Source organism: Prionailurus bengalensis, chromosome B1 (genome assembly GCF_016509475.1).
Source record: "Prionailurus bengalensis isolate Pbe53 chromosome B1, Fcat_Pben_1.1_paternal_pri, whole genome shotgun sequence".
Lineage (NCBI taxonomy): Eukaryota > Metazoa > Chordata > Mammalia > Carnivora > Felidae > Prionailurus > Prionailurus bengalensis.
Window position 1 is genome coordinate 162418889 of NC_057344.1, and position 144179 is coordinate 162563067.

The 144179-nt window shown below is 44.5% G+C and overlaps 1 protein-coding gene and 1 long non-coding RNA gene across 3 annotated transcripts; one reads left to right on the forward strand and one right to left on the reverse strand.

Moving 5' to 3' along the window:
- Window positions 1–12579: 12579 nt before the first annotated feature.
- Window positions 12580–100928, reverse strand: KIT (KIT proto-oncogene, receptor tyrosine kinase). 2 transcript variants are annotated; one of them, XM_043572625.1, is made up of 21 exons: window positions 100523–100928; window positions 61990–62259; window positions 58646–58927; window positions 57405–57541; window positions 52184–52355; window positions 47370–47559; window positions 45073–45188; window positions 29954–30068; window positions 28234–28415; window positions 26901–27007; window positions 26677–26803; window positions 26290–26394; window positions 26090–26200; window positions 24774–24924; window positions 22580–22671; window positions 21966–22093; window positions 20786–20908; window positions 16714–16825; window positions 16503–16602; window positions 16034–16139; window positions 12580–14929 (listed from the first exon to the last, which is right to left on the reverse strand). In XM_043572625.1, exons 1-21 carry the CDS (start codon window positions 100911–100913, stop codon window positions 14798–14800), a joined length of 3249 nt encoding a protein of 1082 aa, XP_043428560.1. In that variant the 5' UTR covers window positions 100914–100928; the 3' UTR covers window positions 12580–14797. The 2 variants fall into 2 exon arrangements, with proteins under 2 accessions (XP_043428560.1, XP_043428558.1); XM_043572623.1 differs by having other exon boundaries at window positions 28222–28415.
- A 12310-nt stretch (window positions 100929–113238) lies between these two features.
- Window positions 113239–115096, forward strand: LOC122468323. Its single transcript, XR_006293207.1, has 2 exons — window positions 113239–113301; window positions 114992–115096. It is a non-coding gene; the product is annotated as an uncharacterized LOC122468323 (long non-coding RNA).
- The last annotated feature ends 29083 nt before the right edge of the window (window positions 115097–144179 follow it).

Sequence of the window (144179 nt, forward strand, 5' to 3'; positions counted from 1 at the left end):
AGTGCAGTGTCGGGAATTGGCCCTCTGCATTCATTGCAACCTTTTTCAGTGATTTGCAGCCCTGCAGAGTACTTGCTAAAAGTACTTCCTAGGCTAAAAGTATTTCCTAGGCTCTCTTGAAGCTAGGGTTCTGGCTGGGAATTCAGTTCCACCTGTTTGAAGTACTGATGTGAGGTTGAGAATGTGGAAGTGAGCAAGGCCACCTTTTCCCTCCTGCTTTGGCTGCTGTTGTTGGCTAACATGGGTACAGGGCCATGTTTCTCTGCTGTAGTGTCCTTGTCTAGCCCCTAGCGGCATGGGTGTGAAAGTCAGTAGCAGCAATCCAGCAATAGCCATCTCCTCATCCCTGCACTGCCTCTCTGAGATGAGCTTTTGAAGTCAACAATTCCAGTGGTAGCCTCCTGAGTTTCATTTCCTGGCTGCTCCAGAGACCGCAGCTCCTTTGGTGGGTCAGTTCGGTAGTGTTTTACAGGAGGCATATTAGTAGGACGAGTCTAGTGCCCACCTTCCATGCATAAGTGCCGAATCCCCTGTATTAAATCCCTCTCTGCTTGAAATAGAATAGTTATAGGTTTTGTATCAGTACCTTGAATGATACATAAAGTTCCGTAAAATCACATAAACCTTGCAAAAACGTCCTGGAAAATGAAATGAGAGGGAAACAAGCCATGATATCGGTACAAAGTGTGTATCATCAAAGTGTCTCCATTTGCAGAGGGTAGATCACTAATTTGGTTTCTAACCTTTCTACGGGTGACTACAAAGAGGAAAAACAAATTATTTGACTTACAAAATCCATTAAGCCAAAACATTCCGTTTCATGGAAAAGCACCACATGTTCCAGGATGAGAAAGAAATTTCCCTCATGGGTCTTAAAAATGCTGTGAATGATAATAATACAGTAGAGGTGATCTGGGCACAGTGACTCACTAATTGATTTAAAAACAAAACAAAAAGCCAACACTGGTTAAAGTGGTTGCAATTATTTACAAAAACATCATGATACAGGCACATCTTACACCTTTTATTTAAATTAATCCTATGAATATGAGTTCATTCCCCAATCTTTTGGTAGGGCAATGCTCTTTCTTTGATTCTAAAACCTGATTTGAGTTATGCTGCCATTTCTCTCTTCTATAAATCACATCCACAGTATATCATCTATGATTTGAAGTTAAATTGGAGTGTGAAATTAAACAAACTGTGAAACATTGTGAGTATGTATTTCTTCTAAGTTTTTTATAGGTTTTTCTCCCATTTTTTTTTGGTAGTGGTTATTATACCCTTACCTACTTTGAGAGCAATTTTTCTTGGCCACTCACCTTTATGAAGTTTTTCCAAATATTTCCCTTGATTTTGATTGAAATAACTCCAGTCATACTTTTTTGGGGTAGTGAATATCAATATCAAAATATACTACTATTATAAGTTCAACTGACATAAATATGTTTGCAACAAGACAACTTGGCTGGCATGAACACAAGAGGGCAGACAGACTGGAGAATAGCCCTATTGAGTCAGAGTGCCCAGTGGGTCTGGACATCAGTCTCTACAATCCACAGAGGGTCTAGAGCACTCTGGTGAAAGTCATGTCAAGTAACACCAGAATTGAGTACCGTACTGCCAGAACTTAAAACGGATTATCTCATTTAATTCTATGAGCAGCCTATGAGCTAGGAGCTCTTCTTACTTCTACTTAATAGATGAGGTAGCTGAGGCTCAGAGAAATTACATGACTGGACTAAAATCTTATAGTTAATTGATGGCAGGGCTGAGATTAAAACTAGAGTCTTCTTAACTCGAAATATTAGCCACAATAATGTTCTTTTTACAATATCCCTAATCTAAAGTGGAAACTGATGGGATACCCCAAAGTAGAATTCAGCAAAAGCATTTTGGGGGTTATGGTATAGTATCAACCTAGTCTGTGCACGCAGCTTTCTTCTGTTCATGGATAGAACTTGAGTTTCAAACAAGAGGCGGGATGAACTAATTATTCTTTAGACAATTGTGCATAAGCATGGTTTCTATCAATGAGGTTTTCAATGGATTCTGAATGTCAGGGAGTTGGAGGTTATACTGCCTGACAAGTACCCGGAGTGCAGCTATTTTCATCATTGGGTAAGAGCAGGCTAAAGCTTTACTAATCAGCCCAAAGAGGGGTAAGGATTGACATTCTTGGGGGTAGGGGAGTTGTAATCATTGGACAGCAGTCCGAAGAGAAAGTGACAGCCTATTTTATAGTCTGAACAGTTCGTATCTAATGTAACCCTGGCGTGATTTGCCTTTATTTTAATCATAGGCAACTGAGCTATAGAAATGTGTATGATTGAGAAATAACTCCTTTCTTCCAATTTCCTTTAGACATCTAAGAAAAGCTAATAATCTTCTAAAATATATTGAGATGCCTGGGTGGCTCAGTCGGTTGAGCGTCCGACTTTGGCTCAGGTCATGATCTTGCAGTCCTTGGGTTCGAGCCCCGCATTGGGTTCTGCACTGATGGCTCGGAGCCTGGAGCCTGCTCTGGATTCTGTGTCTCCCTCTCTCTCTGTGCCCCTCCCCTGCTCATGCTCTGTGTGTCTCTCTCTCAAAAATAAACATAAAGAAAATTAAAATACATTGACTAAAAACCAATCCAGACCAATTAATATTCCTTCTACTTTCTTAGTCCTTTTTTAACTTACTGAAGTATATTATACTTTCAGACTTCATTAACCTTTAATGAACACATGTACCTGCCCAGCACTGCTCTGTACCCTCTCCGATGGATCATCTTTATTTAATACACTGACTAAGATCTATTATCACATACTTCCCCTTGATTTAGCTTCAAACTCAAACAAACAAATGCATGCCACCCTCTACATTTGTTATGAGTGGACCAGAAATGTTAGGTCTTAGACTTCCAGTAGCCAATGTGATAAGTTCTTATCTGAAAACATCAGGTTTTTGGTATGTCCATACTATAGGAAATCCTAAGTTCAGTTTATGTGTGATGCTCTGGAATGATCATCACAATACATGAGAATTTAAAAATGTAAGTTGCAGGGGCGCCTGGGTGGCGCAGTCGGTTAAGCGTCCGACTTCAGCCAGGTCACGATCTCGCGGTCCGTGAGTTCGAGCCCCGCGTCAGGCTCTGGGCTGATGGCTCGGAGCCTGGAGCCCGTTTCCGATTCTGTGTCTCCCTCTCTCTCTGCCCCTCCCCCGTTCATGCTCTGTCTCTCTCTGTCCCAAAAATAAATAAACGTTGAAAAAATAAATAAATAAAAATGTAAGTTGCAGTTCCAATAATATTCCCATTTCTTTAAATAACAGAAATAGGTGGATAGACAAGTAGAAAGGCATGGGAGGAACCATACCAAACTTATTACCGAAGGAGGAGTAACAGTTAAACGAATCTTTTCAAAATGGTAGTATATTACCTACAAATTAAAAAGAAAATTGGAAACAAATTGGTGCTGGAGAAGACTGGAAAACCTGCAGACAAGGAAGGTGTACTTCCTTCCTTATTTCCCTGTTAAGTCAAAAGGGGAGTCTGTGGTTAAGTGGCTGGGGACTGTCCCCAAAGTGCTTCAGGCCAGGAAGTCTTCCAGCAAGAGAAGGCATGAGCCACAGCCAACCACAGCAGGCGGGATGGGATTTTAAGCTGCTGAAATGCAGGGGACTTTCAGTGCTTCCAAATGTGGTCTGTGTAAGACTAGAGAGTCTGGGGGTAGCCGTGGGATGGGGGATGAGAGCCTGGCAGGTGGACTTCTGGGACCCCCTTGCCACGGGTTTGCTTATTGGGATTCTCGTGTACCTTGGGCTGCAGCAAGTGACAGCAACAAAAGAAGTCGAGAATTTCCAATTCCATTGAGAGGGACTTTGGAGTCAAACACAATTTACTTAATCTCGCTCTTACATAGCTTCCTCATTTGTGTAACGCAGATAAATTTATACCTTCTAGGACTGTTATGAGCATAAGATGAAATAATGCAGTTAGGCACTTAGTATTGAATACGTGGTCACTTAAAGGGAAAAAAAAAAGAGAGTCAGCCACATGGTAAATACAGGCACAGGGCAATGGCGGGCTTGGAATGCCTTCCACTAGACCATTGTCTTCAACTTTCCCTGTCACCTTTAGACATTAAGCATTTCAGAGACCTGGGGTAAATGGTCACCAGCATGTGCTCTGAGCACCTATTCATCCTGGGGACTTCCTCTTCCCCTTTTTAAAAAAGCTGTCTCATTTTGCAAGGTTCCAACCTAATTGCTCATCAGCCTAGGAGGAAAGAAGGCCAACAGGACATGAAGCTCACTCATGTCTAGTGAGCGTTATGAGAAAGACCCCTTCTTTCATCCTAGACCAGGACAAAACACAAGGCCTTTACTGACCCAGGTAGTCTGTCTTGATGAAGACAGGACAATAAATACACAGTGAGGCAGTTTGACATAGTGCTCAGAACCCAAACTCTGAAGCCAGACTCCCTGGATTCAAACCCTGCCTCTGCCACTTGCCAGCTGCCTGACCTTGGTCGAGCTACCTGACCTCTCCGTGCCTTAGTTTCCTGATCCATAAAATAATAACTACTGCATATGGTTGTTGAGAGGATGAGATTAGTTAATGTATGCGAGCACTGAGAACCTAAGAGCTATGTAAGTGTGATCTGGAAGAATTAGCACACGTGCTCCATTTCTCATACCCATGTCCCTACAGCCATAAGTCAGTGACAGCACTGTTTTTCACTGAATCTGTTTGAGGTCCCTGTATTTTTCTGAACAAAACCACTTCACGTAGTTGTGAAGTGATCAGCTCGCCAAACGAAAACTACCTTCACGTCGTATTGTAACGTCGACTGGAATATTTAGCGGTAAGCAGTAGAGACAGTTCACCCATACCAGTTTTCCCTACCAGACCCTCCCCCAAAGTAAAATGTGTTCTGATTAGGGGCAAATGATGCCATACGAGGGGGATTGGACACTCGGGCCGGGCAGCCTGTTGTGTGGACGCAAATGTTTTCAGCTGCCCCAGAATGCTTATTCACATCCTGAGGCAAGCAGCCATGAAAACGTCCTCTTTGCCTGTCTTCGTTCTTCATTTGCTATAGAATAAGAGCGGCTGCTAAGCCACAGACCACAAAGAAAAAGGTCAGTCTCATAAACTACACCACAGTCCTGCTGATGTGCTTGAAAAAGCACGCACACTTCAAAGCCAACCATGGACGGAGACACATAGGCAAGCCGCTCGAGAATGTTTATTTCAACTAGGAACATTTACCCTGAGGACCCAGCCCTTGTGAGGTTAAACCTCTCATAGAAGAACCCACATCATAAAAGCTGCATTTAACCAACAAAAGTGGAATCAACAGTGAAGGAGACATATGGGTAACAGCTTGTTAATTTATAACCAACAATAACAACTGTTGAAGCAAAGACAAAGTGTTGTGTTCACCCCCACTCTCACTGAACCGAAATCCTTGGATTTGCCCTCTCTCTGATGCTCTTCTCTGCACTTCAGACCCCACTCCCTCTGCAAACCCAACATTTTGTTTTGTTTTTCTCACGAGGCTCAGATGAAGAAGACTGTTCTTTGAAACACAGAGGGAAAAGGGGAAACGTTCCTGGAGGGCGCGGGGAAGTTCACATGGCATATAAGGAGGCGGACGGATCACGAAGCTGTGAGAGCGATAGATAATTCTGGAACTTCATTATTAATTTTTACTTCAACCATCAGCCTCACCCAAATTTAGTAGCGTTGGTAATAAGTAGCAAAGTGGTTGATTTGATTTCTTTACCTTTTCTTCCATTTTTGAAGGTGAATAAAATGGCTAAAATATCATCCAAAGCCCAGAAAAGGACAATAAAGGGCTTGCCCATGTACCAACTAGAACAGTGACATTACTGTTTAAACTCCTAGGATTCAGGGGTCAAACAAACTAGTGTGTGCGTTTCAGCTCCACTGCTCTTAAACATGAGGTTTAGGGCAAGACAGTGAGCCTGAGAGGTAAAGTTTTTTCATCTTCAAATGGAGATAAGTAATATCTACCTCCTGGTGTTATCTTGAGGCTCAAATAAGGAAATAAGTGTAAAATAGCCAATATACATCCAGGTACATAGTAGACATTCAATAAATGATAGTTATCACCATCATCGTTATCACCATCATCATCACTGATAATTATCCAAATAAGGTAACCTATTAGTTATATGACCAAAACATCTAGAAAGATCCCAGAGACAGTCAGACTCAGTGAACACGTGTACACTCTCAGAGAGTCAGATATGTGGTGTCATCTTACAAGGGAAGAATATTGAAAAGTAACTCATCAAAATTATCTGAATATCTATTAACTATAAACAGGTATGAGAGAAATTTGGGGGATGATAGCAATGTTCTAAAACTATATCAAGGGGATGGATGCTCAACTCTATAAAGTTAACAAAATAACTGAATTATACACGTACAGGAAATGGGTTTTATGATATGTTAATTATACCTCAATAAAATTGCTGAAAAATATTCTCCATGGACAGGAGCTGAAGGGGAATTCAGAAAACAGGAAGAACAGAAACTACCTTGCATGTAGCATGGAAAGACAAAAAGATGAAAATATGAAAGCTGGATTAAAAGACACAAGGGCAGGGGCGCCTGGGTGGCTCAGTCGGTTGGGCGTCCGACTTCGGCTCAGGTCACGATCTCACGGTCCGTGAGTTCAAGCCCCGCGTCGGGCTCTGTGCTGACTGCTCAGAGCCTGGAGCCTGCTTCAGATTCTGTGTCTCCCTCTCTCTCTGACCCTCCCCCGTTCATGCTCTGTCTCTCTGTCTCAAAAATAAATAAATGTTAAAAAAAAAATTAAAAAAAAAAAAGACACAAGGGCAGAGTGAGAGTCTCTATGGTGCACTGAATCGGAATCCCAGGAGAAGAGAAACACAATGGACAGAGGCAATTTAAAAAGGGCTAAGAATGTTCCAATATTGATGAAAGACACAAATCCACAGATTCTAGAAGTCAAAGAATCCCTAAGATAAATAAAAATAATTTGAGCTTAGACATATCATAGTGAAACTACAAAGACCAAAGACAAAGAGACAATGTTAGAATCAACAAAGAAAGACAAATAACTATCTTCAAAAGAACAGACTGATCTGACTTCTCAACGTCAATGATGGAAATCAGAAAAGAGTGGAAATAAATGTGCTGAAATGAATGAACCAAATAGAATTGCTGTCCCTGAATTTTATTTCCAGTGAAAACACTGTTCAAGAATAAAGGTGAAATAATCCCCTTAAGGCTTGCCACCTGCAGACCTTCCTGAAAATCAAATTCTTCCTGGTTTTGTTTTTTTTTTTGGTTTTTGGTTTTTGGTTTTTTGGTTGTTGGGGTGTGTGTGTGTGTGTGTGTGTGTGAGAGAGAGAGAGAGAGAGATCACTGAAATTCTACATTTCTTCCATGGGTTGGGCCTTGAATAGTCAACAATTAATTAGGTGCAGTCCCTAGCTTCAAGATGCCCCAAATCTAGACCAGGGTGATTAGATTTAGCAAACAGAATACAGGATACCCAATTTAATTAGCATTTAAGGTAAATAATATTTAGTATCTGTGAGTCCCAAATGGCACACAGAACATGTAACTGGGTGTCGTCTGTTTCACCTGGCCACCACAGTCTATCTGAGGGGAGAGATGTCAGAGATATTGTTGGAAATTGTCACCTGGTAGGTGACATCCACATCCCAGGGACTGGATGAGATAGACCAGAGCTTGGGGAGAGCATGTCAAATGAAAACAGACAAAGGACCAGACCCAGCATTCCAGACTTTAAAGGGTGATGAAGGAAAACAGGTGGACCAGGGAGGGCAGGCCAGAAGGCAAGTTGCAACAAGGAGGTTTCCCATTGCATGAAGCTGCATTCATTCCACGAGTATTGAGTGTCTGCTACAGACCAGGTACTGTTCTAGACACTGTTATAAGCAATAGAAAAATGGAAAAGGATGCTTTGAAATTTTTACTTTGGAGATCATATTCTTAAAGCTTTTAGAGAGCCATTTTTCCTACTCTAGTGACGACCAGGCCACCTGCTACAATACAATCCCTTCTGTTATGGATTGAATTACATCTCACCAAACTCATATGGAAGTCATAATGGTAACCAACTCTCACTACCTCAGAAAGTGACCTTATTTGGAAATAAAGTCATTGTAGATGCAATTAGTTAAGGTGAGGTCATACTGGAGTAGGGTAGACCCTTAATCTGACATGACCGGTATCCTTATAAAAAGAGGGGATTTGGACACAGACATACACACAGAAGGAGAACACCATGTGAAGAAGGCAGAGATCTACAAGCCAACGAATGCCAAAGACTGCCAGCAAACCACCCAAAGCTGGGAGAGAGGCATGAAACAAATTCTCTCGGCAGCCCTCGGAAGGAACCAACCCTACCAACACAGTTGTTCTCAGACAGCTGACCTCCAGAACAGTGAGACAACACATCTCTGTTGTTCACGCCCATCCCCGCTCCCAGTGCTCAGTGCTTTGTTCCAACAGCCCCGGTGGACTAGTACTTTGCTTCACAAAACTTCCCTAGAAGGCTGACCAGCTGGTACTTCCAGATACAGCCCAGGTAGCCCCAGGTCCCCTCCTGGGAGGGGGGGGGTGACTGTCCATGCAGATGCTGCCCCCAACAACCTGCTCCCAAGATCAAGCCTTGGTTGGGAGAGGTCTCCTGTCTGCAATTTCTATACTTCCAGCCCAGGGACCTACTGGCAACTTTAGTGTCTCTCCCCACTCCGACTAAGGAAGAGAAGTTCTGTCACTTTCCCTTCCTCCCTACCCTTCCGAGTCACCCTTTTTGTCTACCTCTCGTGTCCTCCTTCCCACAAAGCAGGTGTGCATGCCTCAACAAGGCTGCCCAAAAGAACTTTCCTATTTCCCCTTTCCCCTTTTCCCCCAAGCCTCACCCCCAGTGAGTGTAAAATGAAGCTGCCCACCCAGGCCCCACTCTGGGTAAAAGTTGTGTTGTCTTGTATTTCCTGTCTTTCCTGGACCCATTTCTTCCCAGATGACTCTTCCTTGGTCCATGCTGATGGAATGTTTAAGTATTCATTAAAAGATATTAACTAATCACTCACGGGCACTGTGCTAGAAGCTTCAGGAGAATGTGAGACAGAGACCACTTGTGTGTTAATATGAGCCGTGGTAATCATCTAAGGGTGATGGGTAAGTCTTGCCTGAGGCTAACTCCAGTGGATTTGTATGGGCTTCCTGGAGAAGATCGGGACTTCTAAGGCATTGAGGCTCTGTGAGAAGGAATGATAGATAGATGAGTGATGTCCATGTGAACATGGAATGGGGGACGCCAGCATGGGATGACCCATGATATCTGCCACCACGGAAGTACAGAGACTCCGATGTGGATTCAAATTCTGGCTCCATGTTGTACTAAGTGAACTTAGGCAAGTCTCAACCTCTCACGACCTTCTGAGCAATTTAACCCCTGAATGTTTGGGTAAATATTTTGACAAGTAGATGATAACCAATAAAACTAGTGATCCTAGCACATACAGGTATTTTATGCTAATCGATTTTAAGACAGGAGAAAGTGGGTGTGGGGAGCAGATGTAAGAACCAAAATAATTACAGCATAAAGCAGAATAGATTTTAAGAGCAGTAAGACATACAGGTACAGAATGCCATGGGAATTGAGAGGCATCTTCCAATTGAGATCGTTTCCTTGGTCTTGAAAGGTGGGAGCTGATTGGAAGGGAAGAGACCATATGAAGTCTGAATGGGTGAAGGCAGAAAGAATGGGGTGTGTTCATGGGTCTATGGTAATATGAGAGAAGCTGGGAAGGAAGGCTTGACCAGGGAACCTGCATTCCTGGCAAAAATCTACATGGGACACCAACTGGGTTATGCTGGTACAGGAGCATCTTCTTCGTTCCTAGTGAGCCAAATTAGTCATGACAAACGTTACCATTTGGGAGGACCATTTATGTATTAGGCATATGAATGCGGTCTTGATAGCTTCATATTAGTATATTGAGACAGATCCCACTATTATGGAAACAGATTTCCAGAGCCAATCTGCCCGATATCACACATCAGTAAGTAGTCGAGACAAGGCTGGAACCAGGATTTGAACCTAGTTTGAGCCAGGACAAACACCTGATACTTACTTTGTGACTAAAAGCTGGGCCAGTGAGGGAATAACTAGAGGCTAGTAATACAGGAGCCTTTGACAGCTTTTTTTTTTCTTTTTTTAAAAGTTTACTTATTTACTTTGAGAGAGACAGAGACAGCGTGAGCCGGGGAGGGGCAGAGAGAGAGAGAGAGAGAGAGAGAGAGAGAGAATCCCAAGCAGGCTCCATGCTGTCAACGCAGAGCATGTCGTGGGGCTCGAACTCATGAAACTGTGAGGTCATGACCTGAGCCAAAACCAAGTCGGATGCTTAACCGACTGAGCCATCTAGGTTCCCTTGCCATTGACTGCTTTTAACTCAAGATTACACACACATGAAAAAGTCTAAGTGACACTGAAAACATTCAGAAAGAAAGGACTCCTTTGTTGTGTGGTCAACCAGCTTTCATTCCTGTAATAGTGGAAAATGCTGGACAGAAATGTGGGTCTGTATTTCAGACTATTGATGTGTCCTAGCCACACAATTCCCCCGATTTTAAGAGGATTCCTCTTCTTTACAGTCACCTTTCAGCCCTCTCCCCTTTCCTTTCTGGAGGTTCTACTATAGGTATAGATGCCGTGTCAATAAAGAAAATAAAAACTGATGATCTTTTATGTGCCTAACCCATTTTTAGTAAGATCGCGTGGTTAGTGGTTGTTCTTTGTTTCAGGCTGGGAGGACTCTCGGGCCCTGTGGAGATTCTGGACGGAACTTCCTGATCACAAAAGATGTTCTGGCCACAAGACAGTACCCAACCACCTGCCACAAATCAGCTTCCTCCAAGCAAGTGACAGAACTTAATGTTCCAGAAGCAAGTGAGAATAAGGTCGAAGGGTGGAGCATGAACATCTCACAACAGAATAACCTCTCTTCAAAATCCAAGCCAACAAGAACACAAACCACTTTCTTGGGATGCCTCATGTCAACCCTGTGAATGACTTTACAGTTCACGTTAATTTTTCGACAATCTCTTTTAGGAGGAAACAGGCCAGTTATATTAGACTGGACCACACAACACTGTCGCTGTTTCACCATCATTTTGCCTACAAAATTGGTCATTTCACACAAGTCAACCTAATAATAATTGTAGCAATGTGTAGTATTCTCAAAATATTTTAGGGGCGCCTGGGTGGCGCAGTCGGTTGGGCGTCCGACTTCAGCCAGGTCACGATCTTGTGGTCCGGGAGTTCGAGCCCTGCGTCAGGCTCTGGGCTGATGGCTCAGAGCCTGGAGCCTGTTTCCGATTCTGTGTCTCCCTCTCTCTCTGCCCCTCCCCCGTTCATGCTCTCTCTCTGTCCCAAAAATAAATAAACGTTGAAAAAAAAATTAAAAAAAATGTTTCATATACGTATTTTTCAATTTAAATGGAGACTGTGGGGTGTATGTGCCCCTTTGAAACAGCACACCTGTACCCCTTGGATATATACCTAGTAGTGCAAATGTAGGTAGCAGCGCTGACAACAACCAAAATATGGAAAGAGCCCAAATGTCCACCAGCAGATGAATGGATAAAGAAGATGTGGTATATATAGACAATGGAGTACTACTCAGCAATCAAAAAGAAGGAAATCTTGCCATTTGCAACTACGTGGATCGAACTGGAAGGCATAATGCTAAGCAGAATTAGTCAGAGAAAGACAAATATCATAGATTTCGCTTAAGATACAAAACAGATGAACATAAGGGAAGGGAAGCAAAAATAATATAAAAACAAGTAGGGGGACAAAACATAAGAGACTCTTAAATACAGAGAACACACTGAGGGTTGCTGGAGGGGTTATGGGTGGGGGGAATGGGCTAAATGGGTAAGGGGCATTAAGGGAGACACTTGTTGAGAGGAGCACTGGATGTTATACATAGGGGATGAATCACTGGGATCTACTCCTGAAATCATGATTGCACTATATGCTAACTTGGATGTAAATTAAAATATAAATAAATAAAATAAAAATAAAATAAAATATAAAATAAAATAAAATTATAAAATAAAATAAAATAAAATAAAATGGAGACCTTGGGTTGTAAAAATAAAATGAGAAAATATAGCACATACTAAATTCTTAATAAGTGTTTGTGGAATCTTCAAGTATATAAACCCCAGTGATCTGATGGCCTTGGTTGTATCTTACGCACACTAGGTATAAACTTTTTTTTTAATGTTTGTTTATTTTGAGAGAGAGATCAAGCATGAGAGAGGGGCAGAGAGAGAGGGAGAGAGAGAGAATCACAGAACCCAACACAGAGCTTGATCCCATGAACCGTGAGATTGTGACCTGAACCGAAATCAAGAGTCAGATGCTTAACCGACCAGGCCACCCAGGCACCCCTAGGTACAAATTTTCTAACATCAGGCTGAATGCCCTTTAACACTTTGAAGCTGAGTTTCACTAAGCTTGAAAAAATAATAAAAAAAAGTTCCACTTGATTTGTATATGTACATTTTTATTAGAATTCTTCAGAACTGTCAATAGTTGGACAATACACCAGGAAAAAAACACATGGAACATCAACATCCTTTAAACTTGCACCGCGCACATATTTACACATAAAGTTACTGTATATATAAAAAATATTTTCAAGGACTCATGGGCTGGGGAATTATTCAAAAGACATTATTGCTACATTTCAATATTTACAAAAAAAAAGCCATAAAATAATTTCAAACATTAAGCCACTGCAAAGAAACATCCAATGTGGAAAGAAAAAAAAACAACTATAAAAATATAAACTTTCAAGAATATCCAAGACAAAACTCTCAGTGAAGTGCCCCTGAAGTACCTAGACACCCACAATCAACAGCCACTTATCTTACTATGATCAAAGTCAATAGAAACACAAAGGAAATTCTCTGACAAAGTATGGCAAATAGCGACAATCTCTTACGTGATAACAAAACCCCAAAACCTGTTACCTTTGGAAAGGTGCGAGAGTATAGAACTCCAGTGCAAATGGTTACTTCCAGCTAAACGACCACAGTTCTCTAAATGTAGTCTAAGGGACCCAGGAGGGGGAACCGTGAAGGCGGCATACCTGAATCTCGCGAGACAACAAACAAACATGGCCGCATACACAGGGACCTCTGACGGTTGGGCAGGGAGTTATTAAAAAAAAAAAAAAAAAAAAGTCAACTCTAAGAATAATATCCAGGCTACAGCCCAAAGGGTACAATTTAAATATGTTTCAGCGGGAGAGTAGCCTTACGTCTAAGGAACGGTTACAGTATGTTGAGTATATAAACATCAGAGTGCTTTAAGTGTTGGTGGATTGCAAATAAATAAGTACTCAAGCACTCTGCTTCCTATATGGCTGCTATGTAAGCTTTCGGGAAGCTCCTCTGGACAGCTGGGTGAAGAGAAGCAAGAGCAGTACTGATGATGAAGGCCAAGCTGCTTCTTGAGTGTTGAAGGACCCTCTTGGGCTCAAGGCAAGAATACCCCCCAAAATATTTGTCTACAAGCATACACACACGCGCGCACACACACACACACACACACACACACACTCACATAGGTACTGGCCCGGCGTCCAGGATATGCCTGCAGAGGAGGCCGAATCTAAACTTAATGTCTGGCTACAGAAGGATCCAAACTAAAACAGCACTGTTTTGTCACTCCCGAGGGAGTCATGCAGTCAGTCAGTCACTTTCTCAAATGGCATCCCATCCATTGAGCACAATGCCATTCTGAAGCTGGTAGGCTTGTTCTGGAGCATCTGCAGAGCAAGTTCATAGGCTACAAAAGGAGATCTTTGTTAAGATTGTGCTTGGCAATTATGGTTTTTTTCTTCTTAAAAAAAAAAAAAAAAAAAAAAGCACTGTTTCCTTCCAATTTGTCTGGCCCTTAATCTATTTCTACACACAGCAGACTTGAGCCAGGGTCATATCCAGAAACTACATCCTGTGGGTTTTCTCTCCTCAATATATGAACATGTACAATTTATAGATGAGTATATACAAATGCTGGCTGGGGAGGCCTTCTCTCCGATTCAGCGCCCTAACAGCGAACTCTATTTACAGACCAGGTCAGTAGTACAAAGGCTCATGCCCAGCAGCGAGTCTTATGTTCCTGCTCGGGGAGCATTTTTCCATGGCCTATGTCTCATTCCTCAGCACGAAATCCTAGATTTCTTAAGCCCAGATATTCATAGACTTCTGCCCTTTGTTCTAATAACATTCCATTTTCCACATCAAGAGATCAGGTTTCAGCTTCTAATCTTGCTGCGTCATCGTATCATTATGGATGGTTATGAGGCCCAAAGGCGACTACTGCCATTTATTCAAATAAACTATCAACTCTGCTCTTCAAACAGAAAGTGGAGAAGCCTTGGAGAGGCCCCAGGGTGTGTGGCCCATCCCACCCTCCCTTGCTCCAAGTCTGCATTTTGTTTTTGTTTTGTTTTGTTTGCGTTAATGGGGGCTGCCTCGTTATCGGGGATACGTGCAGTTCGAACCCTTACAATAGCGTGGTGGCTGATGACAAAAATCATTGGCCACTAAAGTGTGCTTGTAAAGACGGGATTACAGCGGGGTGTCCTCTACCCTGGAACAGGATGCGAGTTGAAGGGGGACCGAAATAACCAGGATAGGAACCAAAAGAAGAGGGATCGTTCTCGCTGGGGAGACCCCGGCGCTCCTCCTGCTTCAGGCATCCTCGTGGACCAGCAGAGGTTGGGTAGAAGATGTGCTGCTGCCCACAGAATTGATCCGCACACAATGGTCCACCGCTGTGGGGCGCTCCCGGTTCGGGCTGCAGTTTGCTAAGTTGGAATAAATCTGTGGAAAACAAGCCCACAGTTAACACGCCAGTCCCTACACCACGAACACGACGACAAAGGGGCCCATTTGGGCTTCGGGATCGCAAATAACTTACAAGGCCTTTTAAAGGGAGGAGACTTACAAGACTTTCACAGCCAAAACCCCAATCCTATTGACAAAAGGAAACACAAGCTTTGTTTTAGCCCTCATTTCCCCCCAGGTCTGACACATAAAAAGTGATGGCAAAAAAATGTGCTGGGACGCATCTGGGAACAAGTATCATCTAACCTATTAAAAAGCTTTATAAACCTCTGCGGCCAGTGATGAACCCAATGGCTGATGTCATTTGCTGGGAAATCGGTGGCCCTTCCAGGGGTGGGAAATGCTGTTGTATTTGAAATCTGCTCGGACACCCGGAAAAGCAAGCTTTAACCCAAAAATATCAGTGGTGTGCTCTTAGAAAAGGTAGCTCCGAGCCACGATCCATTAAAAAAAAGCAGCTTAAATAAATCCGAGTTATAGTAAGGATCACGAATTCTTCCTTAAGAGCAGGAGAAGAAATAATGGATTTGAGTTTTGAACGCCCCCCCTCCCCAAATCACTGGGAGGGATCTCCCAACTTCAAACAGCTCTTCATTCTATATGGCTTGTGGGCATGACAGCTAGCTACCATTTTCTGGCTATGCTTGTTTGAGCAGAAGGTCTATTTCACTGCAGTAACAAGCTGTCTTTTCTATGCCTTCATTCTAGTTCACATTACCCCCACTGTCCAAAGGCTGAAGGGCCATGACACGTGACACAGAGAACACGCCGACCCCATGACCGGCACTTGGGGCGGGGGAGGAAACACGGCGCATCCTTATGGAACGTTCCGCTTCCACATTTCTGCATGCAAAGCCCTCCACTCTTTTTCCTCCTCATCTCATGTGTTTAGGCTCAGAAAGGAGAGCCGGGCAGAAAGAACTGTTTCCATTGCTTTACGTGGCTGCCCAAAGCCCAGTTTGTCACCTAAGCCAAGGAGAGAAGGGATGAATAAAGGTCTTCACCCCCAGAGCCTCAGAAGGGTGCATCTGGAACCAAGAAAAAGCAAGGAGGTTCTACGCCTGGCCAGAGGGAACTCACATGATTGGTGCTATCTGAAATCTGCTTCTCGATTAGCTGCACGATCTGCTTGAATGTTGGCCTTTTCAGGGGATCAGCATCCCAGCAAGTCTTCATTATGTCATACCTGCAAAGCAGAAAGCCATTTTCTATCACCCCCCAATGCCATTAACCTGGCTTCTCACGGCGTATGCCATGTGACAATCTCAAATTCCAGGGCCGTGCAAACGGACATACTGAATGGCACGCGCGTGATGAAATAAAACACCGTATATGTGAAAGGTGGCAGAAACTTTCCGCATATTTGGTGACAAGAGATTATGAAAATAAGCTACAAAAATGACATTTGATCAAGATGTCATAAAAAGGAACCAGGTGACATTGACATTTCAAACCGTACCAGTGAAAACCCTTAACATCTGGGTTTCTATCTTCGTAAAGGAAAATAAAAGGGGAAGCACTATCTGAAGGAAAACGTGTCGGCTCTTACATTTCAGCAGGTGCGTGCTCAGGGCTGAGCATTCGGAACCCTTCCTTGATCATCTTGTAGAACTTAGAGTCGACTGGCATTCCAGGGTAGGGGCTGCTTCCTGAGGCACAAACAGTTTGCAAATCAGTGTTACTAATAAGCAAGCAGGACACTGACAAACCTTAAAGAAGATGCTGAGTCTAACCAAGGTGCCTTTGGCAAGGCATTTTACCTAAAGAGAACAGCTCCCACAGAAAAATCCCATAGGACCAGACATCACTTTCAAATGTGTACACACAGTTGAAAATGCTTTCAGGTGCCATCCACTTCACAGGTAGCCGAGCCTGTAATGGAAGCACAACAGATTCGGCCAGGTTAATTAAGAAGCTAAAAAAAAAAAAAAAAATTCCTGTAGACATTGCTCCTGCTGAGGGGGTGAGGGTGAGAAGTTGACTGCCCGCCATCTCACAAAAGCCTTTTCCCCTAGGACCTCAGATGACTCCTACTACCTCTGAAACTGGGGGCTCACACGATCCTATCCCCATTTTCAAAAGCAGGACATTGAGTCAATACAGCATGGTGGTTAAGAGCACAGCCGTCAGAGGCAGACACATGGGTTCAAATCCTGGCTCCGCCACTGGCCTTGAGTAACAGAGGTTTGTGAGTTACCACTGAATGTGTTTTCCCTTTTCCTTGATAGAAACATGGCCTCCCACAATAAAAACGACATTTCCCAGCTCCTTTGCAGCTTGGTGTAGCCATGCGACTCAAGTCTGGACACTAGGTTGTAGGTATGATACGGCAACTATAGGAAGACCTTCTTAAAAGACGGCTGGCATGTGCCCTTTGCTCTTTCCCTTCTCATCCCTCCTCCACCCTGCCTTCCGATTGTGGTGGCTGGCTATCCAGTGGCCACCTTGGGCCAAGAACAGGAGGGCTACACCAGAGATGTAAGAAAATGGAAGGGTAAAAGGATTTGGTCCTGAGTGCTTCACAGAACGTCTACACCAGCCGTGGCCTGCGGCTACTACACTTCTTTTACTTTTCTTTTGGGTTTTCTGTCCTATGAAACCCAAACCATCCTTCATGAATACACTGGGAAGGTCACAAGTATCTGTAATTAGAAGACAATCTCGGGGCGCCTGGGCGGCTCAGTCGGTCAGGCGTCCAACTTCGGCTCAGGTCATGATCTCACGGTCCGTGAGTTCGAGCCCCGCGTCGGGCTCTGTGCTGACCGCTCAGAGCCTGGAGCCCGTTTCGGATTCTGTGTCTTCCTCTCTCTCTGCCCCTCCCCTGTTCATGCTCTGTCTCTCTCTATCTCAAAAATAAATAAACGTTAAAAAAAAAATTTAAAAAGACAATCTCAATATAGTCTGCTAGAAAGCAAAAATAATACTTCATATTTCACGGGGTGTTTGGTGGGTTAAATGAGATCACGTAGGCAAAAGTGCTTACCACAGTACTGCCGACGGACCAATCTCTAAACGATTGCCTTGCACAAGCAAGCACACAATAAACAGGGGCGGCTCATGGTGACTAGGACTATTCCAAGGTGGCAAGAGGCAGATTGGTCTTTACATTCAACAGCTGAACTTCACATCCTGAACTCTCTCTGCTAAAATCGAGTCAGACTTGCTGGGACTATTGCTCTTACAGACATTCTGGATTCCTGGATCTTAATCTACCACAAAAAGCTAACTCAGTCCTTCTCTTAATCCATTCAGGATTGAAACTGGGAAGACAATTTTGTTTTTCTAGTGTTAAAGTTATTTTAGCCAGCAGGAATGAGAAAAGAAAAGAGAAAAGAAAAGAAAAGAAAAGAAAAGAAAAGAAAAGAAAAGAAAAGAAAAGAAAAGAAAAGAAAAGAAAAGAAAGAAATTAAGGAAGAAGAAAAGAAAGGAAGAAGGAAAGGAAAGGAAAGGAAAGGAAAGGAAAGGAAAAGAAAAGAAAAGAAAAGAAAAGAAAAGAAAAGAAAAGAAAAAAGAAAAGAAAGAAGGAAGAAAGAGAAAGGAAAGAAAAAGGAAGGGAAGAAGGAAAGAAGAGGAAGAAAGGAAGAGAGAAAAAGAAAAAGAAAAAGAGAAAAAAGAGACAGAAAAAGAGAGAAAAAGAAAGAAAAGGAAGGAAGGATGGAAGGGAGGAAGGAAGGACACCTTCCAGTATCCCCTCCCAGATTCTATACCTAAGTTCCTACAGGGAGCTTTAACCTGAGATTGAAGGTGTCCTGAACTCAGGGGCCTGTGGACTTGGAAGGGGAAAAAAAAATGCCATACATTCTTATTTTCACTAACTTCTAAATGAAGTTTAGCATTTCCTTAAGTTCTGGATGAAAGCAATAAAGCCCAGTAATGTCAGCAGGTCCTGTGATTCCATCACCAACAGTCACTGCAGACACCTCCATCATGATTAGTGTTTACATTCATCACCACTTTGAAATCAGTTTTTAGACCCACGGCTAGAACAGGTTATTCTGTGTAACAAAGAAACACGCGTACTGATGTCAAAAAATATCCTTTTTTAATATTTTGATAACTATATTCCAATTTAACTGCTTTTCTTGGTAATCCTATAGGTTTTATTTTATGCATTTAAGACAATGTTCTGACAAGGTATCCGCTGGCTTCACCCGCAGAAATATGACGAAGAACCTACGAGGAATGGAAGAACTTGCTGAGAAGCTGACACGGGGAGATGTCACATGACTATGATGTAGCAAATCTGAGGCAGTAACATGTTGTGGGAGTTTCCCTGCTTTTAACTTGTCCCATAAATCCTCCTTGCCCAGGAGCCTGGTGAAGAGAGATCTGTAATTGGTTCGTGCAACAGACTTGAGCTGGAGCCCACAGTCTAGAAGCCTGGTGGGACCTAACCCATCCTTGTTCACTACAGGTCGCGAACCAATCACAAGCTATTAAAAGAAGGTGCAGCATAACCACTGTCATGATTATTTATATCCCACATAAGACATCTATAAAGAACAGTCAGAAGAACGAGCGCCACGTGCATATTGGCTGCAACGCACCTGAATTCTGTAAAGTTCTAAGCACTTCGCCTAGATTCACTCATTTAACCCTCCTAACAACTTGATGAGTCAGGTGACAGTATCATTTCCCAAGAAGAGAAAAAGAAGCAAGGTTGAGAGGCCCCGGGTAATTCTTGCCAAACATCACAGAGCCATTAAATGATGGAACCAGATTCGAGCTCGGCAACGGCAGTCCAGAAACTGCCATCTTCCTCCTCTTGCCCTTCTGTCAATATTCCAAGGCCTGGATCGGGGACTACCTCTCATTCTTTCTTCCAGTAGTGCATGCACCGGGATGGAGAGAACTTGGTTTCATTAACCCTCGTAATAATGAAGTGCAGCGTCAGAAGCGATTTATTAGAAACACATGCCTTGATCAGGAAGGAAAGCCAGAAACACTTCTGTAAAGCCAAGCCAAGTACAGCCTACCCATAGAGATGGCCACAGTAACGCAGGACAAAATATTTCATTATCCTAAGGCACACACACAGCTACCATCAGGAATAAATCTGGGCTGGGGAAACAGGCCTAGGAAAGAGATGCAGAAGAATATATACACGAGACTATATGGCTTCCCACACTAACGGGATGCTGCTTTGTAGATCGTGGGTTCTGGATTCAGCCTTTAACCGACCTGTGTCATCTCAGAATCAGTGATGCTTATTACTAAAACATATAAAACATACTGAGCTTTAGTTTCTCCAACTCTGAAAGAGTGAAGACATTGCATTCTAACACCCAGGGGTTGTTCTCAGGATACAATGAAAATTGGCAACGAAATAAAGCACTCTGAACTAAAATCACTATGTTCTATAAGCCCATGATTACTTACGAAACTATTTAATATGCTCTCTATTGGTTATAAGATCCAACATTCTACATACCTAATTCTGAACATAACCTTAGATTTTAATCTTTTTCACATAGCATGTCAATCTCCAGATAAAATTCCCCCGCTGTGACCTTCAGGCCCACATTTGTTTCACTTGAACAAAACAGAGTTCATTGCTATTCTCAGGCTACAATGAAAATTAAGGCTATTTCTGTTTCCTTCACATGCCCCATAATTACACAATTAGAATTAGGAATTCTATTATCGGAATGTTAGTTGTAGTAATGTTCAGCATACCATGCAAATTTTGCTGAAGGACACTTAATTTGACTGCTAAAATGCATGCTATCTCAAAGGTAGGATTTGCATTACGAAACTCATAAAAAGCAATTCTTAGAAAAACTTGAGACTAACATCCTTCATTGGACTGTCAAGCAGAGAGCGGGTACTTACGTTTCCTTTGACCACATAATTAGAATCATTCTTGATGTCTCTGGCTAGACCAAAATCACAAATCTTTGTGATTCGACCATGAGTAAGGAGGATATTTCTAGCAGCCAAGTCTCTGTGAATACACTATTAGGAGAGTGGGAGAGAAAAGAAAACCATTTACATTTATTTTAAACTCCTCAAGAATGAAAACTACGTGCCACGTTAGGATGCTGCTTCTGTCACACAGGTCCAGTAACTTGGCTTCGCACTGAAACTATTCGGTGCACCAAAAATAAACATCTAAATTACGCTCTGAATGATGTGTGTTTTGCATCGTTAGGACCTTAATTACTACAATCGCTTTCAAAACCAACTCGAATACATTTTCTTCCTCTTAGGACTGCTTTCCATTCACAGGAAAATACATTATAAATAGTCACATCATACTTTTTAAACTGAAAACTCATTTTGCATGCTTCTTTTTGAATGTCCTTTTATAGAGTTTCTGAAATGTGTTTGCAACTTCAATTTGATGTCTCCCAAGGACACAGGGAAGAGGCTCTTTATTTCAGCCATCCTACATCCTCTTTTAGTTTGGTAATTGTTTGGAAATGTCACCAGTGACACTTACGGGGAGGATCTGTTACCTCCTCCTAGTCTGCCAGTCCCATTTGCTAGGGCACCCCCTCACCCTTCCAGAGACTCTGTTCCTTGTTTTGATCCTATCATTCTCTTCCCATCCCCATCTTTTCCCCAAATGCTTATCATTCTGACTCCTTTATTCCCCCACACTTCATAAACCATACAATATTTGAGGTCCAACTTCAATAAAGCCCAAGTATGTGCTTCACCAAGCATTGCAACTGCATGAGGTACCCCTTCCTTTTGCTGATGAAATCATTCTCTCTATTTTCTAAGAGCAGCTCCCGTATCCTAAAAGCCAAAGTTTTTAAATGAATTCAACGCATAAAAAAAAATATTCATAGAAAGCTCATTTAGACAGGCTTGCACTTTAAAGCTTATAAATGAGACCAGGAATTCCAAAAAGACAGCAGTTGGAATATGAAGAAACGAAATCTCCTCTGTTTTGGGTTACTGCACTTTAAAATGACACCGTGCATTCGAACTATGGCTCCAAAGTGGGGCTTGGGGCTGGGGGGGTTGGTGTGGGAGTGCTTTCCCGGGAACCACGCCCACTCACATTCTTCGAGGCGAGGAATGCCATGCCCTTGGCCACCTGGTACGAGAAGCTCAGCAAGTCCTCCAGGTCTAGAGCCAACTCATCGTCCTCCATGATGGCGGGAGTCACATCTCTTTCTATGTATGAGCCTGTTAGGAGGAGAAGGACTTTGTTAGCAATTAAACCTCAAAGCAAGGAAAACAGAAGATGGTGACAACAGGGATACCAAAGGGCTGGTAACGAAGGGACTGATGTGAACGTGCAGGCAGGTCATCTCCCCGGTGCTGAGGAAACGGAAGTGCTCAAGCACAAAGTTACTATTCATCACCTGGGGCCTCGGGGGAGCAGGATCGTGAATACAAAAATCTCATGTTTTTGATATGTAAAACATGTATCTGATACATTTTGACATGCAAAATACATATTTGATACACATATATTTTCATACATGCAGTAAGATGCGCATACACAGTAACAAATGCTCTGACCCCAAAACCCACTTGGAACCCTTAACTGCCATTCAACATTGGCACTGTTATTGGGGGCTACTATAACGGGGAGCCAGTCACTATGGGGCATGGTATTATATTTCATAGCAGTATGAGAAATCCTCTCGAAATGAAAAAGGTACCCACCTATCCTGGCAGATCTCCTTTTGTCTGCCTTGGTTGGCACAACATAAGAAACTCCGGGTTTCATGTCCATGTATTCATTCGTACTATCGTTGCTGGGAGAGAGGAAATATCCATCCATCAAATCATGACTGAACAAAATGGGAAAAAGGGGAGTACCCACGGGGCAGGCTCTATCCCCTCATTCCCTTCTTTACAGAACAGGCTGATTTTGTTCAAAGAAAGTACTGCCAAGTCTGAGTGAAGAAAATCTTGTCCATAAGATAGGAGATTTTAATATTCAACATTAGGGTCCAATCCCCAGGAATGAGACGGCATGTTTTGTGTTCAATCGTAGATGGGATTCGGATTAGAAATTCCCCATCTCTTGACACCAGGGATTTAATGAGGAAACAGTAAAAAAAATTAACCCCCATCCCCTTAAACTCTCTCATATTAGCCCCAAGAGACAAGATGAAAGAGACAAGACACAAAGGGCAAGAACTTCTGAGATGTGTTATGGGGGAAGGCAGGGATCGTTAACATATAGCGACTGATGGAAGAAGGTTTTAAAAAAACCAAGTTTAGTTCAGATAAACACCAATAATTTGGATGATTTTCTGAACCATCTGGACCTCTTGAATCTGCAACATTTGGCTGGAAAGTCTTCAAGATTTCTAGTACTTCCTGCTTCTGATTAGCATAGAAACACTGTGACAACAATCTCCTTCAGATTATGCTGGTGGTTCCAGTCCCATATGGGATCCCAGTGCACAAAGAACACCACGTCGGATTGAACAATTTAGGCCATTATTTCAGAAAGTTGAAAAATATCTATGGGGCCAAGGTTTTTAGAAATAAGGCAAAGTGGCTCATTTATTTATACAAAGAGCGTATGTTCTGGAGAAACTAACCAAAGGTGGTTTGTACTGCATTTTACTACCACCTGACACTACCCAAATTTACTGGGCTAAGAAAAAAATAAATAAAACAAAAAGCCTTCGCCTGGGGTTTAACACTTTAGCCAGGGCAGGTACAGAAAAGGGCTTTAAGAGGTAACCGTCCACCAATAATATTTGCTGAGGTCTTCTTGAGGGCCTGGAGTCAAGTTCGAAAGACAACGTCTTGCCATCTCAAAATGCAGGGGGTCAGAGTGAATAAAAGGCAGAGGAGAAATCCAATACACAATTTCAGAAGTATAAAGCATAAGGGAGGAGTATGATTTCTGCTGGCCTCTGGGTGAATCTAAGAAACCTTCATAAATGGTGGATCTCAACCTTTGGAAAGAACGGGCAAGGTATGGCAGAGAAGAATCCTATTCTGGTTGGTAAGCCACATTCGTCCTCCTTAAAGGAATTTGAAGCTCCTTACACATCATTCAAATTCAGAAGTATATTAAGTATAAAACAGATGAAAATAAGGTATAGAACTTTTATTTATTTATTTATTTATTTATTTATTTATTTATTTTAAATTTTTTTTTCAACGTTTATTTATTTTTGGGACAGCAAGAGACAGAGCATGAATGGGGGAGGGGCAGGGAGAGAGGGAGACACAGAATCCGAAACAGGCTCCAGGCTCTGAGCCATCAGCCCAGAGCCTGACGCGGGGCTCGAACTCACGGACCGCGAGATCATGACCTGGCTGCAGTCGGACGCTTAACCGACTGCGCCACCCAGGCGCCCCATAGAACTTTTAAAAATGTGCTAGTCTTTGTGCCTTTTTATAGCATGATGAGTTTTTTAAAAAAGGGCAAGGTATACAGAAATAATTCAGAGGTAGATGGTGAGAAACCTACATGCAGAGATACGTTCAGAGCTCTCTGCCACTCTGTTAAAGGTTTTCAAGAAGTTTACTGAGCCAACTCAACAATACATAGCAAGCCCGACAGGGTGAATGAAATGACACACAAGAACAGAGTCATAAGAGAAACAGGTACAGAATTCATTCAACTCAACAGAACTAATGCCTTGAAACAAACTAAAGATGCATTTTAAAAAATCAACGGAAATCTAAGTTTAACACTCTTCAAATCTTTACAAACACTATTCGAACTTTCTAAATTGTTGGTGACATCTAAATGATTTAATAATTCTGATTTTGTGCCTCGAAGTATCTCTGTTCAGTTTTTTTTTTTTTTTAACAATCGGCCTTGATTGCAAACCCTTATGACCCCTCGAACTGCCTGTCAACAGCTATTTATGTAAATCAGCCTTACCAGGAAGACTCCTTTGACTGCAGAAGGTTCTTATAAAGTGCCACTTCTGCATGATCTTCCTGCTTTGAGCAAATAAATGAATCACGTTTTCTTCTCAAAAAATTCAAAAGATCACCATAGCAACAATACTCAGTAATGACCAGGGTGGGCCCTACAGGCATATAAGAGAAGGTTAAATAAAGAGAGATGAGATATATAGACAATGCTGCCCTCCCCCATAATTACACTCAGGAGTGATCATAACCATTAACATTCAGGTTCGTTTGATAAGACCACTTAGTACCGATACAATCCTACCTATTGACACCGCTGGCAAAAAATAGCATTCTGTGGGGTCAAACTGAACAAGCAAGTCCCCTTTACCTGACTTTCTAAGTAATGTCAGTATATCAGTGCTTGGAGCCAGGCATGACTGCTGGCTTTACAAAGAGTTACCGCTTTCAATGTTGTACGACTATCAAATTTCCTCCATGAATCCTTTGATTCACTTCTGTTTGCAGGGGCTCCACACCCTCTCCCACCGTTATTGTGGAAATGACGCAGAGAACAAACTGCATAATAAGAAAAAGTAACCACAACGGAACAGCCAGCTGATATGTGACCGTGCCTACAACTGCAGCCCTGAAGTTATTAACAGGCAACTAATTCACTTGGGCAGACATGTTGGCGAACCATGCATGATGTGGATGCCACCTTCACGGGGGCTGTTCTAAGAAATTATGGAGGCCGTCAATTTGACCGCGAATCTCTGTACATCTTGAGGAAGATGGCTGATCTGGTCCTTTGGACCAACATGTTTTCTGGAAACATCACAGAAATCCTTGATGGAAGGCTCTACCTCAGAACTGCTTCAGACTGGAAATTTATTTTCTTGCAGAAGTGAAGTGTCTGCCTCATTTGGTGCATTATTTGAGAACTGGCAGGCTTCGAAGTCTATCTTTAATTATGACGTGCAAATGAATGTTAACCCTTTAGTGACTACAAATGATCCAGCAAAGTATAAAGCCTGCAAGATCGGGAGACGTGCTAGATGAGAGGAGACATTCTCAAGATACTCAGGAGGTCAATGTCGAGGCAACATATGTGACAGTAACTCGGGTATGTCCTGGGCTGTCCCACCCATGACAATAAAACTCAAATACACACTCTGAAGAACAACACTTTTGGGAGCAGAGGCGTGAAATCGAGCAAGAGGTAACAACCTGGGCAAAAATCTTGCGAGAAGCTTGTAATCGAGCATTGTCGAAATCGTATTAAAATTTCCCCTTTTTTGATCATTTGAAAGATAATAAAAGGTAATTTGGTCATGGCTTTACCTCCAACGGTGCATGCTCCGAGAAGATTCACAATATTCATGTGATTGCCGAGGTAACTCAAGACTTTGAGCTCGGACATGAGGGCTTCTCGTTCGGTTAAATGGGCACTTGCTAAAATTAGAGAGATCTCATTTTAGCAAAAAGTACATCTGGCAAGCCAATGTTGAGGGCATGCAGCAGCCTACAGGAGAAAAGCTTACGTTTGAGCATCTTAACAGCAACGGTCATGGCCGCATCCGACTTAATCAGGCCATATGCAGTGGCCTCAACCACCTTCCCGAAGGCACCGGCACCCAAGGTTTTTCCTGCAGAAAGGAAGAGAAGAGAGCACGTGGTGGTGTTGGGACCAACGGACCACCTGTGTAATCTCAAACTCAACAATTAAGGAACTGTTACGGAATTAAGGACAAATCTGTCCATGACATCTCCCTATAATGTGCAGTAGGCCAACTCTATCAAAGGTGGTGACATTTCACAGAAAACGCGGTTTCAGGTGCAACAGAACAAAGGAAGTTCTTGGGGTTCCCTAAAGTCTTTGTTATGCGCACCCAAAGAGGTTACACGGAAAGCCCCGGCTTCATACTGACCAAAACTCAGCCTGTTTCTGGGAAACTCCCATTTGTGATCGTAAGGAAGCTGTGTTGGGTCTATGTAAACATAATTGTTTCCATTTATCTCCTCGACAACCTTCCACTGCACTTCATACATGGGTTTCTGGTCGGGGGAGAAAGGGAAAGGTATATCGTCTTTTAATGATGAACATTTCAATCATTACAGCGCTTATTAGGGGAGAGAGCAAAGGAAGGATTACCTGTAAATATTTGTAGGTAAGTATCATCACGATAATACACATCATACCAGCTGCGATCACAAAACCAATCAGCAAAGGTGTGAACAGGGTGTGAGGATGCATTTGTTCTAAAATGAAAGGGGAATGTGGAATCACAATCTATTAGCAGGGACGGATCTTTACCACAACCACCTGACCCCAAACTCGCCCATCTCCCATTTTAACAGCCCATGGCAGGGTTCAAAGCCATGGGCATTCTCTGCTCCTTGCCTCGCTTATTATCTTACTCTTGTTATTCAAAGGAATCTTTTCAAATAACAACTGAAACCAGGCTCCTGTGGAGGTTGAGATTTCTGTAGCACAAGAATAATTTTATGCCGCTTGTCAACAAAAAACAATATACGAATGAGTTTTGTACTTCAACCAAATTCCTGCTTTGGACAGCTTTAAGAAGTTTCCTTTCTGGAGGGTCTAAACTTTCTTCTTTATGCTTCCCTGCATTTTCCAAATTTTCTACATTGAGCAAGAATTTCTTTTACAACCAAGAAAACATTGTAAGAAAACATTTTTAAAATGTTCTTTCATTGCCTGAGTAAAAAAAAAAAAAATCTATGATGAAGAACAATGGAAGATTCTTCCTTCATTACTCAAAACTGAAAACACACGACTTTTTGGCACACATCTTTGCCAACTCAAGAAAACAAAAACTAAGCCCTAAGAATGTAGGTGCCCGGTTTCTTTGTCTTCTAACTTCATACCAATTCATCAATTTGTCCACAAGGATCATTTAACTTATGTTAGCAGAGGTAGTCAGTCACTCATGATTCAAATTTTGCAGACATTAAAGAAATAGTTCACTAACGTGACTTCATAAAAGTCAGTGTTAGCTTTCTGATACAGTGCCTGGTGACGTATTAAAATGTGATTTTAAATCACTAAAATTTTAAATTAAATTTAAATTTCTAAATTGCCCTAATTCTGGTTATGTTTGGCTATAAGGTAAACATACTCCCCTATTTTTTTTCTCTACCCCCTTTAAATGGAAATGATTGGAAATATGCGATTCATTTTATACACACACACACACACACACACACACACGTGCATGCATGCATACATATGTGCACAGACACATGTAAATATAAAGTGTGCAGTTAAAATCACTACATACGTGTTATTAACAAACAGTGCAGAATGAAACTTAGTGAGTTTGATGACGGCATGGTACAATGTAGAAATTACCAGAAATGACATGGCCATTGGTGGAATGGACTGAAAATCATGACTGATATGGCAGGCAGAGCCTAAACATCCCCTTAAATTGGATTAAAAAGAAATATACCTTTGCTGTTACCTTTAAATGCAAAGTTAAAAAAGGCAGAAGTCTTGCCCACATTGTTGGAAGCCCTACACTCGACTGTGCCATTGTGTTTGAAAGCACTGTAATCGATGGAACTTTGAACCACTAGTTTTCCAGACGGCGATACAGATGAGTTTTGCATCTGCACATCCAGTGGCCCAACAGGAACAGGACATCTAGAGGGAAGAAAAATAACAACCCGATTTACTCCAGAAAGATCAACCATCATGAAATACAATGGGTTTGGCATACTTTTCAAACTAAGTTAGCAGCCCATAATCAGGAATTTCCTTTTACGACCAACAGCGGGAGCACAGATGGGCACTAGGTTCCCTGGCACAGTGAGAAAGAACAGCATGGTGGACAAGAAGATCCAGGGAGTGAGACAGGAGTTCGAATCCCGATTCAAACACCTATTCCGTTGAGCGGTTTCATGACCGGTTTCAACGGTACATGAGCGTTGAAAAAGAAGAGCCTAGAGGAGGAAAGAGTTAAAGTCTACAAGGATGAAGACAGGGCGGCCCCCAAATCCCCAGCGGCTGAGACCCTGCAGCTCCAGGTTTCATGTAGGGAGACAGAAGCTGTACCATCGGCTCGTACTCCAGGCAGCAAAGCCCATCAGGGGCTAGACCCAGACGACCCTATTTTAAATTATGTCCTCCATACGCCCAATACCTTTCTATTCCCTCACCTCGTTTTATTTTTCCCCTTAGCACTTAACACCCGATTACGGTAGCTGTTCATTTCATCTTTTGCGGACCTCTACCCATTAGACATAAACTCACAAAGCTGGGACTCAGGTGTGTTTTGTTCACCAGACTGGCGTCTAGCATACAGCTGCCCTCCAGAAACATTTGCTGCACACATCACAGTAACTGCTGGGGTTACTGCCACTGCCGGGGCATTTCCAGGGGTCTCGAGCCCTCCTTATTGTTCCCCAAAGAAAACATTCCACTAAAACTCCGCTGAAAACAACAATCCTACGTAACCTCTCCCAACTCGTCGTGATAAAGAGGTCTATTCTGTGAAAAATAAAATTCCTATTATTATCCTGACTATTCAGTGGTGATGTTACACTGGGCTTTTAAAGCCGGAGCACAAAATAGCGTTTGATGGATAAAAACAGCAACGTTGACCCCATTTTCATCTTCAGGTAATGTGAAAGGACAATTTAAGGCTTAAGTGCAGATTGCGAGGGAGAGGAAAACACAATGCCAGATGTGCTCTGCTCAGGGGCTGGGCACCTAATCAAGGAGAAAACCTTTTAAAAACACGCAGCTTACAAATGCCATATGTATGTTGTAACTGCACGATCATTACTTTTTGGTAACTTGGCAATTAACTTCTGAGGTAATTTTTTTCGTGGTAACTGCAGCCACGTTTCCCACACACATTACCTCCTGTGTAGAGAATGGAAATCTAATTACTCTGTCCTGGAAAACTGCTTTATCTACCTGCAGGCTAGAAATTGCGTGATAAATCCAAACGATAACCACCAAAATAGAGAAGTCGCTCGGTAATCATTTTTCAGCAAACAAAATTAATGTCTCCCACGAAAAATATAGCAATTGTGCCCCCTACAAAGCCACGTGGAGAGAAGAACACAATAAACAAAGCTTCCAAAAAAAAAAAATCTGAAAACATATCTGAAATTCAACTAAATTACGGTCCTTCCCTTACGCATGTCAAGCGGTACCCAAAATCATCACCTCACCTCTGCTCAGTTCCTGGACAAAAATACCAATCTACTGTGGGCTCCGGGAATCCAGCTACCAAACACTGTAGTATGCCACTCACGAGACTTTCATGAGTCAGGATTTCTGGTTTTGCTGCAGGAAAAGAGAGACGGTCATACGTCAGACTGCTGGAAAACCTCACCAAGACTTCCTCCCTCCCTTGCTTTCAAGTCCTTAGAACTTTCTTGAGGTTGGAAGAGGACCCGGAGGGAACACATTCAAAGGGGAGAATCTGAAGCAGGGAGGGAGGCAGAAGTGAGGATCAGACCAGGAGGGGCTTACAAAGAGCTGCCCAACCCCAGCGTGGACTGTCCACACTGCAGACGTGGGGGTCCCCGAGAGCTCCCCGTTCGGGGATGACTGAAGTGGGGTTTGCAGGACCACCTGGCAGGGTCTCTGTGTCCTGCGAGGGGCAATCGGAAAGACGGCTTCTAATCCGAACGTTAGGATGCCAGACTGTTGGGAAGGTGGAAGTCGCGTTTAAGATTCCTGCCACCAGAATTTCACATCACTGAACCTGCCATCGGAATTTCCAGTTATGGCACGGACTGGCATGGATGAAATTAAGAGGAGTTCCAGGAAAAGAAGAAGTCCCCTCTGCCCATCTCAGGAAGGTCCTCTTTTGGGGGTGAAGGGGGGGGTTGGGACAGAAGGGAATGGGTGTGAATGAAAGAACGGAATCATACTATTTACAGAGAAACCCAAACAGAAGAGTAGAATACAATACGGGCTTTGAACTCCAAAGTTTTACTTCAAATGCAAAATATGGACAGAAAATTGTAACAGGAAGCCAGCCCGAGAGTTTTATTCATACATACACCTAAACCTGTGTACAATCACTGAAAAAGTAAATTGTATCAGCAGGCATGCTCTAATTTGACATTTCTGGGTAGCGACAATAATCAACTGGTATTCAATCCAGAGTGCCCTAAAGCACTGCAAATTCTTGAGATGATTTCTAAAGTGAAAGGAAAATGAACTTATTACGTTCAGTTGTTCTCCTGGAGATACACTGGAGGACTGCTAACCCTTCGAGAACGAGCAGGCCAGACTGTGAGCATCCGACAGCAGGGACGAGGGGATGCTCACCCTGAATCCTTAGCACAGCATCAGGCACAGAACTATGGGGGGCCGCACACGTGGCGGCCGGGCCTGCAGAAGGGCGCCCACACTTACCGGGAACCCGCCCTCCATCAGGCCTCCTGGTGCGTAACGTGGGAATAATGACCGTACCCATTTCACAGCGATGCTATGACAATTAAATGAGATAGAGCACACCAAGAAGGAAGAATGATATGCACAGAAATGAAATAGATTTATTTGTTATTAGTTTGTTAATGATTCAGTTATCGTTTTCGATTCAGAGTACCGACCCTCCTTGGTGAATCAAGTTTGCCACCGCCTAATTTAACTGTATTTGCCACTCTAAATACTCTCTTCAGTGACGTACAAATTGCTTGAGATAACGTGATAACGTGTATGTGTTGTAACTCAACGCACTGGGAATCTGACATCGAGTATGTTGCAACTGACTGGGAAAATACACGTGGTGAGAAGGTTAAGACGGACAGATCGGAAGCTTAGGAGCTAACTCCCTCAAAGGAAGGGAATGTTATAGAACCACCTCTCGGCACCTCACCTCCTTGCAGGCAAAACAGCTTGGCAGGGATCAGAGTGTCCGCATGCATGGCACACCCACCTGCCACTCAGCCTGGCCCCGCGGACGGGCAGGCCATTTGGCTAATATGCACGAAAGAGCGGCACTCCAAAGCAATCTCAAGGTAGGGGCCTCCTTGAGAGTTTGGATCCAATGCCAGCTTTCACAAATAGAGCAAGAAGACGAGCCATCGTCTTGCAAAAGCATCCATCTGGCAAGTCTCATTTAATTATCATGGGCAACTGTGTGACTGGGCTGAAAAGTAGGACAGAACACAAAAAAACAGTGGAACTTTAGGAGAATGCTATTTGCTGGAGACGGGAGGCGCCATACGGCAGGTCTGTCTGGACTCCATTCAAGTGTCATCTCCTTTTTCAAGCCATGCTCAACTCTCCAAAGCCAAGTTGGTTGGTCTCTCCTCCCTGTTCCTGCAGCATGTGAGGGTACCTGACACTCTTATACGACATCCTGGTCTGCCTCTTCCATCAGACTCTACGTACTCAAGGGCAGAACCACGTCTTACTGACTGTACCTCGGATGTGGAGCAGGGGCAGAGCTGCGTGGACAATTAATTCCCCTCCAAAAGAACAAGGTCCCCAGAGTCAAAGGAATTCGATTAGAATCACAAGAAGGGACCTAGAAGAAGAGACTAACAGTGACTTCCCTGTGTGGGGGGCACCATTTCCACTATTTTGCAATAGCGGGCCGTAAGACAGCCACACATCTACCTGTTCATGTGAATTTTTGTTTAGCGCAGAGATTCAAGGTGAGGGGGGAGGGTCGACACAGAGATGGGAAAGATAACTGGATAGGACTTAGACGGGAATCGAGATTCTAAGACAGGTGCCCTTATACCAACATTCGTTTTGTCACCCATCCTTCCGAATGCCACACGATAGATTCTTTCAGTAGAATTAAATATAAATCCAGTAGGGGGGGAAAAAAAACCCTGAAAGGATACTTCAGATGTTAACAATGGTTATCCCTGGGTTACGGAGAGTTTCAATTTCATTCTTTCGACTTACCTTCTCATTTTTTTTTTTTTACAACGAACACGGAGCTAATAATGAACCAATAAACCATTTTTTAATTTAAAAAATTGGAACAGCTCAAAATTACATAATCAGTTACATTTAGCTCTGGCTACCATCAAGATCCAAGCCTTCCAGCGTGACACCTGGTAGCAGTTACACAACGGCCAGGCCTGGCAAGTGGCGCGGTCCGGCTGGCCTACTTGTTCTTGTGTGCTGGTTAATTGGGCAGATTTCTAAGTTACTGTCTCAGGCCAGTTGTAACCTAAGGCTAACAGGGAGCTTTCATCCAGCTGGTCCTTAGCCTGGCCAACCAAGCTCAGAAGGCCTCCAAACTTCAATGTGCATTTGAAGCACTAAGAAGTTAAATGTAGATTCCTGCCCCCTCCCCCACCCCCCAACCCAATCCCAGAGATTCAGTAAGTTGAGGATCTGACCCAGCAATGTGCCTTCTTAAAGTACCTACGAAAGACCCTGATCAGGGCCGGGACTAGGGTGAGGCCAGAAAAACACATAGGGTGTGGATTTTAAGAAGGCACTCACCCTCCTCAAGGTTTGTAAATATAGGGCTGGCACAGTCAGCGAGCACCTCCTTAAATTTTGCACCCAAGGCGCTTCACCCTAATCCCAGCCCTGTCCTAACATTGGTGATGACAGACCTCATTTTGAAAAGGCTAAATTACATGAGTACAGTTTCAGCTCTACATGGCAAGTTGCACTATGAAAATGTTTAATGCATAAAGAATGAGCTAGGTATAAATCTGATTCCTAAAAATGAAAATCTGGGCTCATCTGCATTTTGTAAGTGCCTCGATGCACTGTGTAAGGCATTAAATATGCATTTTGCTTTTAAAGATACATAACTCTGCAATTCTCCAGGTTAAATCTGAGCTGTGGTTTCTGAGATATTCGGCAATCAGCAGTATACCAAATGACACATTCCCTAATTCCTCCCAAGTTGGAGGTTTAGATAAGCCTAAGAGGTGTATGAGTTATGTATTTCCTGCGGAGATTAAGAAAATAGCCTTTTCTCCTTTCAAAGCTTCATGGACCTGAGTCATTCCAGTGTCTCCAACAACACTGATCAGCTTGTAGGCTGATTTCAGAGTGCTTAATGACTCTACTGAGAATTTATGGCTCATGCAATTAAAAATCCTAACCATTTGCTGATTTACCCCAGAAATATGTGATCTTGAAAAATATTCCTTGTTACCACCATCAGGCCCATACGGAAAGCAAGAACAAAACAAATTTTTAAGAACACAGCACAGATAATAGGAGCTGGGGTGGGGGTGAAAGGAGACGCACAAGTAACCGGTGCAGAAGCATTTTGGAGTTGAACTCCTCTCGCCCCCGACCACCTCGACCGGCTCCTGCTACGCATGCACATTTACCCACGCTCTATAATCAGCAAAGAACATGAACTTAGGTCCCCAAACAATAAAGAAACTAAATGAAGAGGGCTCATAAGGATGCATTTTGTTTTTATGACTGTAGGTCTGCTGGTATTTAATGGCAACATAGCAATGCTTTGTAGCAATCTTTCACTATTTGTGCCTGGGTCAAATCTGTATTCCTGCCACCACACTGTTACGATAAAGGAACTTAAGTCAGCTAAAATAGGAGTAGAAAACAATTCAGGTTAACTTTTACTTCTGCTTAAAAATCTCCCCAGAATAGATATATTGAAAATATATTTTGTTTTACACATTCTTAAAGATCGCCGGAAACTGGCAGATGGGCACTTTGATAGAAGTTTGTTTAACAAATGAAATAAAACTTCAACTATAGGTGCCTGTATCCAGGTATCTTTAACAGAGTATCTACCATTAACACACACATGCACACACACACACACACACACACACACACACACACACACACACACACAGTGGCACCTGGGTGGCTCAGTCGGTTAAGCTTCCAGCTCTTGGTTTTGGCTCAGGTCATGCTCTCACAGTTCATGAATTTGAGCCCGTGTCGGGCTCTGCACTGACAATGAAGAGACTGCTTGGGATTCTCTCTCCCTCTCTCTCTCTCTGCCCCTCCTTAACACACTCTCTCTCTCTCTCAAAATAAATAAAATTAAAAACAGAAATCAAAACAAACAAGCAAAAACACCCTCCTAACAAAGTGATATTCTAAACTAGGGGTAAACTAAGTTTCCATGAAAGGGTGAGGCAATAAATATTTTAGGCTGGGATTTTTTTTCTACCATTCAAAAAAAAAAAAAAAAAAGTCTTAGTGTATGGGCCCTTCAAAAAATAGGCTGCAGACTGAATCTGGCCCCAGGTCTTACAGTCTGCCAATCTGTGTTCTAAACAGCCATTAAAGATCTCCCAATCCTGAGATTGGGATTAACGAAGATTAAGTTCAAATAATTAAAAAGTAATAAAACTGCCTGCAGAAAGCCTTCCTCAACCAGAACCCCCAGGCTCAATTTACAGGGGTACCACTGCCATGTGACCCAGACATGGGGCAGGAGGATGTGGACACACGCGTGGAGTGCAGGCATGTGATAAAATTGTTAGTACAAGCATTGAATTCATTTTGCCACATAATTCAGAAGTGGAGGAGAACAGTTACTGACATCTAACTCATGGGAAAAATATGCACCTCTTCGTGGGTTTGCTTAAATTTCCACTAAGCTATAGGTGAACCTGTAAATACATGTATAACTGAAGGCGGCTAATTTGATGTAAAAACATCCCTGGCTCAACTGGAAAGGAAGTTTCCATAGAAGAGAAGTTCCACTAATATGAAGAGGAATTCATGCTGTTTTTTGAATAGTGTGCCCCAAGTTCAGGGTCAATTCTGGCAGTTTACATGGTTACATAACTTAAACCTGTTTCTCCTGCTTTTCTACCATAAACATGAAAGAATGGCCAGATCATACGAACAAAGGGCCTTAACAGTCTAGAAGGTTGCCTGTTCTCAAGCAGGCTGTGTTTAACTAGATCCCCCAAATTAGCAACACACCCCACCAGACCAACTTTCTTATACGACATGAAGGAAAAATGACACCAACGCATATCCTAAATGTTTTTAGAATATAAGAGAATCCAATTCTACTTTTTTTTTTTAATTTTTTTTTAATGTTTTATTTATTTTTGAGACACAGAGACACAGAGCATGAACGGGGGAGTGGCAGAGAGAGAGGGAGACACAGAATCCGAAGCAGGCTCCAGGCTCTGAGCCATCAGCCCAAAGCCTGACGCGGGGCTCGAACTCACGGACCGCGAGATCGTGACCTGAGCTGAAGTCGGACGCTTAACCGACTGAGCCACCCAGGCGCCCCTCCAATTCTACTTTAAAAGGAGGTTGCCATGATATTCCTTTTTTCTTTCCACTTAAGTGTCTCCAGCAATTCTTGCAGCCACAGAGACCCTCTTAATTAGGAAAAGGAGATATTAAAGTGTCACATCAAAAACAACACTCGTAACTCCCAAGCAATTTAACAACAAAAACTCATTTCAAATTCGGGAAGAGAAAATAAAAACAGGGCTCAGACACCGTCAGATATTGCAAATGAATACACACTACCTACAAAAAGATTAATGTAAAAAGACAAGCAACTGTTTTTACACGGATTAGCAACCACGCTAAGAAGATCTGAAAATTATTCCTTAATTTAGAACTGTCCCAAAAGCCAGCACAGTGCATCTTCTGTGACATATGTTTAAGACATGGGAGCATGAAAGATAATGACAGATGATAACCTTATTTACTCCCAGGCACTTAGGCAAGGTCGCTCATTTGAGATTAAACAAGATAATTATAAACCTTAAATAAGCATTTGATGGGTTTCTTTAAAACCCCAGTCACATCATCCGTGTCCCATCCCCCATTCTACACAAAGTCTCAAAATCGCACCATAGACATGAGTTAAAAAAAATTACGCACTATCCATGCAATGAGATGCCAAAATAAGTTTGCGGAAGAGTATTTCATGACGTGGAAAGATGTGTACAATGCATTCACTATTCAACACAAAAACACAAGCTTACTTGCGAAGCAGTAGGACCTCAGTTTTATTAAAAAAAAAAAAAAGTCTAAAAAAATGGTCACGAAGAACATATACACAGTAAGGGATATATTAGCAATGGTAAGTAAATGAACTTTAAAAGGCATAATTAAAACGTGCTTATTTTTGCTTATTCACATTTTCTAGTTTTTCTAGAACTATGCTTCACACAATATTTTATAATTAAAAAATTGTTTTAATTTCAAAACACACGTACACAAATGTCTGCACGAGCCATGCTACATTTCTGGTTACTGGGATAGCCTTACAGCAAATCCTCAAAAGCAAATAAATAAATCAAGAAAGGATTCTATTCAGCACTGGCTTTATTTAATGTTTAAGAATTCTAATACTTTAATCTAGAAGACCTAATAGAATCTATCTAATAGGAAAAACAAAACACTAAAGACCAAAGCCGCTCAAGGCTTTGCCTTAAAATGGTTAGCCTCTAACATAAGTATGGCCTGGACACCCAAATGTTTGGAAGGTCATCGCAATCCTTAAAAAATGGCTGACAGTTTAGAAGGCAGAAAAACATTTCCACCTTCCAAAGAGGCAAAGTTCTAGTAACTGCTCTTGTCTCCTGGGGATCTTGAAAGGCACAGACCCAAAGTCCCCAAATGAGCAATCCTTGAAGGCCACCCCATATTACCATTTCATCCTGGGGGAAGGTTCTTGAGACCTCCCACTGGGTGGGTGACCCAGAGGTCTTGCTGGCAGGCAGTCTAAGCCTTCTATCTACATGGCCAACTTGACAGGTCTGCCCTCGCCTTTGGCGAACGTGCTGGCATGTACCTTGTTTGCAGGGAGTTACCCTTAGAGTGGCTTCCCCTAGAAGAAGGATAGTTTAGCCATTCATAAGTAGACTTAACCATAACCAGGGGTGCCTGGGTGGTTCAGTTGGTTGAGCGTCCAACTTAGGCTTCGGTCACGATCTCGCGGTTCAGGAATTCGAGCCCCGCATCGGGCTCTGTGCTGACAGCTCAGAGCCTGGAGCCTCCTTCGGATTCTGTGTCTCCCTCTCTCTCTGCCCCTCCCTCACTCACACTCTACGTCTCAAAAATAAATAAACATTAAAAAAAAATTTAAAAACTATAACCAAAAACACATAAAAGGCAGCCCAGATTTTGCAAATGTGGTCAAAGAGAAACTTTCTCTTCAAGAGGCCTTATTCCAGATGATTTACTACTTTGACTGAGACAGGTACACTGTATGATCTATAAGTAATTGCTCATGCCAGACAGGATGTTAATTACATGATATGGTGATGTGAAAATAATGCATTATTTAGCATTTCCTTAAATTGTTTCAAGCCCCGTTAACACTCTGCTGTAAATAATGTAGAGTTGGAAACTTTGAGAGTTGACTTGGTACAGTTTGGCAGTCATTTGGATAGCCAATCTAGCTTAACTTGCCACGTGTTCCACGTATGCCCACTGGTGAAGGGCAAGCCCCAGAGTTCTCCATATCTCACTTGTCCTGTCTGCCTTACTTTACCTCCACCTGAGTACCACAGTACTCTGACTCCACTGGCTAGGTTTGTCCTGAAAGGGGAGACCTTTAAGACTGGAAAGAGATCTATTTATGCCCCTAGATATCATTTACCACACATTTTAGAATCATAATGCTGGCCCGGAAATGTCATCAGATAATGTGCTAAAGAGGCATTTGAAGGTTACTGGCATATCAAAACCAAAATGAAAGTCTCACTCAAACGGTTAGCACATCTATTGTCAAAAAGAGAAGAGATAACAAATGTTGACAAGGGCATGGAGACAAGGGAAGCCTCACACACTGCTGGTGGGAATGCAAACTGGTGCAGCCACTCTGGAAAACAGCATGGAGGTTCCCTAAGACATTAAAAATAGAACTACCAGGGGTGCCTGGGTGGCGCAGTCGGTTGGGTGTCCGACTTTGGCTCAGGTCATGATCTCACTGTTCGTGGGTTGGAGCCCCGTATCAGGCTCTGTGCTGATGGCTCAGAGCTTGGAGCCTGCTTCCGATTCTGTGTCTCCCTCTCTCTCTGCCCCTCCCCCACTTGAGCTCTGTCTCTGTCTCTCAAAAATAAATAAATATAAAAACAAAATTAAATAAATATATACATACATACATACATACATACATACATACATAAATAAATAGAACTACCATAAGACCCAGCAATCCCACTTCTTGGTATATATCCCAAAGAAACAAAACCATTACCTTCAAGAGACATCTGCACTCCAGTGCTCAGTGGATCCACGCCAGTGGATAAATGGATAAATAAAATGTGTACCCCACACACAGAAATATTACTCAGCCTTAAAAAAGAAGGAAATCCTGCCATCTGTGACAACATGGATAAACCCAGAGGGCATTGTATTATATGAAATAAGTCAGACATGGAAAGACAAATATTGCACGGGATCACTTAAATGGAGTCTTTAAAAAAAAAAAATGAAGTTCATCAAAAAAGAGTAGCAAAAGGGTTGTCAGGGCCTAAGGGATGAAGGAATTAGGAAGAAGTATTAAAGGAGTACAAAGGGTGAGGTATAAGATGAATAAGGTCTGAGAATCTAACGAGTTATATTGTGATCATAGTTGACAACACCATATTATATAATCAAAATTTGTCAAGAAAGTAGAACTTCAATGTTCTCACCAAAAAACAAAACAAATTACCCTCCCCCCACCCCCAAAACCCAGAAAACCGAAAATAAAAAGGGTAAATATGTAAGGGGATGAATATGTTAATTAAGTGGATAGGGGAATCTTCTCAAAATGTTTCCATTCATCAAAATCATCATATATACACTTTGAATATCTTACAATTTTGTCAGTGATGCCTCAATAAAGCTGGAAAAAAAGTTACTGGACCTTCTTAAAATCATTCCAGAGGTTTGAAAACCAACTGCTGATCATATGATCATATCATAACTGATATGATCATAACTGATACATAACTGATGATCATATCAATCATACTTTCTTTTCACAGTTGTGTAGGTTACTTCAGGACTCACCTGGGATATTTGAAAGTGTATGCCAAAATAAACGTAAAAAATATGTACATTACTGATTAACACTTAAGTCTGCTATAAGGTTCGAAATATTCAAGAATATTGGGTGGTGACAGAAAAAGAAGTGGATAATTTAAATGTACATTTGGCCTTTTATTTGTGCTGGATCTGGTAAAAACCTTACCGTGTGACATTTATTGTAGGCAAGGAGACCAGAAGTTTCCAATGGAGTATCACAGGCCATGTATAGAATCTCAGTGGTGTCATCTTTCTTATACCTCCAGGAATTTTGGAAAGAGTAGTACCTATTAAGAAAGCACTTTTGGGGGGCACCTGGGTGGCTCAGTGGTTAAGCATCCAACCTCGGCTCAGTCCGTGAGTTCGAGCCCCACATCCGGCTCTGTGCTGACAGCGCAGAGCCTGGAGACTGCTTCAGATTCTGTGTCTTCCTCTCTCTCTACCCCTCCCTGCTCACACACACTCTCTCTCTCTCTCTCTCTCTCAAAAATAAATAAATGTTGGGGCGCCTGGGTGGCGCAGTCGGTTAAGCATCCGACTTCAGCCAGGTCACGATCTCGCGGTCCGTGAGTTCGAGCCCCGCGTCAGGCTCTGGGCTGATGGCTCAGAGCCTGGAGCCTGTTTCCGATTCTGTGTCTCCCTCTCTCTCTGCCCCTCCCCCGTTCATGCTCTGTCTCTCTCTGTCCCAAAAATAAATAAACGTTCAAAAAAAAAAATTAAAAAAAAAAAAAATAAATGAATGTTGAAAAAATTAAAAAAAATAAGAAATCACTTTTGGGGCACCTGGGTGGTTCAGTCAGTTAAGCATCCAACTCTTGGTTTTGGCTCAGGTCATGATCTCGTGGTTCGTGAGATCAAGTCCCGTGTTGGGCTCTGCATTGACAGCACGGAGCCTGCTTGGGATTCTCTCTCTCTCTCTCTCTCTCTCTCTCTCTCTCTCTTCCCCCACCCCCGACTCCCGCTCTCTCCTCTCTCAAAATAAATCAACTTAAAAAAAAGAGAAAGCACTTTATTATGTCATTGTATCTGAATACAATGACATAATAAAGTGCTTTCTCTTTTTTATATGTATATACATATATGTGCTTTCTCTTCATATATATATACACATACACGTATATATACATACATATACGTACATATATACATGTATGTATATATACATATACGTATATATATAAGAAAACACGTTTGGATAGTTCTATACATTTTAGAATGCTACTTTCCTCCCAATTTTAATCGACAAAGGAAACAAACAGACATTTAACTCACCCAAGATATCAAACTTCTTTAGAGAACTAAGAATCTGATTTCTGTATGCATCTTCAATAAGCAGTTAAAGGGTGATTATAGTAATGCAAATTCAATGCAAAGAGTCACCGGCTTTTCGTGTGTGTGTGTGTGTGTGTGTGTGTGTGTGTGTGTTTAAGTTTATTTATTTATTTTGAGAGAGACAGAGAGAGAGCGCACAAGTGGGGAAGGGGCAGAGAGAGGCAAAGACAAAATCCCAAGCAGACCCTGTACCGCAGAGCCTGATGTGGGGCCCGAGCTCACAAAAGGCGAGATCATGACCTGAACCGAAGTCAGACGCTTAACCGACTGAGCCACCCAGGCGCCCCTCTTCTGTTGTGTCTTAGCGAAAACTCCCATCAGTTTCCACTGGAAGTTCTGCTCAAAAATGGCAAACATGTTATAGCTCTTGCCTGGCCTTTATAAACCACTTTTAATACCACAGAGCCAACAGTCAACAGAACAGACCCATGTAAATCATGGCTTGGTTAGAGAAGTTAAAAACAGACTTAAAACATTTTCAAATTTAATATGCTACATATTTTTCTCTAACACAAACTGACAGAACATGGTATTTTTTAAAGCCTCCCACATAAGCAATTAAAACATACACACATGCACACACTCAGGGTACTCAAATCTATGTGTGGAGTTTTTAAAACAAGTGAATTTTTCAACCATCAAACATTGAACCATTCAAAATCATGGATTTTCATAAGCATTTCAGCTGAATCTATTACGCAATTACGCATTAATGCCACTGAGTAAAAGTCACTGAATTTCTGCACTAATATCATGCATTTATTATTCTGATTTCTATCAATTCTAATTTTTGCAGAGCACAATTCCTTTCATCCTTGGGGCTAAGCTTATTTACAGAATAAATCACACAGTAGATCTTCATACGGATTTGGCTCAGCTAAAGTGTTATGTCAAAATGGACACAACTCTCCAATTTAAACTTTCAAAACTATTTTTAGCATTTGCCTTTAAAATTTCACATTAAAAAAATCTTTTTCAAAGAAGAAAAAAATCAACAAAGAAATTAGCTAACTTGATCTGTGAACAGCAACCGAGCATACTTCACCAGAGGTCTGATGTTTTTGAGTTTCACACAAAGATACTACCTCTGTCAGGGGCAGCTGAGTGGCTCGGTTGGTTAAGCGCCCGACTCTTGATTTTGGCTCAGGTCATAATCTGGTAGTTTGTGGGATCGAGCCCTGCTGACAGTGTAGGACTTGCTTGGGATTCTCTCTCTCTCCCTCTCTCTTGGCCCCTCCCCTGCTCACACACACACTCTCTCTCTCTCAAAATAAATAAACTTAAAAACAAATACTACCTCTGTCAAAGAACTGGGAGATAAGGAAATCCAATGTGGAAGGTCAGTGAAAAGAAATGGCTACTGTTAAGTGTTTGTAATGAACTGACATTAATGAAAGATTTCTTGAAGAACCTTAACCCACGGGGTCAGACAACACTCTTGTCTGTGTGCCCAGTGTCATGAAGCAGAAGCTCAGGAAATGTTAGGTGCATGTCTGTGACCCAGGCCCCAGCAGAAACAAAAGGCCTTCTGCACCAACGGGGAATCCGAGAAAAAGTTCATTTGCAAAGCTTAATGCCGTTTCTTATCCAGTTTCAAAACAAGCATGAGTTCACCAGCAGAGGTGACTAACACTGATCCTGCTGGATGGCAAATTAGCCTGGTAAGTAAAATGGCAGCAATTTTGTCACCAGAGAAAAGTAAGGGTGACTTCGGGGACATCTTTCTAAGGTCAATGACTCACGGCTAACCGGCAGACCAGACTAGCAAATGGAAGCATGAAAAAGGGGAAAGAGACAGATCTCAAAGTCTCCTTGACCTTGAAGCCAGGGAAAGAGAGACGCAAAACGCACTTCATTTTATAAAATTCCCAACTACTGAGCTTCTCAAAGTGAGGTCTGTGGGGCAGGCCATGGCCATGATCCGCTGTTCCTGGTCAACGAGAGTTAAGTACACAAACTGATAATAAGCATTTACAAGGAGCAATCTGACAGAGTAATTTTTCTATCTATTGAATTTCACAATTTAAAAAAATCAAACGTGGGTTTTGCATATGTCTGTTCTTTTTCATTTCACTTTCCTAGTGACTGGCTCTTACCATATTTTTTTTAAGTTTCTTTATTTTGAGAGAGAGAGAGAGAGAGAGAGAGAGAGAACGAACCAGCAGGGGAGGAGCAGAGAGAGAGAGAGAGAGAGAGGAGGGACAGAGGATCCGAAATGGGCTCTGCACTGGCAGTGGAGAGCCCTACACGGGGCTCAAATCCATGAACCATGAGATCATGACCTGAGCCGAAGTCGGATGCTTAACCGACTGAGCCACCCAGGCATCCTGGCTCTTACTGTATTTTATAGAAAGTACTGGGCCAGAATAAACTGGAAAAAAAAAGGAAAGGTCCTTTACCACAGATAGTTGGGAAACACTGCACCAGAACACCCAAAAATTGAGTTTTGTGTGGACAATGTGCATATTAGCCTGTAAGGATACTGATTTACCTGCAACCGTCTCAAATTACTCGAATATTGAGATTTTGCAGAAGCAGATCATTTTGCCCATGTGTAATATGCTAAACTCCTCTGATTAACACCTGAATTAATCTGGAGATGTCTGGAATGCAGGCCAATGAGATACCATATAATCAAAGCTGTTCAGAGGAACTGAGATGTTAACACGATTTCCTCCAAAAAAAGAGGCAGTTCTGTGGTCAAACAAGCTTGGGCTGCACACAGCATCTACCCGCCCTCCTGAGGAGGCATAACACACACCAGCACAGTAAGGATCCTGAGAAGGCCTGTAGTTCAGAAACTTGTTTAGCTCCACAGACGTGACGCTCTTGATGTAAACACGTAAGAACATCTTGTGCTTGGAAATCAAGGTCTAGTTAAAAGACTCCAGAAGAGCAATCAAAAACCTGCCCTAAATGGCACTTACTAGCTGTTTCCTGTCTACCCTTGAAATGGATCATGCTACCTGCCGCATACCACGGAGCTTCAGCATCAATGAACTTGTAAACTCACTTCTGAGCAGGCAAGCTCCTTCAGGACAAGAAACCGGTGCCCATTCTTTGTTCTCACCAGCATACAGGAAGTGCCCAGCACAGTGACTAAGTTGTCTCCTAGGGAATGTTCCGGGTTGTCTCCTTATCCCCCCCGCACCCCCCACCCCACCAACACACACCCAGGACAGCTAATTCCAATGGGTCATTTTGTTGGCCACTCCTTGGAATTCTGTGTCTTTGGAGCCCTCCTGTGCCCTGGTGCCCTGGCTGGTGCGGTATGGCAGGCACCTGCTATCCTTCCTTGGAAATGCAGATAGGCCCCCAGAGTAGAGCCAGGGGAAAAGCCCAGCACACAGCAGAAGCCCCAGCTGGTGAGCATGCTCCCTTGGCCTCAACCTCTGGGCAAAGACATTTCTCCAAGATGTTGTGAGGGCCACAGCGGGGCAGGACTCAGGTGTTCCGGTTCCCATGTCCAAAGCCAGCCTCCCATCCTAAACCACCTGCTTCCTCTCCTTAGTACCCATGTGCTACGCAGGAGAGTCCTATGGAGCTGGATCGATATTGCCTTCGTCTTAGTAGGAGAACAATCAAAACACAAATAATCTCACAACCCCGAAAAAGAAAGCACTGTCACAAAGAAATCATGTCAGAGCTTGATAGCATCTCTTACCTAACTAACACCATAATCCAGGTCTCATTCAACCTCTGCCTCCCCATTTCAACAATCAATAATAATACGTTTTCCCTCAAACGACAGTTATTTTTAACCTCTAGGGCTCCTCTGTTTGCCTCAAAGGCGGAACCCAGAATCTGAGCGCCCTCCACAAGGTCGTGCGGTCAGCGAGATGTAGGACAAGGAATTGGCTTTCGTACACATTCTTCCAACCACCAAACCACGGGGTCTTTGTTAAGGTCAAAATTATCATGAAACATTATTTACACAGCACACAATGAGCTCAGTTCTGCAGCTGTTACAAACACGAGCCACAACTTAAAATAATAAAAAATAAAAAGATAAGGACCCGTTTGTTTTACTCACTGTTCACGTAAACATTCAATGTCACGGAAGAATTGACATCGGAATTGGACACTTGAAACGTGTAAGTGCCTCCTTCGTTCCCTTTTAATCTGGTTAGATGAAGTTCACTCACATATCTACACACACACACACACAGGGGAAAAAAAAAGGCAATAAATCAATCACTTGTGAAGGGCCTGCCTCAAGTGAGTGTCTTATCCACCATTTCTGTCTGGAAATACACACCTGTTTGAGGAAAAATAAGACTCGCTTAACTCAGTTAATTAACAAGATCCACATTAGCAAATATAAACATATACACCTATATTTACCTTGGGACAAAAATGGCTGCCCAGTGAGGGTGCTGAGTGGGGAGAGGCAATGCAGCCTCCTCCCGGTCCCTGGCTGGCCTCTTGTCCGTGGTCCCTCTCTGCCCATGGTCCTTCACTCAGTCTCCTCCCCACCGGTGTCCTGAGCTCACCTGCCCCGCTGTGCTTTCACAACACTCACCTGGAAGGACCCAAGCCTGGCAGGCATCTACACGGAGTTGTCTCCATGCAGAGAGCAAAGTCGACACCGTGGGCCCTCACCTTCCTTCTTGCAACTCCATAATCTCCTGGTTTTCCTCCCATGCCCAGCACCTCTTCCTAGAGTCCTTCGTAGTACTTGCCATTGAAGCTTCTCTTTTATGGCAGGGCCGGCAGATATGGCTATGTAGACAGAGTGTGGAGTTCTGCCAGAAGCCCTGGACACAACCGTCTTGACGTGACCCTGAGCAATCTACTCTCGCACCGAACTACCCGCTGTTTGCTCACAACTTTCAAATCTTTACCTCCAGTTCAGACTTCTCAGTCCTACGCCTCCTCTACAGAGCTATTTTCAAGCCCCCAACCCCTGCCCTGTGGGTACAGCTAATGATGACTCACCCCTGTGACGTCCTCCCAAGTCTTGCCCTTGGACACTTAGGCCCACTTGAAAGTTGACTGCCGATCCAGGTCTACAGCAATGAGTGACCGCCCATGGAGAGGGACAAAAAGCCAGCTCCAGCGGACCCCTGAGATCAGCCTACTGCTCACCCATATCCTTTTTTTCCTCCTTTATCCTCCCCGCCCTGCTCTCCTACTCCCTGGAAGGTCTCTCTTCCCCTTAATGAAGCCCTTGACCCAGAATCCCTGTCTCAGGCTCTGCTTCGAGGGAACCTGACCTAGGATACTTCCTACCTGAACATCCCTACTAGAGAGCCCACGGTCAACCTAAATTTCAACAAACACCAAGCCAAACTCACAGTATTTGCCCCTGCCAACCTTTCCTCCTCCTTGAATGGCATCACCCCTCGCCATCCAACGTGGCTGATGGACACAGGATCCGAAGGGACATCTTCAGCAGCTACCTCTCTCTCCCACCCCCTCAACCACTGAGTATTCCTGTGGAGGTGGCCTGGATGCCTCCCAAATCCATTCCCTTCCTTCCCACCCTTCCATGATGACAACATCATCTCTCACCCACATTGCTGTTACAGCCCATAGTTTCTGACTGGAAAAAAATACAAAGTCTAAGTGGGCATCTACCTCTGGTAGCCATTTTGATCTTGGTCAAGTTACTTAACTCATTTGTGTCTGTTTCCTCTTCTACAGAAATGATGAAAATAAGAGTGCCTGATCATGGGTCTTGTGGAGGACTAAAATTATTGACTCACTATACGTCAGGTACTTAGTGCAGCACACTCAAAAGCACCTGCAGCTTACAAGAAGGAAGCTACTTTGCCTAGTTTACTCTTTTAATTTTTAAAATCACTTTTATTGGATTTATTTTTCTTCACTAGTTTTCTTTTACTTGTTACTATTTTATGATTGCTTCTATTTTCATCATAAATCTGTTGAGGATCAAATGAGAGGGGTGTGTGTTATGACAGAACTTGGGTTCACTACCCGGCCCGGAGCTACCGAATGAGGCTTCAGTTACCTTACATTTTTAAAAAAAAAGGATTCAAGGCACTAACTCTCCACTTTCTGTGGAAAAAAAAAAAAAGATTCCAATGTGTCTCTAGCACATGCCAGTCACTGCTCGGAACTAGCCTTAGAACTCTGGGAGCAAACGATCTTCCATTTCACAAGTGAGAAAACTGAGGCACGGACTTCCGTGCGTGCTCTAATCACAAAGCGAAAGGAAATACTGGTCTAAAGACTCAGGAAGCAGGGCCAAACTTCTTTCCACACCAGGTGTCTTCTCATACATCTAAGGGTCACAGACACAGGCCCTGGTAAGCCAAGGAGAGACGGGGAAAACATCCGATCCTCAGCGTAAGGCTCTTTTCTTACCTGATATTACTTTCGTTGTCAGACTTGGGATAATCTTCCCATTTATCAGTGAGGGTTCTGTTCATATAGACCCACCGTTGGTGCTCAGGCTTGGGATATGCCTCATATTCGACAATCAGATCCACATTCTCGCCATCATTCACGAATATTGTGGTATTCATCATAGGGAAGATGTTAATGAATCCTTTAGCTGATTATAACCAAATAGAACAGGAAGAAACTATTATCCACAGCCACCCAACGGAAAACCCAACTTCACCTTCGGCTTACAAAAATAACTGGCTGGTTTCAGAAAGGACGCGCTTGAGATGTTTATTCTCCCTTCTCTGTCTCTTAAGGAACTCTCTTCAAGAGCTAGCACCACCCTGGAAGTCTTCTAGAACTACTTCTTAGGTTAGAAAGTGTTGGGACTAAATGGTTAGCCCACACCCAGACCCAGTACAATTGTATATGTGATAAGAAGGTGTCAAAAGTCAAGAGGGGGAAGAGAGCTCAAATTGTCAATAAAGGTGTTGAAAGAACGCCATTTAGTATTTGAAGAAAAATAAACCTGTTACCTCCTCATCATGTAATATATCACAGAGGAAATCAAGTACAGCATTTTATTAAAAAAAAAATTTTTTTTAATGTTTATTTATTTTTGAGACAGAGAGAGACAGAGCATGAACGGGGGAGGGCCAGAGAGAGAGGGAGACACAGAATGTGAAGCAGGCTCCAGGCTCTGAGCTGTCAGCACAGAGCCTGACGCGGGGCTCGAACTCACGGACCGTGAGATCATGACCTGAGCTGAAGTCGGACGCTTAACCGATTGAGCCACCCAGGCGCCCCAAGTACAGCATTTTAATAATCAAACTGTATCTTTAACTGACAACAGAATTAACTCCTATCAAACTTCTACAGAGGGGGCAGTTTTCTAGACATTTTAGAAACAACAGAAGAGGGGAGCCTGGGTGGCTCAGTCGGTTAAACATCCAACTTCAGCTCAGGTTATGATCTCGTGGTTCCTGAGTTCGAGCTCCATCAGGCTCTGGGCTAACAGCTCAGAGCCTGGAGCCTGCTTTGAATTCTTTGTCTCGCTCTCTCTCTCTGCCCCTCCCCTGCTCACGCTCTGTCTCTCTCCCTCTCAGAAATAAATTAACATTAAAAAAAAAAAAGAAAGAAAAAACAAACAACAGAAGAAACAAAATCAAATCATTAAAGTCCTAAGAATCTGAATACATAGCATTTTTAAATGTCTATACTGTAAAATTAAGGTAATAGGAAAAAGAACATGAAAATCAATAGATGGAAAATATTTAAACTAGTAAATCATTTTTTTTAATTTGAGAAAGAGCCCAAGAGGGAGGGGGGGGAAGGGAGAGGGAGAGGGAGAGAGGGAGGGAGGGAGGGAGGGAGGGAGGGAGGGAGGGGGAGGGGGAGGGGAGAGAGAGAGAGAGAGAGAGAGAGAGAGAGGATCCCAAGCAGTCTCCACACTCAGCATGGAGCCCAACATGGGGCTCGATCTCACAAGCCGAGCCAAAATCAAGAAGAGTTGGACACTCAACCGACTAAGCCACCCAGGCACCCCTGAACTGGTAATTAAAAATAAGGCATCACTTTTCACTTCTTAAAAATAGCAAAACTTCAATAAAGCTGTTAAAAAATAAAGTCTATCCATCCTATGGAAAAATAGCAAAACTAATTTGAAAGAAACTCAATAATTCTCCAAGCGTGGCAAAAGTAGTGTGCTGAATTACACACTGTAAATTGGCACAACTCTTTCAGAAAGCATTTAGCAATATAGATTTTCTATAATTATCTATTCTCCAATTTAACCCTGTAGTTTCCGTTGGAGAACTCTTCTTAGTGGGTAGCCACATGCAAAAAGAACGGCCCTCTACCTTGGATATAATAATTTAAAAATCAGGGCACTGGTTAGAAATGGTTCTATGACAATCACACAAGAAAGAGCTTGAAAAACACGTAATAAAATAATTGCCAATATTATTTTTATAGCCACCATTTATGGAATGCTTGCCATGTGCCAAGAACTGCCTTAAGTAGCTTGGCATTACAATTTAATTAACAATTATGACAAATATTTAATTCCATAACAATACTAGGGGAGAAAGCTTATAACTCCTAATGTATAGATGAAAGATATCCAGTCCTGGAAAGCTTAAGAGCTAGCTGCCCAAGGGCAGAGCCCAGATTTGAATATAGGTTTGTGAGACGCCAGGCTTGGCTTTTCTCACTGTAACATATCCCTAGATTCTCCATATAATATTTCCAGTTAGAGAGAGAGAATAAGCTTGTATGCATCACTGAAACCCTGCTGCATACAAAAATACAAGCAATATACCAAATCTTAAAAATGGTTATGTCACATTTAGTGGGATTATGGAAGAGCTTTCATTTTATTCTTCTAATTCTTTTTCCAAATTTAGTAACTATAAACTTTTAAATACATTTTTCATTATTTTTGGCACTATTTGGCTACATATATTAAGGTCTCCCAGGAGTTGTCATTACAGCATTGGCTGCCTCTTGGCTTTCCTATAGATTCAGAAGAAAAAGTGGAGTCCAACTCTCCTTTGCAGTAATGGAAAAGGATCTGTCATAGGTGAGAATAAAAACTCATCCAAGTCAAAGTTGGAGATGGAAACCACCATCTTGTTCTAATACCTAAATCATAAATTAAAACCTCCTGTCATTTTTAAAGCAAATTTAGGTTAATTCTGAGGGAACAAATGTTTCATCTAAATGCTATGTTACAGTTTCCAGTTCTTAAGGTCATCCATTCAAACACACCCAAAGCAAAACACTCAAATATTCCAGACAATAATTGCACTGAAGTGAGTTGTCTCATTATCACCACATGTGTATACTACCGAAGTTTTCCTGAGTTTTCTAGAGTTCTTTACAGGCTCAATATAGTTTTATGTCCTATAGTGGAATGGAGCTTCAAATTCATGAAGTATAAGAGTTATTAGAATCAAAGAACTCCATCAGCGTTGTTTGAACAGAAAGTATGATTTTTTTCAGGTACTTCTCCATTAAGAAGTTGGTGACGCATTAACGTTTCGTCAAAGTGCAAACTCCATGCCAGGCACTTCTATAAAATCTATTGCCTTTTCTCCTCTCTGCAGCCTTTGGAGTTGGAGGCTGTGTTTCTCAGAAGAGGAAATGCAGGCAGAGGTAAAGTAGGGTGCATTCAAAAGTCAGGTGGCACAGCTCCAGTTCAAAACCAGGTGGGGACTATCCCAAAGCCACTGCACGTCATATGCACACTTGATCTTAGCTGAAAGGCCAAGAAGGGATCCACATCATATTCAAATCCGACCTCCATCCCCAAAAGAAATGACTTTTCTCTTTGTCTCCCTCTTTCTTGTCCCAGCCCAACCCATCCCGAAACAATACAAAACCAGATTCAGATTTCACAGCCACAAGCCCTTCCAGTTATACAGTTATATTCTTGGAAATTGATGAATGGGTTTTCAAAATCTGATTACATACAATAATATGCTCAAAACATCCTTACTAATTGCTTTCTGGAGCTGAAGCTGATATATCAACATGCTCCCTAATCAACTTAGCAAATTAGCACTTATGGAGTTTAATATTTTAAAAGCATAGCTTTCTATTCAAATTAATAAATGGTTCACAATCACGTTTAGGGAAAAAGTAATAATACTCTTTCGGCACACTGACTCTATAATTGCAAGTAAAGGGTCTTTTCCACATTTAGTGTGTAATGCTTTCCATTGCAACATGGGCAGAAACACCAAAATTATATGAGATTATTGTAGAATAAATCACAGACCTCTAACATTGCTTCATAAATTATTGAAGAAACAGGGGGGAAAGAGGAGAAATGAAAACAAATATCACATCGTTTTATTATTGCTCGTGAGGAAGTTTCACCACCATGCAAGTACTTAATCAAAGTCAAGCACTAAGAACATAACTGCACTAAAAAGACAAGAAAATAGATTAAATTCGAACAATACTCAAAAGACCAAAGGAAAAAAAAGTGTAAATAAAGTAATTTAAAAATTATTATTATTTCCAGGAAATCAAGAACAGTACTTCACTGCATTCTGCTCTCATTAAGCAGATCTTGGAAAATAAAGATTTGGTGAGATTTCCAGAGGAGGGAAGAAAAGGTTAAACCTTTACATAGTATGTACTAGCTAGATGCGCTTAGGACCATAGGTACCATGATCCAGTTTATGCTAGGCAGAACCAAGGACCTAACTAACCCCAGTGGGGTTCCTTCCTGAAGGTTTATGCTACGGCCTATAAGGCTACAAGACAGGGTGAAGTGAGGGGCATACTAGGAAGAAAAAGCCCAACTCAGCCCTTCCTGCAACAAATAAACCAGACCCCTGGGCGGTAAAAAAGATAAACCAAAGACTGAAGCGCCTCCCTAAAAGATGCCGAGAAATACTGTAGGCTCTCAGCACTTGCTCTCCTCCATAGAGAAAGTCTACACCCACTTCCAAACTCAAGTCATTCAGCAAGGACCAGAAGTTTTGAAAAAGCTCCAGTTCACACTTTGTGTGGTGGGGAGGGGAGGGCGGATGGCAGAAAATGGCCCACTGAAACCACTTCAGTTACATCTTTCCTCTTCCCCTCTATTAAACTGGTAGGATCTGCTCTTGGGCTCTAGTTGGAAAAAGGCTACCGTGATCATTTTCATGCATTCATTCATTCCGTGATCATAAAATTTCTAAGAATCGCTTCAAGATTCTATTAACATAAAAAGGAAACTCTCTAGCAACGTCTTCTTTCACTACTGCCGGTAATTTATACGTTCGCATAGAGATATTTACCTACGACTTCCAAGGTTGTTGTGACATTTGCCGATCCAAAAGTATTATTGGCATAACACATGAACACTCCAGAATCGTTAACTCTTGCTGAGCTGATCGTCAACCTTTCCTGACGTACAAAATTGAAGTCACCTTGGTGCCAGCTATTACTCTGTGGCTGTGCGTTAGTTTGCTGGTTACAGGAGAGGAAAAAAAAAAAAAAATCAAAGATTACCATAAAATTTATATTCAGGATCTTTCCTAGCTAGATAAATTAAAAATAGCAGCAATTAACTTCTCCATATTAACATTCATTATACACTATTTAAGTAAGAATAATAAAGCATCATGACAAGTCTGTCATTGGAACACTTCATATCCCTGGATTATATTGAAAGATAGTCACTATTAGAAAAAACATGAAAATTCATTTTTTAATAACCATGGCATACCTGATTCCAAATTCTCTGCAGCACTAAATATTTGTTTAACAGTGCCAAATTTTAGAAGTTACTATATAAGAAATACCACATTTTACAATGCTGATATTTTACTCTATTTTACAATGAGTCAGCATAGTTAGATCATATCAGTATTTCCTGTTACATGTATTTTTTTAAAATTTTGTATCCTAGGGGCGCCTGGGTGGCGCAGTCGGTTAAGCGTCCGACTTCAGCCAGGTCACGATCTCGCGGTCCGTGAGTTCGAGCCCCGCGTCAGGCTCTGGGCTGATGGCTCAGAGCCTGGAGCCTGTTTCTGATTCTGTGTCTCCCTCTCTCTCTGCCCCTCCCCCGTTCATGCTCTGTCTCTCTCTGTCCCAAAAATAAATAAATGTTGAAAAAAAAAAAAAAATTAAAATTTTGTATCCTAGCGATTGCAAGAAAACACATCTCTAATCATCATGTTCTATTAATATTTATACTATTTTCATGAATAAAAGTAGAATCCCAATGTCTAAAGCTAGCTTGGAAATTCATCCTACAGTTCTTACCCAGCAGAATTTTGGCAACTATTAAAAGGGGTCCCATTGGGGCGCCTGGGTGGCTCAGTCGGTTAAGCAGCCGACTTCGGCTCAGGTCATGATCTCACGGTCTGTGAGTTCGAGCCCCGCGTCGGGCTCTGTGCTGACAGCTCAGAGCCTGGAGCCTGTTCGGATTCTGTGTCTCCCTCTCTCTGACCCTCCCCCGTTCATGCTCTGTCTCTCTCTGTCTCAAAAATAAATAAACGTTAAAAAAAAGAAAAGGGGGGGGGTCCCAAAGTATGTAAAACATGTAAGACCAAACCCAAATTACTTAAGCATGAGCTGAAGAGAAAAAGTTACAAATTTACTCTTGTGCTATCACCATTCACACATGGAGAGATTTCTGGTATGGAAAATATCATGGGAATAAAGTAAAATATAAACTATAGCTCCTCTCTGAAAAGATTAAAAGGCGTACCAAAGAGCTTTCTTCATCTTCCAAATTTTCTGTAATATGAACACATTCCAATTGAAAAAATAACAACTGAAAAAAGAAAATAAAGGAGCTGATACTGACATGGAGCGAGATCAAGGGTTTTTGCTGGCCAGGCCACGGTGAGCCTATTAGCATTAGACCATTCTGACGGCATTGTAAATCAGAACAATCCTTGTGGAAAGCAGCTTGGCAGTATGTTCATATCCCCTGATCGATTTCAGCAAATTTATCTCAAGGAAATAACTCAATTAAAAAAAAAAAAAAAAAAAGCTCAAAAATATTTACTGCAGTGAAATCTCAGAGATGACCTAAATGTCTACCAAGGATCAAAATCATGAACGTGAAAATAAGAAAAATGTTTATATTACTTAAAACACCTAAATCGAGTGTACCTTAGAACGGCAACCATGTGATAATACAGATGCATGGGGGCAGAGAGAAAAGAAATATGAAAAAAAAAAAAAAGTGGGCTATATAGTGTTTATAAAGACCAGTCACACAGTCGGTTCAGCATCCAACTTCTGATTTCAACTCAGGTCATGATCCCTGGATCATGGGATTGAGCTCCACGTTGGGCTCCTCAGGGAGTGTAGAGACTGCTTAAGATTCCTCTCTTCCTCCCTCCCTCTCTCCCTCTCTCCCCACCCCCACCCCCTCCACTGCCCACATGCTCTCTCTCAATTAAAATAAATAAATAAAAATAAATTAAAAAAAAAAAAAAAAAACCAGCCAACATAAATACTACTGGAGCTCTTGAGATGCTTGAGGTCCAAACTGGGTTGTGTTGTAAATATAAAATATGTCCCCGATTTGGAAGACTTAATATCAAAAAAGTAATGTAAAATAACCCATTGATACTTTTTGTTAATTACATGGTAATATGTTAGCTATACAAGGTTAAATAAAATATATTACAATCAATTTTACTTTTTTTACTCTCTGTCATGTGCCTACTAGACAATTTTAAATTACATAGGAGGTTCACATTATATTTCCACTGCATAGCACTGCTACATGCAGTGGTAGAATTATATGTTTCTCTTTTTTTCCTCATGTTATTATATTTTTGGAAAAAAAAATTTTACATTAAAATGAGCATACATAAGAGCAGACTGCCAAAGCTGAATGTTTTGAAATAAAAAGAAGAGAAACCTGCTTTGTTAACTAACTGTGAGATCTTGAGCAAGTCAAGGATACGAGCAGTCATAGCTTTTGTTTCTTTTTTTTTTTTTCTTTTTAAGACAGAGAGAGACAGAGCATGAACGGGTGAGGGTCAGAGAGGGAGACACAGAATCCAAAGCAGGCTCCAGGCTCCGAGCTGTCAGCACAGAGCCCGACGCGGGGCTCGAAGTCACAGACCGTGAGATCATGACCTGAGCAGAAGTGGGACGCTTAACCAACTGAGCCACCCAGGCGTCCCACCCAGCTTTTGTTTCTGAAAGGGAAGGAGAGAAGGTCTTTAAAGAAAGGTCTTGAAACGCCTTTCCAATTTGAAGCACTAGGCAGATTTGAAGATACTCCCTTCCCAGAGATTCTTCTAGTAATTGGCAGAAATCTGCCATTTTGCTGCAGAAGATCAATCAAGAAGATGCAATAGCAAGGTGAGGTGACATTGTTCTGTCCTCTCCCGGTCCATCATGTCATAGACTTCTCTGCAAAGGCAGAGTGACGATGGACAGGTAACATCACACATTCTAGATTTACGGTATCTCTTCCTTCTAGTTCTCCCAAGAGCCCAAAGGTCTTCTAACAGGGAGTTAAACCTGAACAATGAACATGTCAATGCGGGAAGGAAAACCTTGGACCTCAGTAGTGATGCAGACCCAACACCCAAACCTGAAGACCATTTTTAGGACACTGTCAAATATCCTAATTAAAAGTAAAAAATACAAGGGTTTAAAAGCATCAGGAAAGCTAACCAAGATTCACAAGTGTTGAATAAACGCCAAGACTCTCTTACGTTTTAAAACACACAACAGCAAAAACTCTAGGACAGTCATCTTATCCTAGATTTCATTGTGAGTTAGTTATTCCAAAGGGTCAGAGTCAAATACCATGGATTTTTAAAATAATTTGATAGTGCTAAGAGTGCTAAGTATTTCAAATTAAGCCAAAGGATATCAACAAAAGATTCATGGATGAACCTTGGCGGAGAGCCATGAGCCCCATCTGCAAGTCACATATTACATATTGTTTGCATGTGATTTGGTTTTCCTTAACCCTTGAGATGCACACTGGGATTTCCCCAAAGAGCTCCCAATACCAAAGGCTTATCTTCCAATGCCAGTGGATTAATTGGGAATGGCATGTAGGACTCCAGGGAAAAACGGTTCAGAACAAAACTGCCTGGGGCAATATAATTCCTCATAGAAAAAAAAGCTAATTTTCAAGTTGTATGGAGGCTCAAATATACACATGGTATAAACTGTTCTCTCATCTGAAATCAAGGATTATAGAAAGCCAATTTATATAGGATTGCGTTCTATAAGGTCAGTCAAAAATCCATACATAAACTATTGTTTTTATTAAGTTCTATGATACAGAAATGAAAACTTGTTTCTCTGAGCCATTGGTTTGAAAGAACAAGTCTAGTACAATCCATTCTCCTAGTCAGTGGTGATAGGCTTCACCAGCAAGGGATCATCCATCACAAGTCTATGTGAATACCACCATACTACTTTGCATTACGCTAATCACCATGGTTACTTATCTAGCAAAGCATTCTTTAAACAGGCATGAAATCACCAATGTTGAATACAGAGCAAGGGGAGGGAGGACAGGAAGAGGAGGAGAAGGAAACTATATTATATCTTTCCTTCAATGTAATGCACATATGTATACGAAGAAAAACCACGGTAAAAGCTAGTTAACTAGATGGCCAACATTATGCAAATAAAAATTACTGAAACTTCAGTCGACGGGAATTAGAAAACAAAATATTTGGGAATTTAGACATTTTAAAGACCTTGCTATTAAGGAGTATTTAGAGAGGAAAAAAAACAAAAAACAAAAAAACTTCCTATAACTGGCTAAAATTTACTTAAGATATGCCTAACACAGTACCTGACATATAGTAGACATTCAATACGCATTTGTTAAATGAATGAGAACTTAAACATGTCCAAATGTTTCAGATTAAAGATAACCATTTTATTAATAGTGACTAAAACAAACAGAAAACCATTAGCAACTTGATCTCAGGTAACCAGCCTCAGAGGGGAGAGTCAGATCAATACAAAAAAGAAACCCAGCTCTCAAATGGATAGGCCACTTTGTGGGAAAGCGAAGAGCTCTCTCTAGTTAGCATCTGAGACCATTTACTCTTTTTCAACGTGAAAGGAAAAAAAAAACATTGACAACTTTGCCCAATATTTTAAATAATCTGCCCTGGATAGCTCTGATAATAGTCTGAAAAACATCAAGGTGCATACGCAATCATTAGTTTTCTTAAAATTTCCCCAGGAAAGTCAAAGAAACAGCGTACAGTAACAAAAGGAGTCTCAAGTCCTCTCTTTGATTTTCTCAACGTAAATTTACCAAATGACACGCATGTGTCACTAACAATGAAGATACACACCCACATATGGTGTCACGAAAGGGGGAAATCTGCATCTCGACTCACGCCCAGACAGTCCCACCTCAGACAGACATACCAGCTGAGCCTCCCCAGGACAATTAATAGACCCTTTTAAGAAAAAAAAAAAAAAAAAAACCCTTAAAATCTCCCACAAAGAGAAAACCATCGATTGGGGGGGAAAAAAAAAAAAAGGGAACAAGCCACTTACCGGGCTGTTTTCCTTGATCCACATCGAGTCCACGGAACTAGACACATCTTTTATCAAGCACATCACGGAGAATTCTTCCCCTTCCCTAAGAAGATGGCTTGCTTTGGACACAGACACAACTGGGACAGCTCTGATGGCTAGAATAAAAAGAAATGGGACCCTCAAATAGTCTGTTCTATTATATGCCATTTTCACTTGCCACTTTTCCTCAAATGCGCACAACTTACTCGGTGGTCTGTTAAATAAAATATCAGGTATGCTACTGACTGCTCTGTAGTACTTGCACATCAGCAGGCATCAGCAATTAAATCTTGTATCCTTCAAGCAAATTCATTAATACCAGGTGAAAAAGATAGGGCCGTCTGCTTTGAGATTATAACGCTCCTTGACAATGCTATTTTGAAACGGGCAGGCCTGGCATTAATCTTTACCTCACACAACCTTGATGGTTTCATGAGGACGTGACCCGCACCTAGTTAACTTCTTTCAACCGAACAGGCATCTTTCCCGTAGGCCGTAAAAATAATACGTTGTCCGTCTCTGAAAACCCCCATTTTAAATAACCAGACTTTCCTTAAACGCCAATGAGCACACTTTTTCAAAAGCCTTAAAAAAAAGCCCCCCAGTTGCTGAATGTCAACTGGTGTCGAATTTGATGATCTGAGATACAAAATCTAGATATCTTCCAGCTACCAAAATAATCTACATAACGCCAGGATAACAACAAAGTCTGTACTCAGTTGGTACTTGCCTCCTCAGATTGTGAAGAGTTTGGGAATGCATGAAAATTAAACAGCCGAGGAGAAAGTCAATCCCTCTGTCAATACTAAATCAAGGAGTGAATAATGTGTATGCTAATCTTTTCAAATAGTGTAACTGAAGCTTCCCAGTGAGTTTCTCTCGGAAGGAACACCTCGTGCGGTTACAAAACTTGGGGTGCCCCTATGTCGGTAGGTTTCACAGCGGTCCCCTCCTCCTACTGCCCCCTGTACGGTCTAAATGCCAGTCGTTGGTCAACGCGCCCCGCTGGAGGCAGTCGTGGGCGGTTGTGTGGGGTGGGGACTATGCAACAAAGAGTTCACAAGCAGCTGACAGTAGTCTGAAGCCGGGGGGAGTGAGGAAGAGCCAGCTGCCTCTCGGCCGATCGAAAGATGGACCAGCGAGAAGAGAGAAGTCGTGTACCAATCAACATCAACAGCTGCTCCGCCTCCCAGAAGAAAGCGAGAAGGGCCCCCCCTTACCTGCCCTCACTTTCAGGGTGAATTTCTTCGACAGCACGGACTTGCCCTTCCGGTCCGCAGAGCAATGCAGGCACAGCCGATGGTACTCGCGCTTCACATTCCTGATTGTGATGCCAGCCTTGGGATCGGTGACGAAAGTCAAGTCCTTGGGAAGAGGCTTCCCCTCGCACCCCCGGAGGGAGTAATTGGTCACCTCTGGGTCTGTCAGAGGACAGCGGACCAGCGTATCATGGTCTTCTTTCCCATACAAGGGAAGGTCAACGAGGAAAAGCTTTGTGGGATCTATAGCGTGTCAAAAATCGGTAGTTTGAATGGTTGAAAACATTTTTGAAAAATCTCAAACGACTCCGACGTTTCTCTTTGCGAGCAAAAGTAGAATTTACCCAAACGCTGCTAATTAGGTAACAGTTAACATTTGTCCCTTTCCATGTGTCAGACACCAAGCTTGGACCGTTACGCTTTCTCTCATTTAGCCCTCAAAACAGCCCTCAGTGGGGGCGCGCCTGGGTGGCGCAGTCGGTTAAGCGTCCGACTTCGGCTCAGGTCACGATCTCACGGTCTGTGAGTTTGAGCCCCGCGTCGGGCTTTGGGCTGATGGCTCGGAGCCTGGAGCCTGCTTCCGATTCTGTGTCTCCCTCTCTCTCTGCCCCTCCCCCGTTCATGCTCTGTCTCTGTCTCAAAAATAAATAAAAACGTTAAAAAAAAAATTTTAAAAAAACAGCCCTCAGTGAAGGGCACTATCATCATCACCCTTTTATACATGAAGAAACTGAAGTCTCAAAAAAGTGACTCTCCTAGGGGCGCCTGGGAGGCTCAGTCGGTTAGGCGTCCGACTTCGGCTCAGGTCATGATCTTGTGGTCCGTGGGTGCAAGCTGTCTGTGCTGACAGCTCGGAGCCTAGAGCCTGCTTTAGATTCTGTGTCTCCCTCTCTCTTTACTCCCCCATCTCCTTTGCACTCTGTCTCTCTCTCAAACATTAAAAAAAATATATTTTTTTTAAAGGGACTCTCCTAAAGTGACATGGTCCAGAAACGGCTGGGCAGAACTCGAACTGCAGTCCAACTGATACCACAACTTGGGCTCTTAAAAATCTGGGGATATTTTATTACAAAACTTACTCTTTTTCCACAACAGAGGATACTCTAAGGAGCATGAGCCAAGACTAAGCCGGTCTGATATTACCTATCAGGATCAGAGAGGAGAGGTATTCTTCCTCTTAACTGTTCTGTGGGGACCCCCTTCCAGAGTCCCCAATCTCCAGAATCTTTTGGCTTCTGCATAGAATCTGCGAAAACTATTAGCAGGCCACCCCATACGAATGTCACGTGGGTCCCGCTCTATCCATACTCTCTTGAAAGACGCATATTAATACAAACTTGTGGAAATCAACTGAAGCCATATTCCCAAGGGGAGCTCATGAGTTTCAGGAATGCGGTGGCAAACACTTTATCATCCAAACCAGGACGCTTGTGAGTGGAGTGCTATTAACAATTACGCCAGGACACCAGGTGTGGACTGGAAAAGCCTCAGGCAGACTGGGACCTCATATAAGCAAAGACAAACCTCATTCTGTATACACAATATGCTGCCACCTCTCCTGTGTAAAGAGAATACAGATACACGGTTGGGCCAACAGATTATGTTTAAAATGTTTCTTACTTGTCCTTTCTACCTGGAATTCAGGTGTTCCACAAAAATCAACTTGGCATCATTGAAATATATACTGACCAATTTTGAAAGGTAATTTTCCAGAACGAACTATGCACGTCCCAGCCTTACTAATGAGTTCTATGAATAAAGTACTTCATGATGGCTGAACTATGGTCTGAGGCCATAGCTGTTTTGTTTGGTTTATTTTTTGTACATCTACTCTTGCTCGGTGGCTTAGTCTAGCTCCTACAACGCCCCAATTTCTTTCATTGCTGTAACATGAATCACTTAAGTATCCAAACATCTTAAATCAGTAATAATTCAGCATAGGGCTAAGTTACGAGGGAAGACTTTCCCTTTAAAGAAAACCATGAAGTCTGCCAGACCGACCTGGCGAATTCAGTCTTCCCCATTAATTCAGTGGTTTACCCATTGCGTTAATGTGCAGAATGATACTTCATTAGCACCTGAAAATTAAAGAGTACCTTCCTGAATGTCAAAGAACAGCACACAGGTTAGCTCGACAATTACGGAATCATACCCAGAGGCTAAGCTGCGCCTTATCACTGTGTATTTTTCAGCTACCCACCTAGGAAAGAATAACAGATAAACTAAGGAGAGGCAGAGTGAATTTCATGGCAACCTTCTCTACAGTGAACACTAGGTGAGTCAACTGTATTAACCCTTGATAGAGCTAGAATTTGCACAATGCGGTCTCCTCAAAGACAATTACATCAGGACGACAGAGCAGGTGATCTTATCTGAAGGTTGCGATGAAAACCTGAAGCTCTTGAGGTTGCCCAGATCTACGATCTAGGACAAATTTACTCATTATTCCTCCACAATAACCACGGGTGAGGCCTCCTACGCAGCCTCTTTCAATGGTAGCCCCAGTCTAGGTACAGACGCAGGACCAGAACTGGGACTCTCTTTGTCCTGCTAGAACCTGGGTATATCTCTTAAGCTTTAAGTACTTGTTTTTACATCAACGAGAAGATTCTCCTGCCTACCCCCCCTTCAGCAAACCTCCTCTTGAGAAGGAGGTGAAAAGCACAAATACAGATGAATCATGGAGGTTGTCATGGGAAATGAGGTACAGAAATCCAACCATCATATTTTTCTTCTAAGAGGTCACAGTTTGTTTGTTTTATCTGTTCTTCGGGTTTTGGGTTTGTTTTTTTACATGAATCCACTGACAACTATTAAGAACCTAAGAGGGACAGGGGTTGATTAGCTGACTGGGTGACTTTTCCGGAATTTGCTCCCTAAAAGTGGATCAATTCTTTTGAAGTGTTGGCCTGTTTAGGCCTTTAGAGGCCTTTAGTTCCCCGAAGTGTTTTTACTAAGTGGGAGTATCTAGGATCTCAAGGCATTAAAATGCAGCTTTCCCAAAGGGCCCAATTTATTCTCAGGGTTTACTCAGAGCTTCCAGAACAAATGGGCTCACCATATTGTAACCTCATTAGGAAGAGCATCACAGCCTTGCAGACCTTCAGCTGGAGTCATAACCACAGCCACCATGTGTCAAAAGATGGGGGGGGGGGGGGGGAACTAACTAAGAATAATTTGTTTTAGGTTTTCTAGACCCAGCCAGTAACATTTTATCTCTGGCTGGCCATGTATATGTCATCCATAATTAAGAACAAGCTCTTAAGTTCTCCAAAGCATAGCATGAAAGAAAGCCACACGTTTACCTCTAACAAACACGTAAATGGAACTGCTTAAGCCGCCTCCGTTGGTGCACGTGTAATTGCCTGTGTTGGTGGCCTCTGCTTTCTCCGTGATCCATTCATTGTGTGTGATCTCACTCGACTGGCCCAGGGTCTCAAAAGTCCATTTGACAAACCCTGGATCGGTGCACAACAGCCTAATCTCGTCGCCAACACTGACTATTAACTCTGACGTTGCTGGATGGATGGACGGTAGAGACCATTCCCCCGGACTCGCAGATGGTTGAGAAGAGCCTGCCAAGAAGAGTCAGAATCGTGTTGAGTATGATCTTTTTCCTTGGCGAAATAAAGCATTTCTTCCGATATTGATTTCCATCTTCTGTGTGCTCTACAATAAAAATAGGACAGAGCTGCCCGGCTATTTATAGTTAGAAAGAGTTCTGTTTAAAGTTTAAGTTCATCTACTGAATTATTTTCTGCAACTCTCAACTAGAGGGTCGCACTTGGTATGCAACCAACTCACTGGATGCCATGGCCTTCTCTGAGCTAAACACCCCAGCTGGGTCAAGTTTTCACTCTGAATAGGGGCCGTCGCCGTGGTACTGACTTGCTGACACCCAGCCTAGAAACAACAAAAACAAAACCTCGCACTATAAAAACACACACACAAAAACTCCTGACCTGTTACTCTCATGGCAAAACGTACGTGATCATGACACAGCTTGGCTGTGAACTGTTATTTGTATGCAGTGCTCCTTACATGGTGATGTTCATCAAAAGGAGAACTATTTATGAGTTCCAAGCAATAGGGCAGAAAATGAAAATCCCATTTGAAAGATCAGACCATGAGAGGTTTCACGACATTTGTCGGGTGGCAGCCTAATCAAACTAATGCCTAGACAGGCGTCCTAGTTTAAAGATGCAAACTTTAGACTCTGAATATGAAACTTGAACCTTAGAAAATTCGCAGCGGTCAACTCATTCATCCATCTGTCGCATAAATGCATGAATTACGATCTGCAAAAGCTTTGGGCATAGATGCATTAATTGTGATCTGCAGAAGTCCACGTGAAGTGCAACACGTGGTTCTTACACACACTCCAGAGTTTACAGAACACACTGCTTCCATGTCAGAATAAGTGAAACATAGCTCCGAGTTTTAGCTTTAAGCTGAAGAAGTAGGAGGTGGGCTGGGCCAGAAAAGGCCAAAGACGAGACACGTGCCATGGACATATACCACAGAGACCACGCGCAGAGGCACCATACGGTTTTCAGTAGAAAGGTGACATGCAGAGTAAGATACTAGTGATCAATTGGAGTCAAGGAAATCAGTGAAAAGCCCTGGTTCTCAGGTAGGCAGAAGCGATAAGACTTACAGTAAGGATTTGAGACTAAGGATGCCGCGTACGCCAGAGGAAAAACACATCAATGGTTATAGTGCAATGAAAGCTACAAAGACAGACTCACCTACAGCCTGGGTGAGGGAGATGGAAGAAAGAGTCCCTGGACGAGGTGGGCTAGAGCATCAGGGGAACAGAACTCCCTGGGGTGCTTTCAATCACTTCTGCAAGGTCATGGGCGAAATGGGATACCTACCCCACACCAGGAAACTCTCTACACGTTTGGCATGATCGGGGGTGGGGAGATGGGGACAGAATCATAAAGGGATGGGGACAGGAGGGGCGAGAGCCCTGCAATAACATGTGGGGTTAAAAGACGGGATCAGACAGTCAAGGGTAAGAGATTATGGAAAAAAGAGGAACACACAGTACCAATCTTGGAGAGCTCTCCCAGCTAAGATTTAAAACTCAAACAAACAACAAAAACAACAAAAAGGCACAACCAGAAAGGAAGGGGAGTTGCTAAAGAGGGGAGGGAAGGCAACACATCAGACGGTTTCAAAGAAAAGGTGGTGGGTCCTAAGGCAGGTGCTGAGCAAGGTCAAGGGCATGAACAAAAGTCCCTGCATTTGGTGGGAAAGAGATCACAGGAAACCTGAGAGTACAATTTCAGGTGAGTGGGAGTGTCTGTGTGCTCCAAGGTTAAAGTCTAAGTGTAGACCTCTTGCTGAGGAGCTACAGCAAGAGAAGGCAGAGAAATAGATCTGTAGTCAAACGAGGCTAAAAGTTACAGAAGGGATCCCTTAACATGTGAGCATAGAAGGAAGAGAGTCTGTGGAGAGGCACGGACCAAAGATGCTCCGAAGAAGCACTCAAACTGTCTGCCGCAGGTGCACACAGATGACCAGTGTCGATTCCAATTTGTCATCCAGACAAACGATCTCATCCGGGCACCTTTCAACCATGGCTTCAATTGCGGCTCCACGAGATCATGCCAAGTACACCCCAGATTAAAGACACTCAGCAACTTGGATTCGCAGACGGTAATAACAAGGTCAATTATAATCATCAAATGTTATTAAGCACCAACAACATAAGAAGTGCTATAGGCCAAGACCACCTATACCTGCTGGCCTCAGCATCTAGATGGAGGAGATGGGATATAAAAACAAAGTGCTTGGGATTATTTTTAAAGTTATACAGCACGCTAAATAATGAAAACGGGCACAACAATAAATGAAGACACTATCACTTCACTTATTTATCCCCTGGTGAAAAGGGAGTAGTTCCAAGTAAATAGCAGTGACGTGGACAGTAAGTTTAATCCAAAAATTCTTAAAGAATTTGTATTGCCAGGGGCGCCTGGGTGGCGCAGTCGGTTAAGCGTCCGACTTCAGCCAGGTCACGATCTCGCGGTCCGTGAGTTCGAGCCCCGCGTCAGGCTCTGGGCTGATGGCTCAGAGCCTGGAGCCTGTTTCCGATTCTGTGTCTCCCTCTCTCTCTGCCCCTCCCCCGTTCATGCTCTGTCTCTCTCTGTCCCAAAAATAAATAAACGTTGAAAAAAATTTTTTTAATAAAAATTTGTATTGCCATATATTTCGATCAATTCAGTTTTCTCGGGAGTGGATCTTAAGGGTATATGTAGATATTACAATCCAGTTGAATAAATATTGCTGACTTCCAGAGACCTACCACACCAATGTATGCTAAGCCTCACTGTGTGACCTAAGGCAGGCCACTCAACTTCTCTGTGCCCAAGTTTCCACATCTGGAAAAAGATTAAAAAAAAACCAAAAAACCCTCATCTCAGAGTTCTTATGGGAATCAAATGCGGCAAATACATGTAAGGAGCTTAACACAGGACTGGGCACCTTTAATAAACATTGGCTATTACAGCAAAGCCGTAAAGTATACTTGGTAAGACCTTGGACTGAAAACAGTCTAAATGTCCATCCTGGCTCTGCCATTAGTCAGTGTGTGATCCTTAGGCCGGTTCCTCATCAACTGGGTCTCAGTTTGCTCATTTGCAAAGGAGGGTCAGTAACAGAACCTATTTCATAAGGCCATTATATAAAGCCCTCAGAACCGTCTGGGGGCACCTAGACAATACAAGCAAATATTGGACACGATTATTCTAAAAACAGAACCTCTTGGGGTGCCTGGGTGGCTCAGTCGGTTGAGCGTCCGACTTTAGCTCAGGTCATGATCTCGCAGTCTGTGAGTTCAAGCCCCGCGTCAGGCTCTGTGCTGACCGCTCAGAGCCTGGAGCCTGCTTCTGATTCTGTGTCTCCCTCTCTCTTCGCCCCTCCCTGACTCATGCTCTCTCTCTGTCTCAGAAATAAACATTAAAAAAAAAAAATTAAAAAAAACTTAAAAAAAACAAAAAACAAAACAGAACCTCTTATCACTCCTCCAATCGGTCCTGACTTACTCACTTTCTATGAATGTAAACGGTTCCGTCATTTCCCAAACAGGTTCCTGCCTGACTTCTGCCTCCTTGGCAGCAAATCCTAGCAATCTTTCTGCCACTCCTCCTTGTCTGTCTTTCCACGCCTGCTGTCCCGCCCCCAGACTGGCCACTTATTATCTCACAGAGAGATGGCCTCCTCTCCTAAAAGATCTCCATGGCTCCGGCCACCCCACTCACAGCTCCTCAAACCTCATAACCCTGAGATCTATCAGCCTAAAGCACCACCTCTCAACAACCCCACTCCCAGCCTCAAAAACCCTAACAGAGGCTGCAGCAGCTAACTCTGACATCATGTATGGTTTGCAAAGCACTTTTCATGGGACTAATTTATAGCTGCTTCCTCCGGACCTTTACCTGCCTCTCCAATAAGACAGATCCTTAGGCTGGCTGGCTAAGGAGCCTGTAAACCGCTCTATTCCTTGCTCGGCCCATCTTTCCGCCCATGTCCCCAGAACACACCAACTCCACAATTCACCTTCATGCCACGTGGAAAGCCCTGTTTTCATGGGTGTTAGTCCCTCGCCATGATCACCTGTCCTCACTAAATCCGTCCAACATGTCCAGCCCCATCACCCGTTTGGTTTGTACTGATGCTTACACGTGGTCCACGTCTACGTCTTACCTCCTCCTAATCCTAAATTGTGTTTTTCCCCTGGCACAGTCATGAAAACATTCCCTTCGATCCCTGAACATGTGTGAAAGATCGGAGGAAGGACAGGTTCCTAAACACCCAGCCCCTGTAACAGGTGTCAACAGCCCACCGATCTACCCCCAAAAGAGGACAGATGTCATTTCTGCGGCTCCACTAAGGGAGTGGCTCCACTCATCCATTAAACTGCTACAGATACCTCCAAGAAAGAAGCCTCCAAATTTGAGATCACTGGTGTAGGCTTTCCTTCTAGAGATTTAAAAAACAAATTTTAAAATAATTGCCACCAGAAGCATTAAGGATTTTATTTTCAAAATACATTATTTGTAAGTTCAACCCTCTAACTCACCCTGTAAAAGGAAAATAGAGCGTACATTACAGTGGGACTCTGTGTATCATTTATTCTCTCTTTTCCAAACTATCTTGAATGTTATTATAATGTTCTCACAATAGAAAAAAAACCAGAGATACATGTTAAAGGTTTGCAAGGGGCACCTGACAAGTTGGAAGAACATGCGTCTCTTGATCCCAGGGCTATGAGTTCGAGCCCCATGTCGGGTATAGAGATTACTAAAAAAATAATAATAATAAACTTCAAAAAAAGTGTATATACACATCTACCTGCCTTTATTATATTTTAAATTCAAAACCAATAAGGTATTCCAACTGAGCTTTGAAATTGTTCTGAAATCGCACATTATTGAAAGTGTTTGGCACATAGCAAGTTCTCAACAAATGTTTGTTGAATTGGGTTTTATCTACATCAGGACTCTTTGCATTAGAAAATGTGCTTCCTTAATTGTGTTTGGCTAAGGCTAATTTATGAGTTGTTTTCTATTCCCTGAACACATGTTAATTAATGAGCCAAAAAAAAGAAATGGCAAATCCTACCATTGTGGGGACCAACTACTAGAGGGACCGATGGCTCTGGGCCATCATAGTCAATAATGTTGCAAGACTTTAACAATATCAAGATAAATGCCAAAAAAAAAAAAAAAGATAAATGGCAACATACCTTCAATAACCTTTCACTAGTGTAAAATTCAACCATACCCAAAAGAAGTGAAAGCAGGGATACAAACAGATACTTGCAAACACATGTTCACAGCAGCATTACTTACAACAGCCAAGACACAGAAACAACCCAAGTGCCCATCAACAGATGGACAAAATATAGTATGTGCATACAAGGGACTATTATTCAGCCATGAAAAGGAAATTCTGACACCGGTTACCACATCGATGAACTTCACAAACATCATGCCATGTGAGACAAGCCAGAAACAAAAGGATAAATGTTGTATGATTCCATTACATGACGTACCTACAGACTACCAAGGGCCGGGGGATGGGGAATGGAGCGTTAATGGGTTTAATGGGTACAGAATTTCCATTTGGAATGATAAAAAAAGAAAAAAAAAGTTCTGGACACGGACAGTGGTGATGGTTGCGCAACATTGTGAATGTGAATGGCACTGAACTGGACGCTTAAAAAAATGGTACATTTTATATCATGTGTATTTTACCACAATAAGAAAAATGTCTAAAATTAAAAAAAAAAAAAACAAAAAACCCAATTCTTTAAAGGCGCTGGCTGGTGAAGCCTCAAACCTCAGCGACCCTGGATCTTTCTTAGCTGACCACTGGTATCAGCCTCTGTGAGCCCCCTGACTTTGTTTTAAATCATATCATTAAAAAAAATAATTAATTGTTGTCATGATTTTTACTCGTTCCACACAGTTGTGCCTGAGGGTCCGAATAGCATCTTCACTACCATCTCTCTACGACTTTACACAAAGCAGGCATTCATAAAAGGTCTTTTAACCTTCTAGGTTGAATAGGCTGTATGTTTTCTTTTTTTTTTCTTTTTTTTTTTTTAATTTTTTTTCAACATTTTTATTTATTTTTGGGACAGAGAGAGACAGAGCATGAACGGGGGAGGGGCAGAGAGAGAGGGAGACACAGAGTCGGAAACAGGCTCCAGGCTCCGAGCCATCAGCCCAGAGCCTGACGCGGGGCTCGAACTCACGGACCGCGAGATCGTGACCTGGCTGAAGTTCGACGCTTAACCGACTGCGCCACCCAGGCGCCCCTAGGCTGTATGTTTTAAATGATGTGGACTCCTGGGGCGCCTGGGTGGTGCAGTCAGTTAAGCATCCGACTCCTGATCTCGGCTCAGGTCATGATCTCATAGCTTGTGAGTTCGAGCCCCGCGTCGGGCTCTGTGCTGACAGCTCAGTCTGGAGCCTGCTTTGGATTCTGTGTCTTCCTCTCTCTGCTCCTCCCCTACTCACACTCTGTCTCTTTCTCAAAAATAAACATTGAAAAAAATAAAAAATAAAAAAACCATGTGGACTCCTACCCAGGAGACTCTGAGCACTCAAGACCATTAGGTTCTTTTCTGCACCTCTGCTCTCCTACTCACACTATCAGAGTCACTTGGTCTACTTCTCAAGTCTGTTTACGGAAGTTCGACTTGTGGTGTATTATATATATAAATTAAGTGCATGTTATGAAAATTGAAATGTATGTGGAGGCGGGGGCAGGGGGAAGGGCTGTTGATTCTCCGATAACTAAGAAACACTCTAAAGTGTCAAATTCAATGTGGCTAAAATAGGAGACGATTGGAGGAGGGCCTCCAAGTCACAAACAGGGTTGGGGTGGGGGGGTGGATCTACATCCTAACAGTTTCACGAGCACTACATTTAAGGAAACTGAAGTTAGAAACCGCAGACCTTGCTTGCATCTTGGGTGTGGTGTATGCGGAGAACTCCCGCCAGTCATCCCGAACTCAAAGTCAACCAAAACTCAAAGACAAGGTTCTGCTTCTCCACCAAAAAGAATGTGGTCACCCATCTTTCTTAGGTGAAAAGAAAATATTCAAGGTATACCTGAATTAAAAGACTAATTGAGGGTGCCTGGGTGGCTCAGGTCATGATCTCAGTTTGTGAGTTCGAATCCCACATCAGTGAGCTTGAATCCCACATCGGTGAGCTTGAGCCCCGCTTTGGGTAAAACACGAGCCCCGTGAGCTCCGCTCCGCTCCTCCCCCTCTCCTCTCCTCCCCTCTCCTCTCCTCTCCTCCCCTCCCCTCTCTTCCTCCCCTCCCCTCTCCTCCTCCCCTCCCCTCCTCCCCTCCCCTTCCCTCTCCTCCTCCCCTCCCCTCCTCCTCCCCTCCCCTCCTCCTCCCCTCCCCTCCTCCTCCCCTCCCCTCCCCTCCCGTCCTCCTCCCCTCCCCTCCCCTCCTCCTCCCCTCCCCTCCCGTCCACCTCCCCTCCCCTCCTCCCCTCCCCTTCCCTCTCCTCCTCCCCTCCCCTCCTCCCCTCCCCTCCCCTCTCCTCCTCCCCTCCCCTCCCCCCTCCTCCTCCCCTCCCCTCCTCCCCCCCTCCCCTCCCGTCCTCCTCCCCTCCCCTCCCCTCCCCTCCTCTCCTCTCCTCTCTTCTCTCTGTGCCCCTCGCTCACTTGCGCCCCCCTCTCTCAAAAAAAATAATAATGAAATAAAACAAAATACTAATTGAGAGTCCAGGTAGCACTTCTACTGGAGAAGGTTCTCAATGATCAGTGTAAGTGAGAGCCACTCGCTTGAGCACAAGGTTCTCCCCAGGCCCGCCAGCAGTGGCTGGACCCCTCCCACCATTGCTGCCAACCTATTCTCAAAGATCCTCCCGAGGGCTTTGCACCCTTCACAGATGTCTAAGCTGCAAAGCCTGGATTTTTACAGCTGGGGTTAAAAGCAAGGAAGTCATTTCAAAACCTTTTCTTTGGACACAAATATAAGGAACCAGGTAAAATAACGACAGGGAGGAAAACCCACGTAGAGAGGCCTATTCTAGTTTTGAGGAAGTAGGGAAGGAGGAGTCACTACTAAGACAAAGCTCAAAGCCCCATTGTAGTCTAACTACTCATTAGTTCAAGTACTATTTAACCACAGTTTGTAATAAAAAAAAAGGGGGGGGGGCTAATGATTTGTATATCCTACTCTTTCTGACATACTTTTATATCCCCACAGGAATAAACTGGATGAAAACCAAGTTGGAAGGATCCTAGTAATTGCCCGCAACACCCATGAGGCTTTAAAAACAAGTAGATGATGCTGGAAATAGAATAAAGCGGGAGGGAGGGGGAGCATGAGCTCAGTGAAGACCAAACAAACCTTATAAAAATGCTCTGGCCCAGTGGCAGGGAGACTGTAAATCGATCCTGGATCACCCAGACTGAAGGAAGCCATGCCACGGGGGATCCCAGCATGGCCCCCACTTTACTGTTGGGTTCAAGCTACCATATGTACCCAAGTCTTTTGCTTCAACACTGCGTAACTATTACAATGGTAGTGAAGTAGATGCTGATGGAGACCTCAGGGACAGACCCAACACCAATGAAATAAAAATACTGAAAGGTGATAAACATGTCCCAGGACTCCAAGGGAGCAGCTACTGTTCTCCCCGAAAGCACCATGAAAAAAGTTCCAGAGGCAGGGGCCGTGAGGGCTGAGCCAGTAAGACCTTGTCCATTGGCACGTGTCGCTGTTTATATGTGTGTTCAAGGAAAGGCAAGGCAAAGTTCTCAGAGTGTGAAGGTGTGTGTGGTAGTCAGGAAAAGCTCATCCTACAAGGACCTCGCCCCTACCTTACTCCCACACAAGCTCTCAGAACCCAAAGCAAAGTCTGTATCTCTCTCTGTGCTCAAAGCCTCACAGAGCACCAGGAATACAGAAGGTGACAAAAAATGCACGGTGAAGGGATCACTACATGTATTAAATGTGGAGGTGCCGGACAGGGAAGGTAATTGGAGACATCATCCTACACAGCGGCGTGTCTCTGATCTAGAGTGCTTTTGAACCAGTCTTCCTGCAGGTCAGTTTCTTTCAGGGATGGATAATTTTATACATTCTTTTATATGACAGATCATGAAATACAAAGTAAAATAAATTCACTTTTCGGGTGGAAAATCACGAGCCTTCAAAGAAACCAAACCACCTTACAACGACATACTCCCAAACATACCATCCAAATCCCTACTGCCCCCAACCTTCAACGGCACCTCCATGGGCAAGTTTGAGAACGGTCCTAATGGATCACGTGATGCCAGATTCACAACTCTGCTATTTCCAAAGCACTTTCTGGGTAAGAGAGAGTTCAGCTGTATCTTTCACCTTGTAATTCCGAGATTAAAGCACTTACCGGGATAGAGCTCATTATTAAAATCTACTCAGGTTAGACACAAGATAAATAACAAGTAATTGACACAATCTCACTGTCTTAGGTCTTCCACGGCGATATTCCTGTGGCCGTGGCCTCAAAACCAATCCCTTGGCACAGTGCACATTTGTACTTAGTTCTTAAAAATGACAGAAATTCTCTATCTGCACGCCCAGCCTTGGTACTACATCAGACACAGGATTTGCGGTGATTATACAAAATTTGTTTCCGTATTTGAGACAGTTTACGGTTTCCAGCCATAGCAATACACCACCGTAAAATGATCAGCCGTTTGAAAGTCGGTTTAAAATCGTAAAATAACAAAGACTTCACTGCAGCATAGTTTTGGAAAACAGCAGCTCCTTAAGTATATTGCAACGTTGGTCTAAAGATTATGAACTAATTGACAGAAGGGAACTAATGGGCAGAAAAACAAAAGCCGGAGCCTTAGTCATTAGTGGCAGCGAGGGACGGGAACAAAGCAGGCACTTCCGAAAGGGTCTTCATTGATGAAATGGTACTAGAGCTCCTACTATTTGTCCTGGGTGGGGCTGGGGCCCAGGAGAATACAGAGCCTTAGAATGAAGCCAGCAGAGCAAGAAGGGAAACGGGGCGGGGCAAGAAGAGGATTCCCAAAGCTCAGAATAAAGAGTGTGACCTGGCTGTGTGACCTGGCCAAGCCCCGGGGGTAGAGGAGGGGAAAGGTCTATTAGGAGCGGGGAACACAAGAGCAACTATGGCAGACCTAGGAAGGTGTGTGCAACATCACGGCGGCGTGAGGCCATAGGTCTTGAGGGGCAGGATCATCACAGGGCAGGGCCCCCTTTGGGATCATCACAGGCCCCCTTCGTCACAGGAAGGGGGTGAGCCCAGCCTGACGGGGAGCGACTGATGTGTGCTGGTCAGACCTCAGAGGGAGCAGTGAAGGACAGTATTGATGGGCGAGTAAAGGTCCTGGGGTGGGCTGCATCTGAGCAGCGAAAAAGCGAGAGGAAGAAGACAGGACACCTGTGTTTGGCTTAGGTGATGGGGAGATGCGGTGCTGACAGCCTGGAGGAGGAAGAAGATTTAGAAGTATTTGGACCAGTGGGTGGCACTGGAATGTCCGGGAAGTTTGCTGGGGGGGGGGGGGGTGCTGTGTCAGGGCCACAAACACACTCACCAGCACACAGCAAGTGACTGGGGGAGGGGGGCTAACCAGCCGGGTCCCTAGAATCATCCAGGGAGGAAGAATACAGAGGGGCCAAAAAGGAGATGACAGACACAAGGTGGCTAGAGTAGGGTAGAGATGGCATGGCTAGGTTGGTAAAGGAGAACCAAGAAATTCCAGATAAGGTGGTGTAGAGGACCTTCTAGATGGATGCCAGAATCTCTGAGGGCATGCAGCCGGTGGGGGACCAGAAGTGGACAGAGAACGAGCCCCTCAATTATCAGCACACAAGACTGGTCACTAACAGACACATCCTAGCCTATATCACTCATTACAACGCTGGCCACACGCCAGAATCGCCAACGTCCCAGTCCCGCCCTACGCCAATTTGCACCAGAATCTCCAATGGTCGTGGGTGTGGGAGAAGAGGAACCTTGACTCCTTGACTGCACGTGCTGTTGAAGGCCGGCAACCTCAGGGCCACGGGGGGGGGGGGGGGGGGGGGGGGGGGGGGGGGGGGGGGGAGGGGGACGGGACTCTTGGAGCTCGACAGCATGGGAGGCAGCGGCTCCTAGAGGGCTGAGTTATAATGTGGGGAAGGGGAGCCACAGAGGCGGGAGAACAAAGAAGGAAAGAAAAGGAAGCAGGGACAGAGAGAGGAGTGATTGGCAGAGCAGGTCAGTACAGACCTGCCACAGGCTCCTGGGCTGTTGCTGCCTGACCTCAGGGGCTGATGAATGTGGCCATAAGGTGCAGGAGCCCATGTGGGGGTCAATGGCACCAAAGCCAAGGTGAAAACGCTTATTGTCCAGGTCCATTTCTTTTTTTTTTTTTTTTTTAATGTTTATTGGGGGTGAGGGGTGGAGAGAGCAGAGAGGGGATGGGAGAGGGGGAGGGGGAGGGGAGGGGGAGGGGGAGGGGGAGGGAGAGGGAGAGGGAGAGGGAGAGTGAGGGAGGGAGAGAGAGAGAGAGAGAGAGAGAGAGAGAGAATGAATATGAATCTCAAGCAGGCTCCGTGCTGTCAGCACAGAGCCCCATGCAGGGCTCAATCCCACGAACCATGAGATCATGACCTGAGCCAAAATCAAGAGTCGGACACTTCACTGAGCCACCCAGGCGCCCCTCCAGGTCTTTTTTCTTTGGACCTGCTCTTTCCAGGAAAGGGGTACAAAGGGGCCAGTGGTACCACATGTGGGTCCTGCCTTCTCATGAACGTCCAGGGAAGAGAGGTTCATCAGGCTCCCCAGTGCTAGAAATGGATGTCCCACCATAAACAGGGGTGCTCATCTCTCGGAATGCAGGGCCAGGCTGCGTCCCTCCCCCCCCCCCCCCATTCTACCTTCTCACCCACCACCTTTCTGTGGGCTTTCAGCCTAGGTGGATTCACCTGTGGTTTGGGCCCTTCCTGCCTCTGCCACGGAGAGTGGTTTCCTCCTGGGGGCCAAGTCAGCTCCTCCATTTTCTGCCTTAACCACAGAACCAGTAAGGTGCGTGCTTGGACAAACCCAGAACTACTGAATCACCTGTGTTGATCACACCCTATCTGCAGTCCTTGCATTTCCTGCTCTCATGGCTGTTATTGGGATCCCTGGTGAAAGAACGTACATCTCGTCCTCTGCTGTAAAGCACCTCCCCAGATTCCTCAACCTGGTACAACTGGGAGCTTCTCTGTGCCTGTACCTTCAATTCCTTCATTCTACTGCTTCTTGATTCACAAGCATGCCATCTGGTGGCAGGAGAAGACCTCCCCCCCCTCCGCCACCCCCCCCCCACACCCCTGACCTTGAGCAAAGCAGACCCAAGATCAAGGAAGTGTTAAATATTCTGCTTTCTTCTCAGGAAACTTACAAAGAGGACCGAGCAGCAAAGATTCAAGCTTCCAATAAATGCCTTTTAAAGACAGGACATCTGTCAAAGCTTTTCTCAGGTTGGGGAGAATAAGCAGAATTATTAATTGTTTGGTTTCTGCTAAGATAAATAATATTTATATACTTTAGATAAAATGTATAACTGCCTTTTTTTTTTCCTCTTCAGCAGTTAGGGAAGGGTGTGAAGAAAAAAACGTAATGGTAGGGAATACAGAAGTTCTGGATTCGAGATCTTGGGCAAGTCACTTAGGTTCTCTAGGCCTCAGTTTCCTCTTCTGAAAAATTATAAAGAGGCCATCAAAGGCTCTCGAAGTTTAGGATCCGTAATCAAGTACTCAGGCCACAAAAGGGTCAAGATCCAGTGGCTGGACATAAAAGGTACTCGACTAATTGTGGCAAGAATGAATAGCAATGATTCTCTTAGGATATAAATAATATCTAATCACTTTGTTTTAGAACTCCTGTGTGAACTGGGGGTTGATGGGGCGGGGTGGTGGGGGAGAGGGGAAAGTGGGTGATGGGCACTGAGGAGGGCACGTGTTGGGATGAGCACTGGGTGTTGTATGGAAACCACTCTGACAATAAATTATATTTAATATAAAATAAATAAATAAATAAATAAACAAAACTCATGTGTGAACATAGAATAAGGGCCTAAATGTGGAATCTGACCCCTGGCTCTTAACTTCTTAGAATGTGAACAGAGCTGTGGAGAGGTGAGTATCACTCAACACTGAAAGGACCCTTCTCCGCTGATTATTTTGCAAGATTCCTTCTAGATTTGCATACCTCACCAGCAGCAGACACTGTCATGGGACTACTTAATAGATTTCCCACTCACTCGTCCCGAAGAAAAATACAACCCAATGTTTGAGGAAGCAGGACTTCCTCTTTTGATCTCAGACAAAGACACACAGGGAGAGGAAACCCTTCTCCGCCATTATGAGGTCGGTCTTTGGGGAATCAGATAAGGTCTGGATTTGACAAGCACAATATATTAGGATCCATCCCTGCAACAGAAAAGAGGAACTTTCTCATTTCCAGGGGGTTTTCCCCAGCAGCCCAGTACAGCTCCTGTTGTAAATACATACATTTCCGTGTTTCTGAGTTCTGGAAAGCACTTACTGAAATCTGAACCTGATAAGAAGCATTAAGGATTTGAATACAATAACCACCACGAGACCCTCACCATATGTGAAGCTTGGGGTGGGGGAGGGGGAGCTCTTGACTTCTTTCAACTTTAACTTCCTTAACTTAAAGAAGGATTGGGAACAAAGTGCAAAGAGCAAAAAGAGCTTGGGGAAGGTCAGCCGTACTAGCCAGAGGCCGGTGTTACCCCAAGTCCTGCCAAGCACCAAGGCAGAGTGCCCTGTGTGGCTCACCTTCAGGCTGCATGCTCCAGAGACAGAGGCCGGATCCTTGCAAGATTTTGCACAAGGACCTGTCGGGCATCAGCTACCCTCACATTAGTGTTGCCCTGCGTGGCTGTGGCAGTGCCTGCCGGTGAGGACCCAGGATGCACCCATGCTAACTAATCACCATCCCATTTCCCCCTCCTGGGAACTAAGAATTCCTCAAAATGCCAACTCCCAGGTTTAGGAGGGGAAATGAGGTTGTGCGTACAGCACATGAAAACTTTAATAATAATACATGCCAGGGGCGCCTGGGTGGCGCAGTCGGTTAAGCGTCCGACTTCAGCCAGGTCACGATCTCGCGGTCCGTGAGTTCGAGCCCCGCGTCAGGCTCTGGGCTGATGGCTCAGAGCCTGGAGCCTGCTTCCGATTCTGTGTCTCCCTCTCTCTCTGCCCCTAGCCCGTTCATGCTCTGTCTCTCTCTGTCCCAAAAATAAATAAACGTTGAATGGGCTATTCTAGAAACCTCATATATGTGGAACCATAAAATATCGGTCCTCTTATGTTTATATCAGCAGAATGTCTCCAAGGCTCTTCCTTCCGGGTTGTAGCATGTGTCAAAATCTCCTTTTGAAAACTGAGTAATATTCCATTGTATGCACAGAGGCCGTCTGTATATATCCATTCATCCTGACATGTGGGTTGTTTTCCTAAGGCATCTTTGAAACCTTGCCTTCAAAGGTCTTTTTTGAAAGACTGCTCGGATTTTCTAGTTCTAAAAAATGCTAGGCATTATGCTTGGCTTACGTAGACATTTAAGCTAATTTTCACCATAATGGGTAAATCAATACATTTGACTAGTGAATAAATTTTAAATCCTGTTTTTTTAAAAAAAAAATTATGTTTATTTATTCTTGAGAGAGAGAGAGACAGAGACAGAGTGTGAGTGAGGGAGGGGCAGAGGGAGACACAGAATCTGAAGTAGGCTCCAGGCTCTGAGCTGTCAACACAGAGCTGGACGTGGGGCTCGAACTCACGAACCGTGAGATCATGACCTGAGCCGAAGTCAGATGCTTAACCGACTGAGCCACCCAGGTGTCCCTGTAAATCCCGCTTTTTTTTTTTTTAACTTTTTTTTTTCAACGTTTATTTATTTTTGGGACAGAGAGAGACAGAGCATGAACGGGCGAGGGGCAGAGAGAGAGGGAGACACAGATTCGGAAACAGGCTCCAGGCTCTGAGCCATCAGCCCAGAGCCCGACGCGGGGCTCGAACTCCCGGACCGCGAGATCGTGACCTGGCTGAAGTCGGACGCTTAACCGACTGCGCCACCCAGGCGCCCCATTCCCACTTTTAATGGATCTATCAGATAAGGGAAATTGTACCTTCCCATCCATCCCATACACAGAGCAGACAGAACCTTTTCTCCTTCTGTTTCCACTTTCAAAATGTCACTTAATAGCCACAGAGCTGGTTTATACCAAAGGAAGTAAAAACAAAAGTATTAATTTTTTAAAAAAGGGAATTTTATCTGAGGCAGTTACCAGAAAAAAAAGGTTACCAGCATTGATAACTGTCTTGCAAACAGACTTGAATTAGCTGCAGCTTTGGATAACAAGCAGAGGGGGAATCCCCTCTCTCCTCCTTTTACAGAATAGGTAGAAACATTCAGAAAGCTCCCTTTTATTTGCCTTTGTGTCACCTTGCCGAGAAGAGATTCCTTTTTTTTTTTTTTGAAGGTGCTAGAGAGAACCAATTTCCGGGAAGGCAGCGGAGTTGTGGGGTCTGAGTTGAATTTGAAGAGCTCAGACTAAGGTTGAGGGCAAAAGCCCAGAGTGTCCCTCCCTGGCCCAGGGTCCCACCCTAGAGGAAAGGGGGAAAGATCACGCTTGGGTGGAGGGCAGAAGAAGGAATTCACTCTGGGTGGCCTCTGTGCTCTCATAAAATACAGGAGGCAGGGTCTCCTTCAGATGAGTTTGGCGGGGGAGGGAGGGGGGGAGGAGAGGAGGGGAGGGGAAGGGGTGCATAGTAGCAACTTACTCTCAAACGGTTCAGAAACAATAGTATGTATATACACAACGTAAAAGTGTCGAAATGTTAACAAATCAGAGAGTCTAGGTAAAGGGTATCCAGGGGCTCTTTGTACCAGTCTTGCAACTTCTGTAACTTTATTTAGCAATATTTTAAAGTCTAGAAGCAAGCTCAGAGCCTGGAAATGGTGGTGCTTCTCTGAGCCTGGGTGAGCAAGTGAAGCAACAGGAATGAAAAAAGGTGTTCGTTTCGGAGGCAGAGAACCACGGAGCGCAATCCAAGCTATGTGAGACTTGGGGGAAGTTACTTGACCTTTCCAAGCCTCGGTTTTCACATCTCTAGCAGGGGGTACAATATTTCAGGATTCTTCTTTCACCTCCAAATCCTGCATGTACCTTGCTGCAGTAAATGGTCTTGCTTTTACTACTGCTACAATTACTGTGCAGGACAGCAGCGAAGGAGGATATGGGAGTACCCAAGAAAGCATTAGAGCCACGCTGGGATCCATCCCTCCAGGATGGGCAGGAAAGCGCGGGGGGGGGGGGGGGGGGGGGGGGGGGCGGGATATGGATGGACTGCAGTTATGAGGGAAAATAGCATCTGGTAAACAAAGGACACAGGCACCAAAACATAAAATTACAGCCATGTGTGCCATCCACGGCCCTGGCCAGCTCCACAGATCATAGCTCTTCTGATTGTAGCTATTTGAGCGGGCATTTGTGTTTATGACTTTTGTTCCAAAATATATTGCGTTTATTACACTCACTTAATCTAAAAGGGGTTTACAATAAGTATGAGAGGGTATGTTGTGTCTCAAATGTTAAGAAAGAAAGAAAGAAAGAAAAGAAAGAAAGAAAGAAAGAAAGAAAGAAAGAAAGAAAGAAAGAAACCACAGCAATCAACTAATTTATAAATAGGCAACAGATCAGTTCTATTAAAAGATTCCCATAAGCATGTCAGCACCTTTACCCGCTACGTCTTGAAAACTGTGTCTTCACAAAACCCTGAGCCCTCATTCTCAATATATGTAGTTTTATAAACACGTGCATGCTATTGGCAATCCTATACAGTATCAGCACAGCTCACTTAGTGTCTTATTTGAGACACATGTCCCCACCTTGAAGCTGTTGCCTCTGGGAAGTAAATGCCATGCTTTCTCCTTCTGGAACAGAAATGAAAAACTCTACTTTATCCAGGTCAAGACAAACAGGCTAAAATAAGGCAAAGGAGGGGATGCCTGGGTGGCTCCGTCGGTTGAGCGTCCGACTTCAGCTCAGGCCATGATCTCGTGGTTCATGGGTTTGAACCCTGCGTCAGGCTCTGTGCTGGATGGAGCCTGCTTCAGATTCTGTGTCTCCCTCTCTCTCTCTCTTGCACCCTGTCTCTCTCTCAAAAATAAATAAACATTAACAATTTAAAAAAGGGGCCCCTGGGTGGCTCAGTCGGTTAGGCGTCCGACTTCAGCTCAGGTCATGATCTCGCAGTCCGTGAGTTCGAGCCCCGCGTCGGGCTCTGTGCTGACCGCTCAGAGCCTAGAGCCTGTTTCAGATTCTGTGTCTTCCTCTCTCTGACCCTCTCCTATTCATGCTCTGTCTCTCTCTGTCTCAAAAATAAATAAACGTTAAAAAAATTTTTTTAATTAAAAAAACAATAATAAGGCAAAGGAGGGCGCCTCTGTTGTTCTATTAGGTGGATTTGGAAGTGGGTGGGAGACACACGGTGCCCCAGCATCAGATCCTGTAAGCAAAGCAAGCAGCCCCTCTTGGGCACTCTAAGGGGAGTGGGGACAACAGCCATTTCCCTGAAAACGTCTCAGATGCCACCTTGACCACCCCAGCTGCTGATTTCTGGCACATGTATTATGAATGTGTCCAAGAGCAGAGGACTTCTCTCCTTTCCCATATGCCTGGATAATAACTCTCAAGAACCTCTTCTCTTGGGTGTCCCCAAAACTAGACCCCCCAGATGAGAATCAGCTTATGAGATTCTGCTGCCACCGTGCAAGGGACTGGCCCTTCTGGCACTAGGATTTGATGGTGATGGCAACTGCTCCCGTGAATAAAACTTTCTGGTGACAACTCTCTCCAACTGCATACATTAACCAGCCCCATGACCCAGGGATAAAAAGGGGATGCCCCCCCACCACCACTATTCATGCATGCATGCATGCATGCATGCATTCATTCATTCATTCGCCTAAAAATATTTACTAAATGCTTGCTACTTCTGGGACCTTGGGCAGCAGGGAATAAGCAAGGTCTTTCCCCCTCATGGCATTTATATTTAGCTCCACTGATGAGCAATGAACCAATAATTATACAATTATATAATTACAATGTGATGAATATGACGAAGCACACTGTACTGTGGGAGCTGACCTGACCCCCCCTGGGGGGTCGAAAAGGATTGCAAAGGAAACAAGCCGGTTGCGACCTGAAGTGCACTAGACCAGGGAGCAACATGGTCCCCTGGCAGTGGGCAGAGGGGCGGCTCCTGCAGAAGCCACAGCTCGAAGGAGCAGGACACCTGTAAGGAGTGAAAAAAGCACTACGGTGAAGCATGAGGCGCGTGCTGTGTGCAAAACAGAGATCCAAAGGAGACACTGGATGCCCTGAGTGGGATCGACCGGAGTTAATCAGAGAAGGGTAAGTACTTTTCAAACACTACCTCTAGGGGCGCCTGGGTGTCTCAGTCAGTTACTGTCTGAGGGGCTCAGGTCATGATCTCCCCATTCGGTTCGTGAGTTCGAGCCCTGCTTCGGGCTCTGTGCTGACAGCTCAGAGGCCGCTTCAGATCCTCTGTCCCCCTCTCTCTCTACCCCTGCCCCGTGTGCTCGCTCACTCATGCTCTATCTAAAATAAATAAACATAAAAAAAAAAATGTTAAATACCACTTCTCAAGGGGCCTTCCCGTTCCCTCCCCCAGCACATGCACATGCTCTAAAGGCCCCTTGCAGTCTCTACTGAGGCCCCAGCCCACGGCACTGCAATTGTCTGTTTTCCTGTCTGGACTAACCGAAATTCATATCTGTCTTTTTAAGCGCAACAGAAAGAGAAGGGAGAATTGCACCCTGGTCTGACATTCAAGGGGCCACACGAGCTTTAACTTTTCAATTATCACTGCCTGACGCTGTGACAAAGCCCGAGAACTAGATCACTGGTGTGCAAACCTCAGCTTATACCAGCGTCACCTAGAAAGCTGTGAAAATGGGCCGCGGGGCCCTGCTCTGAGTTTCCCCTTTCAGCAGGCCCGAAAACTAGACCACTGGTGTGCAAACCTCAGCTTATACCAGCGTCACCTAGAAAGCTGTGAAAATGGGCTGCGGGGCCCTGCTCTGAGTTTCCCCTTTCAGCAAGTCTGGGGCAGGGCGGGGAGTCTGCCTTTCTGAGAAGTCCCAGGTGATGCCCCTGCTGTGGTCCGGGACCACACTTACAGAAGCAGTTACTCCCCAACCCCACAAGACGGTCAGCTACCAGAAGAAACTCATAGCACTCATGCAGCAGAGGAAAAAAAAAAAAAGAAAGAAAGAGAGAGAGAGAGAGAGAGAGAGAGAGAGAGAGAGAGAAAGAAAGAAAGAAAGAAAGAAAGAAAGAAAGAAAGAAAGAAAGAAAGAAAGAAAGAAAAGAAAAGTAAAGAAAAGAAAAGAAAAGAAAAGAAAAGAAAAGAAAAGAAAACAAAGAAAGAAAAGAAAAGAAATTTTACCAGTATCTGTATATTGGAAGTCAAAGCAAACCTACAAAAACAGATTTTCTTGAGTGAGCAAATCTGCCTGGCTTTTACACCTAGAAATCGGCCTCGCGCTGGGTCCCCCTGACAAGCTTTGGCAGCCGCTCGGGCACAGATTTCTCGAATCCCCAAGCTTTAGAAGTGGGAAATGTTGCAGAATTCACCAGTCACAGCTACGGGACTCCAGAATAGTGACACTGGGTGGCAAATACAACTTCTGCAGCACATCAGACCTCAATCTGGTGCACTCCATCTGAGGGCCCAGAGCCCAAGCCCACAGCCCAGGCTAATCCAGCGCAGGCCTCTGAGCTCCCATTTGCAGGGGGGTGGAAAGCAGAGCAAACAGCAGTGCAGGCTTCCCCCAAGACGATCAGTGTTCTTGCACACAGCCCTATCGCGGAACAGACATTGCTTGGTGAGGAGCTCACATACACCATTCACCAATTTGCTAAACTGCTAATCAGAAAACCGCTGCAAAATTCTGCAACCATTCTACATTTGAATAAACAAAATAAAAAATAATTAGACCAAAACAATCACATTGGTCTAAAAGCACAGTAATGGACAAAATTAGTGTATTCAAATTTGTTGCGACATTCATCAGAACACTTGCTGGTCAATTTGCTTAATGAGTGTTCACTTTTCCCTTAATTTTTCTTGGGTAACATTCACTTAGAACAATACATTAGGCCTGCTATCCTTTTGCAAAATATTCGTACTGACCAGCTCTGTTTTCAAAATGATTTCTTCTCAATCTTTTTTGTAGAAAATTAGAGGAAATGTCTGAAAACGGCTGTACTTTGTTTTCCAGAATTAAAAAAAAAAAATGTTTTAGGGTTATTTATTTATCTTGAGAGAGACAGACAGAGCGAGCAGGGGAAGGGCAGAGAGAGAGGGAGAGGGAATCCCAAGCAAGCTCCACACTGTCAGCATGGAGCCTGATGTGGGGCTCGAACTCAAAAACCATGAGATCATGACCTGAGCTGAAACCAAGAGCTGGACGCTTAACCAACTGAGCCAACCCAGGCACCCCTGTTTTCCAGAATTTTTTTTTTAAGTTTCCAATATGCCCACTGAGAAAGTTTTACTTCTTCCTTATGTGACTTTAGAATAATGACTCCTTTAAAAAGGTGGGTGGAGGGAGAGGCCAATTCTGAAATCATCACCTTTTAGCATATCATGTAAATCAATAGCCAATTGAAGGAAACGCACATTGGAGGAAGGATATTTAGTATTTCTGGAAATCTCAATTAATATTATGTCAAGTCCTGGTAGCATTTTTTTCAAATGACTATAATTAGAGATATGCAAATTTTTCATGGGGGGGAAAAAAGCCGACAGTGAAAAATGCACCTAATTAACTAATGATTTTATCTTTATTAGGTGATATTAAAAGTTTAAATGTGGTCTAATGCTCTTAAAACCATAAAATAGCATGATCTCCTTTAGAACTCAAGGAATATTACAGCAAACAATGGCAGAGTCTGTCACTTTTTATACATTTTCCTCAGAAACAATAGCTCAGATACGAGCTTCCTGGTAGTCTGATAACTTCAACCATTACATTTTGTCATAAACAATAAGTTTAGAAAGCTAATGCTAGGTAGACCATAAAATGTTCAGTTCCAGTCTTTCGGATAGTTACAACCACTAACTTTTCTCTCTGCAACACATTTTTAGTAACTTATTTTGGAAGAAAATGATTTATAAATGATAAATGATTTATAAATGATGATTTATAAATCATCATCTACCGATGATGTAATGTTTCAAGGCTTTGCTACTTTGGTCCCAGTTTGGTAGACGGAAAGGTTACCAAATCTCATGTTAAAAAGTCTACGGATGGGGCGCCTGGGTGGCTCAGTCGGTTAAGCGTCCAACTTCGGCTCAGGTCATGATCTCGCGGTCTGTGAGTTCGAGCCCCACGTCGGGCTCTGTGCTGACTGCTCAGAGCCTGGAGCCTGTTTCAGATTCTGTGTCTTCCTCTCTCTCTGACCCTCCCCCGTTCATGCTCTGTCTCTCTCTGTCTCAAAGATAAATAAACATTAAAAAAAAAAAAAGTCTACAGAGAGGGGTGCCTGGGGGGCTCAATCAGTTAAGCATTTGACTCTGGGTTTCAGCTCAGGTCACAATTTCACGGTCTGTGAGTTCGAGCCCCGCATCAGGCTCCTTGCTGACAGCACAGAGCCTGCTTGGAATTCTCTCTCTCACCCTCTCTCTCTCTCTCTGCCTCTCCCCTGCTTGTACCATCCCTCTCTCTCTAAAAATAAATAAACTTAAAAAAAAGAAAGTCTACGGAGATTCTGGCAAAGGTGCTGCAGTGACAGCAGCATAATTACTGAATCTCCCCCACCCACACCCATACTAACCATAAAAACAGACAAACAGAGCAGAACCAGAAACCTAGGGACAGCGTTGACAACAAAACCAGGAGACAAGGTATTCCCTGTATACGTGAAGGTGAGGACAACCAACCAACAGCTTCAAGAATTGCCATTAGATGCTCACTAGAATGTTCAGAGAGCCATTCTGAGAACACCCACACAAAGTGGCAATGGGCTTTGCTAGGGACAGCGTAGACAACAAAACCAGGAGACAAGGTATTCCCTGTATACGTGAAGGTTAGGACAACCAACCAACAGCTTCAAGAATTGCCATTAGATGCTCACTAGAATGTTCAGAGAGCCATTCTGAGAACACCCACACAAAGTGGCAAAGGGCTTTGCGAGGTCCAATTTCACCAGTAAGTGCAGAGGGAATTGTGAACCACGTAGTGTCTAATGTCCTGGAATGTTCTGGGGTGGGGGACATCTGATTCTTATGAATTAACAAGAAAGGAGAAAGCTTCATAGAGAGGAGAAACTGCTGGGGGTGAATCTAAGATTCATCTAAGCAAAAGAGGGGCAAAGGTTGGGGTGGGCAGGTGGGAATGGGGACCAAAAATGTAAGACCTTAGACTTTTGAAAAGTAGACCACTCCTTGAAAACAGCGTAAGTGGTACTCTAGAATTGTGAAGCCAGAAATGCTACAGGAAATACAGGAAAACTCATGGTGAACAACAGAAAAGAACCACAGCGGAATTCCAAATAGTTAAAGACACAACAAGGCACAGAATGACTTCCCTAGTATAGACAATAAAAATCATGCCAGAAGGAAAGAGAACAGATGAAAACTATAACCCAGCAGTTTCAAACTAAGCTGAAATACATGAGATCAAAGAAGCTATAAAGAACCATACAAACCAGGATTTTTAAAACCCCAAAATGACTTGATTGGAGAAAATGGAATATTTGAAACTGGAGGTAAAGAACTAAGAGAAGAATTAGAAGTAAAAGAAAAAAAAATCAGAAATGAAGGGTAAATTAAAAAAAAAAAGCACAAGAACAAATAAAATGAATACTGCATTAACCAGAATATGGAGAGGAACGAAATTCTTACATTTACACGAATCATGAAGACACTAAAAGGATTTAGGAGAAAGTGATTAACATAGAAGACAGGCAAAGAAGATCTAACATACACATAATGGGGGTTCCTAAAGCCAACGGAAAAGAATAGAATAAATAGCAAAAGCTTTGCCCCAAGAAAACTTCCCTGGGTAAGTACATATTTAAGTGGTGCACCGTGTCCCTAGAAAAATCAATGCAAAGCACCCAACACTGTAAAATACTTCTGGGCTTCAAAGAACAAAAGTAAAATACACTCCTTTGGATATCTCGGCAAACATACCAAGTGAAACATGAGGGAAAGAAAATCAGATTGTCAGCAGACTTTGACAACACTTTATGGCAAAAGACGCTACCGTAAAATATTAAAGATACTTGAGCAAAGAAAGATGAGCCAAGGATTTTATATCAGCCAACCTGACTCTGAAGTATAAAAGCGACAGACAAGCTGTTATGAACATAGAATTCAGGAAATACTTCCCAGGAGTGCTTCCTGAGGCATCTAGTGAAAGATGAGCTTCAGAAAACCAAAGTGCCAGGGAAGACAGGACATAAGGACCAGTGGCCAGGATCAAACATACATTTATTTACCAGAACAAAGAGTGGTAACAAAGGAAATAGAAGGTAGGATTGCTATGTATTATGATAAAGCAATTTCAGTACAGCTGTCAGCAAAATTAGGGGAGGGAGGACTATCTGAAAAGTAGCATATGCTTGCTGATTGTACAGATAGTAACCGGGGTGAAAGAATATTACTTCAGATGCCAAGCTAGGGGGAGAAGAGGGAGAGGAAAGAACAGCCTTCTAGATAATTTAAATGTTACTCACAGCAGGAAACGAAGAGAGAATAACCTCCACCCCACCCCATACCCGAAAGAGCAAAACAAGGGTATTATATGAAAGGTATCAGTACAGGGGTGCCTGGGTGGTTCAGTTGGTTAAGCATCCGACTTCGGCTCAGGTCATGATCTCACGATTTGTGGGTTCGATATGAATATGATCAAACCTCTATATCATAAATTTACAGGAAATACAGGGAACAGACAGCATGTTGACCACATGAGAGACTGAAAAATTGCATAGGGTAAGCACTCCGTTTCTTCAACAAAAATGGGGGACTAGGATCTATAATAAATAAGAAATGACTGAAAGGCCACATCAACCAACTGCAATATGTGAATCTTGTTTGGATTCTACCAAACGTTGACGTTATTTGCATAGATCTTTATATGTATTATATTTCAGTAGGGGGAATGTGAATGCTGGATCATCAACAACATTGTGGAATTATACTGACTTGGAAGGCTGTGACACTGGCATTACCATTACGTTTAGGGGAAGGGAATCTTTGTACCTTAGAACTACATGCTGAAAACATTTGTAGGCGAAATTCCGCAAGGCCTGAGATATGCTTCAAAATAATGGCAGGATGAGATGGACAGAGATAAAGCAAAAAGACTAGCTGTTGATCCAGCTGTTGAAGCTGGATGACAGGCATATGAAAGTTTGTTACACTATTAGCTATGTCTCAAATGTCCCCATAGTTTATTTATACATATATATTTTATTTTTTTAATGTGTATTTATTTTTTAGAGAGAGAGCAAGACAGAGTGCAAGCAGGGGAGGAGCAGAGAGAGAGTGAGACACAGAATCCGAAGCAGGCTCCAGGCTCTGAGCTGTCAGCACAGAGCCTGATGTGGGGCTCAAACTCACTAACCACAAGATCATGACCTGAGCCCAAGTTGGCTGCCCAACCGACTGAGCCACCCAGGTGCCCCATATATATACTTATTTTAAAGTTAACGTGAGGTTGGATTGTTCCATCTTAAAATGGCTACCACTGGGTTTTCAAACAATCCAAGGAATTCATCTAAGTCATAGGCCCCCTGCTTTTTTTTTTTTTTTAACCATTCTCTAGTTAACTGATCGCAAACTTAAACAGGGTCTATTTAAACCAGGCCCCAAAGGAGCGCCTGGGTGGCTTGGTTGGTTAAGCTTCCAACTTTGGCTCAGGTCATGATCTCATGGTCTGTGAGTTCGAGCCCCGCGTCGGGCTCTGTGCTGACAGCTCAGAGCCTGGAGCCAGATTCTGTGTCTCCCTCTCTTTCTGCCCCTCCCCTGTTCATGCTCTCTCTCTGTCTCAAAAGTAAATAAACGTTAAAAAATAAATAAATAAATAAATAAATAAATAGGCCCTGAAATTCTCACCTGGAACAGTCAGTACTAACCAATGATGACTACACTGGGTAAGAAGAATTCTCTGGCTCGCAAACACTAGTCTTGTCACCCTAGAGCAAGCATATTACAGCAACTGATCTCCTAATTACTTAAGTACCCACGCTTGTATTCCTGAAGCAGGGGTGTTTCATCAAAATTGTTAGGTGACATCCTACTAAGCACCTGAGGAATCCTTATGGGCTTCTACCGAAGCTGTCTGTAGTCAGTGAGGATGCCTTCTTGCCCTTATAACCCAAGGGAGTACCACTTTCCATCGCTAGGCAGATTGTATCCTGGATTCCTTCCTAAGGATCAACACTAACAATGCCAAAGGCAATAAGAGTCCTACCAGATGCCCAAGAATCGACAGAAGAACTTTACGGTCCTCAGTAATTCACCAGGGTCAAACCTCACCGGGACAGTGCTTGATTTGAAACCGGAGAGCTTATCATACCATGGATCTCTGAAAGGCCACTCTCAGGCTAAGATGCAAAAAAATGAGATGAAGCCAGCGTGCTGTCCCCTCACCCAGGCCACCTACAGGGAGAGTGGGATAACTCACAGAACACCTCAGTGGCTGAAAGGCACTGAGTCAGACCCAAAGTGCCATCCGTGGATCGTACTTATTATGAAACCCAAAGGCAGCCAGATTTGAACAATAAAACGATGAAAGAATTTAAAAAGGAGGTAAGGGGCGCCTGGGCGGCTCAGTCGGTTAAGCAGCCCACTTCGGCTCAGGTCGTGATCTCGCAGTCTGTGAGTTCGAGCCCCGTGTCGGGCTCTGTGCTGACAGCTCAGAGCCCGGAGCCTGTTTCAGATTCTGTGTCTCCCTCTCTCTGCCCCTCCCCCGTTCATGCCCTGTCTCTCTCTGTCTCAAAAATAAATAAACGTTAAAAAAAATTTTTTTTAAAAAGGATGTGAAGAGCCTCTAATCCCCGGAGACACACTGAAGAGCACTCAGCCTGGACCCCTGAAGCATCTCTCTCAGCTGTGAAAAAGCATTCTGGTACATTCTGAGAAAAACGGTTCCAAGCCTGCAGACTGACAACGCACTTTGGCACAGGAAAGGCTCCACGATGTCCTGAAAGTGAAGACACCTGTCTGTGTTCACATGCTTTGTTCAGCCCCCTTCGGTGAGTCCTTCCAGGAACTGCTCAAGTGGCTCTGAAGTTATGGAGACTGTTCTGTTCTAGCGAAGAAAAGCTAGGACAGAAGTGAGAGCTCAGCCCTTCGGAAGGCAGGACCTGTGGCAGATGGGACTCAAGGGACTAATACCATAAAAAGCTCTCCCTGAGTCAGTCCCTCCTTCCCCATGAACTTAGTCCCCCAGACCCTCTGAGAAACCTTACCTGTCTCTGCTTCCTTCCTTCATTGACCAAAATGTGGAACCGAAAGAAATCTAAATTAATAAATCTAAATAAATCTAAATAAATCTAAATTAAGCTTTCTATGAGAGACCCCTAGACTTTTCTTTCTGGGTTCTTTGTGGGCCTGGGCTCAGGAGACCAAAAAGAATTCTCTGGAACAGGAGCCCCAACACGACAAGGATTTTTGCTCCGTGTGTTCACGGTTATGCCCTCCTCTCTTCAGGAGGCAGTCGTCATTCTGAAACTAAGGTGATCGTTTTAAATAATATCCCTTGAAAATGCAGAAATGTAAATTAGGCTACACATTCAGATCTACTAAAAAATTCATAAACCCTTCTACATATGCTAGTTTATTTCAAAAAGCAGAAGGGGGGGTTCTTTTTTTTTTTTTTTTTTATGAAAGTGATGCATTTTGGTTGAACTGGGAACGTGTCTACTATTTCCCTGCAGTAAATATCCTGACAATATTATCATTAAGTAGAAAAAACATCTCGACCTCCCAATTAACCATTTTCAAGTGGCTGTTCCAGTGACATATTTTTGGATTAAGAATCCGGGTTTAATTCAACAATGACAAGAAGCCTAAAGGCCAGTCCGTGTGGTCTTACCAGGCCCTTTCTTAAAATGAAGATCCTCCCGGGGCGCCTGGGTGGCGCAGTCGGTTAAGCGTCCGACTTCAGCCAGGTCACGATCTCGCGGTCCGTGAGTTCGAGCCCCGCGTCGGGCTCTGGGCTGATGGCTCAGAGCCTGGAGCCTGTTTCCGATTCTGTGTCTCCCTCTCTCTCTGCCCCTCCCCCGCTCATGCTCTGTCTCTCTCTGTCCCAAAAATAAATAAACGTTAAAAAAAAAAAATTAAAAAAAAAAAAATGAAGATCCTCCCAAGGTACACTGACTCAACATCACCCATTAAAAAAGAAATCTGGGAAAGTCAGAATGGAAATGCATTTAAAATATTTTACAAACTAAAATCCCGAGTCACTTTAAAAGTACCCACAGTCTTTCCAAGTAGAATAATTCTCAATTTTTTTAAACACGGTCTTGTTTTCTTTTAAACATCCACTAGCCAAGTAGAGCAACAGAGAGCCAATGCCCCTCCCCCCCACTCCCCTTGGCACTTCCAAAATCGCCAGTGTTTTCCCCAGAAGCCAAATCTATATTAGGTTCCTTCCTATAAATACTTCCTTCCAATAAAAAGACAATACCAAATAATTTCCAAAGTTCTTTGTGATAATCCCTCTTTTGCTCTGAGTCTTGCTAAGCAATTCTGCTTACTGACCAACCTGCATAGGTCATTCCATTTAAATTACTGACAGCCTGGGATTGTTTTTGAAGAATTTTTTAACACCCTTTGAAATAACCTGAGTCACCTGGGGTAAACCCAAAGGAAGCTAGGTGTTTTGCCTCACTCAAGAACTTTAAGATAACAAGAAAAGGAGTAAGGGTTTCTCCTCTTTTAGTTTTTCCGATTATTTTTTTCCGTTTGGTTAGGAACAAGACATTCCCTGGCAGGTGCCATCATATATACCTTTTCCTTTTTAAAAAAATTTTTTTAATGTTTTTATTTATTTTTGAGACAGAGAGAGACAAAGCATGAGCAGGGGAGGGGGAGAGACAGAGGGAGACACAGAATCCGAAGCAGGCTCCAGGCTCTGAGCTGTCAGCACAGAGCCCGACGCGGGGCTCGAGCTCACAGACCATGAGATCATGACCTGAGCCGAAGTCGGACGCTCAACTGACTGAGCCACCCAGGCGCCCCATATATAACTTTTCCTTAAGTGATTGACTTTTCCTCCAACAAACAGCCACCTTCCCCCCACCCCAACTGCTCATTGCTTTGGGAAGGGTAGTAACCAGTGTCCCTAATTACCTTCTAATTACCCTATAAAGCAGGGCTGTAGAACCCAGGGCAGAATCTCAACATGTCCTAAACCATCCAGGACCCTTATCAAGGCTTGGGGGTTTTGCTTGTTATTGTTTTGGATTTGTTTTTTTTTTTTTTTTAAACAAATCAATTTATGCAGACGGCTACAAGCCTGGATTATCATCTTACTCGACATTTAAAATCTGCTAATAAGCAAAGAACCAAAAATCATCTATGGCCACTATTGGAATTTGAGCCTACAAAATCTGTAATCTCGCTGGCGGTGATGAGGCAGGCAGGGGAGGGAGGGTAATCAGCCCCGGACTTGAAAGTAACTCAAAGTACATATCCGTGGACCTCCTCTGGATTTGCATTGTACATACACAGTATGTGTAATACATGCAGAAGTGAGGTCTGTACTTTTCCATTTTGGAAAGTTAATGTCTCTGAATAAGTAACTGCTTGACCAGATTACACTTAACAAAAATCTCATCACATATGGCATTATAGGAAATACGGCAATTGCTGAAGAATAAAAATCCTAAGAAATCACCCTATCTCACCTTCCAGCGGATTCTTTCCATGGGAGTCTTCTGGCTAACTATAACCCTTTCCTTTTGGATTCATACCTTACCCAGTTCCTTAACCAAGATTTAACTCAGGCCCCAGATCTTCCTCTGCATCAGCCACTCTCCCCCAGAAGTGATGCCTCTTCCTCTAATCCAGTGGTAATGAATATGCATCCTGGCTTCCGGACCAGGGCTGTTCTTTAAATCTTATTACAAATCGTATTACATTAGCACCCACCCCAGCCCTTATCTTCCCACAGCTCCTAGGCTCCTTAAACACAGGGATCACATCTCAGACATCATCACATATTTCGGCATGACAAGTGAAATGGTGTGATCAACGGGAAGCTGCTGAACTGCAATTTCATTCCTACCGCCTTCCCCTACCGGACGGCGGGCTGACCTGATACGTACATCGAGCCATGACCATGAAATGACCAAAGGGAAAGGACAGGTGGGAAGGGAAGTCCGGCTGGTGGGTAAACCACAGAGCCAACAATCCACCCCCGAGTAATCAAGGGAGAAGGACTCCCCTCGTCCTTACAGATCTCTCCGCCTACACGCAGCACCGCTGGCTTTCTCTCAAAAGTATCCCTCAGTTGGGAGATCAAATAGCAATTCATTCTTAGGTGAAGGTTAATTATGATCGATTCCAGTTTCTCTAGACCTCGAACTTCCTTTCGTTCCTCTTACCTTGGCACTCGGCTAAAGTTATCTCGCCGCACGATCCATCTGTGGCTAGATACCCCCAACCCCCAACAGATCAACAACCCGCTTTGAAGCTGCGAGCTCTTTATTGGCTATTTTCGGCATAGCCAAAACTGGTGAAGAGTGGTGGATCATGTTCGAGTCGAACCAGAATTTAGGGAAGACTCAACGCAAAGCCAAAGCAGTGAAGAAGGAAAAACGGCTATTTTATTCAGAAAAGATTCCAGGCAGGCCCGGAAAGGGGTCCTCAAACCAGCTGAGGTAAGCAGGGCCTAACCATTTCAAAATGACAATTATTTGGCTTTCCTCATATTTGCAGCCAAGACCCTATGACTAGCTCTGGTAATGCAATTCCAAACCTCAATCAAAGAATTTTCCCTAAAAAAAAAAAAAAAAAAAAAAAAAAAGCTCAATTTCCTTCTGGGGCAATTTAAACTATTTTCATTGTGCCATTCTTCACTCACATATTACAAATATTTGAAGACTGTCATTCATTAAAACTTCTTCACCTTATCTTCTCTGGCCTAATAAATCCAATTTCTTTAAGTTGCCTTCAAAGGGTCAATTTCCCAAAGCTTTAATCAACTCTGTGTCCTCTTCTAAGCCCAAAATGTCCATTCTGTTCTCTGAGAAAACCAATAAACATCCTTTAAAAACGGCTTAATGCCGGGGCACCTGGGTGGCTCAGTCGGTTAAGCGTCTTACACTTGATTTCGGCTTACGTCATGACCTCATGGTTCGTGGGTTCTAGCCCCGTATCTGGCTCCATGCTGAAGGTGGAAAGCCTGCGTGGGAAACTTTTTGATAAAGGTGTAACCCAAAGAATGAATACAGAATTATCCTCCTGCTATATATTTCTTTTCACGAAAATTTACTTTTCATCATATGACTGATACACAACACAATTCTTCATAATCCTCATATCCCACCATTGATATTACACAGCTAAGTTGTGTTGACTTTTGGGGTTTAGTTTTGCTCTCATGTGGACCTGACCGCCTAAGAAGAATCTCATTTGTATCTACCATCATGTCTGGGAAATGGAGTTTCAAGTTCATGCAGCCTGTAAATAGTCAATAGACAAACACAACAGTGTCCAACATATTCCTCCCCTCAAACGGGATGCTCCTCCTCTGACTTTATTTCCATCAATTCCATGGTCCCACCAGTTCTCCCAGTCACCCACGCCTATAATAACTCCCGCTCCCCTTAGCCTCAACCTCATCAACGTCTGACACACCCAAGATGCCTATAAATTTGCCAAGTGAATTCAGTCGGCTACCTTTATCTTCTTCGTGTCTCGTTAAGTATTTTCCCTTCTTTCCAGAGCACGCACCCTAACACCCAGGCCCTCACCCCTTCACCCAGAGGCCATCTAAAGAGTGTGACTGTCCCTCTATCCAGCTCCCCTCCCCATCAGCACAAAGCTTAGCCATGACACGAACCATCCTGGAAGAGGCCCCTGAGAAACTCTCCTTGAGGTATTTGTACACCCGTGTTCATATCAGCATTATTCAGAACAGCCAGAAGGCGGAAGCAACCCAGTGTCCATTGGTGGATGAATGGAGAAACAAAATATGGCAGAAAATTATACATGTGCATATGCATATGCATACATACATACACATATACATACATTTCCCTCCCTAAGAAGGAAGGAAATTCTGACATATGTTACAACATGGATGAACCCTGACATTATGTTAAGTGAAATCAGCCAGTCACAAAGACAAATACCGAATGATTCCCTAGCGTAGTCAAATTCACAGATACAGAAGATAGAATGATGGCTGCCAGGGGCTGGGGGAGGGGATAACAGGGAGCTGGTGTTTCATGGGCGCAGAGTTTCAGTTTTGCAGGATGGAAAGTGGTCTGGGGATGGGGTTCCACAACAATGTGAATGTACTTAACGCGGCTGAACTGGACACCTAAAAATGATCCAGATAGTAAATATTAGTGTGTGTCTTTTACTAAAGGGTAAACACACACACACCTCCTTCAGTCTTCATTACCTACAAGCAAGGTGGCCCAAGTTTTTCGGAGCAGGTTGGGGACTGGATGGCAAGGTGGAGCAAGCGGTCCTGGCCTAGTAAGCAAAGCCCAGAGAGCCACTACTGGCTCAGATCCACCTTAGCCCTGACCTCTAAGCTCTTTTCAGAATCTGGACCAAACGCAGCATTAAATATCCCCTCCCTACAGTGCTCCTTGTGGCGAATCAAAGAGGCCACCTTTCCAGCCTCTTCCCCTCCCTATCCCCTCCCCTCCCCCCCGCCCCGAACCATCACACCAAGTGCAAGGACTGACAATCCTCAAATGAGATCTTAATGTCTTATCCTCTATTTCCACATCCCCCATTTTCCCAATCGAAGCCTCACCTACAGCCACTCTACCCTCTAACGCGCAGAAATGAATCTCAAATATTATCTCCCACATGGACACTTTGAAAGATCTCTGATCGCTATCATCTGCCCACCAAGACATAAACGTCTCTTTTTTGAAATCCTGCCTGAGCACTTTGCACTTCTTTGGACACCAAATGCGATTCTGGTCAGACGCTGTGCTCTTACTCCATCCCTCCCCCACCTCTAGCCCACACCTACAGTCCCTGCAAGGACCAAGGCCTAGGGAATCATAGATCTTTGTTAAACGGAGTCTGACATGTTTATTGAGCATTTCTTATGTTCAACGCACCCTATAAGTGCTAGAGAACAGGAGATATTAAACCCAGGAGCACCACTGTGTGTCTAGCCTGGGGCAACAGCCAAGTTCAGCAGGGTCCCTCACTCTTAGGGAAGGCAGTCACAGAAAAGCCGCTCACTCTTCAGGTGCTTTCAATGCTGCATCACACAGGGTTCATGGACCCTATGTGAGCTACCCTTACTTACTCACCTTGAGAAAATGGTTATTTTACAGAGCTTTCCCCTCCTAAGCTTGCGTCCAGAAATCTAATCTGTATCCACTGAAAACGGGCTAAGAACAAGGCAAAACAAAGAACCAGGGAGGAAAGCAGGCATTGCTTACTAATGGTAGACTTAAAAAAACAAACAAGGGGCACCTGGGTGGCGCAGTCGGTTAAGCGTCCGACTTCAGCCAGGTCACCATCTCGCGGTCCGTGAGTTCGAGCCCCGCATCGGCCTCTGGGCTGATGGCTCGGAGCCTGGAGCCTGTTTCCGATTCTGTGTCTCCCTCTCTCTCTGCCCCTCCCCTGTTCATGCTCTGTCTCTCTCTCTGTCCCAAAAATAAATAAAAAACGTTGAAAAAAAAAACAAACAAAAACTAGACATTAAATGTATACATTTCATCTTTATACCATAAAAACTCCTCTACATAATCTGGTTTTAAACTATATCCAATTTTTTTTTTTTCCTGATACAAACCTGCAAGAGGAACAATAAAATCAGCCTAATAGTGAAGTCCCTGTGCTGTCCCCATCAAGGACACCATACTAGGCATGTTAAGTGGGTGCCCTCACTCACTCTCTTCGGGAGCCCATGCCATCATCTCTGAGTCACATAAAAAGAACTGAAGCTTATGGAGAAGTGAAGAGTCTCTTCCCAGATCACACGACCAGCAAGGGGCCAAATGCGTAAAAACCCAGGTTGTCCCTTTCGAACCTCGAGCTCTTAACTCTGATGCCACCTGTGCTGGCTAACAATTCAGCTTCAAGTTTGCAAGCGTCAAAAACCTAGCTGTCAGAAAGATATGCACTGGAGATACCTAACAGTGTGTCGTAAGCAAAATGTTAAGGCTAAAGCATAAGGTGAATGGAAAAATCAGCAGATGTGAATGCTTTCATTGGAGAAATCCTCTGGGTTGTTTGTCTTTCTGGGAGGAAGGAGAAAAAAAAAAAAAAAAGGCCAAGATCTGTTCAGTCCCTGAGTAGTGATTCCGAATTGTTGGGTCAAAAGCCATATAAAACTCAAAAATTAAAGTTTATTTCACATTAAAAGCTGTCACGTTAGTACTTACTGGTGGTACCTACTTGCAAAGATTACAGAGAGAAACCGGCAAATTCTACATAGTCACAGAGGTTACTCGTTTATTAGGTGCCGTCCCATCCCAGACCCTGTGCCAAGCATCTGTACAAGAATCTCTTCCTAATCTTTAAGACAATCATATAAGAGTAGGCATTATTTCCATTTCTGGAATAACAATAATTCCTATTTTATAGATAATAATTATGACTGACACGTATTATGTTTGTACTTAAAGTGTGCCAGGCAGCACGATCCTAAAAATTTATTATGTAGAAGCACGTATACCGGCACAGAGAGGTTAAGTAATTTGCCAAAGTCACACAGCTGAAACGAGGATGAAAAAGTAAGTTCAGCAGGGCAGCCGACTTGCTCCAAGGTCCCAAATGTGTCAGCCATGGGGCCAGCAGACTAACACAAGGCTGTCTTCATTCCCCAGGCCTGTGCTCTGTCCGCTAGGTACCAGCATGGTCCCATCTGCACTCACCAGGGCCTAAGGCTAAATGCCTAAATGTCTAAGGGCAGTAGAGAGTGGTATTGCCTAGTGCCTCCTAAAGAGGACTGGTCCCTCAGTTCAAGAGAACAGAGAAATCGAGTTCTTGACATAAATTCTCCAGATTCTTAAGTATTGCCTTGATGTTTCCTTAATAAAGCATCACTTGGGGGTGGGGGGGGGGGGGGTACCAAACAGGTTCATGGATTATCAGCTTGTAAGCTCTACTTATTCAGAATCTGAGGTCAAAAGATGGGCTGTTTCATGTCCAAAATGTCCAAAACCAGAGGTACTACAGGCCAGGCTTACTCGGTCCCTTCACTTTCAACAAAGATTTACACTGGCTTTGCCCTGGATTCACACTTGTACCTCTGCTAACTCCCCAGTAGGCCCTCCTCACTCTGGATTTGCAGCCCCCAAAGCTCTCTATTCAGGTTACAGAAACTGCATATGAAATTTTGCGTCTTTAAGGTCCTTTCAAGTGTCTTTCAATCCCTTGTTTTGAAAGCTAACACACAGGAATGCGGCAAAATAAAGCACTTCCCACGTCCCAGTCTGTCAACTGTTAAACTAAATTCATTCTGGATCATGCTGCTGTAGCCTTGACCACAGCCTTTCAGGGGTTCCCATCCTGCAAGGCCAGCTCCAAGAATTCTGCTCAGGGCACCACAGCTCATTTCCTGGTGTCCTTCTTTAATCAGCTGGGGGAGACTTGAGGAAATGAGTCAAAATCCTAAGAGCAGCTTCTAGCAGCTGTCAACAACAGCAGCAAAATCCATCATCAAAACAACACCTGTACGAAAATGCTCTACAAGGGAGCCCACAAAAACACTTGGCCCATTTCTGACGAGAATCTGTCTGGGTGGTAAATCTCTAAGGGGTAAACTGCCCTTCTATCTCATGGTGCCCATCCAGGGTGAATGACCAGTGGTGTTAACTCATTCCTGGGAGTTTTCGCTTTCACAAAGCATGCCCCAAGTATATGACGTGAAGGCCATTTTTTTTTTTTTTTTTTTTTTTGGAAAGGTGGATAGCAAAATATCTCAACTGACTTTTCTACCATCGTTTTAGAGACAGTTTATCTTCATTTCTGAGGGCTTCTGGAATGGCACATCTAACACATACAGCCCTCATGCCCAGGGTCGAGTGCCAGCATACCCCCCAGACAAGCTACATTTAATGACTCCCCTTCCCGGTGAATACTTCCCTCAAATTGAGAACACTTTCACCCACACATCCTAAGAAAGGCAATTCTAGGTAATGACCTTGACCATCCTGTATTCCCAGAATCTCCAACGATACCTGGCATATAATATGTGCTCATCAAATAGTTTCCAATGAATCTCACAACTGATTCTGTTAAGGCATGTGAATGGTATACAGTTGGGCATATGGGGCTAATCTCAGGCTTTACCACTGACTATTTGGGTAACTGACTCAGCCTCAGCCAATTTCTCCGGCTATGAAATGGTAGGAATGGTAACAGCACTACCTCTAGGGCTTGTTGAGAGGACTAGAAACACCATGTAAAGGCCCCAGCATGGGCCTGGCCCAGTTTTGAATAAAGAACAACTATGTACAACAGACACATAAAGGGAAAGTTAAGGCATGTCAGAAAAATGTGTTGTAATAACACAGCATACATAATTTATCAAGTCATAAGAAAAAAATGTGTGGATGAGTGGGAAAGACGAAAATGGGGATGTGACTTTTCTGGGATCCCTTTCCAAGACCATCATGTTATTCCCAACAGGATCACATCCAAAATGTCCCGTGTCCAGCTTCTGGCTCTGACTCTGGCCTCACACCTGCAGGAACGAGGGGAAAGTATGATTCACTATTCCTTACAGGCTTATCTTGCTGGGCACAGGTGTTGTAAACACTGAGGGGAGCAGTGATGGGGGGTCCTACAGAGCCCGCACCTCCTTGATTGAATTCAAAGGGAAACCAGGCACACATGTGGATTGAAGAAGACTCAGGATAAACCACACCTCCCCGCTTCAGCGGGGGCAGGGGACCAGGAGGCTACCCCCCGTGGTCCCTGTGACCAGAAAAGGCAGAGGAATTTCAGGGAGACAGAAAGGAATCGGGGAAGGAATTCAGAAAAATTGTAGTCTACACTCAGAACATTGGAAGAGGAGAATGTGGGACCCAAAGGGTCGTTCCTGATGCAGATGCTTCACTGTCCTCTTGAGGAAATTGGGATCTCCAGAATTGAAACGACCTGCCAAGGGCACACAGCTAATAAATGGCTGGAAAAGGAGAACCAGAAGGGCAGCACTAGGCTTTGTCACTATACCATACTGCCCCCCAGGAGCCAGACCTTTAAATTCCCTTTGCCAAAAATCTGTTCGAGGAAGCCGGATAATTAGGAGGAGGAAGGAAGCAACTGATTGTTTTAATTTTAAAAACGGGGAAACTATTCTGCCCTTGTCTTTCTAGTGCCCTATTCGGGTCCACACGCATAACTGAAATTAAAAATGCCAAGGCACAAAGACGTAAGGACCAAATGTGTCATTTGAGCTTAGAGCGGTCAAATCCGCCACGGAACCTGGGCACTCACTTATAATCTCTCTCCCGCCCCCACCCCCCCCCCCACCGGTCCAGATGCAAGGCTTCTCTTCCTCCACCGGAAAGCCCTCACAATGCCGTTCAAGCCCGTGAATGAAGACGCTACACCTTGAGACTTTATGGGAAACTGACCGGTAGTTAATATAGTACCACAATAGTACAAAGCGATGCTTCCTTTTGTAGCCCGTGAATCCCAGTTCAGACTCACTTTCTGCCCACTGCATCAGCGAGGTAAGCCTTGAAGGTCTTTAAAAAATGACCTGGGAGAGAGCAGGGTTTCAGGGGTTACCTGGGCGATCTGCACTCGCTCGCGCACTAGAGACACACAGAAAAAAAAAGGGGGGAAGAAGGGGCAGGAATCGGAGGGCTTTCAGGAGCCTGCAAATCCTCCTCCTCCACCTTCAGACCTAAGTTCCCGCGCAGATAAAACCGGATTTTCACTACAGCTTTAGGATCCAAGTAAGATTTTGCAGAAAGTTCCACTCCATCTCCCACCCCCGCCCCAGGCGGCCCTTAAGTAGTGTAGCTATCACGTGGGAAGGGGTGTTGCAGATCTCAAAATTCCCAAAGAAAACGGGGACCCGCAATTACGGGTCGCAGACACCTATTCCAGCGGCTTGCAGAGGCCGGCCAGCCTGTCTGGGCATTCTGGCCAGACCCGGGAGGAGACCAGGTCGAAGACCTGAGCGTTCCAGCGCACGGTCCCTGCCTCCTCTCGGTGCAGGCGGCAAACGCGGCCACCAGCCGCTCGGAGGCGCGTGGCAGGAAAGAAACGGCACCGCGGCGGAAAGGGGCGAGCCTTTGGCATGGGATTTACAAAAGCAAAAAGTCTGCAACCTAGCGGCTGCTTTCCACACGCCCAGCCCAAGTTGTCCCTGTAGCCGCCACCTCTAGGTTCGCGGGGTCCGGCTCCAGAGCCGCACACAGCGCGTTTCCCAGGCAAAATGCCTAACGGGAGGGCCCGAGGACACAGCGAGCAGAGGCGGCAGCGGGTCGGTCCCCAGCTCTGGGGCACAAAGAGCGCCCGCGGTTTGGAAAGCGGCAGCCACAGAGCAAAGAAAAGGCTCTCCAACTTTGCCCTCGGCGCGGCAGAGAACCTGCGGGCTGCTCCTCCAGTGCACCGGTCACACACGCGCAACTTTTAACAAAAGGAAGCAGTGGCCGCGCCTCGCACCGCGGAGATAACGCGCTGGGTGCGGACCCGGGACCCGCCCGCCTGTGCCCCCGCGCACCCCCGGCACAAAAGCAACCCCGAACTCGAACGCAGCCTGCGGCCGCACCTCACCCACTCTTGAGCCCCCTAGCTGTCCTCCTTCCCGGAAGACCCCCAGCTCAGCGCCCCCGCCACCAGCGGCAGGGGCTCCTTGCACAGGTGAGCGAGGCAGGGCGCAGGAGAGTCCCGGGGACGCCTCGAATCTTCCCGGAGGCTGAAAAGCAAGGGCACCGGAGGGCCGTCAGCCACCTCTGCCGACGAACCCCTGCGGGTTCGAGCCCTGGGGGGCACAGGCTGCTCCGGGGCGGGGGTTGGGGGGGGGCGCGGCCCCACTGTCCGCGGCGCTCTCCCACCTGTCTGGACGCGGAGCAGGAGGAGCAGGACGCAGAGAAAATCCCAGGCGCCGCGAGCGCCTCTCATCGCGGTGGCTGCGCTGGGATCGGAGGTCCGTTCCACGTTCCTGCTCTCGCCCAAGTGCACGGAGCGCGGCAAAGCCGAGCCCCCAGAGCCGCGAGCGCGGAGCAGCGGCCCCTCCTCCCAGCGCCCTCCCCCTGCGCGCCGGCCACGCCCCTTCTCCGCGCCCCTCCTTGCCTCCCCTCCTTCCCTCCCTCCTGGGTCTCGCTCCCTCCTGGCGGCGTCTGGCTTCTGCTCTTTCGACGTACTAATCCCCGGGGGCTGAGCCGGCTGGGAGGAGGAGGGCACGCTGGCCCTAGCCGCCAGTTCCTGACCCCGGAGCCCCTTCATCTCTCCACCTCTCCTGCTCCCCTGTGATGTGGTCTGGCGATCAGAGGCGGTTACCGGACGAGGGAGGTGCTGCCCGCGCGCTTTGTGAAGCCCGGCACCCAGTGCACATTAGGGCACGAGCCCGCCACCTGGCAGGTGCTCCCCAGACAATAAAGGTCCAACGCAAGGCCCTCGAGCACGCTCCCGAGGGAAGAGAGGGGACGCCGCTGGTGGCGGAGGTGGTGCGGAAACCCACCGGAATTGGGGCGCGGGGATTACAAATTAGGCCCCACATTCTCCATTTTTGTTAATCAGAGTGGCCCAAGAGAGGCGCCTGGCACCATGGTAAAATGCTGAGCCGGACTGTAGGTAATTCTTTATGCTCAGTTTCTCCACCTGCTCTTAACACAATTGGTTTCTATTGGTCGGCGTGGTCTCCGCCAAAGAAGCTCCTGCTGAGACTTTCCTGGAGAACCGGGCTTGGCATTCGAGTGGGGAAGAGAGCCTAGTGAAGTTTGCTCTGGGAGCTCGAGTTTTTTAAAAAAACCCATTTGCGCCAGAATCTTTGTGCTAAGCCCTCTGGGAACGTACCCACCCCCACCCCCTGTAAGGTTTCTCTACCCCTGTATCAGGGAACAGTTACGGGGGGGGGGGGGGGGGGAGGCTGTAGAGTCTCGGCCATCCTCTTAGCTGCCCTAGCCTGTACCAGGAGCAAAATAATAGGAAAATTATTCTCTTAAACCAGGTTCCACTCCCTGGGAAGTGCTTTATCCAAGGTAACAACAGTGTCTGTATAGGGTTTTATAGTTATTCCTTACTCTGAATATTATTTCATGCTCACAACAGCAGCTTTGTGCGGTAGGTAGAGCCTAATGTGTATTATTTGAGTTTTAAAAGTGGCCCAAGATAGCACAGCAAATAGAGGGGAGAGCCAGTCATTTTAAGACTGACTCCAGGTATGATGACCTTTCCCTATGCATTCTAATAAACCACTAAAACACCTTACCAGAGAGCTTAAGAGTGGAAAATAAATAGGAGGAGCCCATCAGAAAACGCAGTGGAATAATATAGATACACCTCGACTCTTCTCTAAAATTGCATTCAAAATTTATAATTAATCAGCTCCGACACTCCGCTTTATTTAATATTGAAAGCTCCCCTGTTTAATATTGACCTATTAGGACCTAAGTTAGTTTTTTAAATTATTTTTAAAGCCGGTCACTTAGATCAATACGTATGATTGCCTGTCCTTAAATTTATGTGTTCATTCAACAAGCGTTTAAGTATCTACTCTAGGGACTGGGAGTACCATTGCTAATAGACAGATATGGGCCCTGCCACAATCCTTATGGTCAAGTGGGAACCCCCACCCAAATGTCCTAGGAAATGTGTCAAGTCATATAGCTGTGGGAAAACTGAAATTCAAAGGTCTCTGTGCTCTGGGCCATCAGACCATGTCTTTTTCTTAGGATGACAGAGATAAAAGCTACCACTCAGAGCAATCATAAGTTTCTAGGATCTTGATTTATTTCTAAAATCCATTTTGTAGTAAGAAAAAAAATCACTGTGAGTTAAAATATCAACATTATGCCTGGGAGAAAATTTACAATTTTCTTCTTCAATCAACTGATATTGGAGAGGATAACAAGTCTTCAGGAGAGTGGGTGAAAAGAGACCATATTGCAATTTAATTCTAGGCAGGAAACTTCTTAAAAAAAAAAAAAAAAGGCAGAATAGAGAATTCCATAATGCTGGACTGTCAGTCATGTTTACCATCCAACAAGTAAATATCTGCTGAGCATCTTGGTAGGCACAAGACCTACAAAAATCATAAAGACGAAGTCCTTGCCTAGGCGGATTCACAGTCTGAGAGGGTAAGCAGATACCCAAAAAGATACTCTAATATTTACTAACAGGATTTGTGTTCAACCAATACACGTCAAGTTGGCCATGCTGGTTGATAGAATATTGAAATCCTTTTGTACTGATTGGAAAAAAAGCCACTCCCCTAAACACCTAAGTGCCCCTTCACTCCAGTTCCTTTCTTGAGATACCCCCAAATCTCCTCAGATCCAGCAACTAAAGGCTTAATGTCAGGCATAGTAAAGAGCCTCCAGTCCCTGTGCCTCCAGGGTTACTAGCTATTTTTAGTAATACCTCATGGCAGCTACGTACTAAAAGGAGGCACGTATGGGGCGCCTGGGTGGCGCAGTCGGTTAAGCGTCCAACTTCAGCCAGGTCACGATCTCGCGGTCCGTGAGTTCGAGCCCCACGTCAGGCTCTGGGCTGATGGCTCGGAGCCTGAAGCCTGCTTCCGATTCTGTGTCTCCCTCTCTCTCTGCCCCTCCCCCGTTCATGCTCTGTCTCTCTCTGTCCCAAAAATAAATAAACGTTGAAAAAAAAAATTAAAAAAATAAATAAATAAATAAAAGGAGGCACGTAGAAGGTGCTCTAAGTGATGTGCAATGGGAATAAACTGTATTTCTTAGATCATGTCCAGTAGAAACACAGCACTGGAAACGCTTAACATTGTCAGGTAGGATACATAGGACCGATTCTGTACTCTTTTTTTGTGACAGCCCTGGAGCCTCTTATAAATTATACTTTACATATTTTATTGTTTTCATAACTGTATTAGGACTCTGGGTTGCAACTTGTAGAAACCCAACTCGAACTGACCTAAGCAAAAAACAAAGAAACCTAAACCTCAATGGTTCTTATTAACTGTTCGAAGTCCAGTGACAATAGCATCTTAGACTTTGCCAGAGTCAAGAATTCAGAGTCATCAACTTGAAGGTGGTGTGGAGTATGTGCGTGTGTGTGCATACACATGCATTTTCCTCCATATCCATCCATCAGCAGTACTTTCTGTGCACTCGGGCCTACAGCTTATTATTTCCAATGTGAGCAGAGCTTCTCTGCCCCCATGAAACCCTCCTATGAAAGGTCTGCCCCGACTTAAGTCACATGCCGATCTGGAACCAGTTGCTGAGGCCTGACCAATAGAATATGATGACTGGCCAGGTCTGGATCACGTGCCCACCCCTGGAGCCAGGGGTTGGAAGTGGATTTCATCCACATTATGAGGTCTAAGAATGAAGAAGGATGTGTCCCCAAAGAAAAACTGAGCTATTCTCATGGGTAAAAGTACTAACACTGCACAAATAGAACAAAAGATGTTTATTATAGTCACACAGTCAAAATCTCTAACTTGAAAATTTTTATATTTCTGATTGTAAAAGTAAAGATGTCTATCCTAGAAAATTTAGGAAATACCAGTGGTGCCTGAGTGGCTCAGTCAGTTGAGCATCCGGCTCAGGTCATGATCTCATGGTTTGTGGGTTCGAGCCCTGCGTCAGGCTCTGTGCTGATGGCTCAGAGCCTGGAGCCTGCTGCGGATTCTGTATCTCCTTCTCTCTCTCTCTACCCCTCCCCTTCTCATGCTCTGTCTCTCAAAAATAAGTAAACATTAAAAAAAATTTTTTAAGGGGCGCCTGGGTGGCTCAGTCAGTTAAGTGTCAGACTTCGGCTCAGGTCATGATCTCACGGTCCGTGAGTTCGAGCCCCGTGTTGGGCTCTGTGCTGACAGCTCAGAGCCTGGAGCCTGTTTCAGATTCTGTGTCTCCCTCTCTCTCTGACCCTCCCCCATTCATGCTCTGTCTCTCTCTGTCTCAAAAATAAATAAACATTAAAAAAATTAGTTAAAAAAAATTTTTTTAAAAAGAAAATTTAGGAAATACAAAAGACCATAAAAAACAAAAATCACCCGATATATAATTACTGAAGAGTTCATTTTGGTATGTTTCCTTTAAGTCTTTTTTCTCTGTTCTTTATAAAATTTTTTTTTCCTTTATGGAATTTAAGATTTTACAATGTTTGTTAGTTTTCTGTCCATCTTTTTTACTAATCATAACATAAGCACTGTCCCAGATGATTAAAAATTCTTTGGAAAGTGTATAATGGCAGTATAATTTTAATTGTATTATCCACCACAATTCTGGGTGTTTCATTATGTCTCTTTTTTCCATTGTTTGTTTCTGTCATAAATAGATTACTTGGCGATGAGCATCTTGGTAAATAAAGCTTTTCTGCCTCTGACTATTTCGGAGGGACTCCTACATGTGGAATTGCTACCCACGGGGTATAATCCTTTTTGAGGTTGCTACTTAATAGTCCTTGCTTTTCCAGTAACTATTTAGAAGTCTTTTGTCCATAAAGTGGAAGAAATGAACGTACGATCCTCCTTGGCCAACTCTATTCTAACAGTAACCACCCCGTAGTTTATGAAACCTAAAGAAAATAATATATGTTGTTGGCTCAGCTTTCGTTGAGTATTTATTGAACACCCTCAGGGTGCAAGATGTGCTACAGAGGCACTAGGAATGCAAAGTTAGAGAAGACACAGATGTGGCCCTCATGGGACTTGGAGAGAAAGGAGGGACACGCACTGTAAAGGGGTCAAAGATTAACCGTTATTCATACTCTAAGGGAGGTATGCACAGAGTGATGTTTGAACACAGATGAGCATCTACCTCATGTCGTAGAGGGAGGCTCCCCCAAAGAGGTAGCTCTTAGATCCTTTTTTTTTAATGTTTAAATGTTTATTCATTTTTGAGACGGAGAGAGGGCACGCGCACCTGAGTGGGGGAGGGGCAGAGACAGAGGAAGACAGAGAATCCCAAGCAGGCTCCGCACGTCAATGCAGAGCCCGATGTGGGGCTTGAAGCCATCAGCCGTGAGATCATGACCTGAAATCAAGAGTCCGTGGCTGAACCAACTGAGCCACCCAGGTGCCCAGGTAGCACTTGGATTCTTAGGCATCAGAAGGAGAGGAAGACAAAGCAGAGAGGGGAGAAGTTTCCAACAGTAGAAAGCACAGGCGTGAAAGGGGCCGGAGGCGTGAAAGAGCACCCGGAATCTGAAGAACCCCAAGTCACGCGGCCCAGCACAGCTTGTTTAAGAGATAAAGACCCATCCATGCCGAGAAACGAGAAACGTGAACTTCATCCTCTGAACTATGAAGAGTTGCGATAAAGTGAGCTGAATCAAATTTGTGGAAGGGAGAATGTGAGAGGGGACACGGACAAGGGAGAAGGCAAGTAAGAGACCCCATCAGAGTGCTGAGGAAAGTGAGTGCAGTTTCCCGTGTCAACTATAGTGTGCTTCCTGGAAGCAGGTTTGAATGGCAGGTGAAGGTCTGGTGGTTGAGCCGGTCGGGTTCAAGGTGCTTGCGGACTTCCTGAAAGCTAGAGATGCAGGCCTGGAGCTCAGACGGGACCAGGCTGTAGGGGAGGTGGCCGCAGCCAAGGACTAGATGAGGCCCCCCCTAGACGGTGCACCCCACCAGGAAAGCGGAGGGCTGAGGTCAGCCCCTGGGGAACCACCCACATTTAAGAGACAGGCAGAAAAAGGATTCCACAAAGGAACCTGATAAGCAGGGGTCGGAAAGGCCAGAACAGAGAGGGCAGCGGCAAAAGGAGAATTTCAGGAAAGTAGGAGCATTCGGGGGTAATCTGTCCCTTCGGGAGGTCAAATAAGATAAGGACAGAAAAGTCTCCAGTGGCGTTTGTAACCATAATAGGAACTGACAATGCCTAGCCAGTTCTCAATTCTTTGTATACACTAAATCACTTAGTCTTCCCAGTAACTCTACCAGACAAGACCTTCCCACTATACAGTTGAGGAAACCAAGGCACAAGGAAGTTAGATAACTTGCACCAGGATTTGAACCCGTGGTTGGCTGAGTCCATAGTCTCTGTGCTTAATCACTGTGATAACTCACTTTTCTGGTTAACCTAGAGGTCTTTGGTGACTAAATACATACTCTCACACTCACTCACACATGCACTCACAGACACACGGAGTCTGTGGGGCCAGAATCCAGGCTGCAGTGAATGGAGCCATTCATTTAAAGTAAAGAGGTGCAGGGGCGCCTGGGTGGCTCAGTGGTGAGCATCCGACTTTGGGTCAGGTCACGATCTCCAGGTTTGTGAGCTCGGCCGCACATCAACCCTGAGGATTGTGAGTTCAAGCCCCGTGTCAGGCTCTGTGCTGACAGCTCAGGGCCTGGAGCCTGCCTGGGATCCTGTGTCTCCCTCATTCTCTGCCCCTCCCCTGCTCACAGTCTCTGTCTTTCCCTCTCAAAAATAAATAAACATTAAAATAAATAAATAAATAAATAAATAAATAAATAAATAAATATAAATAAAGAGGCGGATGTAATGGTGGGGTGCTTGGGTATCTCAGTTGGTTAAGCATAGGACTCTTGGTTTGGGCTCAGGTCATGATCTCAAGGTTCCTGACTTTGAGCCCCCATCCGGCTTTGCACTGACAGCAGGGAGCCTGCTTGGGATTCTCTCCCTCTCTTACCCCCACGAGCGAGTGCAAGCCTGCGCGCTCTCTCTCAAAATAAGTTAACCTAAAACAATAGAAATGAAATGGTATGAGAAAGGAGGGGATGGGGTGAGAGACTGAGGGGAGACTGGGGGCCTGGAGCTGTTCCTAGGCTGAGACGAAAGCACCAGAAGGGAAAGATATTGAAGATTCAGCTGGCAGGGGAGGATGATTAGAAAGGGGAAGTGGAGGGGCGCCTGGGTGGCGCAGTCGGTTAAGCGTCCGACTTCAGCCAGGTCACGATCTCACGGTCCGCGAGTTCGAGCCCCGCGTCAGGCTCTGGGCTGATGGCTCGGAGCCTGGAGCCTGTTTCCGATTCTGTGTCTCCCTCTCTCTCTGCCCCTCCCCCGTTCATGCTCTGTCTCTCTCTGTCCCAAAAATAAATAAATGTTGAAAAAAAAAAAAAAAAAGAAAGGGGAAGTGGAAACAATTTAAAGCCAAGGAGGTGTGTGTATGTATGTATATATATATACACATATATATATATAAGTATATATATACATATATATATACACATATATATGTGTATATATATATGTATATATGTGAGGGAGACAAGAGAGAGGAGGGTTATTGGGTAGGACGACTTCCACGATCACTAACAGAATCACTGCTATCTGTTGGCTCAATGGAATCTTTTTCTTTTCGCGCAACTTTAACAAGGAACCTATCCAATGACCCAGAAGGAAGTAGAACATTCCTAAGCTTACTCTTGTATGGAAAAGTAAAGGACTGTCCATAGGTGCTCTGAAGTGACAAAAAATACACTAGTGCCCGTCGCAGTCACCTTCCAACGTTCTGAAACATCACTGATTTCTGCCGAACACCGAGCATCCGTGCATAGGAGATGATCACCCACAATCCCACAGAGAGAGGGAGGGAGGGAGAGGAAGAAGAACCATAGACTCAGTTATGATCATGTGACGTTCAGCATCTCGTACTACTGGTATTTCAAGACATCGCTCATTTATCAAGTTAAAATTAACACTAGAAATGTTTGCCGGTCTTGCAGAATGCTCACAGAACAAGTTACTCACGATCCAAGGTTTTCTGTATATATATTTATATAGCACCTAATACCTTATACATACTATATATACAAGTATATATATATGCATATACATAATGTATAATATATATGTACATGTATTACACGTATGTGTATAACTTATATGACTCTACATATAGTACTCAAAATACGACACCACAAGATTACTTTACTGTAATTAGCAACAACCACTGCTGAGAACTTCCTAGGCCTGGGCCACTGTACAAAAATAAAGAAACAGAAAAACAACACGGTAGGACCTCTTATCTAAATCCATGCTACTTCCCAGAATTAGGAGTATTTCTAAACTTCAGAGTCCTGTCTGTATTCCATAAATCCCCCCAGCCCACGGTTCAGACAACTCTTAAGTCATATATCTTTCATCGCTTTGTAACAGGATCATTTGTAACCTTGCCACAGCCTCTCCACTCGATAACACATTCTTTAAGGAACCGTACGACAATTCCACTGTGGAGCTCGCCGAAGGGCTTGCCCCACGCAAAGCCACGGTGCACACAGTAGACACTGCATGTCTACAAAATGGAATTACCGACAAATTATGCACCTGGGTGCGTTTTCCTATGATTTTTATTTTATCGGGATTTGTTCTGGTTCCAAGAAATTCAACTTTAAAAAACACCTTATTTTTTTTTTTAATTTATTTTTTTTTCAACGTTTATTTATTTTTGGGACAGAGAGAGACAGAGCATGAACGGGGGAGGGGCAGAGAGAGAGGGAGACACAGAATCGGAAACAGGCTCCAGGCTCCGAGCCATCAGCCCAGAGCCTGACGCGGGGCTGGAACTCACGGACCGCGAGATCGTGACCTGGCTGAAGTTGGACGCTTAACCGACTGCGCCACCCAGGCGCCCCTAAAAAAACACCTTATTATTGTCATAAATGTGGAAATCCAAATCTGCCTTACCCTCATACTGAGTACCATGACCTTTTCACCTTTTCTACATTTTCCAAAGGATCTGATAAAGAAGTCCAGTTGCAGAGTAAGAAAAACTTGCTTTAAGATTAAAAGTATTAGGATAAATAAACATTAAAAAAATGTGTTTTAAAGAGAAAGATTAAAAGTATTAGGGGCGCCTGCATTGCTCAGGCAGTTAAGCATCAGACTCTTGATTTCAGCTCAGGTCATGATCTCACGCGTTTCTGAATTTGAGCCCCGGCTTGGGCTCTGTGCTGACAGCACCTGCTTGGGATTCTTTCTCTCCCTCTCTCTCTGCCCCTCCCGTGCTCGCGCTCTCTCTCCCTTTCTCAAAAAAATAAATAAATAAATAAGAAAATAAAAAATAACAGTAAATGAAGATTAAAAGCATTAAATGGTTTAGTAAATACAAGGAGTAAAAAAAGTGCTTGACACACAGTACATATGAATCAATTCTCTTGATTGGTAAGGGAGGGGGAAACAGAATTTTCTCAATCTGCTTGGACTCCTAAAATTTGCAACTAAATGACCTCATAGGGACCCACCCCTCATTCTTGGTTGATAGAAACTATTTCCATAATTGAAAGGATAGCAACAGAAGCATGGCCCCAAACTGTAGCACAAACCATTCCCAGTGATAGGACAAAGTTGCTCTGGTCATAGCTTGTCCACAGGCCTCCAGGGGTTAAGGTGACGGCGGAGACCAGGGCACACACGCAGGGCAGGGTGGGGATGGCAGGTGCACTGGGCAGGGGCGGGGACGGAGAGCAAGGAGGTGAACAGGAGAAGGTTGACTTCAAACCATATGTTCTGTAAAACACGCCTGATGTTCTGCTTTAGGTATAGGTGGGGTGATCGTATAATTTATCATCCAAACTGAGCCAGTTTGGGGACTGCAAGGGGACAACAGGCACAAACCAAGCAATCCAGGATGAATGGTTATCCTGACCACAGGGATTATGGCAACCTCTTTGCTGCTACCCCATTCCAGTTAGGAATCAGATCTTTTGTATACCTTAGGCCCTTTAGGGAAGAAATGCCTTGGAGATGGGGCTTCGGGGATGGACCTTGCGACCTCAACTTGGAGGAAGGTGTGAACAGAGAGAGAGCGAGAGCGAGAGAGAGAGAGAGAGAGAGGGAGTATGAGTGCAAAAACACTCGAACATTACTTGTAATTGACAGTTGAAGTCAATTAATTTTAATTGACTTGCACATTAAAAAAATAAATCCTGGCCAAAATCATCATCATCATCACCATCATCATCATCATCATCCACAATAATTATTATTACGTATTATTATTCATGGCATAATTGCCAAACTATCCACGCTGCTACTACAAAGTGCCTTTAAGACCTAGTGCATCGTAACCATGGTGGGATATCATAATAATATCTAGTGTTTAGTGCATAATTATGATGTCTCATGTGCTGACGTAAGTATTTGCCTGTACAGTTGTGTTTCTTCTCCAAACCGCGCTTTGAGGTCGGTCTATTATCAGCCCCATCTAACAGGTAAGGAGAGGTGGGCATCGATAGGCCATGTGCCTTACCTGGTGAAGAGGTGGTGAAGGTGGGCTTAGGCCCAGGCAGCCGATCCTGTACTGCTTTCTCTGACACCCCAGTGCACATTGGTTCCCCCTTAGTAGATTTTCAGATTCATCCCTGACTATTCAGACCCCAAGGGTGGGCATTTTTTAAACCATCCCTGTGTCCCCTACAGTGTCTCGCACTTGCTAACAAGTTCAAAGCTTGGGGTGCCTGGGTGGCTCAGTCAGGTTGAGCATCTGCCTCTTCATTTTGGCTCAGGTCATGGGCTCCTGGTTCGTGAGTTCGAGCCCTACTTGGACAGCACAGAGCCTGCCTGGGATTCCTCTCTCTCCCTCTCTCTCTGCCCCTACCCTGCTCTCTCTCTCTTCTCAAAATAAATAAACTTTAAAAGAAAAAAAAGTTCAAAGCTTGCTTGCTGCAGACCAACTATAAAAACAAAGTGTGTGGTAAAGGGAGCAATTTAAACACTGCCAAGCTATTTGATGATATTAAGCAATATTGTTATTTTTGAGATGTGACGATAGTATCGTGCTGATATTAAAAGGAGAGCCCTTACAGTTTAGATTTATACTGAGTATGATACCTCTAAGTCCCTTCAAAATTATCCAGAGGGGGTTGGAAAGCAAGGAATGGGCAGGAATATAGAAAAAGCTAGATCGGCCGAGTGGTTGATTGTTGTTGAAGCTGGAATGTGGGACAAGGAGTTCCCCTCCATTATTGTTGACGTATAACCTTATCCACAGCAAATGGTTTTTAAAACTTGCTTGCAATATTTAACCCAATGGGAAAACCATGGGAATGACTGAGGGCAGTAGGCAAAATCTATGCCCCCTCGTGCTCATTAGCTCGAACTTTGCCCAACTCCCTTAAATGCTCTGGGCCTATGTCTTCCCCTCTTGAAAGGAAAAGTTTGCCCTTGACAATTTAAAAAAAATTTTTTTTCTAAGTTTTTATTTCTTTATTTTGAGAGAGAGAGAGAGAGAAAGCGTGAGCAGGGTAGGGACAGAGAGAGAGGGAGAGAGAATCCCAAGCAGGCTCCATGCTGTCAATGCAGAGCCTGACACGGGGGCTCGAACTCATGAACTGTGAGATCGTGACCTGAGCCAAAATCAAGAGTCGGATGCTTAACTGACTGAGCCACCCAGGCGCCCCATGCCCTCGACAATTTCTGAGGTCCCGCTCCAGCTCCAAAATGTTTACAGAGTCTCTGATTCGGAGGCAATAGTGGAAGGAAAAAAAGTCACCAACTTCTTGCCCTGGTGGCCACACAGAGATGCCCAAACCATTCATTCCTCTTTAACCTTCAAGCACGGTGCCTCTTGCTTCCATTCGTCTTCCTCCCTGACTGGGTGACTTTGGGGAAGTCATTTAACGTCTGCACCTCAGTTTCCTCGCCTATAAAATGGGGTAAGAATGGGGTCACCCCCCAGGGCTGTGATGACAATTGCATGAGTTAATATATGGAAAGTGCTAAAAGCAGTGCCCAGGACATAGTGAACACCCAACAAACGGTAAGATATTCTTTATTATTTTAATTTTATAGCTATTAAAATGAATTGTGGTCCAGTGAGGAGAAGTGATTTAGTCAGCGCCTCGGTTTTCATAAACAACGGAACAGACATTTACAAAGGCAAGTTTTCTGACCGTAAATCCAACACCGCTCCCCCGCTTTTCAAATTGCCCTCCGAGGCCATTATTATGAAAAATAGCAATTATGAAAAATTATACTAAACAACAATCTGGGCGGATCAGGTACTACCCGAAGACTCCAGCAGTCATCAGAAACTAAGTTAACATTTATTGTTAACACAGAAACTTAGTGTGAGTCGCAGCCCGCGGCCTCTGGGTCTTGGAGCCAGCCAGCGGCTTCTCCCAGACAGCCTGGAGCCCGGCACAGGGCCGTCGGAGAGGCTGGGGGGCTGAGAGGTAAATTGAAGCAGCAGGAGTCAGGCAGCACAGTGAATGGGCCCCGGGGGGTGGGGGGGGTGGTCTCGAGGGAGCTTCTGTTTGCCACCATGTACAACAGCCCCCGTTGGAAAGAATCGAGCCTTCTGGGCAGGCTGACCTGAAGTGACCAGTTTCTTTTCCAAACGACAGCATAGGATGAGTAATTTTTCCAGCGGCTCTCCCATCGTCAGCCTCTCCACTTCTCTGGGGCCTTAATTTATCTTCTCGAGATTATTTTCTTAACGCTTTCAGAGAGGTTAGGTGCCAAAAAAGTAAAAGCGATCTCCACGTGCGCACGTGGAGAGGAAAGATCTGGGGTTAAAGAGGGAGTTGCGGAATGATGTGTGTCGGATCCGCAAAGCACATCAGATATTAGGTGGAAACATACAAAGGTGGTGCACATTTGGCCATTGTGACCCGTAAAACCAGCGGTTTCACGTGGTTGATAATACGCATAACTGTTATCTCTTCAAGGATGCACACCAAACCATCAAGTGTCTTTGGCAAGGGGCGTGGATTTGGGAAAGAGAGAGGGTAAGTGGGCGAGTTCACTCCCTCCTCCCTTTTCTTTCCGTGCTGCTGGGACTTTTCCCCAAGTATGCTCATGTATTACTTTTATAAGTTAAACATGAAACAAGGGGCACCTGGGTGGCTCAGTCCGTTAAGCATGTGACTTTGGCTCAGGTCATGAGCTCACGGTTGGTGAGTTCCAGACCCACCACGGGCTTGCGGCTGTCCGCACAGAGCCCACTTCAGATCCTCTGTCCCCCTCTTGCTCTGCCCCTTCCCTGCCCATGCTCTCTCTCTCTCTCTCTCTCTCTCTCTCAAAAATAAACATAAAAAAATAAAATGAGGGGCGCCTGGGTGGCGCAGTCGGTTAAGCGTCCGACTTCAACCAGGTCACGATCTCGCGGTCCGTGAGTTCGAGCCCCGCATCAGGCTCTGGGCTGATGGCTCAGAGCCTGGAGCCTGTTTCCGATTCTGTGTCTCCCTCTCTCTCTGCCCCTCCCCCATTCATGCTCTGTCTCTCTCTGTCCCAAAAATAAAAAAAAATTAAAAAAAATAAAGTTGAAAAAAAAATAAATAAAATGAAATTAAAAAAAATAAAAATGAAAGAAGGTTGGGGATTTTTTGGCCACATTTAGCTACGTCAAGTAACTTCTGGAATGAATGTATGAATTCATAAATATTTATTATGTCAGGGTAAACATTCCTATTCTCAAATATTTTTGGATTTTGCATAGATCAGGGCTGCACCCTTCAGATGTCACAGACTTCCAGTTTTCCCGCCTTGACTGAATTTTGTCTTTTTCTCACTGGTGTGACTTCATTTAGGAGGAAAGGATAGTGGGGATAATTTTCTTTTCATATATGTTTTTAACGTTTATTTTATTTTTGAGACAGTGAGAGACAGAGCATGAATGGGGGGAGGGTCAGAGAGAGAGGGAGACACAGAATCGGAAGCAGGCTCCAGGCTCTGAGCTGTCAGCACAGAGCCCGACGCAGGGCTCGAACCTGTGAACCACGAGATCGTGACCCGAGCCAAAGTCGGACACTTAACTGACGGACCCACCCAGGCACCCCTTTTCATATGTTTTTAAATGGAGGCCACATTTCTAGCCCCTGAAGACTAAGTTCGGGGCCCCACCACGTGCTTTCATCGGTGACATGTCTGTGTCCCCACACTTCTCACTCTCTGTGAATACCTGCCTGTGTCTCCCAGCATTCCGCTCCCTGCCTTCACCACCATAAAGAACAAGAACACAACCACCACATCTGTTCGTGAGCCCTCCCTCCCTCGCGCACAGTGGTCGGCACATGGGGGGCTCATCAACATTCGTTGAACGGATGAAAGCTTACATGCATCCGGGGGATAAACTTTCATAAATTGTTCATTTGTATCTCAAAGAAAATCCATGCCACCGTTATAGCAATGGCAGAGCAGAGCTTTAAAGAATTACTCATGTAATGGTTCAAGGGCAAAGAGCTAAAAGCAAGTCAGAAACTTCTTCATGTTTTGTTCAAAGCCCACTAACACTTCAACATGTATTAAATGTTAATAAGCAGCTATCTGGGTCAGTGGGTTAAGTAATAGCGACGCTGGAAGGCGAGAGGTGAAGAAATATATGGAAATTACTTTCGGGGACAGCACCAGAGCTCAACTCATGTAATAGCATGCTAGTGACTTAACCATATTATCTTTTTCCCTTTTCTCATACGGCAGGCCTCGGTAAAGTGACAGCGTTCTCTTTACTCAAGCATCTGATAAAATCTGGAAAATATCAGGGAGGATCCGAGGGTTCCGTCACCTTCTTCTCCTTAGTGGCAGGAAAAAGAAAAAAAAAAAGAAAAAAAAAAGAAAAAGAAAAAAAAGAAAATCACTGCATTTTTAACAAAACTGTCAGGAGCTGATTATATAGTTTGTAGCCCATCCTTTCCGACTCCTTGCATTTGACCGTTTTTCTGCACATTGTCACGGAGCCCAAAGAAACAAACAAAGAGATGTTGTAAGCCGAAGTTGCTGCTCCTTAAAAGCAATACAAAATGATAATAATAATAATAGAGAATGTCTTTTGAGCCCTTGCTATGCGTCAAGTACTTTACCAAGATCACTGGTTGAGGGGTGAGGGTGGTTCTGCCCCACAGGGAACATTTGGCAATGCCTGGAGATATTCACTCTCACAAACGAGGGGTGGGGGGGCGGCAAGAGAAGTGATATCGGCAGTTGGTGGATGGAGGTCAGGAATGCTGCTAAACATCTCGCGCTGCACAGGACTACCTTCCCATGACAAAGAGTTACCCAGCTCAAAATATCAACAGGGCTGTTAATAAACTGTTCATAAACTGCTTTAAATGAGTTGTCTCATGTAACATTCAAAAACGGCCCTAGGTGGGGCGCCTGGGTGGCGCAGTCAGTTAAGCGTCGGACTTCAGCCAGGTCACGATCTCGCGGTCCGTGAGTTCGAGCTCCGCGTCGGGCTCTGGGCTGATGGCTCAGAGCCTGGAGCCTGTTTCCGATTCTGTGTCTCCCTCTCTCTCTGCCCCTCCCCCGTTCATGCTCTGTCTCTCTCTGTCCCCAAAATAAATAAACATTGAAAAAAAAATTAAAAAAAAAAAAAACGGCCCTAGGACAGTACAGTCTCCATTTTACAGATGGGGAAACTGAGGCACGGACAGGTTAGGTAGCTCTTTTTAGCCACGCAGCTCTGTAAGCAGCAGGGCGACTGTTCAGCCCAAGCCTGTCCGACTCTGGAGGACCTCACCTTGGCACTGTATATTGGTGGGAAAGAAGCAGAAAATGCTGGATTCCCTGTGGATTTTACGATTGCATAACAGATCCATCACTGACGCTCCTTAGGAACACCGAAGCTCCAACTCTTCTCTTGGCCCAAAATGTGAACTCTGTGAGTGTACTTACCCTCTTTACCATCTTTCGACTGAAACATTCTGACATTGTATTATTTTTTATTAAGATAATGAGTTATCGTTAGTAATAACGCTAGTTAATAAAAACATTAAGAAAGCGAATAGTTCTCTAAAATAATGGAAGGGCTGGCAAAATAATGAAATATTAAATTCAAGGGTGCCGGGGGCGGGGAGGGGCTCAGTCGGTTGAGCATCTGATGCTTGATTTCAGCTCAGGTCCTGATCTCACAGTTTGTGGGTTTGAGCCCCCATGTAGGGCTCTGTGCTGACAGTGCAGAGCCTGCTTGGGATTCTCTCTCTCCCTCTCTCTCTCTCTCTCTGCCCCTCCCATGTGCTCTCTCTCTCTCTCTCTCTCAAAATAAATAAATAAACTTAAAAAAAAAACCCGGAAATATTAAATTCAGCCTTTCCTCATTCCATGGGATTTTTCTTCAGCCATGCATACCAGTGGGCAGAATGTGTCCCAAGTTATGTGAAATTCATGAAACGGCCTTATAGTCCTTATCAGCTGTCATTTTCCATATTTTACGAGAATTGAACATTAAAGTATGTCTCTACTAGTGCAGGGTAATAATACCAGACCCAGCAATAAGGTATTTCACACGGTTGTAATTGTATTTTATACGGGAGGGCTCCCTTTTCTCTTCAAAACCCCCAAAGGCCTGTCCTTGGTGGACCCCACCGAAAATCATCCATTTTCCATGAGGCCGAAACAGGTTCCATACATAATAGACCAATATAAAACGTATTAGAAATATTAGTATGTGTGTTATGTTTTTCCCCTTCTCAGCAGGCTATGCTTTTTTCATTCCTCCTTCTTGTCATAATCTGACTTCTTACTTATTGGCTCACTACCTCGTTGGATTTGATAGTTTCCATCCCATACACCTTACGATGCTCTCCCCTCTCTGTAGCGAACGAGAACAGGGACACTGAGGGCCATTCAGACACCCAAACTGTATGTGAAACGTGACCCTCCCTGCTTCAGTGCCCAGGCTTTGCTGTACTACCCCAGAGAAACCACAAAACTGAGTGGAACACAGCGAGGGGGGGAAAGAGGAGGAAGAGTGAAGACCCTAGAAAAGTCACGAAGAAGAAGGGATGACTTTCAATAACTGAACGGTAGTTCTGTTTTCCGCGTACACTACTTTTTCATGAAAGAGTGTAGTGGAACAAAATAATGCGTGTATCCTTGAACAAAATAATTCAGTTCGCTAGGGCTTTCACGCAAACACAACGTTCAATTGACATTAAGCCACAGCACTGAACAAGCGTAAATTAATACGTGTTTTCTCTTTTAGATTGAAGGCAGAAGATAGAAACAAGCCCAACTCAGCACCCTCGAAATAACTGTGACTCTCCCTGGCCCAAACCCCCAACCCCTCCAATCCATGCTGCACACTGCAGAGAGAGTTATTTTTTTCTAAAATAAAAGGGATCATGTGATCCCTCCCATGCCCATCTCAGAAAGCTTTCACCATTTCACCATTACCTAAAAATCACGATCCAAGGCTTCAGCATGCCCTTCTCCATCTGACTGCCTTATAGCTTTCTAGCCTTATTTCCGGCCAGTTCTCGTGTCTTTTTATCTCATCATTCAGGAAGTTTCCCCTCCGGTCGTAGCAGACCCCCCGGGGTTCCCCAGACACGTGTTCCTAGTGACAGGCCCTTTGCCTAAATGCTCCTTGTCCCTTCACCACCCAACTCAACCCATCCTCTGAGGCGGAACCTAAATGCCGCCCTCCTCCCTGTTGCTCTTTTCCCAGCAATAGACTCCTCTAAAACAGCCAATAGGAATGTTTCTCACTTGCACAGCTACCTGTAACATACAAGGGCTTCCCGGCTTAAGTGAGATGCATCCCTTGTAACCTAGAATCATGTGCATAATGTGAATTGAGTCAAGTGACCATAGGCAGTATGCTTTTGGCACTAATTTGCCTTGGCAAGCTGAGAATGAGATCTACACCGGCCACTGTTTTTTTTTTTTTCTTTTTCTTAAAAGGATATTTATTTATTGAGAGAGAGAGAGAAAACGAGTGAGGGGAGGGCAGAGAGGGAGAAACAGGAAGGATCCCAAGCAGGCTGTGTCAGCACAGGGGCTTGAACTCACCAACCATGAGATGTTGACCTGAACGGAAACCAAGAGCCAGATGCTTACCTGAGCCACCCAGGCGCCCCTACACTGGCCGTTGTTCACATTTGGTGTATTTTGAAAGGATTTAGGTGGAAGCGGTGGGAAAACCACATAGCAAATAGGGCAGTCCCTCCGATAACCGTGAGATCTGAGTAATCCATAATCACGTTTATTTCCGTTCAAAGGCCTCTGCTGAGACCCCCCAATCCCAGCTGCCCACCTTTAGGCCGAAGATGCTTCTGTGAAACCTAAAAGAATTTTTCCCACTTGTGTTTTCCCAGAAAAGCCACTTCCTTTCAGTAATTCCAGTCTTCCAGTAATTATTATATTGATACAAGGATTTTGGACTCAGTGCCATACAATTTTCATTACAATTTGCAAAAACCTGGCAATTTAGCAATGTCTTTACTCTTGCTGGAACTGCACATAACCAGTGATACAGACATTTGGCCTAAATTAAGGCCCACTTGGGTATATTGTACTTAGGAATTTGTAAACACAGAAATTTTAGCTCTTCGGATCCTTTCTGGAGAAGCAGTCACCACGTTCTCTCAAGGCTCCTACTCCCTTGCTCCTTCCTTAAAGACTCCCTGTGCCCCAAAACTGGAATAGCAGAAATTGCTTTCCTGACTCAAAAATTAGGGGGGAGTGAGCGGCTGCTGAGGTGTCAGGCAGGCACAGGCCTGGATAAAGGATCCACCCCTACGACCGTAACCTAGAGAATCGAAGGATGGTAATGAAAGGTAATAAAAGGTAATGCAAATGACCTTTGCAAGAGCCACCTGTGAGACCATCACTGGGTGTCAGGCAGAAACATCGATATAGGAGCAGGCTGGTCAGTAGGAAACGTGGCTACTGTAGGAATACAAGAGCTGGTGGCCCTTTTAAAAGGAACAAACCGTGGGGCGTCTGGGTGGCTCAGTCGGCTAAGCTTAAGCGTCCCACTTTGGCTCAGGTCACGATCTCACAGTTTGTGAGTTCACGCCCCGCGTTGGGCTCTGTGCTGACTGCTCAGAGCCTGGAGCCTGCTTGGGATTCTGTCTCCTTTTCTCTCTGCCCCTCCCCACTTGTGCTCTCTCTGTCTCTGAAAAAAATAAATGGGAAAAAAAAAATTTTTTAAGGAACAAACCCTACTTTTCCCAGTGACCGCTGCTGGGTAAGAACGAAGGGAACCCTTGATGGCCAGATTTTCCAATTTTCCAAGAGAAGCTGAAAATCTAGATTTGGAGGGGAATCTCCCTATTGGGAAACTAACTGAAATTTATTTTCAAACATCACGTAGGTCGGAGTAAAATCAGTCTGCAGGCCAGATGTGGCCTGTGGCCCCCGGATGGCAATCCTCGTCTTGGAGACCATTGAGCCCACCTCCCTCATTTTGCGGACGGTAATGCTACAAGAGAGAGAAATTTCACGCGGCTGGTTGGGAGCGAAGGGATGACCAGAACCCCAGCCCTCTGATTGTCAATCCCCCTACATCATTCACCTCTGATCAGTCACTTCAATCTGAGACAATTGCAGTGCAAGGATCAAATCAGCCTGGAGGGTTCTTGCCTGGTTCAGAACACGGTTCAGAATTCACTCAGTTTGAAAGACAACAGGGTGACTGATCCATTTCAGGCCCCTCTATTGTCTCTCAAATCCTCTGGAACTAGACCAGCCCTTCCCTAATGTGGCCCACCATCAGATAGACCCAGGGAATCAATCTTCAGAATGATAGATTTGCAGGTTCCTAGAACTGAGTGATCAGAAGCTCTGGGGACGTGCGTATGTTTACTAAGCTCCATTGGTGATTTTCAAGGAGTCTAAAGCTTGGCCACACTAGGAGGGGAGTCAACTGTGAACCAGACCAGGAATTCCAGATTAATCCCATTCCAAGCCTGTAGCCCTTGAGCCTGGAGCAGCGTGACTCTTTCAATGAATGACTACACACTCATTTCTTGCATGTTTTAATGTTTATTTATTTTTGAGAAAGACAGAGACAGAGCACGAGCGGGGGAGGGGCAGAGAGAGAGGGAGACACAGAATCCGAAGCAGCCTCCAGGCTCCAAGCTGTCAGCGCAGAGCCCGACGGACGCGGGGCGCAAACTCATCATCTGTGAGATCATGACCTGAGCCGAAGTCAAATGCTTAACTAACTGAGCCACCCAGGCATCCCTCTTGCATGTTTTAAAAAGCGTTCTTTTCCAATTTCCTAGATTCTTGTGTCTTACACTTTTAGGAAGAAAAAGAAAAGCTAGTTCAGTTGTGGTAAAACTTTCGGTTTTCAATAGTACTTCTGGGTGCAAGATATTTTTAATCCAGCGTGAACCTGAACAGCTGTGATGAACTACTTAATTAAATCATAAATGATAGATTCCTCATAAATTATACGTACACATTTTATAATTTTAATAGTTCTTTTTTTAAAAAACCATAATCTGTAAACATTTGAGTGGAAGCTGTGAATTAGATTTCAAAATAGATGAGTAATTTTAGACTGCAACATCCATTTTCATAGCATTCCAGTTTATTTTAAGGGACAATTAGTAGCACTTGTAAAAATCTATCTAATTGCTAGACTAAATCAAACTCCATGGTACTTGGATGTTTTTGCCCTCATCAGGCCTATTTTTTTTTTCCCAGAGTGACCAAAACGATAAGGGAATAGAGGCAAAAAATTAAATTCCAAAGACAAAATGCTTATAATTAACTTAATTATCACTTGGAAAATCAGCCCAGATTGACTTCGGCCAATTGCTCCTTCCTAGGTCTCAAAAATCACTTGCTGTTTTGACCCTTATTGCCAGCACAGCCCGAGTGTTTCCTGATGAAATGTAACTTGAGCCTCTTTATAGCGAGTTCAAACAGTTGCTCGTATTGTATGGGGGCTTTGCTTGTTTCCAAATGCCCAGATAAACGCTCAGATTTCATTGGTGAGGATCTGATGATGTCAGTACTCTGCTGCTGCTAACTCATCATCAATTGATAAAATATGCGCTTTGACTTATCTTCTCCAGGCACCAGCTGCTGGTGGCCCAGTGACAGATTTAAATAATGCCTATAGTCATTTCCTCCTTTCTATGCAGGTTGGAGGCATGACGTCCTTGAATAATTTCTATGCACTGAGTTAGCTGGGTCCTAAGATAAAGAAACCAGTTTAGCTTCTTACTCCATGCCCAGAATTTAACAACATAGAAGATCTCAAGGGCAAATCATTTCTATGCCAGCCACTACCTACTACACCACTTACAGAGAGCTTTGAACAAATCTCTGAAGGACTAATCAGGCCTAACTCCATCGCGATCCTGCACAAATATTCCCTAAGTTGGGGCTTTGTTTCCGGTGGGCTTTCTGATGAAACCCTGTATTTACCTACTTTGAAAACCCCCCACTATTATTTTCAGGGTAATGGTAACGGGGCAGGACCCTTGCATCAACACAAACTGATAGAAAAAGCAGACAGAGGGGATGTGTGCCTCCATAAGAGGCAGCTGCTATGCAGCTTCTGCCCACTAGGCCATGTGGCAAAAAAGCCCCTGTGTGGCTAGATCGTCTGGTTTTTCCAGAAAAGTTGACGTTGGGATATTGACGTGAAATCCCAGTTTCAAAACATAGGCAACTGGCTTAAAAGAATTTAAAATACTATCCGAGTCAAAGAATATGCTTCTCTAAGACACCTCTAGCTAATATATTGCCACTTTGCAAATTCTCTATTACAAGAACCATTGCTCTGTGGATTTATGGTCTTAATGCTAAATCAGCTTATAGATTGCAGCCTGGATGGCTCTTAAGTAACAGCTGTACGTATATAATGCCTACTACGTGCCAAACACTGTTGACCATACAAGCAGTGAACAAAACAGACAAAAGGAAGCTTATATTCTAGCATACATTCATCTTCATGGAACTCATAAAGGACAAGACAACGAAACGTGAGAAATGGAGTGATGGAGACAGTCGCAATGGGATTTAGAATTAGGTGATTTTATCAGAGACTTTAGCACATCATATAGAGTTCAATAAGATTAAAACTCTAAAAGCAAACCACTGCATGGAGAATGCAGCCAGGTTTAAAACCCCCTATCAGTATAAAGTATCTCTTCATTCAACAGGTATCTGTGGGGTCCCTACTTTGTGCCAAGTGCCTTGCTGGACAGAGAGGGTGCAATGGTGAACGAGAGAAATATGACTTTAGCCATCTATGGTCAAGTGTCAGAAGCAGAAAATAAATCGGAAAAAAGAAAAATAATCAGTAATAATAAGTAAACATAATGACAAATCGTGATAAATGCTATGATAAAATACAGACTGATGACCAGAGTGAGAAGCCTTGTTTAGAGAAGACAGTCAGGGAAGTTCTGCCTGAGGAAGTAACATTTAAGGTGAGGTCTGAAGAATGAGAAGAGAAAGTCACTTGAAAGGAGAGGGTAGGGTGAAGATTTCTAAATAGCGAAAATGGCATGTGCAAAGGTCCTGCGGCTTGAAAGAGCTTACTCAAAGAACTGAAGTCTAGTGAAGCTAGCAGACAGGGGGTTGAACCTGGAGGAAAAAGCAGGGCCATGTATCTTCAATAAGAACTTCGAGTTTACTCTAAGTGCAAGGGATATTACTCTACAGTTTTGGCTGGGGGAGTGACATGATCTGATTTACACGTTTTGAAAATCACCATGGCCATTGTGTGCGCAAAAAACACACAGAAGTTGGGCAAACACCGACACAGGGAGATCAATTAGGAGGCCACTGTAAGTAGCAGTCTCTGTTAGAGATAATGGTTGAGTGCCCTAAGATAGTGTCATTGGACACAGAAGGACACAGATTTCAGATACATTTGGTTTAAGGGGGTTCCCCTTAAGTCCCAAGACTCTCTCTGTTTGGCTATTGTTATTTTCTTCCAAGAAATAAAAAAAAGCTTAAAGTCAACTATGCTTTCTGATATGAAAAGCTAGTGCAGGAAACGGATGGTCCATTCTGGCCTAGCAATGACATCTCTGTGAACTGAGTTGCCCCGCCTTTAAGTCCACAAAGATAAAAATCAAGGGCATGATCCTCTCTAAATATCTCCCTTGAAGCCAAAAACTTGGGTCATTAGGAGTTCTTGGGATTCTGAAAGATACAAACAGCCTGATTATCTCTCTTCTCAAGATATTTTATGTGTTTGTTTTATTGCTTACTTGTTTAAAAAATATCTGACACCATAATTGCAGAAGAAACTTCACTGTGACTCTTAACCAAACAAAAGGAATGGGGAATTCGCCTTGGAGAAAGTTTAAGTAAGTCCATCAGACTGGCTCACTCTGGGACTTGGGATTCCCATGGCTTATTTTTTTACTCCATGTGGTAAGAACTCAGTCAAGCCAGCCTGGCCCGGTATTCCCAGCAAGGTGGGCTTGAAAATCAATCACAATTGAAAGATAAATCAAAGTAACTATCTGGTGTTTTTTTTCCAACTTGATACGAGGAAGGGGAGGATGGCTTGGAGCCTGGAGCCCAGGCCCTCGGCGTGGGGAATGTTCTCCTAAACCCACTCTCTCTGCCTCCAAACCCCACTTCATACTGACCATTCCCATCGTCTGCAACCCCTCCCAGCACAAGTGTCAGCTGGGGAGAAGGGAAACGGGGGAGTGTCTGGGAGGCTTGGGTGGCTCAGTCTGTGAAGCGTCCAACTCTTGATTTTGGCTCAGGTCATAATCTCACAGTTCATGAGTTCGAGCCCCGCACTGGGCTCTGTGCTGACAGTGGGGAGCCTGTTTGGGATGCTGTATCTCCCGTTCTCTCTGCCCCTCCCCCTCCCCCACTCATGCTCATGCTCTCTCTCTCTCTCTCTCTCTCAAAAATAAATAAACTTAAAGAAATTAAAAAAAAAAAAGAAAATTGGGGAGTATCTGATGCAAGAGAACATGGCAGATTTATTAGGGTTGAGATGTTTGAAATTCCTCAAGTTTTTAACTTCTCCGGTGAAAGAAAGAACGAAGAAAAGGTTGTAAATGCATAGAGTGCGGCCTACCTTACCATACCTTGTGTTACCTTGCAGGGAGGCCCACGATCCTCAAAGAACACCACTTCCTTTAGCCGATCTCCGGAGTCCTTGGTCCCAAAGCTCTTTTCTCCAGCCAATCCCACCTCAGACCAAAGAAAACACCACCAGCCCCTCTGACCATCCTGTTACAACTGTAAATGATGCAACGCTTAATCCTGGGAATCCAGGCTAGTATACGGCTAACCTCCTAACAGTTGAAACAGTGTGTAGCCAACTTTCGGAATTCAACTTGTACGTTGCCCGGTGTTTTACACATCCTGGGAAACCTGTAAGGTCTGAATCAACGGCTTCTTCCCTCAGTGTTGCCTCTGTGGACATGACAGTTTAAGGATGAGAATCGCAAAAGCATAACATGCCTATGGTGGCCAGCAGCTTCCTGACACTCCGTCTTTTAGTTCTCACAATGGCCCTGCAACGTCAAACAGCTGGTTTAGTGCTGCTCGCTTAAGCAGCAAGCCTGCAGGTGTCTGCCTTTAACGCCCCTCCTCCTACCCTCTACCCCCTCAATCCCTGCCCCACGCTGGCTTTCCTGACATGTATGTTAAGTCGTGATGAGTATTATTATAGGATTCTTCCCTCTCTTTTCCAGCTCACGCCTTACACCTTTGGGTTTGTGTCAGAGGGATGATGTAGGGATGAGATCGTGAGAATAGTATTCACCACAGCATCTAACAGGTAGGGGACCCATCAGATGTGCTAAGAATTCCGCATTTACTCTCCGTTCAATCCTTGCAACAATTCTCAGGGATCTATAGCATGACCCTCAACTGAGACGTGAGGGAGCTGAGACACTGCGAGGTTAAGTAACGTCTCCAAATCACCGGACACGAAGAAGCAGAGCCCAGATTGCAAGTCAGGCTGACTTTCTTGGGAGCACCAGCTGTCAGTCTCTTAGCCTGCAAGCTACACGCCCCATGAGGACTCATCATCTGTTTCCTCTCTGGTCTTCACTCATTAAGACAAGAGGGTTAGCTGCTGTAGCGGATGCCGTGATACACTCCCTGGGTCCCCACTGCAGGATTTGGATCTGTCCTCCCAGCTGCTGGACCGGTTGGTGACTACCAATATCTCTTCCTTGGTGGGAGAGAGAGCCACCTAGGCCAATGTCGTGCCCCTTCCCAGACAACCCATTTACAAGGATGTAAAGTAATGAAAGTTTCGGGGGCCCCTGGGGTGGCTCAGTCGGTTGAATGTCCGACTTTGGCTCAGGTCACGATCTCGCGGTTCGTGAGTTCGAGCCCCGCGTCGGGCTCGCTCCGTGCTCACAGCTTGGAGCCTGGAGCCTGCTTTGGATTCTGTGTCTCCCTCTCTCTCTGCCCCTCCCAGGCTCACACTCACTCTCTCTCTCTCTCTCTCTCTCTCTCTCTCTGTGAAAAATAAATAAACTTAAAAAAAAAAAAAGATATGAAAGTTCCTACCTTGAGTCAACCGTGAGTCCCCCAGTGGGTAGGTTGAGGCCTTTGCTGCATCTGCAATCACAGTCCACCTCCTCCTAGTCCTGCTTTCTGCCCCCATCACACCCCCACAGGTGTTGATCCTAAGACCCCTTCCCAATGGACTTCCTGCACTCAAATCTCAAAGTCTGTCTTCCCAGGAATCCAACCCGTGATGGCCGCAAAGTGTCCCGCCCCCCTCTCCCAACCCTTACCCCCTAATGCCTGTCCAGCGTGTGCTGAGAATGGGGAGGGAGTGACACCACCTGTGTCCTCAGGCCGTGCAGGGCACAGTAGTGGACATCGTTAGCCCTCAGTCCAGCAGGTCAGTTAGGTGCTCCTACACCAGGCCCTACCCAGGGTGGAGGTGAGGACATGGGACTGAGGAGGGCACATTCCGATCATGACTTTTCTAGTGGAGCCCGACTGCATTCCCCTGGGGAGCCAGGTGGTCACCTCTGATCTGGGGGCGCTTGGTTTGCTGCTTTCCACCATGTTCCCCCCACCCTCTCTGGGATCAGGGTCAAGCTCTTTGAGAAGCCAAAAGCAACTTGAAAGGAAAAACAGGGCAGGTATGACATCCTTATCCCTCTTTAAGATCAGAGCGTTTCATCATGGCTAAGAGTTAATTGGGTATTGACTTTCTTAGGTTTGGGGTGAAGCTGGGAAGAGAAGCAATTGTGGCCTGCCGGAAGGGAAAGGAACATTTATGGAGTCTCTGCTCGGTGTTAGTCTGAGCTCCGTTTTATCAAGGAGAAGAGGAAGGCACTTACTCAGGATCTGCTAAAAGGTGGCAGAGGAGGATACAAACCCACATTGGTTTCATTCCAAGCGCTCCGGCTTACGATTTACGTGCTGCCCTCACTATAAGACTTGTACTTTAAAAATGATACAATTGTAATTCCTTGTCCTTTTCCAGTATATGTCCAAATTCACAAAATGCCAAGGCCAATATGTGTATATATATATATATATATATATATATATATATATATTTCAAAACCATATGCCCACCTCCTTCTACAGGTGACTACCCCAGGGCCCCTGTATACCACGTCTACACCCCACATCGGCTCTCACTTTTCCTGGAATCACACCACCATTCTCTTGCCAAGTGCTTTTATCTCCTGTGGGTCTCACCAGCACCTCTGGATTCAAGTGTCCCAGGGCTCCTGAGTAAAACCCAAGCTTTCACAGGCTTCCTGTCTCTTTTCAAATTCCTAAAACCTCAATGTCGGCCATCCACTTGCTCCTGAAGCTGCAGTGACTGTGCCCCAGACCCCTATTAAGAAGCGCAGACAGGGGCGCCTGGGTGGCTCAGTGGGTTGAGCGTCTGACTTCGGCTCAGGTCATGATCTCGCGGTTCGTGAGTTCGAGCCCCCCGTCGGGCTCTGTGCTGACAGCTCAGAGCCTGGAGCCTGTTTCCGATTCTGTGTCTCCCTCTCTCTCTGCCCCTCCCCCGTTCATGCTCTGTCTCTCTCTGTCCCAAAAATAAATAAAAATGTTGAAAAAAGAAAAAAAAAATTAAAAATAAATAAATAAATAACGTTAAAAAAACAATTTTAAAGAAGCGCAGACATTGAAAGTCTTACGGGCTGTGAAGAATGTGAAGAATTCCAGGGCTGGGAGACACTGAGGCCCAAGATGGCACAAGTCTACTCCTTGGGTCCCTAGTAGGATTCTACACGCTGCTCTACACTTTCAGTCATTGGCCGGGCTCCTCATTGGTGAAGAACGCAGACTCTGGATCCAGACTGCCCAGAGTTCAAAGCCAGCCTCTGCCACTCGCTAACTGCGTGACCATGCACGGGCTTCTCTACATCTCTGTGTTTCATTCATAAGCTGGGAATGATACGAGTACCAACTTCACAGGGCTGACGTGAGCGTTAAGTGGTTTAATAGATGTAATTATCCAAGGCCATTGTTCGAGACATGTCAATTATTCATTATTATTTTCATCCAACGCAACTGAAGATTTTAACGAAACAGAATTACCAAACTTTTCTACGGTGGTTTGAGAGACTTCCAGACACAGGTGGGTATTACAGCCGAGTAAGCAAGAGGACCCATGGAAGTGAAATGTCGGAGTCCATACCTTGGTTCTGGCTTTTTCTGCCTGCAAGACTTGGGAAATTATTTAACTTCTTTGGGCCTCAGGGTCCTCATCGCTAAAATGGGGGAAATGAAAATACTGATCAGCAAGGGTTGTTGGGGAAACTAAGAGATCATCTAAGCTCAGCACCTGGTAGATAAAGACTTAAGATTTGTTAGCTCTTACCATATGATAAGGTATTTATTATATATATTATACATTTTATATATTATTCCAGAACAACGTGGACTTCCCTCCATTGTTTTCAGCCCAGGCAATTTGGTAAGTCATGCCCAGGAATTACTTAGTATATAGAAAGCTTTGTATTTGCAAAATGATTTGTAATCACTGCACTACTTAACCAGTTAATGTGTATTACTCAAAACAGCCCCGGGAAGTTATCTGAGGTTCTCTGTAGTTGTGATAAGTCTTAGAAACGGGAGGTCACAGAAGGAGTTGACGATGGAATTAAGAGAGGAATTTGCACTCCCTGAAATTTGCTTTTCCTATCCAATCCTGATCATTTAACCCCATCGAACACAGACATAGTGCTTGTTTACCTGGGCATCGACCGGGCACCGTGCTTTGAGGGACTTGGTCCACAAGATTCCCAAACCCCCTTACATCCTCACTAAGAGGAAGTGGGGCTCCGACGGAAACTGAGGACTCCGGTGGGTAGAAGACTCGGCTCTGGGGCTTATGGGTAAGATGGGCAACAGGGTAAAAGCTGGGAAGTTAGACGAATGAGCTCAGGATACCTGAAAGAGCGCAAAAGAGAGTCATTTCTATGATTGAGGTCAAGGGGAAAGAGTGATTTTGGAGAAAGGCTCTGTATAGCTGAAGAAATTCAACATCACTTAAATATTACACACGTTGTGTCTTAACTGAGCTGTCCCTGTATTCACAGCCCACACCTTCCCAAGGACAGAGTCACCTGGCAGGAGAACCAGCCACAGGCAAGTTTCTGGAGGCTGGAGCCAACCTCCCAGAAGAAAACAAAAGAAGCCTAACCCAGGAGCCTTACCAGAAACCGGCCCCACCCCCGCCCCCCACCTGCGGGTGCAGAGGACTCCCGGGCGGTCTCCCAACGTCCCGGGCAATAGCCACACCTCATTACAGCTGAATGGGTCACTTCACAGGCAAATGCACCCGATAGGAATCAGGTCAAATCAGTTTTATATCCTGAAATCCCTGTTCGCTATTCCGCGCAGGGATGAGCCAATTTCCCCTACTAATGTCCTTGTGCAAATGGGTGGCTAGAGTTTCCTTGTACGCACCAGCGACGAACCGGGTGGCAAAATAAAAAAATAAATAAAATAAACACAAAAACCTGGTGGTAAATCAAATTGTAAGTGAGAGAGCGTGTGCATACCCATTGGTGCAAACTGAATTGTTTTAAATACAATAGGAGAGCCTGCAGCTTCCAAGACTCCCCTCTCGGGATAAAGGACTTAGGTTCGGGTTTTTGTTTTGTTTGGTTTTGTTTTAGAATGAATTTTTGCCTCTTGTTTCCTGGAGTGAAACATACCCTCACCGCTGCTAAGTGCTCTGCTTCTAGGAGAAAAAAAAAACGATGCTAACAAAACACAGCGAATAATTGTTGCAAAACAATATTGAGAGGTAACTGCCCTTCTTTCTTGACCTCTGACCTGAAGACAAGGCCCTCCAGTAAAGGGTCCCCCCCCCCACTTTGTTGTAAAACAGGTTTATTTACATAACACAGCACAGTTTCAGGAAACTCACTCCAAGGACGCTTTTTCGTTCCAAGGAAAGCAAGGAGTCTGGAAGAATGTATGGCAAGTCCAGGGACTTTGTAGAGACATCCCAAAGACCCGAGACTACAAAACAGCCTTCCTGTGTGATTCGGTGGCTTTGCTTTCAATTTGGGCCTCATGTTTTCCCCCGCCTGTTTTGTTACTCCATACTGGCTGAAGAGAATTCAGGTTCCATACATAAAATGTTCCCTACCCCTCTGTTGCCAAGGGATGAAGGGTGAAATAGATGCTGGTGCCCAGCTGTTCCCCAGCAGAACAAAAAAGAACATTTCAGATCGGGATGGGGGAGGGCAGGTCATTTAGAGACGAGAACAAAAAGTGTTTAGGAACTGGAAGCTTCCAAAGAGAAGGTGCTCTATATGTATCAAAAAGCTTGGATGGATGGATGGATAGATGGATGGATGGACGGATGGATGAATGAATGGGGTTGTGGAGTCCTCTGTCTTAAATGTATTGGGTTCACTCCTGAATATATTTGAGGGATGTACGCATGTTACCTCGGGGAGCAGCTCTACCCATTAGTTCTTTCAATCCCTAAGCTGTTAGGGTCCCACAGACGTTTTACTTGGGGTCAACCCCTGTGCCAGACGCTCAGAATTCCTCTCAGGAGCTTCAGTCTAGTGGACAGAACGAGATCTGAACAGAGTCATACCGACCGGGAGGCATTTGTGATGGGAAGCTACATAGAATTTCTAATGCAGAACATGAACTTCTGCTTCCGAATTCAACCTGTAGATTGAACACATGCATTTATTGACAAGTTCAAATTAATTATTTCCGCCATCAAATATTTATTGAGCGCTGACCGTATTCCAGGCACTCTGCACAATGGAGATACAGTAGTACCTATCAAGATAATCCCTGCCTTCCAAGGAGAAGACAATAGGCAATAAACAAATAAATATATAATGTGTCAGGTGACAATACTACCGTGAAAAAAGTAAAGCAAGATAAGGAGTAGAGTAGGGTATTGATTTCTACAGGCCGATCAGGCATCGCCACCCCAGTAAGGTGACATTGGAGCAGGAAAGACACTAGAGAAGTAAAGGAGCAAGCCGTGCTGCTATGTGGGAGCAAAGCATTCTAGGTGTGGAAACAGCAAGTGCAAAGGCCCTGAGGTTATAGGCTGAACTTAGAGGGTTCAATGTATGTCAAGGAAGACAATAGTGATGGAACAGAGTAAGTAGGGAAAGACTGAAGGAAGATGAGGTCAAAGACATAGCAGGGCCAGGTCTTTTTTTTTTTTTTTTTTATGTTTATTTTTGAGAGAGAGAATGTGTGTGTGCACGTGAGCAGGGGAGGAGCAGAGAGAGAGAATCCCAAGTAGGCTCCGAGCCAATAGCAGTGAGCCCAATGTGGGGCTCGAACTCATGAATTGGAAGGTCATGACCTGAACCGAAGTCGGACACTCAACCGACTGGCGCCCCAGGGCCAGGTCTTATAGTACCTTTTTATCTGAGTGAGATAGGAAACCACTGGAGACATCCGAGCAGCGACATAACAGGATAGGACTCATGTTCGAAAAGGACAATTCCAGCTGCTGTTTGGACAATTTACTGTGTAAATTGAATGGTAGCAGGGAGACCAGTCAGGAGGTTACTGTGGCTGAGAGACGATGGCATCCTGTACCTGGGGTGGTAGGAACAGAGCCCGTGAGAAGTGGTTGGATTTTGGATCGATTTCGATGGACGAGTTGACCAGATTTTCTGTGGATTGGATATAGGGCATAAAAGAGGAAGAGAGAGGGATAATTCCAAGATGTGGGGCCTAACCAGCTGGAAGAACAAAGTGCCATTTCCCGAGATGGGGGTGGTTGTGGCTCCAGAGGAGGGGAAGGGGGGGGAGGTTCTGTTTCGGACAAGTTAAGTATATGGCGCCTGCTGGATATCCAAGTAGAAATCTCAAGTCAGCAGTGGATGACAGGAGTCTAGAATTTCTTGAAGACAAGGCTGGCCATATAAGTTTGGGAGTCACAGCGACTGGGTAACATTTAGAGCCACGGGGATGGCTCGGAAATAGGCGTAAATAGATGCCAAAAGTGCCCGGAGGCCCCAGGGCCCTGGGGCACTGCAGCAGGGGAAGATCAGAAAGAGAGCTGATTCTGCTGGTTCGGAAAAGGAAAAGTGATGATGGTATAATTCTTGACTCAGCGGGTGAATGGTATTTTACATGGTCACAATAATCTGCTCACTCTCGGTTTCACCAATAACTGTCCGTGTAACTGTATTAAGGGAAAGGAAGAAGGAAGACTAGGTATGTGTGGGGTTATCAAAGTGACACGTGATCATCTTCCAAAGTAGGAATAGAATAAATATCTCAAATTATAAAGATGATATATGGAAACAGGAACGCACATACCGCGAGAAATAACTGAAAGGGTAGAAAATGGCCTCTTTGCGGGGGAGTGGGTAGGAGGGTGCAGAAGGAAAAAATGGAGCCAACCATCCCTCTTCATTTAAATTCTATACAGTTGAGGGGCACCTGGGTGGCTCAGTCGGTTGAGCGTCCGACTTCGGCTCAGGTCAGGATCACGGTTTGTGAGTTCGAGCCCCGCGTCGGGCTCTGTGCTGACAGCTCGGAGCCCGGAGCCTGCTTGAGATTCTGTGTCTCCCTCTCTCTCTCCCCCCTCCCCCACTTGTGCTCTGTCTCTATTAAAAATAAATAAACGTAAAAAAAATTAAATTCTATACAGTTGACCTTCGAACAACATGGAGGGTCAGGATACCTGACTCCCCGAGCAGCTGAAAATCCGCATACAACTTTGGACTTCCCCAAAACTTAACTACGAAGAGCCTGCTGTTGACCGGAAGCCGTACTGCTGACATACACAGTCAACGAGCACAACTTTGATTGTTGTATGTATTATATGCTGGATTCTTAGCCTGAAGCAAGCTAGAGAAAAGCGGTGTCAAGAACATCATAAGTACAGCACTGTACTGTTTTTACTGAAACAAATCCGTGTATAAGTGGACACGTGCTGTTCAAACCCGTGCTGTTCGAGGCTCAATCGTACTTCAAAGGATGAGTAGAGGAACAAAAGGTGGCATACCCATAGAATGAAATATTATTCAGCCATAAAAAGGAATGCCGTGCTGCCCCAAATAGAAGCCTTGACACATTATGGTAAGTGAAAGAGGCCAGACACAAAAGGCCACATGTTGTATGATTCCGTTTATAGAAAATACGCAGAATAAGCAAAGCCAGAGACAGAAAGCAGATTAGTGGTTGCCCGGGGCTTAGGGAAGAAAGAAATACGGAGGGACGGCCAATAATAGGTACAGGATTTCTTTTTGAGGTGATGAAAATATCCTGGAATTAGACGGTCGATGGTTGTACAACCTCGTGACACTAAAACTATTGAATTGTACACTTCAAAAAGGTGAATTTTATGGCAGGCAAATTATTTACACATAATTTTTAAAACCATACACTCTTTGAAATATTAAATTATACACATGTATTGACTCAGTAAGAATTAAAATTATTTATTTTAATTTTTTTTAACGTTTATTTATTTTTGAGACAGGGAGAGACAGAGCATGAATGGGGGAGGGGCAGAGAGAGAGGGAGACACAGAATCTGAAAGCAGGCTCCAGGCCCTGAGAGGTCAGCACAGAGCCCGACGCGGGGCTCAAACTCACAGACCGCGAGATCATGACCTGAGCCGAAGTCGGACGCTTAACCGACTGAGCCACCCAGGCGCCCCAAGAATTAAAATTATTTAAAATATACTATTAAACCCAAAACCTTGAATTGCCTTTGAGATGGGTGGGGAACCTCACCTAATTTAAACTTTATCATTTACATTATTAACCGGAGCAGAGCCACGGCCGGCCTCAGACAGTGAGTGGCAGTTGAGTCAATGGAGGAAGATGGCGTCCAGTTGAGCCAATGAAGGAAGATGGCGTCCACTCTATGTTTGCCTTCTGATCTCACACGAGGGACTCACACTGAGGGACAGGGCCTGCTACACAATACGTGGGCCCCAGAGCAAAATGGGGGACCCTTCGTTCAAAAAGAAGGAAAAAAGTGTTAGTAGAGGTACTAACAATAAAGCTTTTTCCTCTCTTCCGCGGTCTCTCTTTCAACTTACAGTGTTTTTTATTTGCTATTTAATGCCTTCCTCAGAGAGGACAAAATTAAAAATTTAAATTATTAGCGTGAGTTTTACCATTTATCTTTACATTGTGCAATGCCAGTTTCCAATACAAATATAACAGCACTTAATTTGCATGTACAATCATCGAAATCCTACAATTTGTATATTGTAGCTTGGATATGCATATGTATTTTGTTCTTACCAGAATAATGGAAACACTGCACACAACTAACTCATCTGGTTTTATTTCACTTTTTGATACGCACATACCCCACCTATATTCTGAGCCTTCAGCTTGCTGATGAACGAGGAAGAACAGAAAAAGAAAGGAACTTGGGGCTGCCCTGCCCTTCCCCTTCCTTCCGTGTCTTCATTTTCAGCATAAGTGGTTGGCTAAATACAGGGAATTAAAAAATATGCAAGTAAAAAAAAGATATGATGAAGGTACCTTGGGGTTTCATGGTTTTAAAAATGTCTTTACTTTCTGTCTGTGTTCTAAGAAAGGTTCTGTCTCAAGTGGGAAGTGCGGTCTCTCGGGGCTGCACTCTGTATTCAGTCGTACAGGTAGCATACTTACCGTGTACTAGTTTAAAAGAAAACGTTTTTTCAATGTTTATTTTTGAGAGACAGAGACAGAGCGTGGGGCCGAGAGAGAGGGAGACACAGAATCTGAAGCAGGCTCCAGGCTCTGAGCCGTCAGCACAGAGCCTGACATGGGGCTCGAACATGGTTTGATTGTGACGGTTTGATCGTGACCAGAGCCAAAGTCAGAAGTTCAACCGACTGAGCCACCCAGGCGCCCCCCCCGTGCTAGTTTTGAGTTTTGTTGAGCTCCCACGCGTGGATGTTTGTCCTACGGGATTCTGTGCTTGTGGGGTGCCCACACAGGAGTGGGGTGGCAAGGAACAGCAGCAGACCCTCCTATCGTGGGTGTCTCCTCTGCTCATGCACCTGCCCCATCATCCCATCGGGCTTCACTTACAAAACACAAACTCTGGGGCGCCTGGGTGGCGCAGTCGGTTAAGCGTCCGACTTCAGCCAGGTCACGATCTCGCGGTCCGTGAGTTCGAGCCCCGCGTCAGGCTCTGGGCTGATGGCTCAGAGCCTGGAGCCTGCTTCCGATTCTGTCTCCCTCTCTCTCTGCCCCTCCCCCGTTCATGCTCTGTCTCTCTCTGTCCCAAATATAAATAAACGTTGAAAAAAAAAAAAAAAACACAAACTCAAAGCGAAAATTATTCAGGGTCTCAAGACTGCAACCAAAGAGCATGAAACCAAACCTGGGGGCCTTCTGAGCGAGGGATGTAGGCGAGGGCACGGGTTCCAGACCCAGAAGCTGGCCCGGCTGGTGGAGCCCGGTCCACATCCACAACCGTGCCTTCCAGATAAGGGAAAATGGGTGGGAATGTTGGTCTTGGCGCCCAGCTGCTGCTGTACCGCGCGTCTGGTAGGAGGCAACAAATGTGAATTCTGAATGCCGGTCAAGGGTAGATGCAGCAGACCCTTGTCTCCTTTCCCCTTCTAGGTTCCCTCTCCTGACCTTCTCTCCCTTCTCTCGGCGGCTGCTATCACAGAAGAAATGTTGATTCGTCTAAGCCAGTTCCCGCTGTCTTTTAATAAAGCCTGTTCATTTCTGCCTTTTCTACTATCTGGCTCATCATTTTCCTCTTTGACAGATGTAACCCTGCCACCCTCCTGTCCCCACTGAAAACAGCAACAACAACAAACCCTGTCTTGATTTCTGAGACCAAGTTCCACCTTCTTTTTTGCAAAACGCCTTTGACAGGCCAGCTCACGCGTGTGGGGGGCACGCGGAACTCCTCGGGCACTTCTCTGACCCGGGGTACCAGGCACTTAATCCCTCCGACTTGGTTTGTTGTTACTTTTTGCTTTTGCTGTGCTGGTTTTGTCCCTCCAACTAGAGCATAATCCTCGACTCCAAGAATTGTCTTCTGTCTCTCCGGCATCCTCCAGAACCCCTGTGTCCGTCGGATGCGATGAATGAATGAAAAAGTAAAAGAGTGACTGAGTGCATGAACCAGTAAATGAGTCAAAAACTGCAGAATGGAAGTCAGAAAATCTGAGTCTTGTGTTATGGCTTTTCAACACAATAATATTTGATAAACTACAAAAATCTTTTGGGCTTTAGGTTTTTCATTTATGAAGTTGAGATGGTTTGGATATCGGCTCACTTTGTCCAGGACAAGCTGCATTATGAGCACAGTTCTTAGAATCCACTGGGAGAAAGGCACTGTGTTAGTATAGCAGCCTTATCATACCCTTTCCTCTCAATTCCCACTAGGATGTCTGAGGACGTGAAAATAATATTTAAAGTATTTATTTGTATTCCTATTCAATCCGCGCTGTATATTTAACGCAAAAAAAAAAAAAATCATCACTGACCCCACAAGTGCAAAAAAGCAATTATCCGGAATTTTGGCCCATCTTGGGAAATAAGAATATATCTCTAGTTCATGGTATTTCACCAGCTGCGTGGATTTTTCCACGCATAATCCTGTTCCCCAAATCCATGGCCTGCATCGTACCTGAATTTAAGAACTGACTGAAACACAAAATGAGTCTCAATTCAGATAGACCACCAGTGGCTTGGAAAATGGCAAAACGTATACATAAAATGTATAGAAACATTTGTCCTTCAACGAACTTTCAAGGAGAGATAGATGACTGGCTGAAATGGCCCTATTCAAATGTGACGCTCGGACCATGTGTTTCAGTTAGCCTTCCTCCCCCTCCCCCGACACCAGCCCCAAAACAGAGCGCCGGTCAATCTGTGTGAATAATCCCAACTCATCCCTGAATCAAATCCTCCAAGAAGGAGTCCCGTATGCACGTGTATGGGAAATGACGGAGGAGGCATCTATACCTTCTGGGACCAGACATCTTGGTGGAACTGATATGTGCATTTTCAGTTTGCAGTTCAGGGACACGAGGGCTCCGAGTGGTTCGCTGAGCTGCTCTAGGTCATACAGCTAGGAAGTGGAAGGGTTTGAACCCAAACCTTCCGTCTGTTACACCAGCAGGCTTTCTAGTATCTAGCACTTACCTTTCATTCACAAAATGGAGGGGAAGGAAGAGGGGCTATTGGAACCTAGAAGACTTTGAAATTTACTCTCAGCTTTTACCAGTTTCGATCCTAAATACCAACCAGCCTGCCAGAAACACTAGGAAGTGAAAAAAAGGAAAAGACACCAAGGAAACCAGTTGTCTTCCTTCTCTGTAACTCGCACTTACACATGGGAAAGCTGACATCTTAAATCCCCGCGCTTCATAAGTTCATGGGACGACGAGGGTCAAAGATTCTGTTCGCCAAAATACCTTTCTTCTCTTTCTCTGTTTCACAGCGGAACTTCACTTCCCAGCCTCTCTCGTGACCATGTAACTGAGCTCCGGCCAATGGGAGTGGAGCGAAAGTGATGTGTACTCCTCCCAATCTAGTTCATAAGTTTCTGCGTGTCTCCTCCAACGCCCTGAGATGAAAGTCCTCTGAATAGCCTTAGAAGGTATATGTTAACGGTAGCAGAACTGGCACCAGGTTCTAGGTTCCTGAATAATTGAAGAGTCCCTGGTGCCACCCTCTGCTTCCCCAAACTAGACCACCCTGGACTGTGTGAGCAAGAAACAAGCTTCTGTTGTATTGGCCCATGACCTGTTTGGGTCTATTTATTACTGCAGCTTATCCTAACTAATACATGTCCAAAGAGTTCCTTCTTCCGTCCTCAGGCAATGTCCAGATGCTACGGTCTTATTCCAAAGTACAGCATTTATGCTCAACTGGAGACCAAAAGCAGACGGTAGGTGGGGAGGGGGGCAAGAAGGAAGAGAGCAGTGTTTGACGACGTTGGTCGTGCGTATCTGGCCGTGATTCACTCCCTGCATTTCACAGAGTAACGGCTGGTGTGCCCCACCATTAAGGGGTTGGGGTTTCAGCCCCGACTATGCTACCAACCAGCCATTAATTTCCTCTCCTGTGCAAGAAGGAATTTGTCAAAGGCCCCTTCTAGTTCTATTAAGAGACGAATCTCAAGTCCAAGGCCAGAATTAAATAGTCTGAGAAGCCACGCGGGATTTTGTAGGACTGATATTCAGCCTGATTGCTCTGGGTTCACAGTTACTCTGTCTCATTTACTGGAGAGCATGCTGGACTTCTTAGGTATTTTGAATATCATCCTTGCTTCTTCCTGCCAGAAGTTAAATTTAGCACTTTCTCAAGCTCCCCGCTTTAGTCAGATTATGCGAAAGGGGAATGAATAAGACAAGGGTGTTCCCAAATGTGGATCGGAGGAATACTAGTTCTGAGATGTTAATAGTGTTGTAAGAAAAAATAGGGTGTGGACCAATAAACATGGGGAGTCCTGGATGAAACGGATATAACCCCCCACCCCCCCATCTTCATAAACTGATACCATGTCAACTCCACACCTAGTGGCATTCACCTCTTCACCATTTTCCACAAGACATTTCAAATACATGCAGCCAGTTTGTGTTCATCCCTTTCAGTCCTTGCTGGGGTTTTCCTGGGGAAAATGGAGAAGGTTTATCCCTCTACCCATAGCAAGCTATCTTGAAATACTCACGAAATACACCTCATTTCCAAGATCGCCTTTTCTTGGCACACACGGAAGTCTTCTTTGTCCTTCCCTCATTCACATCCAGCTTCTTCACTGTCCTGAAAATGTTGGCCCCAAACCTGCGTAGCCTTCAGTAACACAAAAGTCCTGTAGTTAACTGCCCCCCCCCCCCCCCGCCGTCCACAGAGGACATTTAGAGACCATCTGTTATTTCTTCTTCTTTTTTTTTTTTTTAATTTTCTTTTTTCAACGTTTATTTATTTTTGGGACAGGGAGAGACAGAGCATGAACGGGGGAAGGGCAGAGAGAGAGGGAGACACAGAATCGGAAACAGGCTCCAGGCTCTGAGCCATCAGCCCAGAGCCTGACGCGGGGCTCGAACTCCCGGACCGCGAGATCGTGACCTGGCTGAAGTCGGACGCTTAACCGACTGAGCCACCCAGGCGCCCCTATTTCTTTTTTTTTTAATGTTTATTTATTTTTGAGACAGAGAGAGACACAGCATGAGCAGGGAAGAGGCAGAGAGAGAGGGAGACACAGAATCGGAAGCAGGCTCCAGGCTCTGAGCTGTCAGCACAGAGCCTGACGCGGGGCTCGAACTCACGGACCGCGAGATCATGATCTGAGCCAAAGTCAGACGCTTAACCGACTGAGCCACCCAGGCCATCTGTTATTTCACAAGCGGTCCCTTACAGACTCACTGCCACCTCCATCTTTAGCAAATGATAAAATACTCCTTTCAACCACATGTAGGGTTTTCCCAGAGAGCAATTAAAGTGCATTTAAAAAAATTGCTTACTGCCATTTCTTTACTGCAGGACTTCTCAGAGCCTTTAGTATGCTGATTTGTAATATAAATCCTCTGTGGAGAATACAGCGTGCAATACTTCTTAGTTTATTTGACCATGAGAAATACATTTTGAGAACTATGGGGGAATAAGTCAAGCTTTCTCTGCTTTGGGTCAAGACAGGATCCACTCCTCTGCCTTCCCATTTTTTACCGTAGAATCCTACAACGCTTTGGTTTTCCAGTGTGTCCCCCTTGCCAAGCCCTCCCGTGTTCTGGTTCTCTGGATCATTCCGTGGAGCTAGAGAGTCATCCAGGTGTACTGGGAGAATTTGCCCAACCTAATCTCAGCTCTGTTTTAGGCTGCTCAGCATTCCTTTTATTTAGCCCTGGTTGGGTTAGGACTACATTTTCGAATCCCAGATTGGGCATCCATAAGGTCGGACAAGTATCCGTGTCCATATGTGCTTATGAAGGGGATTAGGGGAGAGGATGCTGATATCAGGGCTGCGCCAGAAAATCTGGGGTGTGTGATTGCCCTGGTGAGGGGTCCTCACGGATGCCATGCCCACCTCTTCCCCGCTCTCCACCCTCCCCAGCCCCTCTCCTTCTCTCCTCACTGTCAGCAGCAGCGCTTTCTCCACTTGGGCTGGGATCACGTCAAACCTTAGTCCCTCGATTTTCTTCCTTCCACGGGAAAATATGCTGCTATCTTCCACCCATTCTCTTCTTTCCTCCGTTTCAGGGGGGAAAAGCATCTTTACCCCTTCCCAGGGCCAAACTTCCCATCTGGGCTCCTGATGCCCTTCTTCTAGGACCGGGAGGTGTTCTCCGTTGACTAGCGCCCCTTTCTCTTTGCGCCGCCAGCCTCTCCTCTTCCGTTTTGGTTCTCGGCTTAGTCTGCTCAGGCTGTTACAACAGAACACCACAGACTGGGTGGCTGAAACAACAGATATTGGTTTCTCACGGTTCTGGAAGCTCGGACATCCAAGATCAAGGTGCCGGCACATTCCGTGTGCGGTGGGATCCCTCTTCCTGGCTTGCAGACTGCCGTGTTCTTGCTGGGTCCTCGGCTGGCGAAAAGAGGGTGGGACCTCTCTCATGCCTCGTTTTAATTTTTTTTTATTATTTTTTAAAAATGTTTATTTACTTTTGAGAAAGCGCAAGTGGGGGAGGGACAGAGAGAGAGAGAGAGAGAGAGAGAGGCAGAGAGAATCCCAAGCAGGCTCCGTGCTGTCAGTGCAAAGCCCAACATAGACCTCAAACTCAGGAACCGTGAGATCATGACCTGAGCTGAAGTCGGACGCCTAACCGACTAAGCCACCGAGGTACCCCTCTCGTGCCTCTTTTTAGAAGGATACTAAGAGGTTAGAGAGGGAGGGAGCCGAAACATAAGAGACTTGTAAAAACTGAGAACAAACTGAGGGTTGATGGGGGGAAGGGTGGGTGATGGGTATCGAGGAGGGCACCTGTTGGGATGAGCACTGGGTGTTGTATGGAAACCAATTTGACAATAAATTTCATATTAAAAAAAAAAAAGAAGGATACTACTCCCATCGTGAAGTCTCTACTCTGATGACCTGATTACCTCCCCAAGGCCCCACCTCTAAATACCCATCACATTGGGGGTCAGGGCTTCAACATATGAATGGGGGGGCACCGTACAGTCCACAGAAGTCACGATCAATTAGCTTTCTCTTTTTTTTTTAATGTTTATTTATTTTTGAGACAGAGAGAGACAGAGCATGAATGGGGGAGGGTCAGAGAGAGAGGGAGACACAAAATCCAAAGCAGGCTCCAGACCCTGAGCTGTCAGCACGGAGCCCGACTCGGGGCTCGAACTCACAGACCTTGATCATGACCTGAGCCGAAGTCGGAGGCTCAACCGACTGAGCCACCCAGGCGTCCCAATTAGCTTTCTTATAAACAAACTTGAACATCAAACTTTTCCAAAGAGCAGTCTACACCTACTCCCTGCCCTCCTTCACTCTCTGTCATTTGTACTGCCATCTGTCCCTGTCCCTCCTCCGATCTATCCCCTTAGAGTCTTTGGGAACCTTCTGAATACAGATCCAGATGCTTCTATTAACAGTAACAACCATTAATCACCCTTATTGGTCAGGTCAGGGTGTTAAGTGCTTACACGCCATCATCTCATTTAATCTCCACACCCTTGGAAAGACGGGCTGGAGTTAATGATGGGAGGGCACAGCATGCAAAGGTCCCTGGAGTAGAGTGGAGGTGCTGGCTGCTATTATGATTATTCCGAATCGACTTCAGTTTCAGTTCTTTCAGTTACTATGAGCTCTCTGACACGGGAGGAGTCAGGTTCTCACTCTGTGCCTCAGTTTCCTCATTTGTAAAATAGAGATGATAAGCATCAGCTACCTTATAAAGATGCCGCGAGTGGTAATGAAAGCAGTCGTCATACATGAAACGCCCGCAGGGCCCGGAACACAGAAGGTACTCAACGCGTTGATGCTCCCAACCTTCCCTTGTGTGTGATATCCCCTCTCCTTTCACCCGAAGACAACATCACCAGCCCACCGTGTAAAGGACACAGGTTTTGGGGTGCCTGGGTGGCTCGGTCGGTTGAGCGAATGACTTCGGCTCAGGTCACGATCTCGCCGTCCGTGAGTTCGAGCCCCGCGTCGGGCTCTGTGCTGACGGCTCGGAGCCTGGAGCCTGTTTCCGATTCTGTGTCTCCCTCTCTCTCTGGACCCTCCCCCGTTCATGCTCTGTCTCTCTCTGTCTCAAAAATAAATACACGTTAAAAAAATAAAAATAAAAAAAATAAATGACACAAGTTTTAACAATAGTGAGAGAGGGGAGTTGGGCCAGGAATCGCCCGTAATCGAGTCACGGCTAAACAGGTTTGTGTGGGTCAGCCTGGCCTCCTTCGAAAGCACAGCCCCATTTCTGGCAATCCTGAGACAGATGGGGTGGCTCTTTCCATCACTTGGAATTTTTATTTATTCTCACCTTTTTCTGACCTCATTTCTGTCTTCTGATATAAACCGGAAGCAATTTCTTTTTTAAGCTTCATGTATTCCTAAAGAAGAGAGATTTTTCATTTTTGTTTTGTTTTGTTTTTCCCGAGCGGCTGGGAGTATATCAGGCTCCAACACAGGTACCTGTATCCTGGGGCAACACGTGTCCCTGGACCCTGACCAGACAATTTTCCCGAAGAAGACAGGCCTTTCCATTATTCCATGTCTTCGTAGTCTCCTTCGTTTTGAGGTTGTTTGAGTTTTACCACCTGTCTTCCTCTCACGCATTATCTGAGGCCCTCACGCCCCACCACTGGTGCAATGTCTTTGATGACTCTGACCTTGTGCTCAAATCCAGCTGGAGGCACAAATCTGGCCCAGCGAGGTGTTTTGTTTGGAATGCACAATATTCTAAATTTGATTTAGTTGCGAATACTTGAAATGTGCTGGTTTCACAGAAAATGACAGATCTTGCGACGCCGAATCCCAGTGCATTCAAATCAACAACTGGCTGGCGTGAGGGGCCTGCTGTCCGCACGGTCTCCTTCTCTCCCTGCCCTCTTCCTAACGCCAACAAACAGGGTCGTCCACAATTGTTCCGCTGTTCTTTTTTTTTTTTTTAACGTTTATTTATTTATGTTTAGAGAGCAAGAGTAGGGGAGGGGCAGAGAGAGAAGGAAAGAGAGGGAATCCCAAGCAGGCCCGATGGGGGGGGCTCCAACTTACAAACCCTGAGATCATGACCTGAGCCCATATCTAGTCTGTTGCTTCACTGACTGAGCCACCCACGCGCCCACCACTGTTCTTAACAGACTTTCAATCGACAACCCCTGTTCTGATCCCTAGGGATTTTTAAACCATGCCGCTGGTTTGGGGCAGGGGCATTTGCAACCCAGGCACAGGAGAGGTCTTGCTCAGACCCTCCTGCTCTTGCTGCCATAAGGCCACCTTTTGTCACCCTTCCTCGGCCCTCTGCAGGCCCCCTCACCTCCTGCACATCCCCGGCCACCGTCATGGTCCCCCCAGCCCCAGCCAGAGTCATGCAGTTTGTGGTGGTCTTAACCACCCCTGAGATCCAGAAGTGTTGCCCCTACTTACTGCCGAATCCCTTAGTCCTCTCCATCAGTCCGTCAAGCCAAGGGGTTTTCAAGGCACATTACCCCTAGAGATACTCATGAAAGGCATTATCTTCAGTGTCCAGGATAGGATCTCAATTCATTTTATGTGTATTCAGCTCTACGAATGCAACAGCAACGGGCACCAATGGAAACCGAGGCTGGAAGGGATCTAGTGGAAAAGCCCGTGCCCCCCACCACGCGGGGAGGCCGTTACATAATACACAGCACACCCACGTCGCTAAACTGTGCTCTGTGTGGTGAGGTTGAGAAGTGTGGAGGGAGGGAGTGGGAGGAAACTTGAGAACTCTCAAATGTTGGAAGGGACTTCCAACTTCACATAATTCAACCCAATTTACCTCTGAAAAATGCCACCTGAGCCCGTGAAGGCTGTTTGCCCTCTAAATGAGCCACACGCTTGTGCCCTTGTGAGCTTAAAGAGAAGCCAGGGAGATGGAGTGCCCTAGAAAACAGGCAGGACCCTAGCCAGGTTGTGTAGCCGCGTGCAGACTCTGGAGGCGGCTGGGACAGAGGTCCACCCTGTTTTGTGCCTGGACTGGTGGGTTGGGGTGTATGTGTATGTCAGTGGTTACCCAGGGATTTAAGGGCCATACAACAGTTTAAGTGGAACCGGCTTTATTTCCTATAACAGAGCGATAAAAGAAATGTCTGAATGAATGCATTCATATATTTAGGGATCCGTTATAAGTGGCCTCCTGGCTTTAGAGAAATCTCTCATCACGAAGGCCTTCCCACCCAATAGGCTGCCACCGTCCAGAGAAAACAAAAACCAGGAGAGGTTGTTTTCGCCGCACAGGGAGTATGTGCTTTCGGGTTTATAAGTTTTATGCAAATAGGATTCACGAGCCTGCCATAAATGATATTTTTCCCGTTGTGCTACATGCTGGCAGGCTTGGAGTCTTGATCTCATTACAGTGTGGATACTCGAAACCATCTAT

Excerpts from the sequence above, each read along its gene's own strand:
- KIT (XM_043572623.1), bottom strand. The coding sequence starts at position 100,913 with ATGAAGGGGCTCCGGGGTCAGGAACTGGCGGCTAGGGCCAGCGTGCCC. Across the intron at positions 57,542-58,645 it reads CACCCTGAAAGTGAGGGCAG|CCATCAGAGCTGTCCCAGTT; the intron begins GTAAGGGGGGGC and ends TTTTTATTCTAG. Across the intron at positions 22,672-24,773 it reads CAGTCAAAGGAGTCTTCCTG|CAACGATAGTACGAATGAAT; the intron begins GTAAGGCTGATT and ends CCTCTCTCCCAG.